At 32.6% G+C, this 144,179-nt stretch overlaps 3 protein-coding genes and 1 long non-coding RNA gene across 4 annotated transcripts in view; all 4 read right to left on the minus strand.

Moving 5' to 3' along the window:
• Positions 1–10,295: 10,295 nt before the first annotated feature.
• LOC127720177 (exosome component 10-like) lies at positions 10,296–86,356 on the minus strand. Its single transcript, XM_052226645.1, has 22 exons — positions 86,264–86,356; positions 59,370–59,506; positions 58,932–59,055; positions 58,127–58,231; positions 53,248–53,407; positions 52,773–52,830; positions 41,351–41,426; positions 41,012–41,122; positions 36,529–36,672; positions 35,943–36,133; positions 34,925–35,081; positions 32,681–32,829; positions 31,771–31,933; positions 29,407–29,542; positions 25,165–25,265; positions 20,724–20,798; positions 20,157–20,192; positions 18,308–18,386; positions 16,806–16,876; positions 15,242–15,419; positions 13,849–13,925; positions 10,296–10,407 (listed from the first exon to the last, which is right to left on the minus strand). Exons 1-22 carry the CDS (start codon positions 86,336–86,338, stop codon positions 10,312–10,314), a joined length of 2,499 nt encoding a protein of 832 aa, XP_052082605.1. The 5' UTR covers positions 86,339–86,356; the 3' UTR covers positions 10,296–10,311.
• LOC127720191 (uncharacterized) lies at positions 48,088–51,000 on the minus strand. Its single transcript, XM_052226667.1, has 2 exons — positions 50,228–51,000; positions 48,088–49,657 (listed from the first exon to the last, which is right to left on the minus strand). The coding sequence occupies exons 1-2, from the start codon at positions 50,310–50,312 to the stop codon at positions 49,143–49,145; spliced, it is 600 nt and encodes a 199-aa protein (XP_052082627.1). The 5' UTR covers positions 50,313–51,000; the 3' UTR covers positions 48,088–49,142.
• A 15,515-nt stretch (positions 86,357–101,871) lies between the features above and the next one.
• LOC127720197 (uncharacterized) lies at positions 101,872–103,709 on the minus strand. The gene is made up of 3 exons (XR_007990662.1): positions 103,659–103,709; positions 103,132–103,369; positions 101,872–102,474 (listed from the first exon to the last, which is right to left on the minus strand). It is a non-coding gene; the product is annotated as an uncharacterized LOC127720197 (long non-coding RNA).
• Positions 103,710–131,981: 28,272 nt separating this feature from the next.
• Positions 131,982–144,179, minus strand: part of LOC127720179 (uncharacterized) — a 12,647-nt gene continuing 449 nt past the window's right edge. The window contains exons 2-6 of the mRNA XM_052226649.1: positions 141,898–142,035; positions 137,600–137,756; positions 136,721–137,003; positions 135,535–135,812; positions 131,982–133,369 (exon numbers count right to left, since the gene is read on the minus strand). Of these exons, the coding sequence (XP_052082609.1) occupies positions 132,816–133,369; positions 135,535–135,812; positions 136,721–137,003; positions 137,600–137,756; positions 141,898–142,035 (1,410 nt within the window). The 3' untranslated portion in view covers positions 131,982–132,815. The remainder of the gene's footprint in view (positions 133,370–135,534; positions 135,813–136,720; positions 137,004–137,599; positions 137,757–141,897; positions 142,036–144,179) is intronic.

The raw sequence follows: 144,179 nt of genomic DNA on the forward strand, positions 1-144,179 counted from the left end.
CACCCGTCGTGTTGCTTTTGTTATTACAAATCCGGTAAATAGTCTAATTCAGTAGGTCACATTCGTGAAAAGGGAATGGTATTGTAGTCACGACATAAGGAACATATCCGACATCATCTGTGAAACGGTTATTCCATAACGGTCAACCAACTCGTGATGGCGTCCGTAAAATTTACGAAGGGATGATTTCAACTTCACCATTTGGAACTCTTGGTTTAATAGCTTCCTTGTGAGCAGCAATCCTCTATCAAGGAAATCATGATAGGAAACACAAGCCCGGGAATATCTTATCAATTGGAAGATATATACTCCGTATGCAGGCGCTGCTGGAATGTTGCTACATAGAAATGGAAAGTTCACAATTGGGAAGCTGAAATCATCTCTTTTGTCGAAAAGTTTTGTTTTCAACCGACCCTCATTGTCAATTTATAGATGTGAGTCAAGATATGAGGCAGACTTAACTGTATCTGTAGAATCCTTTATCTCTAGTTCGATGGGATAGATTCGTTCAACATAGTCACCAAATTTTGTATTATTTTGTGAGAGAACATCATCTATATAGCGGAACGTAAAGTTAAAGGATATTGCTAACTTCTTATCTTTCTTCCTAAGAAGTTCCTGTATGAAGTCAGCCTCATAATAATAAAGAAACAAGGCGGCAAGAAGAGGGGCACAATTGTTTCCCATTGGAATTCCGACAGTCTGTTGAAAAAAACCGTCCTCCAAACGTAACAAATATGTTGTCAATCAAGAAATCAAGCATCTTGATAATGTCAGTTTCAGAGATTTTTTTGTTTGAATCAGAGTGATTCTTTACAAAGTAGGATTTATCCCTCCCCAGGACAAGATACTTGTATCTACGTTCTTTTTAATGAAACAAAGTAATACCAACTCTTTCAATTTGTCTTTTAGTTTGGAATGGGGAATACTTGTGTAAAGTGTAGAAAAGTCAAATGTTTTAATACTATTGCAAGATGAGTGAGAGTCTTAGATTGTATGTACTCTAAAAGATCTTTGGAATTTTTTAGTATCCACATCTGATTCACGCCACCTCTAGAATAGGCAGTTTCACAATAACTTTGGAGCCCGGCTTTGATTGCTGATAAAATAGATGTTAATAATTTAGAAAGAGGTTTCGTGGAGCACTTGGAAGACTCAGCAATATACCGTTGTTTGTAAGGACATTTATGTAGTTTAGGTATCCAATACAGTGATGGAAGATCCAGTTCTTCATCTTTGGTTGAAATTCCAAAGGAACATAGAACAGACCTATGATTATCTAGGATTTCCTCTTTGGTAAGTGTCGTGAGGGTATATGTTGAGTTTCCAAGTGAATTGTCAATACCTAATTCAGTTATCAAGCAGTTTATGTAATGATATTTACACACAAAAACGATGTTGTTTGGGGCTTTATCTGCGGGGACAACAACATATTTGTTATGGAGGAAGGACAAGTGTTTTGCAACATTTTGGTCTTTAAAAATTGACGTAGCGTGGGTATTGATAGGCCCATTTAGTTTCTTAATTCGGATTTGTATCAACGACCTCACAGCCTTAATCCATTCGGAAAGAGTATCTACGGCTTCTTTCTCGCGTTTAGCCCATTGCCTGGCATAATCCTCGACTGAATCCATCAGTATTTTGAAGTTGTATTTCCAATTGATGGATTTAGGCTCACGATATTTCGGACCTTTGGATAACAAATTTCGCAGGGAAGTGTTATTGACAATGTTGAGGTGTCCGGTAATAACGTGACCAGCCGGATTATATGTGAATTGGGAACTAGCACAGGTGCAATCAGGAGGTTTAGACTTGAAGTCGTCAATGTTGAGATCCTGCAAAACGTGTTTGTAATTGAAAATTTTAGTTGCAATATGTTTGGTATAGGTATAAGAAATTATTGGTACAGACTGATCTTTAAAATAAGGAGGTATTTTCGACTGAACTAATTTATGATGAAGGATATTGCCTAAGTTGACGCCATCGAGACCTTTGTTTGGAAAGGAAAGTTTAAGAAAAGATGTTTTCTCTTTTTCATCTTTTCCAATGCGAACTGGTTTGAAAGGTCTGTGACTTGCAATATCCGAAATGATAGCTGTAAGTTTGTATTGGTTTGAATGAGGTTTGTAACAGTTGTTTCCAAACATAAATTGAACAGAGAATGAAGTTTTGAAATGGGTAATGAATACAGTTTCGTGCGAATGTGATGAATACCTAACGGCTTTTGTATAAATGGCAGCAAGTCATTAATAGGGACATCATGCAAAGTAGGTCATGTATAATGACGATGACCATGACTGCGTCTACGTCGAGGAGTAGAGTTGAAAATATTCATCACATTCACAGAGCTACAGGAAGGACTAGATAGAATACCTATACCATCAATTTTGTCATTGCAACCATATGGTGTCGCAGTTCCCAATTGTCGAATCCAGTAGTCCTCTTTTTGTCTACGGAGAGGCGTTGCAAGTTGAGGATTGTTAGTCTTGTGGTATATTTTTTCGATAATACGAACTGTCATAGAAACGATGGAATGATCAAGCTGATTAAAATGCTGGTACAGAATGTCGTTTGCATTGAGGTTGATATCTGATCTATGGCCGCACATACGTTTGTTTAGCCTTCCTTTCGTTTCTCCGACGTAAACCAATCCGCAAAGGTTACACTCTAATCCGTAGACGACATTTATAGATTTACAATTCAGATCATCGTAACTTCTAGTAAAATAAGACTTTTTAGTTAAATTGCTAGTGAATTGAGCATCTGTTATTAAAATTTCACAAGTGTAGAAGTCACTTAAGCCTAAGCTAAGAAGCTTAATATGTCTCTCTAGACTGTAAGCAGAGTTACAACTTGAAAAAGTTCTGTTACTCTTGATGGTAACTTTATGCTGCAATGCATGTTTCCCATATGTATTGAAGCATGCATGGAAAAAAAACATTTTAGAATAAATAATTCAAAAACTCAGATTTTCGGATTTTTTTTTAACAATTCAAAAATTACTACCTTTCACCTTTCCAATGACAACTACAGTAAGAATATGTTTTGACATTCCTAGAATCATTTTCATAATATCAATATAAAAGTGGAAATAAAGCAATAAAATTGTAAATACGCTTCGTTTGATCACCTTGCACTTTAACAACGTGACTGGTTTTCTACAGCAGTAGCTTAAAATTTCTGACCAGTTGAACAGTTTGGTTTGATAAAAAAATAAATGGAAAATGTGTCCCCATGGACACAGAAGATTCCCCCGCTTGCATACAACATTATAAAGGGACATAACTTAAAAAACAATAAAAGTGACGCTACCCAAATCTGTACTAGATCTGAGTTTTGTGGTAATAAGTATTGTGTATAGGTTTCATAATGTTTGGTTGGGGCAAACTTTAGTTACAGAACGGAAACTAAAAATTTTGCAATTCGATAATGGTTAAAGTGCCGCCACCAAAATTCAACTTGATCTGTGTTTTGTGGTAATGAGCATTGTGTATAAGTTTCATAACATTTGGTTGAGGCAACATAAGTAAGAGAACGGAAACTAAATATTTTGAATTTTTTTCCCATTTATAAAGGGGCATAACTCGAGAATGGCTACAGTGACCCCACCAAAATTCAAACTTGATCTGTGTTTTGTCGTAATTAGCATTGTGTATACGTTTAATAACATTTGGTAGAGGCAAACTTAAGTAAGAGAATGGAAACTAAAAATTTTGTATTTTTTTCATTTATAAAGGGGCATAACTCTAGAACGGATAGAGTGACGCTGCCAAAATTCAAAATTGATCTGTATTATGTGGTAATAAGCATTGTGTATAAGTTTCATAACATTTGGTAGAGGCAAACTCAAGTTAGAGAACAGAAACCAACTTTGGGACGTACGGACGTACGTTAGTACGTACAGGCGGACAAGGGAAAACTTATTGCCCCCACCGCTATGGCGGGGGCATAAAAAATGCAATTTGGTAAGAATTTTGAATAAACTGCAATACGTGGAGAGCAACACATAAAAAATACCGAACTCCAAGGAAAATTCAAAACGGAAGGTCCCTTATCAAATGGCAAATAAACAGCTGCGCCATAAGCGCATGATTTGCCCGTCGTCTTGTGTGTGAATTTTTATACAATAATCATAAATGGTTTCTGACATACGGCCTGACATGCGAAAACCCCCCTTTTTTTTTTTACAAAAAACTCAATATCTCTAAAATAAAATTTTGAATAAAAATCAAAGAGGTATACAGATCTTTAGATTAATATAACTAAGAAGTGAGTAAAACTTTTTGAAATAATCATAAATCGTTTTTGAGAACATGTGAAAACCCCCCTTTTTAAAAAAAAAATCAATTTCTCAAAAATAAAATTTTGAATCAAAACCAAAAAGTATACAGATCTTTAGATTAATATAACTAAGAAATGTGTTAAATTTTAATCAATAATCATAAATCGTTTTTGAGATACGGCGCAACATGTGAAAAACCCCTCCCCCTTTTTTTACAAAATACTCAATAACTCAAAAATAAAATTGTGAATCATCACCAAAAAGTATACAGATCTTAAGATTACTATAACTAAGAAGTGTGTAAAGTTTTAAGCAATAATCATAAATTGTTTTTGAGATACAGCGCGACATGTGAAAAACCCCTCCTCCTTTTTTAACAAAATACTCAATATCTAAAAAAACACACACCTGTTATAGTTACCAAGTCCCGTAACTCAAAAAGTTTGAATCTTATTTTCACCAAAATGATCGTTTGACCATCATAAGAAATAACTATATTAAGTTTCATGAAATATGGATAAGTCGTTCTCAAGTGCCGGTGAGACATGTTTACGCCAGACAGACAGACGGACAGACGACATTTGTATACCAAAATACGTCCTGTCAAAATTTCGACGGGCGAATAAAAATGAAAATCTCAAACAAATGGAAAACAACTGTCATATTTCTGACTTGTTACAGGCGTTTCCTTATATCATGATATAGAAAAATGGTGGATTAAAGTCACAGTAACAGGATCCAGCAACAGTATATATACTCGCATAGTAAAATCTGGTTATAACTACAAGGTAACCAGTAAACTAGCCAATAACAGGTTCCAGCAACAGTTATTGCGAACCAAATGAAACTTTTCCACAGATTCATCTATTGGTCAATCTATTTAAACTTTTGTCAGTTCTATTGTCCCATTGAAGAAATACAATAGCTATTGTTCTCTGTGTTGTTTATTCACTAGGACCTTTAAATTTCTTCTAAGAGAAATCCATCACTCTTTAAATAATTTACCCAAGTAAAAAAATTATCTTCTTAATAGATGAAAATACATGTTTTACACTCACAAAACTGCATGTGATTTTGTATGTATTCAATATCAATAATATATTTTCAATCTGTTCAATATAAACACTGATTTAATCATTAAAAATTGATTTCTGACAAAATGTTTAGCATTGTTCATATTGAAATTTGCATTTTTTTGTTTTTGTTTTAACAGTTATAGAACACATTTAAGAAGGCCTTAATTTAAACATCATCATTTTCCAGTTTTTATTTCTCATACACAAAAAATAAAAAATAAATGGGGAATGTGTCCATGGGACACAGATGATGCCCCCACTTGCATATCATTTAAAGTTATAACGGGACAGTACTGAAGAACGGTAAAAGTGATGCTACCCAAATTTGTACTTGATCTGAGTTTTGTGGTAATAAGTATTGTGTAAGTTAGATAACAGAAACGAAAAATTCAGCAATTTTTCCATTTGTAAAGGGACATAACTCTAGAACAGTAAAAGTGATGCCCCCAAAATTCAAACTTGATCTGTGAATTGTGGTAATAACCATTGTGTATAAGTTTCATAACTTTTGGTTGAGGCTAACTAAACATAGAGAACGGAAACGAAAAATTCAGCAATTTTTCCATTTGTAAAGAGCATAACTCTAGAACGGTTAAAGTGACACCACCAAAATTCAAACTTGATCTGTATATTGTGATAATAAGCATTGTGTATAAATTTCATAACATTTGGTTGAGGCAAACTAAAGTTAGAGAGCGGAAACAAAAAATTCAGCAATTTTTCCATTTGTAAAGGGGCATAACTCTAGAATGGTTAAAGTGGCGCCACCAAAATTCAAACTTGATCTGTGTTTTGTGGTAATAAGCATTGTGTATAAGTTTCATAACATTTGGTAAAGGCAAACTAAAGTTAACGAATGGAAACCAACTTTGGGATGTACGTACGTACAGAAGGACAAGGGTAAAACTTAATGCCCCCTCCGCAAGGGCAAGGGCATAAAAAAATTTAAATAGGAACGTTGAAAATTTTGTCAGAAATCAACTTTTATTAATGTTTGAATCACTGTCTACATTCAACAGATTGAAACTTTATTATTGATATTGAAAATATACAACATCACATGCAGTTTTGTGACTGTAAAACATGTATTTTCATCTTTTAGAAGATAATTTTTTACTCAGGTAAATTAATCAATGAGTGATGGATTTCTCTTGAAAGTAATTTAAAGGTCCCAGTGACAGAACCCAGAACAATAGCTATTGTATTTATTCAATGGGACAATAGAACTGACCAAAGTTTAAATTGATTGACCAATAGTTGAATCTGTGGAAAAATTTCATTTGGATTGCAATAACACAGAAGTTATAGAACGGTGAATTCCTGTTTTCCTATGATGGAGGTCTGTCTACAGACCAAAAACGGTCAGGTTATAAATTGACGTGGGTACTCTATCTTAGGATGCTGAATGCCTATTTTTTATTGATGTTTCGCTTTCAAAAAACTGATTATCCATAGAGTATCAGCATGGATTCTGAACAAATCTTCATAGGTTTATAATTAAATAGAAATCAATGCTAAATATACTATAAAATCATGCCAATAGTATTAAGTTTTCATTTGACATGTGTCCTCTAGCTCATATTTTTTGTTTCTTAAATTGCCTGTTCTAATCATTACTTCAGGTACTTGATTCACAAAAATAAAACCGCATCAACTCAAACCACAGGCTAATGTTACTTTTCTTTAACAGTTTTCCTCAAACTGTTGAGGACATCAGCCAAATAAAAATATTTGTCTGGTTCCAGTTACATCCTGAAAAAAAATAGGGTGGGTAGGTCTGCATTTTTCATTTTTAAAATTTTTTTTTGGATTGACAAAATCCAGAAAAAAAATTGTGTTCACAGAGTCCGATTCTGGTGTTATACACGCCCTACTGAGAGTTCGTCATTTTCTATAGGTTTGGTTGTAAAATAAACAGACACGTTACATGTTTAGTTAATTTTGTTGCATTCTGTTAAGAATTTGTTCCATTTTTAGCCGTAGTGGATACTTCTAATGGAAATTCAGATGACAGAAGTCTGTGAAATTATTTATTGAAATTCACAATCCACAAAATGGGATCGCTAAAAATTAATTTTTCAGAAATGGAAATAAAATGCTCCGCAGGGCGCAGCTTGATACGACCGTAGAGGTCGAACCCTGAACAGTTGGGGCAAGTATGGACACAACATTCAAGCTTGATACAGCTCTGAATTTGGATTGTGATTAAATATTTGACACAGCATAGGTTTCTGACACAGAATGAATGTGGTCTAAGAACTTAAAAATTTTAAATTGGACATTCACCTATTATGGTCCAATATCCAAAATCTAAATACATAGTTAGATTCAGCATATCAAAGAACCCCAAGAATTAAATTTTTGATGAAATCAAACAAAGTTTAATTTTGGACCCTTTTGACCTCAATGTGGACAAAGTTGATAACGGGGCCCAAAAATCAAAAATCTAAATACATGGTTAGATTCAGCATATCAAAGAACCCCATATATTCAATTTTTGTTGAAATCAAACGAAGTTTAATTTTGGACCCCGATTTGGACCAACTTGAAAACTGGGCCCATAATCAAAAATCTAAATACATGTTTAGATTCAGCATATCTAAGAACCCTAAAAATTCAATTTTTGTTAAAATCAAACTAAGTTTAATTTTGGACCCTTTGGACCTTAATGTAGACCAATTTGAAAACGGAACCAAAAATTAAGAATCTCAATACACGGTTAGATTCGGCATATCAAAGAACCCCAATAATTCAATTTTTTGATGAAATCAAACAAAGTTAAATTTTGGACCCTTTGGACCTCAATGTGGACCAATTTAAAAACGGGGCCCAAAATCCAAAAACTAAATACACGGTTAGATTCAGCATATTTAAGAACCCCAAGAATTCAAGAATAAAACCCCATTGAAATTGATCAAGAAATAAGCATTTATACAAAGTATCTTCTTTTGCACAATACTGTGCAATTGAATATTTCTTGCTATTGTGCAATACTGTACAATTGACAATTTCTTGCTATTGCGCAATATTGTGCAATTGGACATTTCTTGCTATTGCGCAATACTGTGCAATTGAAGATTTCTTGCTATTGCGTAATACTGTGCAATTGAAGATTTCTTGCTATTGTGCAATACTGTGCAATTGAAAATTCCTTGCTATTGCACAATACTTATTATATAATAATTTACACATCCTGTTTGGTGTGTATCTCCTACCATATCATTATTATTTGCTTTTAAATATTAATCAGAAATAACCAACTTAAAATGGAAAATTTTAAAAGAAAAAAAAAAGGAAAAAAAGAAAAAAAAAGAAAAAAAAAAATCCCCCCCCCAAATTTTTTGAACCCCCTTATGATTCATCACCCCGAAACTCAATCCCAGCCTTCCCTTTGTGGTATGGTACCTTGCAGTACAATTTCAGAGAGATCCATACTCTTGAACACAAGTTATTGTCTGGAAACTAGAAAAATGCTTATTTTTGGCCCCTTTTTGGCCCCCAATTCCTAAACGTTTCGGGCAATTACCCCCAAACTCAATTCCAGCTTTCCCTTTGTGATATGGAACCTTGTAGTACAATTTCAGAAATATCCAAACACTTACACACAAGTTATTGTCATGAAACTAGTAAAATGCTTGTTTTTTGCCCCTTTTTTGGCCCCTAATTCCTAAAATTTTGAGGCAATTACCCCCAAAATCAATTACAGCCTTCCCTTTGTGATATGGAACCTTGTGGTACAATGTCAGAGAGATCCATACACTTACACACAAGTTATTGTCTGGAAGTTACAAAAATGCTTATTTGTGGCCCCTTTTTGGCCCCTAATTCCTTAACTGTTGGTACCATAACCCCCAAAATCAATCCCAACCTTCCTTTCGTGGTATTGAACCTTATGGTAAAAATTCATGGAGATCCATTCACTTAAACTAAAGTTAGAGTGCGAAAACCAATGTGTCTTCGGACGACGCCGGACAACGCCAGACGACGACGACGCCAACGTCATACCAATATACGACCAAAAAATTTTTAATTTTTGCGGTCGTATAAAAAATGTTCTAGGGCCACGGGATTAAACTAGGGTCGGTCGGGTAACTTGTACCACACATATATTTTTATTTGGCCATAAACAGACAGACAGACATCCATCAAACTTATTACTTATATGAGAAATAATGGTCTGAGAAATCCCATTATTTGTTATTGTTGATTTTCACTTCTGACATTACAACATATTAGATGCAATAGGCCCCTTCATGGTTAGTGCAGCCATGTTGAATAGTGGGCTGATTTTCATAATGGAGGTAAAAATGGTTTAAAAAATACAGGAAAACATCATTAAAACAGAACAGTTGCTTGGAAACATGCATAGGATTTCCTGTACTTTCATACTATTTCCACCTCTATCCAAAAAATCTGCCCCTATTCAATATGGCCGAAATAACCGTGAAGTGGCCTATTACCAGAGATACAGTTACCTTTTTACAAATACTACTTAATAATTTGTCAGCTATTACTGGATGTCACAGAAGTTACTGTGATTTGAGAAATTTTAGCGATGTTTTTATTATTGTGAAAATTGCGACGAAAAAAGTGTATTTTTGCATTTCAAATTTTGATAGCATTATGTGTGTTTGAAGCTTTTCCTAAAATCGCAATAATTGAACTTGAATTTGTGTTCAACAATCGCAATAACTTCTGAAAACTTTGACAAGAGAAATTGTTAAATCTCAGAGTACAAAAAGTATCATGTGTTTCAGAATCCTGATAGTCATACATTTTCTGTCTTATGATAACATCACAAAACTTAAAAGGATTGTTATGGACATTTTGCATGTTAAAGGTCATTTTTGTTTGTTTAGGATCCTGCAAGAATTGTATCACAAGGGAATCAAATTACCCCTAAACTCAAAAGAAGTACATGTAACTAAAGGCAGATCTACAAAGTTTGATATTTTATTTTGGCCATATTTGTGTCTTTTGAGATTTGTCCATTTTTCCAAACGTTGAACTCTTCGATGATTTAGCTGTTGAAAACTGTGGCTTATAAACCTAAAAATACACAAACAAATCACAATTAGCACATATCAATGCATTTAATAATCTTATCATTTAGATTAAACACAAGAGTGAACCAACGCCTGGTGAATCTGTAGTAAGTTAGAGTCCCTGAAGTGGATACCTCGGGTATGCAGGGTCGTTACGATAAAACACATAAAATGTAGAAAGTCTTGTAACAACAACACTGGAGAGACTGCTGCAGAAAATTTATTGAATGATCGACATGTTTCGGTGCCTAGGGCACCGTCATCAGGATACAAATATTACAGAAAGATTAGCTAAGATACAAAATCGGGTGGTATAAATACAACGTCATAGTAAGGCTACATTCTTGAAAATGAAAGTGAAAGTAAAGTAAGTATTTAGATAGAGAAAATATATAAATAGATTGTCAATATGAAAATGAAAGTAAAATAAAATTGTTCAAATCAATAGTCTTTGTTAATTATGCCTGGTTATTATTTGCTGAAAATGTTGTAAATAGAGTGTACAAATACATGTCTATCCCATAACTGTTCTGGTAATTCATCTAGACAAATAGTTTCGTCACTGCTGCTGGTAGTGAGATCAATAAGATTATCTTCTGTTAAGTCCATAACGTAACCGTATTCGTTGGTTATGTAGTTAGGTGTTGATTGAGGTGTATCGGTGCACGAAGTGTCAGATTCGGAGAGATATAGGTCTTGTTCTAGGATGTTGATAGGTGATCTTTGTAGTCCTGATGTGGAGGATGCTTGGTTGTCATAAGGTGAATTATTGCCTGGCACTATTTTGAATGTAGGTGTTCTGCCATTCCAATTTTTCTTTTGTAGGGCCTCAAATGGTGGCCTCCATTTTTGCACGGGTTTTGCCATTTCTCTTGGTTCATGCTTAAAGCTTATGTAATCTGCTATTGCTTTTTCTGGATGTTTGGTTTTTAGGTTGGTGATAGCGTTCGATTTCCTGGTGAATGTTGCTGTACAGTGTTTGCATTCAAACATGGTAGACACTGGTCCATGATTTCTTAGTGATGACGTCTGAGTGTTGAAATGCTGCAAAATGTTTTTGGGCACTTCTGGCATTTGAATCTTGGTGTGAATTTACCCGTTGTTTTTTTTCTCTTGGTTATTTTGGTGTTAGCCATATCTTTTATTGAGTCCCCACGGTTCGGTGCTACCAAATCTATAAATCAGAGCTTCTTCTGTACGAAGTCTGACGTTTATGTTTTGTGCTGTAGTAGTTATGCCTATGATGGTGACGTCGTTCTTATTGGATGGTCACAATGGTTACAAGAGAAAAGAAACAAAGGGTAAATTCACACCAAGATTCAAATGCCAGAAGTGCCCAAAAACATTTTGCAGCATTTCAACACTCAGACGTCATCACAAAGAAATTCATGGACCAGTGTCTACCATGTTTGAATGCAAACACTGTACAGCAACATTCACCAGGAAATCGAATGCTATCACCCACCTAAAAACCAAACACCCGGAAAAAGCAATAGCAGATTACATAAGCTTTAAGCATGAACCAAGAGAAATGGCAAAACCCGTGCAAAAATGGAGGCCACCATTTGAGGCCCTACAAAAGAAAAATTGGAATGGCAGAACACCTACATTCAAAATAGTGCCAGGCAATAATTCACCTTATGACAACCAAGCATCCTCCACATCAGGACTACAAAGATCACCTATCAACATCCTAGAACAAGACCTATATCTCTCCGAATCTGACACTTCGTGCACCGATACACCTCAATCAACACCTAACTACATAACCAACGAATACGGTTACGTTATGGACTTAACAGAAGATAATCTTATTGATCTCACTACCAGCAGCAGCGACGAAACTATTTGTTTAGATGAATTACCAGAACAGTTATGGGATAGACATGTATTTGTACACTCTATTTACAAAATTTTCAGCAAATAATTACCAGGCATAATTAACAAAGACTATTGATTTGAACAATTTTATTTTACTTTCATTTTCATATTGACAATCTATTTATATATTTTCTCTATCTAAATACTTACTTTACTTTCACTTTCATTTTCAAGAATGTAGCCTTACTATGATGTTGTATTTATACAACCCGATTTTGTACCTTAGCTAATCTTTCTGTAATATTTGTATCCTGATGACGGTGCCCTAGGCACCGAAACATGTCGATCATTCAATAAATTTTCTGCAGCAGTCTCTCCAGTGTTGTTGTTACAAGACTTTCTACACTTATCATTTAGAATTTTAATTTCAACACATCTACTTTAACTTACCCCTTATCCTATATCTTTATTTGTACACAAAAATTAATATTTGTGAATTTGATGAGATATATACATCTTTATTTGTACACCAAAAATAGTTTATCAAATTGATGAGAGATAGATCTCCTACACACTATGTTGTAAGTGCTCAAATTAGCATGTTGTTCATTTAAGATAAAAACCTTAAATGTACATTACAGCAGAATCTATCATGTCTACTAAACATTTTGTATATTTGTGGTTGACCTTTTAATCAAATCATGATCAGTAAAGATTCAGAGGTTTTCTGTGGCATAAAGACAGCTTATATCTAGTGTAATTTTCTTGCATTTTCTCTCATGGTATGAAATTTGATCATATTCACCATTGCTGGGGATATTTGCAAAAGTTTATAGACATAAGAAGATGTGGTATGAGTGCCAATGAGACAGCTCTGCATCCAAGTCACATTTTGTAAAAGTAAAACATTATAGGTCAAAGTACGGCCTTCAACACGGAGCCTTGCCTCACACCGAACAGCAAGCTATAAAGGGCCCCAAAAATGCCTAGTGTAAAACTATCCAAACAGGAAAACCAACGGTCTAATCTATATATAAAACGAGAAACAAGAAACACTTATGAACCACATCAACAAACGACAACCACTGAACATCAGATTCCTGACTTAGGACAGGTTCAAACAAATGCAGTGGGTGTAAATGTTTTAATAGGCACCAACCTTCACCCTACCTGAAACAATAGTGTATGTCTTTTTTACACTCTCTGTTCTGGTATTTGTCAAAACAGTTATGCCTTTTTCACCCTAGATTCGCTGCTTTTTACTATGTGTTTGGTTTTGATTAGGTCTTAATGCGTAAGAATAATGGAATTAAATTTTCAATGCTTAACTAACCACCTCTACCAATATTCCGTATAATCAATCAAATATGTCATGTTCAGGGGGGTATCTTGGGATAGTAACAGTCTTGAGAAAAAAAATTCCTTTGCCTAGCATAGTGGATCAGAAAATGTTTGGCATCTCTCAACTGGTATTTCTTTGCAAATACCCCTCAAGAACATAACATATTTTTTCAAAATAGTCTGACTGTTAGGTCAATATTGTATTTATGAACTTGTATAGCAATCTCCTAATGTTTTTGAACAGACAGCTGTAAGATACATGTATTTTTATGAAGAGTCTTACCTTGCTACCTCTTCCTCTCTTCCTCATTCCTGCATTTGGATCAAAGACCTTCTTCTTCTCTCCTTTAGAGGTCCCTCCTACAGTGAAATAAAGAGAATATTCAGTTATATGCTTGGAATGTAGCCAGTAATTTACACATAAACAGTCGATATGGCAAGAAACTTAATAGCTTGATGTGAATGTTATATACCTTTTTACAGTTAAAAAAGGAATAACACATTGACTTTACAAGGATTAGCAGTTTGCATTTCTTCTTATATCTATAGAGAAATTATCGCGAGAATTTATTTTTCCGATTGTTCAACAATCAACACAAATGCATGTTTAATTATTGTGATCAATACTTTGAAAATTTAAATACAATTTTTTCTTTTGGCAGCACCTATTCTCACTTTTCATATTAAATAATAAAAATATCACAAAATTTTCTGACTTTACAGTGAAACTAGACATGAAAGTAGTCCCAAAACTATATGTCATTTATTGTTCTATGATATTGCTGATTTTCTGCTTTTCTTTTTTATTCTAATTAATATTTATCCATTTCAGCTATTTAACAGATTATTAAAGTTCTAATTAATCTTTAACGCTAATCATAAAACTATTTCTTTTCTAATTTATCACCAAAATTGGACTAATAAATATAGAAAAATGGCATTTTTGTTTTTGATACCAATTTTATTGCAAGAATATCAAGACAAGCTGATATTCGAGCTGATGAAGTCGGTATCAAGAAACAAAATGCCGTTATTCTTTTTATCAGCAATTTGTCTTAACTATATGTTTTTTTTTGGCTAAGAATATGAATTAAAATGAAATAGTTAGTAAAACTATTTTTACACATACAAAAAGTTGTGATAGTTGTGTTTGGTTGTATGAATGAAGTCGCGTGCATTTCATTGATAAATTGACACAGATGGACATGAACATGTGACGTTGCTGCACTGATACATGACGTCATTGCCTAATATGAGTATCAAGTCCTGTCCATGATCTAGAAAATATTAGGCAGAAAGATCCAAGGGAAAATGTACAAATTGCCGATAAAACAACGTCCGAGATTATTTCCATCATTGACTATATATGTTTCTTTATCAAGTATTCTTCCATAAATAGTTTTGTTCATATATACTTTCACTACAAAATTTAAATTTCATGCTAAAAAAAACTAGATGCTGTGTATATATACTATCTTGCATTACTGTCACACTGTCAAAGTACTGCAAATTCTTAGGTTGAGATATGTTGATTCAATATGGTTCTGAAGAAATTGTTGAATATTCAATAATTTTTTTGGTGGTCAGTTCACCACTAAATCCATATTCAATAAAATCATCAAGGCTTGATTTTCAAAATTTAAAATGTAATATGAAATACATGTGAAAGTCCAAACCTTCAAATATATTCAAATTAACTTTGCTGTAATCATATGGTGTAAATTCTTCTGCAGGCTCCTCCTCCTCCTCTAATTCTAATGCTCCTTCTTCTTCCATTTTCCTCTTCTTTTTCCTCTTTCTGCTTGTCTCAGTATCTGTATCTTTACCAAGTATTCTTCCATGACCACTTTTGAGCTTCAAAATATATAATAAACTGTTAACACAGAGATATGTCTCACCTTTTTTGTAATCTTGATAATGCAAATGTTGAAATTAAAATAGCAATACTTTACATGTAAGTTATGTAAATATTCAAAGTCAATGAACCATGACTGAAGGTACACAGCTAAACAATCTTCATGGAAATGAGATGAACCAATGCTAATACAACTGCATACCAAATACCATTGACCTACCACTAACAGTCATTCCCTTTAAACAAACCTAAACACAAACACTAACCTATAAACTATGTAAAAGTTTCAAAGTCAATGAACCATGGTGAGGGGGCGGGGCTATATAATCTCCATGGAAACAAGACTTGCAAATGCCAATACATTTACATATCAAACATCATTGACTAAACATTAGCAGTTCATCTTAAACTGATCTAATCACAAACTAATACATGTAAACTAAGGAAAAGTTTCAAAGTCAATAGACCATGACTGAAGGGGTGTGGCCAAATAATCTCCATGAAAATGAGATGTGCCAATGCTTATACAACTGAATACCAAATATCATTGACCTACCACTAGTGGTTCCCAATAAACTGATCTAATCATAAACTAATACATTTAAACTAAGCCAAAGTTTCAAAGTCAATAAAAATGACTGAGGGGGCAGGGCCAAATAATCTCCATGGAAATGAGATGTGCGTAAGCTAATACTACTGCATACCAAATATCATTGACCTACCACTAGTGGTTCACCATAAACTAGACCTAATCACAAACTAATACATTGTTGACGCTGCTGCCGCTGTCGCCGACGCCGGAAACAGCATACCTATGTCTCGCTTTTTAACTCTGTCAAGGCGAGACAAAAACTAGAGTTTTGGGCTTCAATATGGAAAGAACTATAGCTGTCTACAGAGCATGACAGATATCCACCACTGCCCCTTTTTATTATTTCCAAGCATCTATTTTATAGAAATATGTCATAGATGCGAAGTATTGTGATTAGTGTTTTTGAGATAGTTTCAAACTTTACATATAAGAAATCAAGTAGTAAGACAATAAACAAGTGTTTTTTAGTTCTATGATAAGTATAATGAAACCATATCAATCCTGTTAATGCTTAACAAAAAAAACATTTGCTGCATCAGTTGTCTCATGCTCGCCTAGAGTGTGTGGTGTGGTGGGTTCGATCTCCTGCTGGGTCAAACCCGAATTTAAACTTGATGCATCTTCATTGACTCAGGATATCAGTCTAGTTCAAAGCAAGATATATTCGTTTCTCATTAACATATCATCAATAAACTATTTAAAAAAAAACATATGCTGTTGACAAATGTCAAATTGTTTATTTATATTAAAGTCTGTTTATGTAAATGCATAATTTTACATTTTACATACAAACCTTTCCAAATGGTTGTAACAAATCTCCTGTATCTTTTACTTCAACCTTTTGTCGCTTAGCTGGAGGTGGTCCTAAAGATGAAGAATTAAACATCATGGTAAGAATTAAAAATATCTACACCATGAAAATTCAGCATTCATACATTTTATTTTACTAAATAATAAGTGTGGTGTGGTAGCATTTTTGATGTACTATATATGGTAGCAAATTTGTTCTCTTGTTGGATTTTGATTATCAAGTCTTGATAAAAATAAATTTTAGTCTCTGAAAACTTGATTTATTTACGAGTTGTAATTGGTTATGAATTACATGTTGTACCTATCAGAAAGTGCGAGAAGATGTACTCCTATATCAATACTTTGTCTGTTATCTTTTGGTTAGTTGTTTTTTTTGGCTTCAATCCGATCTGATGAAATAAGCTCTTGTCTTTGTTGCTGCCTGCTATGTTTATATTTTTGTTTAAGAAATAATTCATGGAAGCCATAGATTTTTTGGAAATTTGCACATGGCCTGGGCCGTGATATTCAAAATTTATCCTGAGCGTAAGCGTTAATGATAAAATTTGTTGACTTGCTGAAATCAGTAAATGTGCGAATAATGCAATAGGATAGAAAACATAACAACACCTACCTCAAAACTCCATTAAAAATGCAATATTATCAGAATTTGAATTTGGAGGGTTAACGCAACCGAAAAACCTTCAGCTTTTCATTCGTATGACGTCATGTTTTGAAATGACTTTAATGCGCCAAAAACATTAATGGAATCTCTCAGAATTTTATTTTATTTTGATTTTGTACATTTTTCCTAGCTCTAATGCATTAGTTCTTATTTCTTATGCAACAGAATAAGAAGCAAGGTTGTGTAGTTTTTTTTCAATTGCAATTTTTTACACGGGGAAATTGGCATAGCGTTTGCACATAGGTTACGATACATGTGGATTTACATTGGATGTATATTGTAACAGCCATTATTATGTACATCTCTGAGTCTGCGCTAAGTATAGATATATCGAGAATTTTATCACAGTGTTGTTTACAAAGCGAAAGAAGCACGTCATATTAGAATGTTTTATAATTAGTCGTGAATAATATATTGAACGCTTCCTTTTATAAGTTAAAATTTAAGAGGAATTCTTGATTTAAACATAGATTTTCAATGATTATTGCATAGAAGTGATTTTTTATTTGTACATGGTTTTATTTTGATGTGATTTCAATGTGGTTAAATATTCTTATTCAGGAATAAATAAAAGTTTTCCAAAGTCTAATTACAGAACAATACTGTGATTCATTTATTTTCGTAAATAATAATTGTCATGGTTACTTGATTTTATGTTTTGAACAGTTTCTGGATATTACCTATAGAAAATTTCAATTTCATTGAACTCTTGGATGGTTCACCATTACCCACAAAATCCACACAATTAGTTCTCCACGAATTTTAATGAATCCTCAGTAAATTACTCCACATGAAATACTTCAGATAATTTTCATACATACCTGAAGATGTCGCTGGAGTAGGTGCAGTTTCTTTTCTCTTCACTGCTGTGTGTTTCATTAACATCCAGTTATTGAACACCTACAGTCAGAAATAAACAAAATTTCCTTAAAAATAACATTAAATTAAACTATCATCTATACCGTTATATGCAAGTGCCTTCAAAGAACTCCTCACAACTTTTTCTGGAACAGTCAAAATACAAAATATTGTTGACATTCATAAGTTCTTCTTTCGGCAACTTTTTTTAAATGGAGGTGCAAAGGTCCTGTTAATGGTTGAGGAGTTGCACAGCAGATAGACAAATAACTAAAATACAGTACAACCCGTCTGTAAAGGTCATCCTTGGGACCAAAGAAAAGTGACCTTTAAATAAAAGTCCAAAATATCTTAATATAATTGAGAATAAGTTGCTTCGCCAAGCGCAGCTGGATATGACCACAGAGGTCCAACCCTGAACAGTAGGGGCAAAAATGGACGCAATAATCACGCTTGATACAGGTCTGAATTTGGATTGTAATTAAATATTTGACACATAAAAGGTTTCTGACACAGAATAACTATAGTCAAAGAACTTAGAATTGGTTATATGATTTGAATTTATATTCAATTTTTTGCTTTTGTGTAATAAACTTTGCTGTTGCGAATTGACCCCCCCTCCCCCCACAAAATTTAAAAAAAAAAATTAACCCCCCCCCCCACCTTTTTTGCTTTTTTGCAATACCATATGCTGTTGCGTATTAACCCCCCACCCACACACACACTTTTTTTTTGCATAAAAAATATTTGAAGAATGTTTTTTTTCAATTTCTGAAATCTGAAATGAGAAAAAATTGACCCCCCCCCCCCCCCCCCCCCCCCCAAAAAAAAATCTTTCCCTCAAGATATGGTCATAATCTCAATTCAAATTTCCAATGGTGTTTGCAACCATAATTACCCATTTAAATTTACCATAGTGATAACTTAATCTATTTTATAATAGAATTTAAAATATGGTGTCAAATCTTTCATATGGATTTTTTCGTAAAAAAAAAATAGATGCAACATTTGCAGATATTTTTACTGGTCTTCCTTTGTAAATATGCATTTCTTTAAACATAATTTAAAAGCAGTGTAAGGGAGTTAATCAAAACATTGTATTTGGATTACCTCCCTTACACTGCTTTTAAATTGTCTTAATTGTTCATTAACCATTACTTTATACATAATTTAAAAGCAGTGTAAGGGATGTAATTCAAATGATGTATTTGAATTACCACCCTTACACTGCTTTAAATTATGTTTTGTACTAAGGTATTTGTCCATTAACCAGGACACCCTTGTTTTCCCCCTTTTTTTTGCCCCTAATTCCTAAACGGTTTGAGCCATAACCCCCCAAAGCAAATCCTAACCATCCCTTTGAGGTATGGAAACTTGTGGTATAATTTCAGAGAGATCCATACACCGTTCCACAAGTTATTGTTTGGAAACTAGAAAAATGCTTATTTTTGGCCACTAATTCCTTAACTGTTTTTACCATAACCCCCAAAATCAATCCCAACCTTCCTTTGGTGGTATTGAACCTTATGGTAAAATTTCATAAAGATCCATTCACTTAAACTAAAGTTATTGTGCGAAAACCAATGTGTCTTGGGACGACGACGCCAATGTCATACCAATATACGACTGCAAAAATGTTTGCGGTTGTATAAAAAAGACCTTAACAAAGTCACTCTAGCCAAAAATTAAGGTCATAATGATTACAATGTCACTCAGTTGACGTAGCAATTATACTTTACAATAGGGGTAGTGTTGATGAATTATCGTTGATATATCATTAAAGATTTCTATGTAACTGACTTTATGTCCTACCTGCTGATGTTTGTCATCTCTACTTTCTGGGAGATACTGTAAAAATAAAATAAAAGAATAAGTATTAATTATGTTTTTTTATCACTTCAATAACTTACATAGTCTCCATAATACCTATAATAACTTAGAAAAAAATGGAGAATATGTCCATGGGACACAGATGATGCCTCCGCTTGCACATGTTATAAAGGGGCATAACTCAAGAACGGTAAAAGTGACGCCACCCAAAATTGAACTTGATCTGTTTTTTATGATAATAAAAAAGCATGTTGTATAAGTTTCATAACATTTGGTTGAGGGAAACTAAAAGTTAGAGAACGGAAACCAATTTTGGGATGGACATATGGACGGACAAGGGTAACACTTAATGCCCCCTTCAGTCATGGCGGGGGGTATAAAAATTGAGTATTTCTATTCTTTGAACATATAATCACTGAACATCATTTTAGTAGTATTTATCATGTAATATTTCATACAGGATTATTATCTTGTTTAAATTATTCCTTCCTATTTCCCACCTACATCATGTTCATAGTTTAAGAAAATTTGCAATAACTATAGTATTACCTGTGATAGTGGACTGACAAAAGTGGCTGTTATTGCTGCTGCCATTCTCTGGGCTCTCGTCATTTCTTTGGGTGACTGAAATTCAAAACAGGGTTATCAATTAGAAACAAACATTAATATCCATCACATAACCTTTTTTAAATCTATCAGTTATAGTTTCGTTTTAAAATAGAATATTTCAGTTTTAAAGACATTGATGTAACCGCATTGTAGTGGTCAAAGTACTGTGGATTCATTTATTTTTGTGGGTACCAATTTTCGTGGATTAAAGAAAACTTGCATGTTCGCTGATATTAAATTTCATGGTTTTGACGAAGTCTGCATACAAGCCTATGAAAAAGTTGTTATTCGTTGAACATTTAATTTCGTGGTTCACCTTTACCCTCGAAATCCACGAAAATTGGTATCCAACGAATAATAATGAATCCACAATATAACATATCATTCACAATTTAATTTTTGATTGCATTAAGTATAAATGAAGATGATAATTCAATTCCACAACTGTCTTTTCTTTTGTGTGATATAAAATAATATTCATGCAATACATATTTGAATAAAGTTATAAATAAAAGAAAAATGTGTCCATGGGACACACAAGCCCTTACATGTAAATATGAAAGAGGCAATGTACTAATTCAAACCTATTATCATTTTGTTTTCTTTAAAACTTAATGACATTTGTTTCTGTATGTTGTCATTAGAGATTGCAGGAGGGTTTGAGTGCTCTCCTTGGTCAATAATAAACAGTAAAGGAGTAACTCGAGAATGGAGAAAAAGACGCCACCTAAATTCAAACTTGATCTGTGTCTGGTCTTTTATACCTCAGACTGTCCTATATGGAGTTATTTTCTTTCAGAACAATAGGTCATTCTTTCGAAGAATCAACCCGGACGATACCATGTTTCAATGAAATATGCTTCAAGGCATAAAATAATGACCTGTGTGAGGTCATTATTTACCTTGATAAAAATGCAAACTATAATTTACTTCAAAATTTAATTCGTTTGATAGTTTGTTGTTGCCAATTAGGGAATTAATTTTTAAAGTTCAATCTTTGATAGGTTTAAAAAAAAAATGTCATTGACCGGCATTTTAACTTTTGATACAAATAATGTGAAGTTTTGTTAATTTATCACTACAATATAGGGACATTATCATATATGTGAGATGAATTTTAATGTACATGTAAAACTTTCCATAACACTTTTTAAAAAAGCCAGATTTAACACATTCATATGTAAGATTTTGAAAATCTTATTGATTCACACTGAATATGAAATCATACTGTGACCTACTTGTATTGATATTTGTTTTCGTGTTACATGTACATGTATCCCGATTTCTTGCTCTCTTCGTGTCAGTTCTTAACTTTTTTTACATTTATGTATACCTTTTACTCTATCAAATGATCAACTAATTAAATATTCTTATATTCTATTGAATAACATCCACTTACCTCACAATGGGGTTGGGTGGAGAGGGGGGAGGGTAAAGAATTAAATCCTGACCATTTGTTTAAAAAAAATGTATTGCCATTCAAAAGAAAATTATTCTGAATATTTCATTAGATTTGATTAAAATTGTTGTAAAAATTATCAGTTTTTCTGCAATAATAATATCATTACAAATAGAATAAAATGCTCCACTGAGCGCAGCTTGATACGACCGCAGAGGTCGAACCCTGAACAGTTGGGGCAAGTATGGACACAACATTCAAGCTTGATACAGCACTGAATTTGGATTGTGATTAAATATTTGACAAAGCATAGGTTTCTGACACAGAATGAATGTTTAATTTACCTATTCAACCATATCATTATTATTTGCTTTTATATATAAATCAGAAATAACCAATTTAAAATGGAAAATTTTAAAGGAAAAAAAGGGAAAAAAAATCCCCCCCCCCCGAAATTTGTTTAACCCCCTTATGGTTCATCACCCCCAAACTCAATCCCAGCCTTCCCTCTGTGGTATGGTACCTTGCAGTACAATTTCAGAGAGATCTATACACTTGAATACAAGTTATTGTCTGGAAACTAGAAAAATGCTTGTTTTTTTTGGCCCCAAATTCCTAATCGTTTAGAGCAATTACCCCCAAACTCAATCCCAGCTTTCCCTTTGTGATATGGAACATTATAGTACAATTTCATAAAGATCCATACACTAACACACAAGTTATTGTCCTGAAACTAGAAAAATGCTTGTTTTTTGCCCCTTTTTGGCACCTAATTCCAAAAAATTTGAGGCAATTACCCCCAAAATCAATCCCAGCCTTCCCTTTGTGGTATGGTACCTTGCAGTACAATTTCAGAGAGATTCATACACTTGAACACAAGTTATTGTCTGGAAACTAGAAAAATGCTTATTTTTAGCCCCTTTTTGGCCCCTTATTCCTAAACATTTTGGTCAATTACCCCCAAACTCAATTCCAGCTTTCCCTTTGTGATATGGAACCTTGTAGTACAATTTCAGAAAGATCCATACACTTACACACAAGTTATTGTCATGAAACTAGAAAAATGCTTGTTTTTTGCCTCTTTTTTGGCCCCTAATTCCTAAAATTTTGAGGCAATTACCCCCAAAATCAATCCCAGCATTCCCTTTGTGATATGGAACTTTGTGGTACAATATCAGAGAGATCCATACACTAACACACAAGTTATGTCTGGAAGTTACAAAACTGCTTATTTTTGGCCCCTTTTTGGCCCCTAATTCCGTAACTGTTGTTACCATAACCCCCAAAATCAATCCCAACCTTCCTTTTGTGGTATTGAACCTTGTGGTAAAATTTCATAGAGATCCATTCTCTTAAACTAAAGTTAGAGTGCGAAAACCAATGTGTCTTCGGACGACGACGACAACACCAACATCATACCAATATATATAACAACATAGCACCCCTTCCATAAACTAAATGAGTACAATAAATTACTTACAAAGTGACTTGTATTTTTCATACACCGGTCATTATTGAGTGGTAGCAATTCATTTGTGTCTTACTTCATGCAGTTACAGTAATATTGTTATGATGTCTGGATAATGATTTCTAACATTTATATCTAGATTAATTAGTTAGTTTTATTTCACATTCTAAATGAGCAGTAGGGCGTATTAAAACCTGAATGCATTAGAAAGGAATATCCCACTTTAGTGTGGTCGGTAAAATAGGATGCTGATTCTGCAAATCTTTGTAGAAAATAATATTTTTTTGACGGTATATAAGTCAGATAATGCATATTTTAAGGTTTTTCTTGTCATAGAACACACCTCAGGGTGTCAGGATTACCCAACGAAAGACCTCCCTAAGGTTGGTCTTTCATTTGATCAATCCTGACACCCCTAGGTGTATTCTTCAACAAGAAAAACCTTAAAATATGCATTATCTATAACATAATAAGCATTGTGTATAAGTTTCCAAAGTTTGGTTGAGGCAAAGTTAAGTTAGAGTGCGGAAACAGCAAATTCATCAATTTTTCCATTTATGAAGGTACATTACTTATATTAAGAATGATGAACTTGATCTGTGTTTGTTGGTAATAAGCATTGTGTATATGTTTCATAACATTTGATTGAGACAAACTAAAGTTAGAGAAAGGAAACCAATTGCAGGAAGTATATAGTCCATACCTAGACATGTATAGCCGCAAGGGCATAAAAAAGATAAGAATATCCTAAAAACTTTTGTCAAGGTTGCCATTTTTCAAAGTTGAATATTCTATGTTCTTTTATGTTTACTTTATAAAGTCTTAATAAGTTGTGGTACAAGATATAGAAGTCTATAAAAAATATATTTGTATCTTTTAGACTTTTATACCACAATTCATTTCTTGAATTTCATAACTATATTTAAAACCTTGCAAAACTAAACTTGTACACTGTGAGTTTAAATATTATGGCTTCCATTTATTGCTGCAATTGTTGATCAACTTAATCAAATATGAGAGATTAATTTACAACCTTTAAGAAAATGCCGCATATAAATATAACAATTGGTATTTGAAGTGTACATTCTAATTCATGCAATTTTAATCCTGTCCCATTTTGATTCTACTGTAATTAATGGACTATTCATCCATATATATATGTTCAATCAAATATATGTATCTATTACCAATGGATATTAGACAGTACTGTTTTAGGTTATCAGAGGGAACATTGATTTTGCTGTAGACTAATTCAAGAATATTAAAGGGTAGCACTTATGTGATATCAAAGAGTCTGTTGATTTTGTGGTTAGATGTGATCATATAGTTCTTTAATAAACCCTTCTATCAGAAGACACAACGAAGAATAGCAACTTTTCCTTTGACACATGCGTATTATTTGTGCCAAATATTTAACAATTTTAACATACTTCTTTTCATTCACTTTGTTTAAATGAAACAATGCTCACATGAAAGGATTTTTTAAATTAGTAATCTTCATAACTTGCACTTACATAATTTTCAAACACTGTTAGAATAGGTTTTTTCTTCAGTATAGTTATATTTTCTTTACTATTTCCAAACATGGTTGGATTCTCTTTCATTATTGAAGGATCTGAAATACAAAAAATATAACTGTTGATGATAAAATTAAGAATGATAACGGAGAATGTGTCAAAGAGATAACAACCTGACCGGAGAGCAGAAAACAGCCGAAGGCCACCAATGGGTCTTCAACACAGCGAGAAAATCCTGCATCTGGAGACGGGCTTCAGCTGGTCCCTAAACAAAAATGTGTACTACTGTGGATTCATTTATTTTCGTGGGTACCAATTTTCGTGGATGAAGGAAAACTTGCGTGTTCGTGGATATTTAATTTCGTGGTTTTGACGATGTCTTCATACAAGCCTTTAGAAAATTTGTCATTCGTTGATCTTTTAATTTCGTGGTTCACCGATACCCACGAAATCCACGAAAATTGGTATCCAACAAATAATAATGAATCCACAGTAGTTCAATGAAAATGGACGTCACACTAAACTCCAAAACATATAAATGAACAAAAATTTAAAAACATACAAGACTAACAAAGGCCAGAGGCTCCTGACTTGGGACAGGCGCAAAAATGCGGTGGGATTAAACATGTTTTGTGAGAACTCAACCTCAATGAATTTATTTTTGTGGATATTAATTTTCGTTAATTGAGGAAAAATTTGTATTTTTGTGGATACTTCATTTCATGATTTGTTTTTTTTAGAAAATTCTGCATACAAGCTGGTAGAAATTTATTATAGTGTTGAACATTTTTTGTTCACCTATATCCACAAAATTAAACATCCCATGAATAATAATTAATCCAAATTACTATTCAAACACCTTCTTTGAAAAATAAGCTACATTACTTAACATGATTTACTGACTGACCTGCTCTTTAAATTTATAGAAATGACTACATATTGTTCTGCAGGTGAATATTTATCAGTGCTTTGAATACAGCAATGCTATATTTTATATGTACATTGTATAATGTAATTCTGAAAATTTGACTAAGATGATATCATATAGTATCAACATGTACAGCCAAGTCAAAATGTTTTAAAAAAGAAAAAAAGTTATAAAATTATATTTTAACTAAATTTTCAGATGATGAATTTGGCAATTTTTACAATCATTTGGATCTTTCTTGGGTAAAGTTCATCTAGAATGATTCAGCAATTCAGAACTCCTGAAATTATCTTTCCAACCAACACAGTTTTAACAGTTCAGTAGCAAAATGAAAACACATTTTTTAAGTTGGCCTAAAATAAGACCAACAAAGCTTATTGTGGAGACTTACCCAGTAAACATGGTGTGTTACCCAGATTTTGATACTTCTGTTGGTATGACATATCATGTGTACAGTTTAACAGACTGTCTGGGTTATATAAGGGAGTATTGGTCAGACTTACCCAGTAAGCATGGTGTGTTACCAAGATCTTGATACTTCTGTTGGTATGACAAATCATGTGTACAGTTTAAAAGACTGTCTGGGTTATATTTGGGAGTTTTGGTGAGACTTACCCAGAAAGCATGGTGTGTTACCCAGAACTTGATACTTCTGTTGGTATGACATATCATGTGTACAGTTTAACAGACTGTCTGGGTTATATTTGGGAGTATTGGTGAGACTTACCCAATAAGCATGGTGTGTTACCCAGATCTTGATACTTCTGTTGGTATGACATATCATGTGTACAGTTTAAAAGACTGTCTGGGTTATATTTGGGAGTATTGGTCAGACTTACCCAGTAAGCATGGTGTGTTACCCAGATCTTGATACTTCTGTTGGTATGACATATCATGTGTACAGTTTAACAGACTGTCTGGGTTATATTTTGGGTGTATTGGTGAGACTTACCCAGTAAGCATGGTGTGTTACCCAGATCTTGATACTTCTGTTGGTATGACATATCATGTGTACAGTTTAACAGACTGTCTGGGTTATATTTGGGAGTATTGGTGAGACTTACCCAGTAAGCATGGTGTGTTACCAAGATCTTGATACTTCTGTTGGTATGACATATCATGTGTACAGTTTAACAGACTGTCTGGGTTATATAAGGAAGTATTAGTGAGACTTACCCAGTAAGCATGGTGTGTTACCAAGATCTTGATACTTCTGTTGGTATGACATATCATGTGTACAGTTTAACAGACTGTCTAGTTTATATAAGGGAGTATTGGTCAGACTTACCCAGTAAGCATGGTGTGTTACCCAGATCTTGATACTTATGTTGGTATGACATATCATGTGTACAGTTTAACAGACTGTCTGGGTTATATAAGGGAGTATTGGTGAGACTTACCAAGTAAGCTTGGTGTGTTACCCAGATCTTGATACTTCTGTTGGTATGACATATCATGTGTACAGTTTAACAGACTGTCTGGGTTATATTTGGATGTATTGGTGAGACTTACCCAGTAAGCATGGTGTGTTACCCAGATCTTGATACTTCTGTTGGTATGACATATCATGTGTACAGTTTATTAGACTGTCTGGTTTATAAGGGAGTATTGGTCAGGCTTACCCAGTAAGCATGATGTGTTACCCAGATCTTGATACTTCTGTTGGTATGACATATCATGTGTACAGTTTAACAGACTGTCTGGGTTATATAAGGAAGTATTGGTCAGATTTACCCAGTAAGCATGGTGTGTTACCAAGATCTTGATACTTCTGTTGGTATGACATATCATGTGTCCAGTTTAACAGACTGTCTGGGTTATATTTGGATGTATTGGTGAGACTAACCCAGTAAGCATGGTGTGTTACCCAGATCTTGATACTTCTGTTGGTATGACATATCATGTGTACAGTTTAAAAGACTGTCAGGGTTATATTTGGGAGTATTGGTCAGATTTACCCAGTAAGCATCGTGTGTTACCAAGATCTTGATACTTCTGTTGGTATGACATATCATGTGTACAGTTTAACAGACTGTCTGGGTTATATAAGGGAGTATTGGTGAGACTAACCCAGTAAGCATGGTGTGTTACCCAGATCTTGATACTTCTGTTGGTATGACATATCATGTGTACAGTTTAACAGACTGTCTGGGTTATATAAGGGAGTATTGGTGAGACTTACCCAGTAAGCATGGTGTGTAACCAAGATCTTGATACTTCTGTCATGTCTGTTGGTATGACATATCATGTGTACAGTTTAACAGACTGTCTGGGTTATATAAGGGAGTATTGGTGAGACTTACCCAGTAAGCATGGTGTGTTACCCAGATCTTGATACTTCTGTTGGTATGACATATCATGGGTACAGTTTAAAAGACTGTCAGGGTTATATTTGGGAGTATTGGTCAGATTTACCCAGTAAGCATGGTGTGTTACCAAGATCTTGATACTTCTGTTGGTATGACATATCACGTGTACAGTTTAACAGACTGTCTGGGTTATATTTGGATGTATTGGTGAGACTTACCCAGTAAGCATGGTGTGTTACCCAGATCTTGATACTTCTGTTGGTATGACATATCATGTGCACAGTTTAAAAGACTGTCTGGGTTATATTTGGGAGTATTGGTCAGATTTACCCAGTAAGCATCGTGTGTTACCAAGATCTTGATACTTCTGTTGGTATGACATATCATGTGTACAGTTTAAAAGACTGTCTGGGTTATATTTGGGAGTATTGGTCAGATTTACCCAGTAAGCATGGTGTGTTACCAAGATCTTGATACTTCTGTTGGTATGACATATCATGTGTACAGTTTAACAGACTGTCTGGGTTATATTTGGATGTATTGGTGAGACTTACCCAGTAAGCATGGTGTGTTACCCAGATCTTGATACTTCTGTTGGTATGACATATCATGTGTACAGTTTAACAGACTGTCTGGGTTATATAAGGAAGTATTAGTGAGACTTACCCAGTAAGCATGGTGTGTTACCAAGATCTTGATACTTCTGTTGGTATGACATATCATGTGTACAGTTTAACAGACTGTCTGGGTTATATAAGGGAGTATTGGTGAGACTTACCCAGTAAGCATGGTGTGTTACCCAGATCTTGATACTTCTGTTGGTATGACATATCATGTGTACAGTTTAAAAGACTGTCTGGGTTATATTTGGGAGTATTGGTCAGATTTACCCAGTAAGCATGGTGTGTTACCAAGATCTTGATACTTCTGTTGGTATGACATATCATGTGTACAGTTTAACAGACTGTCAGGGTTATATAAGGGAGTATAGGTCAGACTTACCCAGTAGGCATGGTGTGTTACCAAGATCTTGATACTTCTGTTGGTATGACATATCATGTGTACAGTTTAAAAGACTATCTGGGTTATATTTTGGATGCTTGTACATGCTAGGTTCCTTGATTTTATGTGTTGTGACCTGAAAATATATGTAGAAAAATCTTTTTTTTTTTTTTTATTCTTCATCCTTTTGTTTTCTTCATTTCATCATACTCTTAAACTGTAAACCAACTAATTTTCGAGACTTTCGTGAGTAGAAAAATAGCGCGAATATAAATCGTCACCAATATGTAAAACTTGGATCTTTCCTTATTCAAATACATCAATAAAATGTGAAAATTGTGAATTTTAATCGCCACAAAGTGGGCTAGAAAGAGTGAAACGCGAAATAAAGTATCCACAAAAAATAATTTGGTTTACAGTATATATATGTGTAAATATTTGATGGACTAATTTATTTTTATACACTCAGTTCAAATTGATTGATAAAATGTTTTACATTCAGTATTATATATGCATCATGCATTTGTATGACAATCATATATCATTTCTTAACTTCCAATCTAAATCACATTAGATATGTGCTTGCTCATAAGGTAACAGTAAGTAGCTTGATATATCACCTTATCCTTCATCTTTTCAATGGGATATGACTTATTTAGCTGAAAATGAATGCCCCTGCTGCTTTGTGAGGGTAAATATATATATAGCAAAGACCTTCTACCCTTTTGAGGTAGGTTGAAAATGTAATTTGATTTCAAGAATATTTCATAAATATTATTAACAGGAGAAATTGGATGTTCTGACAGCTAAACATGTAGAGCTACCAAAGGTTTCCAAATAGATAGTATTGTCTGGACTTAAAAAAATAAAAGTCCAATGTCAAACTCAATAAAATGAACGAATTCAAATATTTCAGATCTTTTATGAAAATTTGAGGTTATCATAATTAAAAAAAGATTCAATATGATTGCCAATAAGACAATTGTCTAAAAATATAGACCAAAGGTCAAAGATATAAAGATTGATTGATTAAATGTTGTTTGCTTTAGCATCCCCTCAAGCTAGTAAGGAAAATAATCCTAACCTAAAGACCAATGATCCGGAAATTTGAATTGAAATGACTTAAAAAGTTTGAGCCTCTTTTTTCAAACTCGAAATTATTCACACTAGATTCATAGCATCAACAAACTTGTTTTGACTGTTTCATCACATTTACTCCATGAATGTCCTTACAGTTAAACATTCAATAACAGTTAATGGAATGCAACAGTTCAAAATTGAAATGATTTTAATGGAAAATTTTTCAGACATAGCTTTCGTTTTTTTTTATTTAAAGGACAAATTAAAACTGGAAGTTTTACGACAATACTCAAGTACAGGTAATTCCAGATTCATTTTCGGGATTTCTTCTGTTTATCAAATGATAGGAAATCATGGGAATTTTTTATTTGATCATCTTTAAAAGTGTTTAATTTAGCATAAAATCATTTTGCATTTAACGAATAAGTGTCCAATCTGGTTAAGACAATTTCACTCATGCGTATTATATAGTAAATGAAACACGTTTGACCCATGAATAATTACTTTTTTCTACGTAAATTAAATCCAGTTTTAAATCAGATTTGTTGATTATCTTTGCTCAAAAGTAATAAAATGACGAAGAAAATTGTCCTGGAATTTTAATTTCTTTAAAATTTTAGTTCTGAGCTTGTGATCACTGTAAGGTGCATATTAAAAAACAAAGGTAAAAAGTGATTAGAGATCATTAGCCAATATTTCCCGAAGGCATTAATATGGTTATTAGGAGGGCCCTCATGATTATCATACTACACTGGAGTGGCAGTTTTATTACAGGAAATGGATTACAAAACAAAAACCAGTGCATAATGGCATAGAAACCCGATCTCAATGAAATGACCGAAATTATTTCTGTCAAAAAAATAAAATTTGTCTTAAATCCCAGTCTGACATTTAGGACAAATAGCTTTCAGTTTAAGTCATGACTGGCAAATATGACAGTTTCCAGACCCTTGCTACAGACTGCATATTTTAAGGAAGAAAACCCTTAACAAACATATTTTTTTTGCCTCATACCCAGTGGAAATATTAAAGACCAAGGGGTCTTTTTTTAATAGACTAGTATCCCTAACATTGGAACAATTCTTATTGTCGTAAAAGTGACATGAGGAGTAACAATGCACACATTGTCGTGCTTAGCATACATACCCCCAATCATAATTCGAAGTATCAGAAACCTGGAAGTAAGTGTCATAAAGATACGATAAGCTTCCACACTTTGCAACTCATCACTGTTAAGCTGCTGACCAAATATAATAGTGAATGTGTAATATGGTAAATGCTTACTGTAGTAAGAGGTACTTCTCTAGCTTCCATTACAATATTATGTATTTCTATCAGATACTGTCTGACCAGTGGAGGTATAGGGTTACAGCAAGCAAGCACACCTTGTCTCTCTCTAGGCAAAATTTCACTTATTTGTAATAACATGTGGTTTGGTAATACATAGCTGAAAAGAAACAGATATAAGATAATGTTACAATCCGTTGAAGGTCTTGATATTACATTAAAAGTCCATGGGCCTTGTTGATAATTGACTTGATTGGAAAAATCCCATGTTATGATCTTTTTATCAATTAGACACTTAAAGAAGGCACACTAAGATCTCTTCATTGCGAAGCTATTCATGTTGATTTTTTTTTGAAGCAAAGTCCATATGAAGTGGTAGTATACTTCTATCATTGGTCCATTAACACACTGTCTGCATTCAATGGATAGAAGTAAATGTCTTCATAAATTAGATCATAATCTTCATTATCACACATAAGGTTACACTGTAAATGTGTGAAAAATAGACTAGTGGTTGTTGTTTGTTGATGTATATCATATTCAATGGTTTTGGTTTGTTGTTTTGTACTTGATCAGGCTGTCAGTTTTCACATTTGAGTTGTTTTACATTTGTCGTTTCAGGGCCTTTTAAAGCTTGCTAAGCGTTATGGGTTTTGCTTATTGTTGAAGGCTGTACAGTGATCTATAGTTGCTAGTTTCTACGTCATTTGGTCCCTGGTGGAGAGTTGTATTATTGGCGATCAAACCACATCTTCTTATTTTTATATATTATATGTTGTTTTTCATATCAGCAATCTGTTTCATTTTTTTTTAAATTGGACCTTGGACAGAGGCCACAGTTTGAAGTATCAAGATGATACCAGAGTTGATATGATAATAAGAAGCAAATTGGAATGAGATTTCTCACCCTATACTTTCATCCTCCACTCTAGCTATTCTGTCTCTCCATGAATATAAGTTTTTCAATGCGGCTAATTGTCTAGAGTTAAACACTTTCTTACTCTTCTTGTATAATTCCATGTATAAACCATCTGTGTATATAGGTTTTCTGTATACCTATAAACAATGAAATATTTAGAAAACTTCTTCCATATGACATACTGTAAAAGAATATATTTTCACAATTTCAATGCATAAACTTTTTGCCTTGAGATTAAATTCATGAAATGGAAAAAAATATTGTTGATTGGTACAAAGTATTTGCAATGGTGAAATAATCAAAGAATAACCATGGCGCTTAACTTAACATGTTTACAATATTTACAAATATCTTTCCATCTTACTTCAATATAGACATGTATGATGTGTGTTTCCAATTCATTATTTACACTTAACCTGTGTGCCTCATTTTTTCATGAGCACCATTTTTGGTATGGTATAAGGCTTCACATGGTTCAAAGGGTAGTTTGTAACATTCAATAGAATAGTATTCTTCTATTTGTTTATTGCAGAGTTAAATAGTTTGAATGAAAATTTAGACTGAAATATGAGGGTACCAGCAAATGGCATTTTTTTAAGGGAGGGCTTTACTTTTCTGATGATACACAAAAGACAACTGAATGAAATATGTTCAAATAGTTAATATATCTGCCTTCAGTGTTTTCACAAGGATGGTTAATTTCAAAGGTCAAGTTAAGTCATAAATCATAAATAAACTGTTATCATAGAAATATGTCTCACCTTTTTGTAATTTTGATAATGCAAATGTTGAAATTAAAATAGCAATACTTTAACATGTAAGTTATGCAAATATTCAAAGTCGATGAACCATGACTGAAGGTACATGGCTAAACAATCTCCATGGAAATTAGATGTGCCAATGCTAATACAACTGCAAACCAAATACCATTGACTTATTATAAGTCGTTCCCTTTTAACAAACACAAACTATGTAAAAGTTTCTAAGTCAATGAACCAAGATGAGGGGGTGGGGCTATAAAATCTCCATGGAAATGATACTTGCAAATGCCAATAAATTTGCATACCAAATATCATTGACTTAACATTAGCAATTTGGCAGTTCATCTTAAACTGATCTAATCACAAAATAATAGATGTAAACTAAGCAATAGTTTCAAAGTCAAAAGACCATGACTGATAGCAATTTTTCTATTTGTAAACACGCATAACTCTAGAACAGTTGAGTATATGTTTTATAACATCTGGTTGAGACAAACTAAAGTTTGAGAACGGAAATGAAAAATTCAGCAATTTTCATGTTTATACAAGGACATAACTCAAGAATGGTAAAAGTGCCCCACCAAATTTCGTACTTAATCTGTATTATGTAGTAATAAGCATTGTGTATAAGTTTCACAACATTTGGTTGAAGCAAACTAAAGTTAGAAAACGGAAACAAAAAATTTGTACTTGATCTTAGTTTTGTGGTAATGAATATTGTGTATAGGTTTCATAATGTTTGGTTGGGGCAAACTTAAGTTACAGAATGGAAAATAAAAATTTTGCAATCTTTCAATTTATAAAGGGGCATATAAACGCAATAATGGTTAAAGTGACACTACCCAAATTCAACTTGATCTGTGTTTTATCAGTGGAAGTCAAAATTGAACATTGCATTGTATAAAGCATTGATTGTAGTTGATTCAACTATAATCATGGACAAAGGAAGATAACTCCAATTTTAAAAATTACTTGATATTTAAAAGAAAATAAAATTTTTGCAATTTGTCCATTTATAAAGGGGCATAACTCTAGAACGGTTAAAGTGACACCACCAAAATTCAAACTTGATCTGTGTTGTGTGGTAATAAGCATTGTGTATAAGTTTCATAACATTTGGTTGAGGCAAACTTAAATTAGAGAACAGAAACTAAATATTTTGCAATTTTTCCATTTATAAAGGGGCATAATTCTAGAACGGTTACACTGACGCCACCAAAATTCAAACTTGATCTGTGTTTTGTGGTAATAAGCATTGTGTATAAGTTTCATAACATTTGGTTGAGGCAAACTCAAGTTAGAGAACGGAAACCAATTTTGGGACGTACGTACATACAGACGGACAAGGGTAAAACTTAATGCCCCCACCGCTACGGCGGGGGCATAAAAATGCAGTTTTCTTAATAATGAGGGTTCATTCCTTGAAACTTTTATTGAGTCTCTATATGTTTACTATCAAACTATTACAGACCTGTGCACAGACTCGAGTACTCTTCTGTATTACAGAATGAAGAAGATTATTCTGTTCATTTCCTCTCTCGATCAGTTCATTTCTCATCCTGTCATAGATATACAGTAAATAGTGTGTGTCTTCTCTGGCATACTTGATTAATTCTTCAGGAAGTGGTCTGTAAATAAACATGAAATAGATATAATAATACTAAATGTGTATTGCCTTCTTAATTCTTCGGTGAAAATGGCAAAAAATGTGTGTCCTGTCTGGTATACTTATTGCTAACCAAATGAAACTTTTCCACAGAACAATTTCCTATTGGTCAATCTATTTAAAATTTTGTCAGTTCTATTTTCCCATTGAATAAATACAATAGCTACTGTTCTCCGTAGTTTATTCACTTGGATCTTTAAATTTCTTCTAACAGAAATCTATCACTCATTAATTAATTCACCAAAGTAAAAAAAAAATCTTCCTTGTAGATGAAAATATATTTTTCAACTCACAAAACTACAAGTGATGATGTATTTATTCATATCAATAATATATTTTCAATCTGTTCAATATATATAAACACTGATTTAATCATAAAAAGTTGATTGCTGACAAAAATTTTAGCATTGTTCCTATTGAAATAAATAATGTGTTTCTTCTTTAACTCACTTTCTTGTTCTCTACAGAGGGTCTAAAAATAAACATGACACAGATACTGCAAAAATCTGGCATTTTCTTATTAATTCTTCAGGGAGGTAAAAAAAACAAAACAAACAATGTCTGTTTTCCCTGATATAGTTGATAAATTCTTTAGGGTATGCTTTAATAATAAAACAACATAAATGTATGGTAATGCATATCTTCTGTGGAATTACTTTATGAATTTTCAGAGAAGAATTACCTACTCTCATGAACACTGAATTGTATACCCTTTGTTTAACTGCAATCATGCATATTTCACTTCACAAGAAATAATGCTGACAAAACAAACAGACAATTGGATTTTCTGTGAGAGTTGTGGTATATAATATTCAGGAATTACCTGATTCTCCAATCAGCTAACTGATACTGCTTATCAGCCTCTACCTGGCAATATACTTGTAACAAATGTGCCAGGGAATGCCGTGCCATATTCAACACTCTGGCAGCCTGTCCTGTATCAAACATGTTGATAATGTATAACCCCAAATCTCTTTGCAACCAGCCAATGTCCATATCTGCACCATGTAACACCTAAAACACATATTAGCATTGTTTCATAGTTTATACAATGTTCTTCTAAAACTAAATTAATTGCAAAAGGGACCCTATACTTTCAAAATGAAACAACAAGGAAGAATACTTAAAGAGAACTTTATTTCATTTTGCACTCATTTTTTTGACAGTAGTGCATTTTGGATTTTTTGGATGTCAAAACATTTAAATATTGTTTGTATCTTAATTGCCTCCGTTTTATAGTAATCTATTTGTAAGGAAAATTAATGTTTTTGTTGTTCTAATAAAAGAACTGATATTTTACCAAATCTGAACCAGAATGGATATAAATGACAGGATAATGAATAATGCAAATTAAATGGCCTATTTAAAGAAAATTAGCTATCAACATTGAAAATAGTTTATAATAGTACCTTTAGTATACAGGGATCGGTAAAAACCACATTCAGTAAATGAAGTTCATTCCTAAGTTCTAATGTGTCTATAATATAGTCATTCGTTCTGGTAGAGATCTGCATCAGACATGTCAATCCTTGGAATGATCTGTACGAATGGTGCTGAAATAAACAATAACTCAGTTTATAAGATGTATTGAGAATGTAAATATGCAAAATGAACTTCAGAGAGCTCCCTTTTGTTTAGTTTCATTGAGATGTAAAACTATTTTTCTTCCAAATCTTTATAAACATGATAAATGTGTAAGCTCTTATTGCTAAAAAGTGTTTTCATATAAAGTCTTGAATCTACAAAATGATAAATTCAATTCATGTTCAGTGAAAGTTTTTGATCCAAGTTGAAGGTCTCGCCGTGACTTGAGATAAACAGAAAATAAAGCCTTGTTCCTTTGCTTTTAGTATTTTCATTTTCATGCTGCTATTTTGTGTCATGAATTGATGCACCATATTCATTCTTTTCTTCCATGTAATGACATTTTGCAGTTGAAAATCAGACAATTTCATGTCTGTCCTTTTTGAAAGAATTCTTCAACAAACAAACTGTTTATCAAAGCAATGTGATGGAAGCAAACACTTTCTTGTATTTATTGGTTTATTACTTGAAATAACAAGGTTTTGTCTATCTTCTGAAATTTCCTATCAATGGTGTTTATCAAATAATACATATATGCAAGCAAAACGTATGTTCCCAACCTTTGGCTATGGGAGCATTCTGATAAAGGCAAATCTAGAAAATATACACAGTGATCTGGAAGGATTTTTTCTCTATGGGCCCAGGGCCCCCCAAAAATAAATTCAATGGGCCATTTTTAGAATTAATGGGCCATGTTGTCAAATGAGTGGGCCATTCGTTTACAATAAAAACAAAAAATAAAAAAGTGTATATTTCACTGTACTTACAAGTATGATTCTAACTAATATCATGGATATTGTTCCTGTGATTTTGTAATTTCAATTTCAATGAATATACAATAACTTCTTCCAAACCGGGCAATATTTACGATAACCTTTATTTACAATGTTAAAACTGGTACTGTTCCCTTGTTCATGTTGTTGATGTTCATGTTTTTTTTTTACATTAAATTTGGGTCTTCGTCGATACCATACTTATTCCAGTATTAGAGGAAGTTTCTGGCATTTCCTCTGCACTTGTATTATTATTACTTCATCACGATGACAAGAATAACAGTAGAGAGCAACGTTAATTGATAAGACACAACAACAATTCGCTGAAGGCATGTTTACAAAATGTCAAAACGAGCCAAAGACCAAAAAAAATGACAAGGACAGTTAAGCCCCTTTTATGGAGACAAATACTATGCTATTCATAAAAAGGCTTTTGGGTTTTTCAATCGAAATAATAGCAAGCTTACTTAAAAGATTATAATTAGAGAAGAATTCTCGCCTGTACTAGCCAATTTTCACAAATTTAAAGTTGTTTATAAAAAATTATATCATGAATGATGGTTAATTACGTTTTTTGGGTAATCAGTCATACCGCATGTTGCTATTATTACCATAGGAAGACACCCGAGACGTCCCAAAAATATATAGGTGCTCCTATCATTGGAGTAAACACTACACAGTTGTGTACTCACAAATGGCGGCACGAAATACGATCGGAAATCCATTTGACGATATCTCAACGTTTCAAAACGAAGTGAAAAATATCATGCGCCACGCGGGCGCTTACATTTGTCAATCTATGCGCCATTTCTGGTCGATAAGCGCAATAGGCGCAAGGCGCACGTCCTTCCCGATCACTGTATACATTAAATGTTGCCAAACTAATAAATTTGTTTTAGGCCAAAAATAAAAAACATGTTTGTTTCCCCTCGCCCCGACCAGGTCAAAAATAAGGGATCATAGATTTATTCTTATGAGGAAGCTCTGAGCATGCTCTGAGGATGCTCGGAGCTTTTTATGTAGGCTCTTCTCAGCAGTTTATGTGACAATAATTATCATGATCCATTAAGATGTCAATCAAATCTATAGCACTTTTACAATAAGGAAAGTAGAGCATTATAGAGGAAGCTCCATTAACACCTGTGTAAACATCTGGTCTATTCAAACAAATCTTGCATTAATTTTACAAAACTATAAAATAGATGAGAAATTCTTCAATATTACAGTACAATGCTTGGTATCAAGTCTTCACAGAAAGAAAATGATTTTAAAACATTTTCTTAATAATTATCATTCTTTTTCAATACACATGATACAAAAAAACACTCAAATTTTATAATTGAAATATAAATATATTTCAAATTTATACTATATTAAATGAAATAAGTCATCAAAGACACAAACTTAATGGTTATTGATTTATAACCATACTACCAAAACATAGTACACTCAGTTTCATGCGAAAAAGGGTTGATCTTTTTTTATATTCCGTTTAATTTGACAGTTGATTGAAATTAACCTTCCATTTCATTGCAGAAAAGTTTTTTTGAGTTGTAAACATGTTTCTTAGGTGGTTCAAAGCAATAAAAATATACTATATTCTACAGGGAAAAAAGGGGGAGAGAATTTGATTGGTTAACTTCTGGTGATGTTTACTTTCTTATATGCACTGAAAAGTTATGCTATATTTTCACTGTAGTACAGGACATTTATTTATGTCAAGTATTTATTTATTTAAAACATAGATAAATTCTGCACATTTTTTTTGAAATATAACAATCATGACAATTAAACAAAGACTTATAGGGGGAAAATAATCTTACTCATGCCAAGTATTTCTTTATTTAAAACAAAGCTTAATCTGCACAATTAAAAAAAAAAATGCCAAGTAAAGAGAGACGTACTAGAGAGAAAATAATGGTGGTATTACCCCCTCAAACCAGGCTTCCACTAATGAATTACAACTTTTCTTAAAGTAGCCATAATTTTCAATAAAATAACTTAGTTTGCTATTTAAAAAAACATACTACCATTGTTTAGTTAGGGGCATTACTTAAACAAGTAATTTTCAAAATTACCTATACAAGTTATGTTGAAAATGAGGCTGTTTCAAATATTACTTCTATATCATAAATAAGTAACTTCTGTTTATATTATTTTTAAAGGTGTCCATTCATACAGGTTTTACTAGCTTTAACACATTTTCACAGACATCTGGTTATTTTCCCCATGAAATATACTGGTAAAACTATTTAAATCCTCAACAAGCACTAATTGCTTTTCTGATGCCACACTTCTTGGTCAAAGGTTGGCCTCTTGGTGCTATTAAAATATCATTTCCCCTTAAAATCTTAGAGATAGACAGTTATAACTAGATATGGACCTTTATTTAAGACTTGAAGTTATTTATAATTTGAATCTTGATCAAAAGCAATTACATATATTCCTTAAATAATTGTAAGTACTAAGTTTTTTGAAGTTGTATAAAATAATTTATTAAAGTAATATTTTTGTCATTATTTTTTAAAGTAACCTCTCTATACTCATCTAAAATTGGATAAATACTTAATTTTATTTAATGAAATGATATAAAAATTCTTAAAAACTACATTTAGTCCATGCTTTATTTGACATTTAAAATAACTATTGAGTTATTAAATAATTTTTAAAACTAAAAAATACTTATAAAAGTGACTAAAAAAATTACTTGTTTAGTATTGCCACCTGACTGTTGTTTGTGTCTTGATAACTTTTATGTAGCATATTATATAATATAAACTATTTTTAAATCATATCATCTAATTATTAAATTTGAGAATTTTTTTATTATAAAAAATGGAATGATTATTAAATATAATAAGAAAATATTGAAATGACTTTTACTTTTTTTGGAGACTTCAGATTTCTTTCCAAGCATTACACAGCACTGTTGAAGAATTTCTAATCTATTTTATAGTTTTGTAAAATTTCATGCAAAATGTATTTGCATAGACCAGATGTTTACACAGGTGTTTATGGAGCTTCCTCTATAATGCTCTACTTTCCTTATCATAGAAGTGGTGTAGATTTGATTGACATCTTAATGGATCATGATAATTATTGTCACATTAACTGAAGAGAAGAGCCTACTTAAAAAGCTCCGAGCATCCTCCGAGCATGCTCTTAAGAATAAATCTATGATCCCTAAGCCTCCAAGCCAAAAAATTACCTGCCCCCAAAAAAATCCACTTTTTTTTTTATTTCCGAAAATAATTCGTTTCCATTCCGACATTGGTTCAGATGTTACCAGAAGTCTTCCTGGAACTCTCTGGAGTTATCAATCAACTTAGCGTTTTGAAGGGTAAACTGTCTGCTTGAAAGATGGGCGACAAGATCGCATAAGTTATGTTTCCCAATTGTGCGTTTGTGAATTGGAAAGTTTTTTTTTACTTTTGACCTCGTGCATCAACTGCTTTGCATTATTCTGTTGTACGCCAAATGATTCCATAAAAATTGTTTACGGTCTAATGTCTCAATTTGTGTTCTTATTAATTACCTCTAAATCAATGGCTATTTCTTCTTGTGTCTTCAGTGTGTTACACAAATGTTTAAGTTCTTCAAGCTTTGTAACGATTGTACATTCTGTTTCACCTAAAGGCTTAGGGTCCTACAATGACAACAGTGATCATGGTGAATTATATTTCCTAAAACATTAAAAAAAATAAATATGCTAGCGGTTTGACAATTAATTAAGCATTTAATTACTTGAATGGTATGCATAATAGTCAACATAATGGCGTCCAATAATCGAACTGTCAATTATAAAAATGTGTTGAATAGTTTTCAATGACAATTTTTTTCTTCTCCAATTCCAGAACGGTAAAGATATATTTACCGTAGGCGATGACACATTGAGAGATTTCTGTAAAGGCTTCAGATGGGCAAGTTCATGTTGATATGGATGGGGATACCTGAAATTATTAATAAAGTCATATTATTAACAAACATAACTTATGTCATGAAACAGATTTAGCATTTCATACTTGCTACTCATATTATAAAACATTTAAATACCTTTTTTCGTTATCTAAATCATAAATAAATGGAGAATGTGTCCATGGGACACAGATGATGCCCCCTTGCATATAGTGTTATAAAGAGACATAACTTGAGAACGGTAAAAGTGACACCACCCAAATTCGAACTTGATCTGAGTTATGTGGTAATGAGCATTGGAGCATTGATTTTCATATGATGAAGACATAATCTTTCAATCAGTTTAATTGAGGTCTGGAGCTGGCATGTCAGTAACTGCTAGTAGTCCTTTGTTCATTTATGTATCATTGTCATTTTGCTTAGTTTCTTTTGTTACCTATTCTGACATTGGACTCGGACTTCTTTTTAACTGAGTTTAACTGTGCGTATTGCTATGTTTTTCTTTATCCTACATTGGCTAAAGGTATAGGGGAGGGTTGAGAGCTCACAAAACATGTTTAACCCCGCTGCATTTTTGCACCTGTCCCAAGTCAGGAGCCTCTTTCCTTTGTTAGTCTTGTATGTTTTTTAATTTTAGTTCATTTATATGTTTTGGAGTTTAATGTGACGTCCATTTTCACTGAACTAGTACACAATTTTATTTAGGGGCTAGCTGAGGACCACCTCCGGGTGCGGGATTTTCTCGCTGCGTTGAAGACCCATTGGTGGCCTTCGGCTATTGTCTGCTCTTTGGTTGGGTTGTTGTCTCTTTGACATATTCCCCATTTCCATTCTCAATTTTATTGTGCATAAGTTTCATAACATTTGATTGAGGCAAACTAAAGTTAAGAGAACAGAAACACAACTCCAGAATGGTAGATGTGACGTCACACAAATTCAAACTTGATCTGTGTTTTGTGGTAAAGCATTGTGTTAAAGTTTCATAACATTTGGTTGAGGCAAACTAAAGTTAGAGAATGGAAACCAATTTTGGGACGTACGTATGCACAGACGTACGAACAGATGTAATAAAATGCTCCGCAGGGCGCAGCTTGATACGACCGCAGAGGTCGAACCCTGAACAGTTGGGGCAAGTATGGACACAACATTCAAGCTTGATACAGCTCTGAATTTGGATTGTGATTAAATATTTGACACAGCATAGGTTTCTGACACAGAATGAATGTGGTCTAAGAACTTAAAAATTTTAAATTGGACATTCACCTATTATGGTCCAATATCCAAAATCTAAATACATGGTTAGATTCAGCATATCAAAGAACCCCAAGAATTCAATTTTTGATGAAATCAAACAAAGTTTAATTTTGGACCCTTTTGACCTCAATGTGGACAAAGTTGATAACGGGGCCCAAAAATCAAAAATCTAAATACATGGTTAGATTCAGCATATCAAAGAACCCCATATATTCAATTTTTGTTGAAATCGAACAAAGTTTAGTTTTGGACCCCGATTTGGACCAACTTGAATACTGGGCCCATAATCAAAAATCTAAATTCATGTTTAGATTCAGCATATCAAAGAACCCTAAAAATTCAATTTTTGTTAAAATCAAACTAAGTTTAATTTTGGACCCTTTGGACCTTAATGTAGACCAATTTGAAAACGGAACCAAAAATTAAGAATCTAAATACACTGTTTGATTCGGCATATCAAAGAACCCAATAATTCAATTTTTGATGAAATCAAACAAAGTTAAATTTTGGACCCTTTGGACCTCAATGTGGACCAATTTAAAAATGGGGCCCAAAATCCAAAAACTTAATACACGGTTAGATTCAGCATATTAAAGAACCCCAAGAATTCAAGAATAAAACCCCATTGAAATTGATCAAGAAATAAGCAATTTATACGTAGTATCTTCTTTTGCACAATACTGTGCAATTGTATATTTCTTGCTATTGCAATATACTGTACAATTGACAATTTCTTGCTATTACGCAATATTGTGCTATTGGATATTTCTTGCTATTGCGCAATACTGTGCAATTGAAGATTTCTTGCTATTGCGCAATACTGTGCAATTGAAGATTTCTTGCTATTGTGCAATACTGTGCAATTGAAAATTTCTTGCTATTGCACAATACTTATTATATAATAATTTACACATCCTGTTTGGTGTGTATCTCCTACCATATCATTATTATTTGCTTTTAAATATAAATCAGAAATAACCAACTTAAAATGGAAAATTTTAAAAGAAAAAAAAAAGGAAAAAAAGAAAAAAAAAAAATCCCCCCCCCCCCAAATTTTTTGAACCCCTTATGATTCATCACCCCCAAACTCAATCCCAGCCTTCCCTTTGTGGTATGGTACCTTGCAGTACAATTTCAGAGAGATCCATACACTTGAACACAAGTTATTGTCTGGAAACTAGAAAAAATGCTTATTTTTGGCCCCTTTTTGGCCCCCAATTCCTAAACGTTTCGGGCAATTACCCCCAAACTCAATTCCAGCTTTCCCTTTGTGATGCTTATTTTGGCCCCTTTTTGGCCCCTAATTCCTTAACTGTTGGTACCATAACCCCCAAAATCAATCCCAACCTTCCTTTTGTGGTATTGAACCTTATGGTAAAATTTACGCCAGACGATGACAACGACGACGCCAACGTCATACCAATATACGACGAAATTTTTTTTAATTTTTGCGGTCGTATAAAAACGGACAGACAAGGGTAACATTTAATGCCCCCTCTGGTGATGGCAGGGGCATAAAAATAATAGGTCTGAAATTGACTAGATTGGAATGTCAATCATCCAGAATCAGACTGTTCCATAAAATACCTGTTTTTCTTCTAATTCCATTAATATATTTTAGGTAAGTGTTTCAAAATAGCAGATGCTCTGAGAGTGAATTAAAGGTTTTTTCCAACATTATCTTTCTATCAACTAACTTATATTGTTCTTATCCCATAAACATATGGTTGCTTAGTTGTTGCTTTACAAATACAAACATGACAAAATAGAGCTGCTTTCAAGGCAATTCTAGCATTTTTTTCTATAAATTTTCAAGGGCATAAATCTAACAAAATATAACATCATTCATTGTTAAGTTTAAGATTTAGTTATACAAAAAGCTTTTCTATGAGTAGAAAAATTAAAAAATAAAGAGCACTGAGGTCTTCCATGGCAATTTTTTATATTTTCAATATTTCAAAGACGTTTCCTTTTTCTTAAAATAGTCTGTTCAAAGACACGTGAAAGAGGCAGTATCTACTATTTCACAATTTTTTTTTTTTTTTTTTTTTTTTTTAAGATAAGATAAGAATTTTATTACAGCAGATTCCATTGAGTGTGTAGCCAAAGGTAATATCTTTGGTTAGCTTGCTTGTTAGCTGAACCGTGAAGTCATTATTAGGTCAGGTCTACTACCCTCCTTTCGAAGTAGCATAGTCCAACAGACAGATCGATTGGTTTTCTGTCGGACAAGTCTATTCTTAAAGTAGGGTAGTTTAGATATTACCTTTGGCTACACACTCAATGGAATCTGCTGTAATCTAATCAAGAACCCATAAAGGGCATCATTAACAACAATATTAAGCACAATATGATTGGAAAAAAGAATCAAAGCACGAAAGCGCTGTAAAGGCAGTTAATTACAGGTTGTGTGTATTTTAAGTCCAGTTATATCATTATCTTGCATAGTACAGGTAGCTTTCAGTATTTAAGATTTAGAGTTCTCTAATGATATTGAATAAGTTTTATGAATGTCATATTCTGAGCACTATATGAAGGCGATTGTTCTCACTTGTTTATGAACTAGTGCATTATGTCCAGTTTGTACCTTTTTTATCTATGTTTATAGTCAAATTAGTTATCAAAGGTACCAGGATTATAATTTAATACGCCAGACGTGAGTTTCGTCTACATAAGACTCATCAGTGACGTTCAGATCAAAGTTGAAGAGCATTGAGGACCCAAAATTACAAAAAGTTGTGCCAAATACGGCTAAGGTAATCTATTCCTTGGATAAGAAAATCCTTAGTTTTTTCATTGGCAATCATAACACATCTCCTTATTTATATAATGATCTATATTCAACGACCTCAGGTACAAAAAAAATGTATGTAACTAAACTATGATGGGAAACCTTTGACTTCTTTCTTTATATAATCTTTTGATTTGGTACCATAGAACTATGTAGAGTAAATGTACATTGCAACGTGTCAACTCTTTCAACTCCAAGCAAAATTATATTTCCAAGCATAAAGTAATTTATGAATGAAATAAAATGCTCCGCTGGGGCGCAGCTTGATACGACCGCAGAGGTCGAACCCTGAACAGTTGGGGCAAGTATGAACACAACATTCAAGCTTGATTCAGCACTGAATTTGGATTGTAATTAAATATTTGACACAGCATAGGTTTCTGACACAGAATGAAAGTGGTCTAAGATACTTAAAAAAATTTAATTTACCTATTCAAACCATATCATTATTATTTGCTTTTATATATAAATCAGAAATAACCAATTTAAAATGGAAAATTTTAAAGAAAAAAAGGAAAAAGAATCCCCCCCCCCAAATTTTTTGAACCCCCTTATGATTCATCACCCCAAAACTCAATCCCAGCCTTCACTTTGTGGTATGGTACCTTGCAGTACAATTTCAGAGAGATCCATACACTTGAACACAAGTTATTGTCTGGAAACTAGAAAAATGCTTGTTTTTTGGCCCCTTTTTGGTCCCAAATTCCTAAACGTTTAGGGCAATTACCCCCAAACTCAAACCCAGCTTTCCCTTGTGATATGGAACCTTGTAGTACAATTTGATAAAGATCCATACACTTACACACAAGTTATTGCCATGAAACTAGAAAAATGCTTGTTTTTTGCCCCTTTTTGGCCCCTAATTCCTAAAATTTGGAGGCAATTACCCCCAAAATCAATCCCAGCATTCCCTTTGTGATATGGAACCATGTGATACAATGTCAGAGAGATCCATAGACTTACACACAAGTTATTGTCATGAAACTAGAAAAATGCTTGTTTTTTGCCCCTTTTTGGCCCCTAATTCCTAAAATTTGGAGGCAATTACCCCCAAAATCAACTCAGCATTCCCTTTGTGGTATGGTACCTTGCAGTACAATTTCAGAGAGATCCATACACTTGAACACAAGTTATTGTCTGGAAACTAGAAAAATGCTTATTTTTGGCCCCTTATTCCTAAACTTTTTGGGCAATTACCCCCAAACTCAATTCCAGCTTTCCCTTTGTGATATGGAACCTTGTAGTACAATTTCATAAAGATCCATACACTTACACACAAGTTATTGCCATGAAACTAGAAAAATGCTTGTTTTGTGCCCCTTTTTGGCCCCTAATTCCTAAAATTTGGAGGCAATTACCCCCAAAATCAATCCCAGCATTCCCTTTGTGATATGGAACCATGTGATACAATGTCAGAGAGATCCATAGACTTACACACAAGTTATTGTCATGAAACTAGAAAAATGCTTGTTTTTTGCCCCTTTTTGGCCCCTAATTCCTAAAATTTGGAGGCAATTACCCCCAAAAATCAATCCCAGCATTCCCTTTGTGATATGGAACCTTGTGGTACAATGTCAGAGAGATCCATACACTTACACACAAGTTATGTCTGGAAGTTACAAAAATGCTTATTTTTGGCCCCTAATTCCTTAACTGTTGGTACCATAACCCCCAAAATCAATCCCCACTTTCCTTTTGTGGTATTGAACCTTATTTTAAAATTTCATTGAGATCCATTCACTTAAACTAAAGTTAGAGTGCGAAAACTAATGTGTCTTCGGACGACGACGACGACGCCAACGTCATACCAATATACGACCACAAAAATGTTTTTGCGGTCGTATAAAAAGGAGTTCTTAATTAAGAAATAAACTGATTCGCTGAGCAGAGCTGGATACACCCGCAGAGGTACTACCCTGAACAGCTGGGGCAAAAATGGACACAATATTCAAGCTTGATACAGGTCTGAATTTGGATTGTAATTAAATATTTGACATATTATAGTTTCTGAATAAATGTAGTCAATGAACTTGAAATAGGTTATATGAATTGAATTTATATTCAATTAAAGATTTCTTGCTGTTGTGCAATACACTGTGCTGTTGTGCAATACTTAATAAATCTGTTGCCAGACTATAAACAAATAAAGTTCAATTTCTTCTCAATGTCATATTTGAAATTGATGAAAATCAATAGGGAGATTACATCAATAGCTATAAATAATTCACCACGGTTTCATGTGAACTGCTTAAAGCATTTTTGAGTTGTTGTCCAAAGACTGGAAAATCCCCCCTTTTTTAATGAATAAAACCCCATAACTCAGAAATGTAAAATCTAAAATTTATAAAATTCTAAAGGGAGCTTACGGATTGATTATTTAGTCTTAGATGCAAGATTTTTTTATCAGTTGTTAGTGGCTTTGAACTAGCTGTCAGTAACTGCGAGTACTCTCAGATTTGTACTTAGTGTCTTTTTGTTGTTTGGATGTACAACTACCCGACCACGTCCACTTGTATTTGTATTTATCCATCTGATGAGTTTAGCCTCTTTCAACTGATTTTTATAGTTCTTTCTTATATTGTACTGTTACATCACTGTCCCAGGTTAGGGAAGGGTTGGGATCCGGCTAACATGTTTAAGCCCGTCACATTCTGTTTGTACATGTATGTGCCTGTCCCAAGTCAGGAGCCTATAAAAGTGTAATTCAGAGGTTGTCGTTTGTTTATGTGTTGCATATTTGTTATATTTGTTCATTTTTTTACATAAAATAGGCCGTTAGTTTTCTTGTTTGAATTGTTTTACATTGTCATTTCTGGGCCTTTTATAGCTGACTGTGCGGTATGGGCTTTGCTCATTGTTGAAGGCCGTACTGTGACCTATAGCTGTTAATTTCTGTGTCATTTGGTCTCTTGTGCATGTGTGGAGAGTTGTCTCATTGGCAATCATACCACATCTTCTTTTTTATATTTACATCAACAGATATAAAAAATTCACCAAAGTCAAGGTGAGACAACAAAACTTAGTTGTAAGATCTCTGAAATTTTTTACAGGGTACGAGTTTTTCTCATTGTTGGAGATTGTACGGTGACAGTAACACCTGTAACTGCTTAAACCCATTTCTTATGCACTTTAGTTTGATAAACTCACTGAATATCATACCACATCTCCTTATTTTTATATGCATTACAATTTACATGTGCATGTAATTGTAAATATATATATATCAGAACAAAATTCATTGCGTCACTTTTATTTATGCATCCTTTGGCACAATACAAGTTCTAAAATTACACAACATAAAACAACTAAATGTTATTTCAGATGAAAGTTTTGTTTCAGTTCCATTCATAGGATTTATTAGAATTTTGTATGTTTTGCCAAGTCCAATAATTCGCTCTATGTGACATAGAGACATAGTTGACTAAACCACCAGGTGTCGAACATTCAAGAATTTTCAGTGTTTCTGTTTTTATTTGATGAAAAGGTTGCCTGAGCTCTAGGAGCTTTAGGTTTTATCACGGGATATTCTGTGCTGTCAATAATAATCCAAGTCGTAGGAAACTTTAATTTGAAGTTGGATGGTGAAAAATACCTGACTAAACCACTAGATGGCCAAGTGTTAGCCTCACACCACTGTTTAGACATAAAAACAATCCATGTATACACAATATTCTTAACACTAGATTCAATCTAGAATCTAGACAGTTCAAAGTTGGTTGTATGATGCCTCAATTTCATCAAAGTCATAAAAAAACTGATTTTCAACTGACACCCTATCAATTTGAAAATATATGTATCTCAAACAATGTACTGCTGGACCAAGTGTGGTCAAAACAAATAAAAATTTAGTATACAACTCTAAACCGGTATAAAAATGCATGGCTGTGTCACGTGTCTTCATTTCAAAATTCTCTGCTGAAAACATAGGCATTGATGGTGTTTGCGTAATTCCATCTGTGAAGCTCAACATTAGCTCGGCAGTTGGTGGTGGACAGTCATAAATCCTTTCTGCAGTATGAATGACTTCTTCAGGAAAACCAACTTTACAATCAAAACTTTCCTCTAGATTTCTACTACAATATTCATCAAGTTTAGTTCTTTTGTTTTCACAGGAAACTGCCCTGATTTTTCTTTTTGTGGACGATTCAGTCTCTTGCTTGGTCCAGGAAAATAGGCTGGGAATTGCAGTAGACTTAAGTCTCTGTATGGTGGGTTTGCGCCCTGAAAAAGGTTATAAAACATTAGTTTTTTTATAATTAAATGAAATTCCATTAGCAATGTATACTTTGTACTACCTGGCGAAATATTAACTAGATTTATTCATTACAATCTGGATAAAACTATGTTTGCCTGATTCAATGTATGTTATGTCAATCCAAAGGACAAACAATGAGAGACTTATGCAACAAACGTACATTGTTTGTACCTAAATAACTATAATATAGATGAGAGCATGTCATTATTTTGTTCCTGTTAACATTGTCATTGATATTTTTCAAGAAAGTCTATGAGGCATAGCTTATGCATTCCTGTCATTACTACATTAGCATAATTACTGCTAAAATAATTCTCAGTATGATATACCTCTTGTAAGAAATCATTATAATTGTAGCAATCACCAAAAAATCTCAAACAGATCACATTGAATCGTAATCCAAAAAATTATGACGTCTTGAATTACCCACCCCCTTTTATTCTAAAACGATAATTGCGGTTGTAAACAGACTTTGGTTTATTCGCATGGCGATTACATATATAACTATATATTTCACAAGGAAAATAGAGTTTTACCATGAATAGTTTCCTGCACGTAGTCTTTTTCAGTAAAACGTGCCTTGCAAACAACAGCTGACTGAGATGGACTCCACGATATCATCGTGTTCTCGTCCAATCTGCGTATGGGCCATGGCGTTGATCCAACTTTTCCTTCTTTTTAAGTCATTTGGAAATGCATGTCCTCCTCTTAAATGACATCCAGGTACACAACAACAAGTACTTGGCATCGTTAATTAAAAATATAACTGAAATAGTTGCACAGTGCAGAAACCGGAAGTAGAGGAACAGGATCCGCTACCACGGCGCCACCTATTCAGGAACGATAATTTGCTACTTTATATAACTGCGAAAATAACGTTAGACGGGTTCACGTGCATAAACAGAAATGCGCTTTAAATTGTATAATATAATTCATGTTCAGTCGACCTTTAATTATTATATCAACGACTGAAATGATTTATAAACATCTAGATTGCAGATAACACTCGAAATTAACCCGAGCTCTTTCTTCACGGAATTCAAATAATTCTTGTTTGTCAATCGGTTGACTGCTTATAATGCAAAATACTAATATATCAAAAGTTTTTAAAACTAACAAAACACAATGATCGTTTCTCTATTTCCCAATGTAAATGAAATGAAACAAAAAACATTTTATATCGCAATAAGAAGAGGAGAGAATTCAACATTTCCGGATCTACTTGGAGTCTAATGACCCCCCACGTAGATAAGTTGGATATCGCGGAAGGAAGGATTAACCCGGCAACTAGAAAGGCATTAAAGCACTGCCTTTAAAAACTAGATCCTAATATAATACTATCATATTATGGACAGGATCAGAGCCTAACACATCATGTGTCTTACATAACTATAACAATAATTTCATAATAATTAAATATTATTTTATATATTTTGTATCCACCTGGATCTTATTTCTAAACACTTAATTATATAATTGCCTAGGCACATAAGAGTTGGTAAATGCTCATTTGTGAACAGCCAGAAATATTTTTTATCCTTGGGTAATTCTTTAAGATTATTACAAAAACTGTTTACTTTATCCCATAATAATTTTCTCTGTTCGTTATATAAAGGACAACTTACTGTGAAATGGGTCTCATCTTCAATAGAATTTGATCCATGTGATAGGCAGTGATGACATAGACGCTGACTTCTCTCTATGTATTTTTTACTATATCTATCTTTCTCAATTTTAAGATCATGTGCACTTATTCTCAATTTACATATAGCTCTTCTTATATTAAAATCTTTAATTGATAAATAAGCCTCCTTTACGAAGTCAGTCTTGAGGTTGAAATAATTTTCTAATTTACTATTACCTTGTGATAAGGTATCAGATCTTTTGACCACCCAAAATGTTTTAAAACTGTTACAAAGTTTACATTTTACAAATTTAATTAATTTATTGAGCTTTGTATTCAAATTTTGTATATCAAGTGATTGAAGGACATATCTCATAGATGAATACCAACAATTAATGTTTCCTGCATCTAAAATTTTATTACAAACATAAGCATCATAAAGTAACCCATCGTCCAATTTGTTAAGCCTGTGTACATATTTTACCATAGATATAATGACAGAAAAATAAAGAGGAAATCTTGCAACCTCTGATAACACTGCCAAATTTGAGGCTTTTTTATTTACACCAAGAATATATTTTAGATACCTGAAATGTGATTTTTCCAAATAATCATTTATGTAAATTAATTCAAATAGATAATCACTTTTTTTCTTGCAAGCAGCAGAGTTAATCTTAAAGGTACCCCAGATTTCACTACAATATAATAAAATTGGTTTTATTGTGTGATCATATAAATGGATTGCAGTATCAATACTTGGATTACAAGCTGACATGGATTTTTGTAGTTTAAATTTTGCCTTTAAGGACTTTTTGAATAGCTCTTCTTTCCCCTGCTGAAAAAGACCACTAGAAGTAAAGACTATCCCTAAATATTTATATCTGTTAACACATTCTATAGCCTCATTATCTAAACAAAGTGATTCCTTCAAAAAATTTCCAGGCTTGTTAAAAATTAAAACTTTTGTTTTGGACAAGTTTACAAATACAAACATGACAAAATAGAGCTGCTTTCAAGGCAATTCTAGCATTTTTTTCTATAAATTTTCAAGGGCATAAATCTAACAAAATATAACATCATTCATTGTTAAGTTTAAGATTTAGTTATACAAAAAGCTTTTCTATGAGTAGAAAAATTAAAAAAAAAAGAGCACTGAGGTCTTCCATGGCAATTTTTTATATTTTCAATATTTCAAAGACGTTTCCTTTTTCTTAAAATAGTCTGTTCAAAGACATGTGAAAGAGGCAGTATCTACTATTTCACAAAATAGTTGGACAATTTTATTCAAGGAAATAGTACATTTTGTATCTAATATTAGAATGAAAGGTCTTTCGGTGCTAACATTAATTTATTTACCTGATAAGTTATGTTTTTTTATCAAGCTGAACTTTTATTGCTACGACAAAAACTCTAAATATTTTTCATGACAGTAATAAAAATTATAATATAAAACTTACTGAAATGCTGGATTTTCTGTCATTTCTGGTGTGATATCTTCAGGTAATTGCAAGCTTTCTGAAATAATAAGTACAGTCATATTCAATATTCTGTGAGAATTAAATAGATCACTATTCAATAATGTCAGTATCTCAGCTATTTCTCAAAAATTATATTACTGTATTTCTTTCTGCTGCCAATAGATTACAAAGACTGAAAGAAATTTCAAATTTTGCATTTTCAACCTTAAAGTAAATTTGACTTCAGATTTTTTGAAAAACTGGTTAAAAAAGATTCAAATACACCACTGAATGAACAAATAATATCTATTACCTAATGTATTTTTAAATTACCACATTATCCTACTCAATGCTTCTCTTTGAAATGATAATTGCCAATTTTTTATTGTTCAAGACATATTCACACATAGTTTTGGTGTTCTAATATATTTCTTAAGGTGTAGTCATATCTATGAATCTTAATTTATAATTGTACCTTCTAATGTCTTCATAGCATTTGGTTTATATCGAATACAGGGTACAAAAGGTCTATTCACATTGTCAATTTTGTCTTTAAATCTCATCTGAGGTCGCTGTATATTACGGGCTGTCAACAATCTGTAACTGGACAAATTACTTCCTTGACCAGGTGAAGACTGGAAAAAAAATTTTAAAAAAGCTTTCAGCATATTTTGAGCTAGGTACAAATGTATAAAGAGTCTTTTTATTGCATAAAATGCATTGGCTTTAATGATATAAAATCTTTTAATTAGGAAACTCTGTCATACAAGTGAGAGGTTTAGCTAGCTATAAAATCAGGTTTAATCCACCTTTTTCTACATAAGGAAATGCCTGTACCCAGTCATGAATATGACAGCTGTTTTCCATTCGTTTGATGTGTTTGAGCTTTTGATTTTGCCATTTGCCAAAGGACTTTTTGTTTTGAATTTTCCTTGGAGTTCGGTATTTTTTTTTATTTTACTTTTTCCATAACCTGTTTTTTAGGGCTATTCCATTAACTAGAGGCTTTCAAGAGCCTGTGTCGCTCACCTGATTCTACTTTGGTTTTGGAAATCATGTAAAAATAGATTAAAATCATAACAGATACCCTAATAATGAGTGAGGCCAAATTTGGTTTAATATTGGTCCTGTAATTTAATAAAAAATCCTGGTGGCCATCTTCAACAGTAAATCGGCAACAAAGTAGCAACACTTAATCAGCACCTCATAAGAAACATTTATGCCATGTTTTGGTTTCATTCCATTCAGTGCACCTCTAGAAGAAGCATTTGTATGTATTTCCCATAGGGTCTTATGTTAAAGGAAGTCCCGCCATTGGCGGCCTTAATGGATGAAGGATCAGCTTCAAAGTAACAAAACTTAGTCAGCATCTCATAAGGAACATTCATGCCATGTTTGGTTTCAATTCATTCAGTATGTGGTTCTCTAAAAGAAGACATTTGTATACATGTATTGTCCATAGGGTCCTTTGTTAAACATTGTCCCCATCTGGCAGCCATCATGGATGGAGGATCAGCTTCAAAGTAACAACACTTGGTCAGTACCTCAAAAGGAACATGCATGCCATGTTTGGTTTCATTCCATTCAATGGTTCTCTAAAAGAAAACATTTGTACGTATTTCTCATAGGGTCCTATGTTAAACTAAGTCCTCCGCTGACGGCCATCTTAGATTATGGATTGGCTTCATAGTAACAACACTTGGTCAGCACCTCATAAGGAACATTCATGCCATGTTTGGTTTCATTCCATTCAGTGTTTCTCTAAAAGAAGACATTTGTATGTATTTCCCATAGGGTCCTATGTTTAACTAAGTCCCCCGCTGGCTGCCATCTTGGATGATGGATCAGCTTCAAAGTAACAACACATGGTCAGCACCTCATAAGGAACATTCTTGCCATGTTTGGTTTCATTCCATTCAGTGGTTCTCTAAAAGAAGACGTTTGTATGTATTTCCCATAGGGTCCCATGTTAAACTAAGTCCCCTGCATGGCGGCCATCTTGGATTATGGATCAGCTTCAAAGTAACAACACTCGGTCAGCACCTCATAAGAAACATTCATGCCATGTTTGGTTTCATTCCATTCAGTGGTTCTCTAAAAGAAGAAATTTGTACGTATTTCCCATAGGGTCCAATGTTAAACTAAGTCCCCTGCTGGCGGCCATCTTGGATTATGGATCAGCTTCATAGTAACAACACTTGGTCAGCACCTCATAAGAAACATTCATGCCATGTTTGGTTTCATTCCATTCAGTGGTTCTCTAAAAGAAGGCATTTGTATGTATTTCCCATAAGTCCCATGATAAACTAAGTCACCGGCTGGCGGCCATCTTGGATTATGGATCGGCTTCAAAGTAACAACACTCTGTCAGCACCTCATAAGGAACATTCATACCATGTTTGGTTTCATTCCATTCAGTGGTTCTCTAAAAGAAGACATTTGTATATATTTCTCATAGGGTCCTATGTTAAACTAAGTCCCCTGCTGGCGGCCATCTTGGATTATGGATCGGCTTCAAAGTAACAACACTCGGTCAGCACCTCATAAGGAACATTCATACCATGTTTGGTTTCATTCCATTCAGTGGTTCTCTAAAAGAAGACATTTGTATGTATTTCCCATAGGGTCCCATGTTAAACTAAGTCCCCCGCTGGCGGCCATCTTGGATTATCGCTCGGCTTCAAAGTAACAACACTCGGTCAGCATCTCATAAGGAACATTCATACCATGTTTGGTTTTATTCCATTCAGTGGTTCTCTAAAAGAAGACATTTGTATGTATTTCCCATAGGGTCCTATGTTAAACTAAGTCCCCAGCTGGCGGCCATCTTTGATTATGGATCGGCTTCAAAGTAACAACACTCGGTCAGCACCTCATAAGAAACATTTATGCCATGTTTGGTTTCATTCCATTCAGTGGTTCTCTAAAAGAAGACATTTGTATGTATTTCCCATAGGGTCCAATGTTAAACTAAGTCCCCCGCTGGCAGCCATCTTGGATGATGGATCTGCTACAAAGTAACAACACTTGGTCAGCACCTCATAAGGAACATTCATGCCATGTTTGGTTTCATTCCATTCAGTGGTTCTCTAGAAGAAGTTCAAAATGTAAAAAGTTAACGCCGACAACGGACGACGCCGGACGAACGCCAAATGATGTGAAAAGCTCACTTGGCCCTTCGGGCCAGGTGAGCATAAAAAGAGGTTCTAGGGTTGGAAGGCAATTTTTAAGTACCCCCATGACCAAGAGGAATGTACTATGTATCTTAACACCAACCAACAGGAAGTTGTTTCATGATAATACAAGAACCAACTGGAATATATCTAACTTATTTTTTACTGGCCCTTCAAAATTGAGAAGAAATTACCTCTTGGAATTGAAGATATATGTATACTCTATAAAAACATCTACATGTAATATCAACATTTATTAATGATAAAGAAAATTACTGTCACATTTCATTAGATTTTGACATGAAAATTTGTGAACTAAAAGTTATTTTGAGTTTCTGTATAAAATATTTCATGCTTTTTCTTTCTTTTCCATATATCTTTTGGTTTTCAATTCTAGTGTTTATATTTCATCATCATAGATGTATTTTGCCACCTGCCTGGAATTATTATTTTTTTTATTGTATTTGATCGGCAAACCAGGAATTACCCTTATCCGACCCCGGAATCTGATCCGGTATTTTAATCTTCTTCATTTCCGGTTTATGGCATCCATTGTTTTTCAATGTTGTTGTCAGTCAGATACGATTTCACTCGTAATTACACATTAATTGTTGGCAATTTTCAGTATAAAGCTAGCGGTTGAACAAAATCAGCATCGCTGTCATGAATAATAAAGATAAAAATAAATTTTGAGATCGTTTGGAAGTTTTGGTCCCAAATTGAAAATTGGGAAAAACGTAAGGTATTTGCCATAGCCAATAGGAATGGGTCCGGTATTTGGACCCTGTAGAATACAAGAAAAATCCCTGGAGGGGTATACGATCTCAATAGTAATATGGCTTTAAAATGACCATACTGATGATTAAAAAGGTCGGCAAAGTTAATTTTTATTTTCTTTCAAATCGAAGGTCCGTCGGGCCTAGCTAGTAATCAAAACAAAAGTCCAATTGCAATAGTGGAAGGTCGCGGACCTCGGATAATTTGAACCTCCGAATATTATTTTCAATAGAATTTGACATCGTTCGTCATGTGCTTGTCAATATTAAAGGGAAGTAACTCTTGCACTATCAGAACTGGTACCTTAGGTAGAATACAACGTTGCGCCTGCCGCTGCGCAAGTAGCGGGAACAGTTATGTTTTCCAAAATATCACGATATGAGCAGGAGACAAAAACAATCGGTTATATAAGTCCTTGCAAAAACAAATAATAATAAATAACGAAAAATAACACAATGAAACCGACAGTCACGAAAACTGACTGTCAAAGAAGACCAACAACCAACAATACTTAGTTTCTCTAAACACCAAGGGCCACTGGTCATAAATGCTTCAACACATCAACAACCAACGGGATTTTTTATAATTGCAGTCTGACCCTGGTACATTCTTCTTAATGGAGTAGCCCTTATGAAGACTCATCATCATTGTCTAATACATTGTAGTCTGCCTCTTGGTAAAATATGCAAGCCGCAATCTGTAAAACGTGTAGACAGATTTGTTTTGGTTTTTCTAGTTTTAGTCATTTATGTTTAAAATTACCATGTTTATTTTTTTCTGATATAGAAGAAGTAAATCAACAGGCCTGTTTCAAACAATAATTGCAAAACTCCTCTTGTATGATTATCCAGAGGACCCTCAAAGTTACTGTTTTAATGCCTCCAAGGAACATCAGGCTAATGAATGCTATTAATACACTTTAAGCTGTGTTCACATCTGACAGTAGAAAAAATGGATCAAGTTCAGAAGTTTTATGTTATTATTTAATAACTTTTCAGCAATGGGTATGGAGAATTCGAAATTAAAAATTAAAAATTCAACTACATATTTAAAAGATTTCTGACAAGTTGAACAAGTGCTTTTATCTAGTACAAAATAAGCAAGCGAGCGCTATCTAAATCTAGAGGCTAAATTGTTAAATAGACACAATATTGAAGTTCAAGTCATATATTGTAATTTCTATATGAAGCATGTGTAAAAGACGGACATCTTAAACAGAAAGGATCTAGAACAGAATTTTGAACGGAAGCTTTCTGACTGACACTGAGGTTCAACAAATGACCATTTAAATTTTATAGAGAATGTGTTTTACAGATGCTCTCTCTAAAATTGAGCTTCAACAAGATAGTTTTCAATTTCTACATATTATTCCTCATGTAACCATATTTCTTTAATAACTGGTACCTTTTTATTCCAGCTAGCGGTGGCATTATGTTTTGGGGTAGCTGATGCTACAACTAATGTTGTTTCTTTCTTTTTGATTCCTGATGCTTCATCTAGCCAGCCTCCCTAAAATTCAAATACATAAAACTATATTTTTGCATTATTGCAACTTAATCCGTTTGTGAAATTTTTTTGTCAGAATATAACATAAATTTAGGAAATTGGATTCATATACAATAAAAGTAACTCAGTTCCTTTGATGATAGAGAAACATACTGTTAACTACCTTTATCATGTTTAGGTTAAACTACATGTATAATGTAGTAGCAAAAATTGTTCATTGAATAGCTAAATGAGAAAAAATATTGGACTGCTCACTTTAAAACTGTTCACATACATTAAAATGCATCCAAATGATGATTTAAGAACTGAATTTTTCTACAAAAGAAATGACTTCAATTGTTTCCATTTTTATGAAGCAACATTCAACATTGACCAAGCAGCACCTGCATACCAATTATGCATTTTGATATGATTTACCAGGGCTAGTGTTTTCTGTCACTATTTACTTGATAGAGTTGCTGCTTATAATCACAAGAAAGCAATTTAACCCAAAACCCCAAAACAATGGTGTCACAGCTGTTGATTAGTTTAACAGTCTATATATATATTTATATATATATATAGGTTTGAACGTTGTTTTCAATTTAGACTTGTTTATATATATATATATATATATATATATATATAGCTACCCACCTAAATCAGTGAAAAACCAAAAAATATAATCAAGTGTTTTAAGATATATACAGCAAGAATTAATTACCACTCTTTCCAGTATTTGGTCATTAGCATCAATCAGTACATCAAACTTATCTTCAAGGTCAACAGCACTGCTACTGCCTGTCAGATTTCCCTTCACACTCTGATATTTCAGTATACTCTGGATTCTGTAAATAAAAAAAAACAATCATTTATTTCTTAAATCTTGAAACAGAATACCAAACTGAAAACTGTAAAATTACTACCATTTATAAACTGGCAAATTCTTTGAGGATTCCATTGCTCATATGATGAGAAAAGACCACATTGATTTGTACTACTGTGGAAGTGTGGATTCATTATTATTCGTAGAAATACTCATTTAAGTGGATTTCTAACAACAAATCTTAATGTCCAACGAAGTACGATTTTCTATAGGCTTGTATGCAGAGTTTGGCAAAACCAGGAAATAAAATGACACTTATTTTATATACATTCTTACATGTTAAGAATTCTGTTGCCTTCAATATCCAACACTTCTCTGACACCTTGATAACTAGAGTAATAATCAAAGTCATCTCCTGTTGCTGGTAAATCATTGGAACACTTGGTGGCTAGTAAAGCTGTCTTCAGTGCTTGCTGGAAATATATAAATCAAATATATGAAAGCAGTTATTTAGGATGGTGTTATGATGACAGTCGATTTCAAATTTTATATATTTGAAATTTTCCCTATAGATGTTCCCTGCCGTGTATCCCAAACTCTGTCTGACAGACAAAATGTCAGACAAAAAATCATTCCTTCAGACAGAAATTTTTAGATTTTTTAGTTGAAAATATATAGAAGAAAAGATCAAATTTCTTTTTTTGGCAATGGTATTGTTTCTTTTACATGCGACTATAATTAATAATTGTTCTATGACTCTCAGTAGTAAAAGTTATACAAGTGTTTTTTAGTTACTTGTACATGTAATCTATTTTAGATAAAGAATAATATCCCTTAAAAATTCTGATTATTTTTAACTTTAATATTTACAAGTTTTCAGACAGGAGGGGGTGGGGTGACCCCCAGGGACTTCCCCTATATTTCATTTGATTTGTTTTATTGTCCCATTCAACAATATATATGGTTTAGGGGTTGGGATCTCGACCATTTACAAGTTTTCAAACAGGAGGGGTAGGGGGTGAACCCCAGGGACCTCCCCAACATATCATTTGATTTGTTAAATTGACCCATACAAGAATATATATGGTTTAGGGATGGGGATCTCTACCGTTTACAAAATATAAGAACATTCGCAAATGGCAGGGGGTGGGGTAAACCTGGAGACTAGCCCGGTATATTTCATTCAAATCAATTTGACATTATAAAGAGGAATAGAGAAATGACAGGGATAGGGGTGATCCCTGGAGACTTGCCCTACATTTCATTTGATTTGTTTTATCATGTCCCATGATCATAACTGCAGACCCAGTGTGTGCATCACTTATTGTTCTCAAGTTATAATCATTTTAAAAATAAAAAAAAAACCTTGGGTTCTTTAGTTAAACCCCCTCCCTTCCTTTTTCTTTTTATAAAATTATTTCCATTTTCGTTTCATTATCATATCAATATTCACAATGATCGTTTTTCTCATTGGGAGAAACGAATCGGAAAGGTTAAAAAATCAATTCGTGATTGAGTTTAAAAATAGAATCAAAGCACGAAAGCGCTGTAAAGGCAGTTAATTACAGGTTGTGTGTATTTTAAGTCCAGTTATATCATTATCTTGCATAGTACAGTGTACTTATCAGAGGTGGCTTTCAGTATTTAAGATTTAGAGTTCTCTAATGATATTGAATAAGTTTTATGAATGTCATATTCTGAGCACTATATGAAGGCGATTGTTCTCACTTGTTTATGAACTAGTGCATTATGTCCAGTTTGTACCTTTTTTATCTATGTTTATAGTCAAATTAGTTATCAAAGTACCAGGATTATAATTTAATACGCCAGACGTGTGTTTCGTCTACATAAGACTCATCAGTGACGTTCAGATCAAAATAGTAACAAAGCCAAACAAGTACAAAGTTGAAGAGCATTGAGGACCCAAAATTCCAAAAAGTTGTGCCAAATACGGCTAAGGTAATCTATTCCTTGGATAAGAAAATCCTTAGTTTTTTCATTGGCAATCATAACACATCTCCTTATTTATATAATGATCTATATTCAACGACCTCAGGTACAAAAAAAATGTATGTAACTAAACTATGATGGGAAACCTTTGACTTCTTTCTTTATATAAACTTTTGATTTGGTACCATAGAACTATGTAGAGTAAATGTACATTGCAACATGTCAACTCTTTCAACTCCAAGCAAAATTATATTTCCAAGCATAAAGTAATTTATGAATAAAATAAAATGCTCCGCTGGGGCGCAGCTTGATACGACCGCAGAGGTCTAACCCTGAACAGTTGGGGCAAGTATGAACACAACATTCAAGCTTGATTCAGCACTGAATTTGGATTGTAATTAAATATTTGACACAGCATAGGTTTCTCACACAGAATGAAAGTGGTCTAAGAACTTAAACATTTTTAATTTACCTATTCAAACCATATCATTATTATTTGCTTTTATATATAAATCAGAAATAACCAATTTAAAATGGAAAATTTTAAAGAAAAAAAAGGAAAAAGAATCCCCCCCCCAAATTTTTTGAACCCCCTTATGATTCATTACCCCAAAACTCAATCCCAGCCTTCCCTTTGTGGTATGGTACCTTGCAGTACAATTTCAGAGAGATCCATACACTTGAACACATGTTATTGTCTGGAAACTAGAAAAATGCTTGTTTTTTGGCCCCTTTTTGGTCCCAAATTCCTAAACGTTTAGGGCAATTACCCCAAACTCAAACCCAACTTTCCCTTTGTGATATGGAACCTTGTAGTACAATTTCATAAAGATCCATACACTGACACACAAGTTATTGCCATGAAACTAGAAAAATGCTTGTTTTTTGCCCCTTTTTGGCCCCTAATTCCTAAAATTTGGAGGCAATTACCCCCAAAATCAATCCCAGCATTCCCTTTGTGATATGGAACCATGTGATACAATGTCAGAGAGATCAATAGACTTACACACAAGTTATTGTCATGAAACTAGAAAAATGCTTGTTTTTTGCCCCTTTTTGGCCCCTAATTCCTAAAATTTGGAGGCAATTACCCCTAAAATCAATCCCAGCATTCCCTTTGTGGTATGGTACCTTGCAGTACAATTTCAGAGAGATCCATACACTTGAACACAAGTTATTGTCTGGAAACTAGAAAAATGCTTATTTTTGGCCCCTTATTCCTAAACTTTTTGGGCAATTACCCCCAAACTCAATTCCAGCTATCCCTTTGTGATATGGAACCTTGTAGTACAATTTCATAAAGATCCATACACTTACACACAAGTTATTGCCATGAACCTAGAAAAATGCTTGTTTTTTGCCCCTTTTTGGCCCCTAATTCCTAACATTTGGAGGCAATTACCCCCAAATTCAATCCCAGCATTCCCTTTGTGATATGGAACCTTGTGATACAATGTCAGAGATATCCATAGACTTGCACACAGGTTATTGTCATGAAACTAGAAAAATGCTTGTTTTTTGCCCCTTTTTGGCCCCTAATTCCTAAAATTTGGAGGCAATTACCCCCAAAAATCAATCCCAGCATTCCCTTTGTGGTATGGTACCTTGCAGTACAATTTCAGAGAGATCCATACACTTGAACACAAGTTATTGTCTGGAAACTAGAAAAATGCTTATTTTTGGCCCCTTATTCCTAAACTTTTTGGGCAATTACCCCCAAACTCAATTCCAGCTATCCCTTTGTGATATGGAACCTTGTAGTACAATTTCATAAAGATCCATACACTTACACACAAATTATTGCCATGAACCTAGAAAAATGCTTGTTTTTTGCCCCTTTTTGGCCCCTAATTCCTAAAATTTGGAGGCAATTACCCCCAAATTCAATCCCAGCATTCCCTTTGTGATATGGAACCTTGTGATACAATGTCAGAGATATCCATAGACTTGCACACAGGTTATTGTCATGAAACTAGAAAAATGCTTGTTTTTTGCCCCTTTTTGGCCCCTAATTCCTAAAATTTGGAGGCAATTACCCCCAAAAATCAATCCCAGCATTCCCTTTGTGGTATGGTACCTTGCAGTACAATTTCAGAGAGATCCATACACTTGAACACAAGTTATTGTCTGGAAACTAGAAAAATGCTTATTTTTGGCCCCTTATTCCTAAACTTTTTGGGCAATTACCCCCAAACTCAATTCCAGCTATCCCTTTGTGATATGGAACCTTGTAGTACAATTTCATAAAGATCCATACACTTACACACAAGTTATTGCCATGAACCTAGAAAAATGCTTGTTTTTTGCCCCTTTTTGGCCCCTAATTCCTAACATTTGGAGGCAATTACCCCCAAATTCAATCCCAGCATTCCCTTTGTGATATGGAACCTTGTGATACAATGTCAGAGATATCCATAGACTTGCACACAGGTTATTGTCATGAAACTAGAAAAATGCTTGTTTTTTGCCCCTTTTTGGCCCCTAATTCCTAAAATTTGGAGGCAATTACCCCCAAAAATCAATCCCAGCATTCCCTTTGTGATATGGAACCTTGTGGTACAATGTCAGAGAGATCCATACACTTACACACTAGTTATGTCTGGAAGTTACAAAAATGCTTATTTTTGGTCCCTTTTTGGCCCCTAATTCCTTAACTGTAGGTACCATAACCCCAAAAATCAATCCCCACTTTCCTTTTGTGGTATTGAACCTTATTTTAAAATTTCATTGAGATCCATTCACTTAAACTAAAGTTAGAGTGCGAAAACTAATGTGTCTTCGGACGACGACAACGACGACGACGCCAACGTCATACCAATATACGACCACAAAAATTTTTTTTCGGTCGTATAAAAAGGAGTTCTTAATGAAGAAATAAACTGATTCGCTGAGCGCAGCTGGATACACCCGCAGAGGTACTACCCTGAACAGCTGGGGCAAAAATGGACACAATATTCAAGCTTGATACAGGTCTGAATTTGGATTGTAATTAAATATTTGACATATTATAGTTTCTGAATAAATGTAGTCAATGAACTTGAAATCGGTTATATGAATTGAATTTATATTCAATTAAAGATTTCTTGCTGTTGTGCAATACACTGTGCTGTTGTGCAATACTTAATAAATCTGTTGCCAGACTATAAACAAATAAAGTTCAATTTCTTCTCAATGTCATATTCGAAATTTATGAAAATCAATAGGGAGATTACATCAATAGCTATAAATAATTCACCAAAGTTTCATGTGAACTGCTTAAAGCATTTTTGAGTTGTTGTCCAAAAACTGGAAAATCCCCACTTTTTTAATGAATAAAACCCCATAACTCAGAAATGTAAAATCTAAAATTTATAAAATTCTAAAGGGAGCTTACGGATTGATAATTTAGTCTTAAATGCAAGATTTTTTTATCAGTTGTTAGTGGCTTTGAACTAGCTGTCAGTAACTGAGAGTACTCTCAGATTTGTACTTAGTGTCTTTTTGTTGTTTGGATGTACAACTACCCGACCACGTCCACTTGTATTTGTATTTATCCATCTGATTAGTTTAGCCTCTTTCAACTGATTTTTATAGTTCTTTCTTATATTGTACTGTTACACCACTGTCCCAGGTTAGGGGGAGGGTTGGGATCCCGCTAACATGTTTAAGCCCGCCACATTCTGTATGTACATGTATGTGCCTGTCCCAAGTCAGGAGCCTATAAAAGTGTCATTCAGTGGTTGTCGTTTGTTTATGTGTTGCATATTTGTTCATTTTTTTACATAAAATAGGCCGTTAGTTTTCTTGTTTGAATTGTTTTACATTGTCATTTCTGGGCCTTTTATAGCTGACTGTGCGGTATGGGCTTTGCTCATTGTTGAAGGCCGTACTGTGACCTATAGCTGTTAATTTCTGTGTCATTTGGTCTCTTGTGCATGTGTGGAGAGTTGTCTCATTGGCAATCATACCACATCTTCTTTTTTATATTTACATCAACAGATATAAAAAATTCACCAAAGTCAAGGTGAGACAACAAAACTTAGTTGTAAGATCTCTGAAATTTTTTACAGGGTACGAGTTTTTCTCATTGTTGGAGATTGTACGGTGACAGTAACACCTGTAACTGCTTAAACCCATTTCTTATGCACTTTAGTTTGATAAACTCACTGAATATCATACCACATCTCCTTATTTTTATATGCATTACAATTTACATGTGCATGTAATTGTAAATATATATATATCAGAACAAAATTCATTGCGTCACTTTTATTTATGCATCCTTTGGCACAATACAAGTTCTAAAATTACACAACATAAAACAACTAAATGTTATTTCAGATGAAAGTTTTGTTTCAGTTCCATTCATAGGATTTATTAGAATTTTGTATGTTTTGCCAAGTCCAATAATTCGCTCTATGTGACATAGAGACATAGTTGACTAAACCACCAGGTGTCGAACATTCAAGAATTTTCAGTGTTTCTGTTTTTATTTGATGAAAAGGTTGCCTGAGCTCTAGGTGCTTTAGGTTTTATCACGGGATATTCTGTGCTGTCAATAATAATCCAAGTCGTAGGAAACTTTAATTTGAAGTTGGATGGTGAAAAATACCTGACTAAACCACTAGATGGCCAAGTGTTAGCCTCACACCACTGTTTAGACATAAAAACAATCCATGTATACACAATATTCTTAACACTAGATTCAATCTAGAATCTAGACAGTTCAAAGTTGGTTGTATGATGCCTCAATTTCATCAAAGTCATAAAAAAACTGATTTTCAACTGACACCCTATCAATTTGAAAATATATGTATCTCAAACAATGTGCTGCTGGACCAAGTGTGATCAAAACAAATAAAAATTTAGTATACAACTCTAAACTGGTATAAAAATGCATGGCTGTGTCACGTGTCTTCATTTCAAAATTCTCTGCTGAAAACATAGGCATTGATGGTGTTTGCGTAATTCCATCTGTTAAGCTCAACATTAGCTCGGCAGTTGGTGGTGGACAGTCATAAATCCTTTCTGCAGTATGAATGACTTCTTCAGGAAAACCAACTTTACAATCAAAACTTTCCTCTAGATTTCTACTACAATATTCATCAAGTTTAGTTCTTTTGTTTTCACAGGAAACTGCCCTGATTTTTCTTTTTGCGGACGATTCAGTCTCTTGCTTGGTCCAGGAAAATAGGCTGGGAATTGCAGTAGACTTAAGTCTCTGTATGGTGGGTTTGCGCCCTGAAAAAGGTTATAAAACATTAGTTTTTTTATTATTAAATGAACTTCCATTAGCAATGTATACTTTGTACTACCTGGCGAAATATTAACTAGATTTATTCATTACAATCTGGATAAAACTATGTTTGCCTGATTCAATGTATGTTATGTAAATCCAAAGGACAAACAATGAGAGACTTATGCAACAAACGTACATTGTTTGTACCTAAATAACTATAATATGGATGAGAGCATGTCATTGTTTTGTTCCTGTTAACATTGTCATTGATATTTTTCAAGAAAGTCTATGAGGCATAGCTTATGCATTCCTGTCATTACTACATTAGCATAATTACTGCTAAAATAATTCTCAGTATGATATACCTCTTGTAAGAAATCATTATAATTGTAGCAATCACCAAAAAATCTCAAACAGATCACATTGAATCGTAATCCGAAAAATTATGACGTCTTGAATTACCCACCCCCTTTTATTCTAAAACGATAATTGCGGTTGTAAACAGACTTTGGTTTATTCGCATGGCGATTACATATATAACTATATATTTCACAAAGAAAATAGAGTTTTACCATGAATAGTTTCCTGCACGTAGTCTTTTTCAGTAAAACGTGCCTTGCAAACAACAGCTGATTGAGATGGACTCCACGATATCATCGTGTTCTCGTCCAATCAGTGTATGGGCCATGGCGTTGATCCAACTTTTCCTTCTTTTTAAGTCATTTGGAAATGCATGTCCTCCTCTTAAATGACATCCAGGTACACAACAACAAGTACTTGGCACCGTTAATTAAAAATATAACTGAAATAGTTGCACAGTGCAGAAACCGGAAGTAGAGGAACAGGATCCGCTACCACGGCGCCACCTATTCAGGAACGATAATTTGCTACTTTATATAACTGCGAAAATAACGTTAGACGGTTTCACGTGCATAAACAGAAATGCGCTTTAAATTGTATAATATAATTCATGTTCAGTCGACCTTTAATTATTATATCAACGACTGAAATGATTTATAAACATCTAGATTGCAGATAACACTCGAAATTAACCCGAGCTCTTTCCACACGGAATTCAAATAATTCTAGTTTGTCAATCGGTTGACTGCTTATAATGCAAAATACTAATATATCAAAAGTTTTTAAAACTAACAAAACACAATGATCGTTTCTCTATTTCCCAATGTAAATGAAATGAAACAAAAAACATTTTATATCGCAATAAGAAGAGGAGAGAATTCAACATTTCCGGATCTACTTGGAGTCTAATGACCCCCCACGTAGATAAGTTGGATATCGCGGAAGGAAGGATTAACCCGGCAACTAGAAAGGCATTAAAGCACTGCCTTTAAAAATCATGTGACGATGTTCAGCTCGGAAACAATAATTTTACTTTTTAAATTGCACTGACTGGTTAATAATGTTAATATTGTTTAAGACAACACGAGTTATCTCCCGAAAATAACAATTCATTATCATAACAACATTTTCTGACCTGAACAAGTCAGAATTGTCAAACAGTTAACACCAGGTCATCTCAAAGATCACGCGTCCGTATTTACAGGTCACGTGCCTTCATGAAACAGCAAAAAAATCACTTGCAAGGAACTTCTTTATAGGCAAAAAATATATAAATGCCCATGAAAATACGGAGGTAATATGAATTACCTTTCTGAAAAAGCCCACAATGACCTAGATTTTCACTAAAAATCGTAAATTATCAATTTAATATTCAATGCCTTCTCGTTCGAGACACTTCCAAAACAACGACTTTAAAACATGTGATGTGATCTCTTGCAAAAAACCATGTGATCGTATGTGTCATAGATCGGCGGCAAATTCAAAATAGCTTCTGGTTTGACGGACTCAAGTGAAAACTACGCAAAACAAAAATTGACCCATACAGGTCAGAATTTCAAAACACTTTCTGACTTGAAGAAGTCATTTTATTCTGACTTGTTTATGTCAGAGCTCTGACTGATAAGTAAAAAAATTCTTATTTTCTTCTTTTCTTAAATTTCTTTTGACTGCATCGCTCTAATAAAGTGTTGAACTGTCTTGTCATTAATAGTTGTCTTAATTAATATTCTTAAAGTAGAATTTCATGGACAATGAAAATCTAATTTGTCTGTTATCTTCAAAATACTGCTCATTTACAAGCATCAAGGGAGCAATTTTTGAAGACCTTGCACAATTACTCCTGAGCACAGTAAATTTCCTCTTTTAGTTTTTGAGATAAACAGTTGAATTCTAATAAAATAGAAATAGAATGTGCCATGGACACAGTTGCCCTTTCTTGAAAATTATTCAATTTACAAATGGACATAACTCACAAAATGACTCAAGAACGGCGAAAGTGACACCACCCAAATTTGAACTTGATCTGTATTTGGTGGTAATAAGCACTGTGAATAAGTTTTGTAACATTTGGTTGATGCAAACTAAAGTTAGAGTGCGGAAACGGCAAATTCAGCAATTTTTCCATTTATAAAGAGACATAACTCATGAAGGGTGAGAGTGATGCCATCAGAATTCAAACTTTATCTGTGCTTGGTGGTAATAAGCATTTTGTTTTTATAACATTTGGTTGTAGCAAACTGTTAGGGAACAGAAACTAATTTGGGACATACAGACAAGCCTTTAAGGGTAAAACTTAATGCCCCCTCCGCCTCAGTGGGGGCATAAAAATCATTAAACCAGAAATGTTTAGGCATGTTTTGACTTCTGTTGAGAATTGAAGAGGTTGTAAAAAAAAATTACTTTTAAAATTTTTAGATGCTTAACATGATTAAGGGGAGATTATTCAAATCTTGAAAAGCAAATTAAAATCTTACAAATTTACGTAGACATGTAAATACTACCAACATTTTCAAGTAAATAAACATGACTTGTATAAGTATTACTCCTGACTGTATGAGGCCCAAACAGGATAGTGACAACCAACAAAATGGGGAACTATTTCCCAAATGAGTAACAACCCCTAAATTTAGTAAAAGACTGATATTGCTAAAAATGATTTTTTTTTAGTTGAAAACGGCATATAGGAGTAATAAGACAAGGCCGCAATTAAAAAAATCTTTGTTTCCCCACACCCCTACCTATATTTTTGCTGGTGGCTAGTTAGTTTGGTGTTTTTTTTTTTAAATATCTTGGTAGGCAGGTAAGGTGCTTTTTTTTTTCCTTAGACACATAGACCATAATGGGTGAAAAATTGGCTACTTCACTCAGGGTAGTATTTTTGTGTGCTGATGCCATTCATTAAGCTCTGTGTCCACCTTTACTTTTAATTGTACCCTGTTATTGTTAATTGCATCTTTTATCAGAAAATATCAAAAGGCCCACAATTCACAATTTTGTTCTAAAAATCATCTTTTTCAAAAGCCTTATTTCTAAGTACATTTTTCTTTCCTAAAGCTGTAGGATTACCTAGGCTGCAACCCAGGATTCAAAATCATATGAAAATTTTCAGTAACACTACAAACCAGTAAAAGTCTGAAATGGCCTATATCTGTACTCGACTGTACTGATTTTTACTCGACCAGTCTGAATTGGTCTGAAATTTACTTGATAATACTCGACTGTAGTCTGAACCATACTTAACAGTCTGAACTTGTACTCGACCCTTACTCGACCAGTACTTAACCATTTTATACGCGTCTGAACCATGCTCGACCTAGTCTGAACCATACTCGACCTAGTCTGAACCATACTCGACCTAGTCTGAACCATACTCGACCAAGTCTTAACCAACCTAGACCTATTTTTTGTATCTATCTATTGTATTTTATCAATTTAGGAACTGTTTTTAACAACAACTTTTTCCCCTGGCTAGAAATTTGAACAACAATTTGAAATTAAAAATGTATTCAATATAGCATTGAAACCAAAATTTCACTAATAAACATAGTATAACTTCATCACCATATTCATAAACACTTATATACATACATATATATCACCTTTAAAATAAAAATAAAACAAGCTGATCAAATAATCTCAAAACTGAATTGTGACTAATATTTTCAATGTTATTCAAAATTTTTTGAATGTTTAAGATATATTTTATGGTTACTGGACAATTTTCACCCTGAACTTACGCCTAGTATAGATTTATCGTGTCAGTTGAGTTAAGTTAATAATGCAGTAAACATTTTTTTTATTAAAATATATATAAAATAGCATATAAAGCAACTTAATAAATTTAAAAAATGACACCTTTGTTTTGTTAAACCAAGAATTTAATATAACCATGATAATAGAACTTCCATAGTAATCCTGTGATAAACTTTTAAAAAAGGAAATCTATTCCAAAGTTACAGTAAAAATTTATTTCAATTAAATTTAAATAATTTTTGTCAAAATTAAAGACATGGCATACAAGAAGCACTTTAATAAGGTTTAATTACCTCAGTACATGTGTGTTTTACAGGTAAAAAGAAAGCCCTATTTTTCTTAAACTCGTGTATTACTTATCTAGTGAATTCAAAAGGCCTTGCGATTTAAGTTTCACAGGATGTTGCAATTTTGAATGAATGTTATTTAGAATTTAATACTCTCTGACCAGGTGTGATCTTTTTCATGAGTTTGCCCCAAGCATGAGGTATTACTTTATACTTCACCACTAATCAGAAGAACAATTTTATTAATTTCTTTAATTTTTATCCCTTTTTGATATATATTGTATATAATATATCCGAAATTATGATAATATATATATTTCTAAAATAAGGTTAAACAATTTCAGTGATTTTGTTGGCTGTTGTTACCTCATTAAAAAGATAATTCTATAACTATTGTACATTTTTTGTATGTAACCATGGAACCTATGTAGTTTTTATTTAGGAATTTAGGAAAATTAATTTAAAAAAAAACAACATGCCAAACAAGAAGCACCTTCATCATGTTAATAAGGTTTAATTACCCTCAGTATAGGTGTGGTTTTTATTTAGGTAAAAGAAAATCTTTTTTTAACAAAACTCTAAAACTTTAAAATTAATATAATTAAATTATTATATAAGATAAATTGATTTAACTATCTCTATTCGATAAATCTGAGAATCATGTAAGAATGTAAAAATCTGTTTTTATAATATATCTTTATTTTGTTGTGGCTGTTGTCATGTCAGTTAAAAAGAAATTTATTTTAACAGTTAAAATTTAGAAAAAGTAGAGGTTATTTGGTCCAGTATGGTTCAGACTGGTCGAGTATTGTTCAGACCTTTGGTCGAGTATGGTTTAGACTGAAAAAATAGGTCGAGTACAGGTCGAGAATGGGTTAAGACTGTTTCAGACTATTTTCAATGGCAAAGATAAGGGTCAAGTACAAATCAGTACAGTCGAGTATGGTTAAGACTGGGGTCGAGTAATGTCGAGTAAAATTCAGACCAATTCAGACTGGTCGAGTAAAAATCAGTACAGTCGAGTACAGATATAGGCCATTTCAGACTTTTACTGGTTTGTAGTGTAACCAAAAGGTGCCAAGGTTAATATTTAATCCCTAGACACACTATATATATAGCTAACATTCTTGATCGGGGATGGCGGATTATGTAAATCATTCTAAAAACTGTCATAAATTATGGAAAAATTTGACCATAACTAATGTTGCAACACTGTTCATGCATAATAACATGAATAAAGATTCATAACTTCGTCAATTATAATGTGAGGTAATAAAAAGTAGTTTGTTTTTGTATAAATAGTAATATAACAACTAATCATATGTGAAATTTGTAGTATTTAGGTCTGATTAAAAAAACATAAAACATTTAGGGCCCATTTAAGCCCTTCTTGAAACAACTCCTTTACAGACAATAGAACCTTTTTTCTAAAAGAACCATATTTTTATTTTAGGTTCTAAAAAGATTAGTAGCCTTGAAAGTATTCATATTTTGGCCTTCTTTTACTTTAGAGGTTCAAACCCATACTACATACTAAACTATCCTTTTTCCTAAACATTACCCAAACCCATACCTTACCCTAACCCTAACAATAGCCATAACCATAAAATTTAACCCTAACCCTTAAGTAAAAGGAGGTCGAATAATTTAGTCAACAGTGATGTTGAAGTCATGTGGGGTCTCTTTCCTATATGAAGGTATATACAGAGTGCTGCTGGAGTAAGTCGATTTTTTGATACGTCAAATATATCAATTGGTTGTAATTCGCGGGTTAAGAATTTAATAAATTCTGGGTAATATTCTCAAAAGCTTACACCAAAATGCTGTAATTGGCTTAAAACAGTTGAAATTCAACTAACGACCTGACATTGTTTTCATTTTGGGGTACGTACAATGAGATAACTCATTGTCCAAATATTTATGACGTCTTGAAAGGCTATTTTATTTATTTGCTTTGACGCCTTCCTTCTGAAGCCATTTTTTCAGTTGGGCTTTGAGAGAGAATTTACTGCTTTTTTAAACGTTTAGCTGATTTCCAAAGACGCTTCACTTTAGAAGAGTATAAAATTAATTTTTGCACCAAACTCGGTAAAATTTGACAGACCTAAATTTCGGATAATATAAAACGAAAGTTTTGGAATTTCCAGTCTGTCAAATTTTAATGAGTTTGTTGCAAAAATTACTTTTATACTCTTCTGAGTGAAGCATCTTGGGAAATCAGCTAAACGTTTTAAAAAGCAGTAGATTTGTGTCCGACTTGGAAGGAATTGTAACTTATTCTATCATTACTTTAGGAATTTTTTGGAAATATTTTGCACCGTCAATAAAATGATAATATTTATTTATGCCATTATGGGTTGTGATTTTGAGAAGACTTCACTTGATGAATAGGGGGTGTTTTTTTCAAAATACCAGCTGCACGTCTGTGCCCAAAATCCCATGTTGAGACCCTTTACTGGTGGGTGAACTGTTGAAGTCCAACTTGAAATGCTTGCAGTAAGTTGTACAGTGTCAGTAGTTTTGGGGTGCGACTTTTTACCCCAATATACCCCAACATACCCCAATATACCCCAATATACATCAAAAAACAGTTTCAACAAAATATTATTGAATAATAATAGCATTTTAGGCATTTCCATGTTATTTTAACACCAACAATACTTTATTTTATAAATATATTTAATTTTAAATCACTTTTTTCATTGAAACTTGTTCCGTTCTTGTCAGCCGCTTACGATCACAAAATGACTTTTTACCCCAATATACCCAAATATACTCCAATAAAACGTTTCAGTGCAACATTCATGTTCTGGAATGATATTTTAACCATATTTATTTAAAAAAAAAATCCTATGCACATTTGTGTGCATTTAGAAGCTTTTTAAACTATAGTTAACTCGAATACTGATAATGGTAGCACTAAAGACCAGAATGGACCTGAAAATATACAGGACAATTTTTAAATTGCAATTTCTTTTTCACTCCTTCAAATTTAAGTTTTATTCAATTACATTTGTGTTTTCTGAATTAAATTTGAAATGTTTTTTCATACATGTAGATAAAATTAGAAATATTTTACTCATGTTTTGAAATATTTTTTTCAATTTTGATTTTTTTTCTCATATTTTTTAAATAATTGTCTCAAATAAAATTTGAAAATTTTTCTCCTACATGAAATAAGATTTTCGAATTTTCATTGAACAAATTATGTTTAATCATCACATGCTTAAAATTTACGTAAACTTGGACGGACCAGAAACTACACAGATGGTAGTTTTATTTATATTTTTCACTTTTCAATAGATAAACTTCAAATTAAAAATTCCATTCATCTAGACGGGAAAATAATTTTTCTGATACCACAACTCAGGACTGAATGGGGAGATTTAAAGACTTAAATGGACATCTATCTTACGGTTGGATTCATTTAAACTTAAGAATTATTTATTCATTGGATTTCCTTCTTATTTTAAAGTCGAGGCTAGTCATTTAATTAAAATCAACCAAGTTTTAAAGAATTATATGTTTGTAATAAATAAAAAAAACTATGACCTAAACGTTAACATTGAAAGACATCAAGACTAAGAAATTCTGTATAATTTTTTTGATTTATTTATCTTCATAAGTAATCTCTAATTCCAACCTTTATAGTTAGGACTGAAAACGAGAAAAAAATATTTTTAGATGATAGAAGGAGGTATATCTAAAAAAGTCTGAATGTTCCCGAATTGTATCTACCATTCTGCAGATAGCATATTTAATATTTATTCGAAGAAGAAAAAAGTCTTTTAAGCCAACACTCTTCTTCTTCTTCTTTGATATAGTAGTTAAAAAAACTCAGTAATGAGTACTCAATACTTGTGCGTTACGTAGGTGCTGGTAATGTCTATTTACAATAAAAGACCAAAGATAAAAAAAAATATGGTGCATGCTGTACAGTTGGAGCAGGATAAAAACATTCCTTCATCTATGTAATCAGTCTTGAAAGCTTCCATATAGTTGGAGCTTTCACTGTCGATTTCGGTAATGTATTCCAGGCTATTACTGTTCTCGGAAGTGAACTGGGAAAAGGAAAAGGCCTAACTGTTTCTAAAAATATACAGGTAGATTTATAGAAACTTGTAAAACTCATATATTTTCAATGAATCTTCTGCAAAATTGGATTATATTAATGAAAGAGACTGTCGTTTTATAAAATGAAAAGATCTGAATGGCTCAGAAAATTGAAAGTGTAATAGTTCCAGGTAGAAGTTTGCAATTATAATGGTCATCGTACAGCAAGCAAAAATCATTCCGTATGTAGCAAGCTATAAAAGGCCCTGGCATGTAGCTGGGAAGTCATTTCCTTTTTTATACGCCCGTCAATTTTTGACGGGACGTATTATGGTATACAAATGTCCGTCTGTCCGTCTGTCTGTCCGTCTGTCTGTCCGGCATAAACATGTCGCACCGTAACTTGAGAATGACTTATCCAAATTTCATGAAACTTAACATAGTTGTTTCTTATGATAGTCAAACGATCTGTATACTTTTTGGTGAAAATAAGATTAAAACTTTTTGAGTTACGGGACTTAGTAACTAAAACAGGTGCATGTTTTTTCTCACATGTCGCGCCGTATCTCAAAAACAATTTATGATTATTGCTTAAAACTTTACACACTTCTTAGTTATATTAATCTTAAGATCTGTATACTTTTTGGTGATGATTCAAAATTTTATTTTAGAGATATTGAGTATTTTGTTAATAAAGGGGAAGGGTTTTTTCACATATCGCACCATATCTCAAAAACAGTTTATGATTATTGCTTAAAACTTTACACACTTCTTAGTTATATTAACCTTAAGATCTGTATACTTTTTGGTGATGATTCAAAATTTTATTTTTGAGTTATTGAGTATTTTGTAAAAAAAAGGGGGAGGGGTTTTTCACATGTCGCGCCGTATCTCAAAAAAGATTTATGATGATTTCTTAAAATTTTACACACTTCTTAGTTATACTAATCTAAAGATCTGTATACTTTTTGGTTTTGATTCAAAATTTTATTTTTGAGATAGTGATTTTTTTTTTTAAAAGGGGGGTTTTCACATGTCGCGACGTATCTCAAAAACGATTTATGATTATTGCTTAAAATTTTACACACTTCTTAGTTATATTAATCTAAAGATCTGTATACTTTTTGGTTTTGATTCAAAATTTTATTTTAGAGATATTGAGTTTTTTGTAAAAAAAAAAGGGGGGTTTTCGCATGTCATGCCGTATGTCAGAAACTATTTATGCTTATTGCATAAAAATTCACACACAAGACGACGGGCGTATCATGCGCTCATGGCGTAGCTGTTTATTTTAAATCGTATATACTTTTTCTTTGGCGCCAATGATACTATATGTATTCTGAAATATAATGACGCCAATGAGTTGGTGCACAAAAGGATGCATTTTTGACGGTCAGGTGCTGGCGAAAACACACCAAACGTGAATCGCATTTTGTTTTCTTTTAAAATCTCAGTAGAAACACCTACACATAAAGTATTTTTCTCTTTATTGTATTAAAATTTTGTACAAGACCAGTTTTATATAAAAATGTGTTCTAAAATATGAAAACTAGAAATACAGCAAATGAAAAGGTTCCTGTACGAAATGTCTCGGCAGTTCTGTATGGCTAGGGATTATAGACTCTGCTCTAATAAATAGCTATTGGATAGTACTACAACGAGACGGCAAAGAATTTCTAGGGTAAGCATTCCTAAAGGTCGAAAATTTCGTGCGAAACATGGAAATAAAGCCAAATTCGATCAAATACGCATTGGGGTAACCCACTGTCAAACCCATTGTCTCGGTAGTTCTTTATGGCTAGGGATTATAGACCCTGCCCTAATGAATAGCTATTGAATAGTACTACAACGTGGGGGTAAAGAATTTCTGGGGTAAGTAGCAGAGTCTATAATCCCTAGCCATACAGAACTGCCGAGGCAATTGATTTAACAAGTGGGTGACCCCAATGTGTATTTTATCAATTTTGACCATTTTTCCGTGTTACGGACGCAATTTTCGGCCGTTAAGAATACTGTCCCCAGAAATTCTTTACCCTCACGTTGTAGTACTATCCAATAGCTATTCATTAAGGCAGGGTCTATGATCCCTAGCCATAAAGAACTACCGAGACAATGGGTTTGAAAGTGGGTGGCCCCAATGCGTATTTGATCAAATTTAACTTTTTTTCCGTGTTACGGACGAAATTTCCGGCCTTTAAGAATGCTTACCCCAGAAATTCTTTACCCTCATGTTGTAGTACTATCCAATAGCTATACGTTAGGGTTCCGTTTATAATCCCTAGCCATAAAGAACTACCGAGACAATGGGTCGTAAAAATGGGTGTCCCCAATGCGTATTTGATCGAATTTGGCTTTATTTCCATGTTTCGGACGACATGTGAGTTATGAAGTTGTATTGTCGGTATACAACTACCATGAACATTTTTATTTTACATCAAAATTCAATGTTTTTAGTCGTTTATATGAGTTTTGAAAATTGCAAATGTGGGTTAAACATGCGTTAATACGAATCACATCCTGGACTTAACAGATATACTGTGTTTGAAATGTCGTCATGATTTATTTATTGTAAATGCTAATTACAAAATCGTAAATATGAGTTAGAAATCTACAAACTAAAGTTAGAATTTTGTTAATGGGATATAAAAATCTTTGATTTACTATATAAATCTTGTTTTCGAACAAAAATGTCAAAAACTATGATTTTAAAGAAAAATAAAATTGTCGCTCAAGTAGTTTTCCAAACGCAATTGCAGGATGACGAATTGCAGGATAGCTTTTCATAGGCTTTTTATACAATTTGCTCATTTAAAACTACACCACGTACAGCTGAAAGTACGTGACGTTAAGCTAAGATAGCACGTTGTTATATCATTAGAATGTCACGATAGGCTTACCACACGATATGCTCATTCAGCTTAGCATATTGTAATTTAGAGTTAGCATTTTGATGACTCAATTCAACATCACGCTGTCTTAAGTTTACATTTTAAGCTTCAGCATAATGTTTTGTAAATCTCTAATATATGACAGCTGAGGCTTTCTATAATAGTGGTTTAGAGGTCGAACCTGGTCGAATTTTTCTATGGCGAGTTAAAGAAATTTCTTTTTTATCGAGATTCAAAGTAGTGTAATCATATTTTATGCCAGAATAAAAGAACTTATTATTTTTTTAGAAAAGAAAAGAAAAAAGATTTTTACAAGTGTTGAAACTTTCTGTCGTTACGGTAACACGAAGTTTTAGAAAATAAAGAGAAAAAAGGAATACATTATATATTCTATACACCTTTCCGCTTACCATTTTTGTGATTGTTTTGCAATTAAATAGCTGGTGGTATAATCTGATTGTCGATTTCATTTTTGAAGCAAACAATATATAGATAATTAAGCGTTATAATTGCCATGATAAAATGAAAATATAGGAGTTTTGTCCTGTGTCATTCATGGTTTTTCCCTTCTTCTTACAATTGTGTTAGAGGTGTGATTCGTACTATAAATACAGCTACATATCCCTCCGTAAGTCTGACCGCGTTCATGATCAGTAATTGTCAACGTACTTTAGTGTACCTTATTTTTATAACTCCTTTGGTTTGGTATGAAACTAGTTGTGTGTATTTTCTATTACAGTATAATTGATTACCTGATCGTTGATTTCACAACGTTCAGTGGCAAATATTTGATGCATATTCAGGACTAATAAGAACAATGTAAACATTGATCACACTTTAGGCGTAGAAATATTTACGAATATAGGAGAAAAAATACAAACTCCCATGCATTCAACGCTTTTCAACACAGATTATGTGTAATGAGGTTATCTAAATCGGGTATTTTCTACATTTCTAAACTAAAGAAAATAACAATAAATATGTTTTTTTAGTTGTCTATTTGTCTATCACAAGTCCGTTTCCCGGTTTTTTTCACATGCAGGCTAAACGTAATAAAGATAAAAGCTTAAAAAATAATTATTTCACAATTTCACTCATTCAAGATTTGTTTTACTGCATGAATTAATTAATAAATTAGATATATTCAATCATTTTGGTTTTGACAGAGTTTATACCATAACATATTTGTCTCAGTACCTGATGGTCACATGAACATGAGGGTATTCCATCAAGAATATACAATATACAAGGTTGTCGGGTAAATGTAGATTGTGGATTAAGAAGTTGGATATCAAACTTGAATAAACAAACTGAGGCGAATTTAACACGGATATGTATTTTCTCTTCAACAATATTTTAATTCTCTGATCTTTATTTTCATTTAAACTAGGTTAATACATTTTATGGCATATAAAATAAAAAATAAACATCAGATGTATTTGAAGGCATTTTGTAAATAAAGTAAAGGGTCAGGCAAATATATCAAGTATTCCGTTTTAGAAAGTTTTTATATATGATTTTTTTTACTTGAAATTGTGTTTACGGGTTTTAAGTTATTTTACAATTATTGATTTTCTGATTAGATAGTTAAATTTGTGGTATTATCATAATAATTCTTTAATTTATTTAAAATAAACATTTAACACTTTCTCGGATTAACTTTTCATCGTGTTCATGATAACTTTGTTAACCCTCTAGGATTATTAAATGACTGATTTTTTTTACCATGGGTGTATTTTTGTTCCGTTACTGAGGATATTTTTGTCCTTTATGAACCCATAGGAGAAATTTGACTCCAATATGATATATTTTGTCTCATATTAATAAATGGTAGTTTTATCCGATAAATTTTTATCAGTTATAGTCGTTATTTTGATAAATTCAATAATTCATTGAAGTTTCGTATGCATCTATGAAGATAAAAAAATCCCGTGCAGCAATTTTCTCCAGGAACGCTCAAAGCAAAATATTTGAAAGCCAAAGAATGCATAAAAAAGATAGGAGTGAAGAGGTTTATGACCAAAAAAGGACCTACACATCGCCACCTTCTTTGTGTGTCTGTTCAAAGTCAGGAGCATGTACTTCAGTGGTTGTTGTTACTTCAAGTCTGATATTTTTTTTTTTTTGTAAATGCTTTGTTATAAATTAGGCCGTTACTTTTCTCAAGGAATTGTTTCATATTTTTCATGTCGAGGCGGGCCCTTTTATAACCAACTTTACGGTTTCCATATTTTTCCATATTGAAGGTCGTACGGTTGCCTAAAACACAACTAAATGATCGAAAAAAGAGAATATACTTGCACTGACGATTTTGATACAAATATGGTAGTAAATTAATAATATAACAATTATAGCCTATGCATGAGGTCAATAGAGGAGACATCGACCCAAAGAAGTATATCGTCCTCAGTCCATATACTTTTTTAGGTCAATATATCATTGTACCGACCTCATACAAAGGCTATAATTGTATAACATGGAACCGAAAAGTACATAGTTCGGCTGAAACATGCTCCTTTATATTAGTATTTAGTGCAAGAAAACGTTTGTGAATTGTTTAAGACAGACCGGAAGAATCGGGTTTTCTATGTGCTTTATATCTTGTACCTTTGCAAGACTTGTCATTCATATTCTTCAGCAGGGGACATTATTCCTACTCTAAACAAACAAGAATACTGCTTAATACCAGATAAGCAATAGTATTTTTTAAATATCATAGAATACTCCTTAATATGGGCTACAGTATTTAGTGGACAAGCAGTATTTTTAAATTGATTTAATACTTAGTAAAAACACAATTATTTTGATAGCCAATATGTTTCCATCAAAAATTACATATGCTCATTGGTAAACGGACAGAAAGTCACAGGACATAAAGTCACAAATTTGATAGGACAAAAAGTAACAGGACAAAAAGTCACAAATAATGTGTTGACAATTGTTCGAATGTATAAGAGAAAGATCTTACAATATTTCCTAGGATTTTTTAGTAAACGGATATGGATAGTAAACTGTACATTGCTAGAAAACAAAGAAATATTGATGCCAACGTTAAAAACGTGAGTAATGTAATTCAAATAGACAGGAAATACGAAAAAAAGATTTAAAAAACAAAAATAAACAAAATTTATATCTGCAAACCGAGTCCCTGAGGTAATTTTTTAGATTTTAAAAACGAACTTAGTGTGCATTTCTTTCTAACCAAAGTTTGGTAAACGTTGTGTGCCGTTTGTTATAGTTTGTTAAACGTTACAAAAGTAGAAACAAATGCATCGTTTAATCAGTGTTTACTGACCCTGTTTGAACTGTGAAAACGCATGCACATGTTGTTGGTATTTGAACTTATTACGCGGGGAAAATAGCCTCCGTATAAGATGTTATAGACACAGAGGACATCGCTCCTCTATGCATATTTAATTTTTTTGGCAGTTCTTCATCTTCATCAGATAAATGTATGAAGATAGTGATGATAAGCCTTTTTATTGAAGATAACAGAAATGAAAGAAAGGATGGTTGAATACCTAAATTTTAGTAATTTTAGACATTGTTTTGAGTTATGACAAGCAAGAACATACATCTTTTTTAGTGCGAAAAATATGTTTAGGTATTGATTAAATGTTTAAGTTAGAAAGAAATTCATCGTTTGTACTAACAAACGACGAACGACAAACTATAGACGCATTTGCAGCGAGTGTATAGTTTGTCAAAGTTTATGCAAACTTTGCAAACGTATGTTAGAAACAAATCATCTAAACGTGTGCTCGCTGAACCGTTTGTATCGTTTGTGTAAGAAAGAAATGCGCTCTTAGAGAGATATTCGTTATTTTCATAAAATAATGCGGGCACGTGTCAACGATTACACAACTACTCAGCCGTGAATTATACAATCAACAAAATTGATTGGATTATCCTTATTGCTTATGACTATAATGTTATGAGAACAGTGTTTTGAATAAAATAGAATTAATTATACATGTTCAACGATGTTTTTGAGTTGTTTCTGAATTGTTCCATGTTATTAATACTTTAAGGGTAGTGCGTTTTTGTGATTATGGAGAACAAAATATATGATAAATGATAGAAACAAAGAGGAAAACAGAGTCAAATTCATTTTCAAAATTTATTTTCACATTGAAATATACTATTCATTGATTCTATAAACCCCATCAAGACCCTCACAATGTTGATTCAGCTGATGCGTTCTGTATTTTGAGGTATGAGAGATAACTAGTACTGCGTGTGAGTCCTGGAAAATAATGCGGATTGGTCTGTTGTTTCAACAGATGAATTAATCAACAACATCCTGTCATTGTTTATTGAACCTGAATGACCACCTAGGGTATACATCGATATCTGTGACACGAGTGTAATCTTTTGAATAACTTATCAAATTGCACATCACTAAGTTTAAAATTACAATTAGCAGTACAATTCAACTAATTCAACATTTTGAAGTCTGATGATAACTCGACCTATCAGAATTAATAACTATAAGTCACCTTACGGCCTTCAACAATGAGTAAAGCACATACAACATAGTCATTATTTCATACAATATCTTAAACAGACAATTTGGATAAAAAAATACAAATCGGATTTCCTTCTGACATACTTGTTCTTCTTAAAGAAAAAATAGATTTAAAGAAATTATATTTGAAAATATTTCTGTTGGTTTTTTTAAGGATTTTTTTTTTACAAATACTTGGTTTTTTTTTCATTTTTACACGTGATAGATTGAGGTATAAAGTATTCAAATTATCTTGTATTACAAAAAATGATTATTTTCACATCATGAAAAAGCATATTTTCAAGGCATTCGTACGAAGCATAACCTTTTTAGCTCTAAATTAACATATACGGGATAATTTTCGTAAATAATGTGCTAAAAACTGTGGAACATTTAAAAAAAACAACATTTGTCTCCTTTATATATTTGAAAATGAAACTTCAAAGTTCGATAATGATATTTAAACTTCTTATACTTTGAGAAAAAAACAAATGTCGAACAATTACAAAAAAAATAAGTACGGTATGAAGCCTTTATAAACAGCTATCAAACTGGTTGAACACTAGTGGTTTTGAATAACCCCAAGGACGTCCCATGTTTTTTTTTCCAATTCAATCGTAATTCGTACTAAGTATGAAGCAGTAATAGAAAGTGGAAAAGCAAACACCAGGTTTTGATATTTTTTTCAGAATTTACTCATAAATTTTAATGAAACACGCATCTTTGTCGGAATTAAAATTAAAACAAAAAACTTATAAATATATCTATTCCTTTTGTCTTGGTATCTCTAAATATTACTTCCATGCTCTTACATAAACATTTAACAAGCTGACCACACTCTTAACTTATTAGTTGGCGCACATCAAAGTCGTGCACAAATGGCAAATATAACTTTGTCGAGAAAGAAATAAAAAATAAATAAAAATTATTTGTCCTTTTAATCATTGCAAATAAGAACAACATATTTAATTATAAATTATTAAGCATAAATCTTTTCGATACAATTGTTAATTACTTAAAATAAAAAGATTATGATTGTTTATTCAGTTGTTATGTTATATGGCACGTGTCAATCGGTTCACCGATTTTCGGCATGTCAAAGACAAATGGGCACGTGCTTAAACAATGCTTAATAACTCGTGTATTTGTGATTATTTTTCTATAAAATTTTTAACTTATGCATTAAATATCAATCTCTAACTTAATATGGAAAAATAATACATGTAACAGCACCCCATCTAGTCCTTAGTGGCATAGTATACGTCCTTAGTGCACTAAGGACTCCTTAACAGTGTTTAGACGTACCGCTTGATTAACGTCTCTATAGTATGCAAGAACATAAAATACCATATTGCAATTCTGACAAAAAGAAACATACTATACGAATAACAACAGCAACAAATAAAACAGATAACATAACAATTATCATAATGCATCAGTAGCAGGTAAACACTATTATAATGAGACTACAATAAATTGCTTTTTTCTTTTAAAAACATTGAAATATAGCTGTAAATCACATGCTGATATCATGTACCATAGATTACACATCTATGCATGTACTTAGTTTTGTTTCGTTTGGTTTTCTGCTGTTTTATATATCATGTATATCGGAATGAAATTATTTCTAAGTACAAATATTTTTTACATACAAATAGATAGTGAAGTTAACCTCCTTTAGTGTTTCTCTATAGAATGATGATTAATTCTGTTCTCTGATAGGAAATCCGACAAGTACACTGTTTCAATTAGAAACTAGTTATTTAAGAGTATGTTAATTGATATGATTAAAAATTGGAAAAACGATTTTCTTTCTCAAATCTTGTGGAGTCCCCTGGATATCTTAAACTTTCTCGTCTTTTAACAGAACATCAAAAGCATTTTCCTCGGACAATTGTATCATTCAAGTTGTTTAGTTCTTATAGAATAGCTATATATACCTTTGTAATAGCAAAAATGCGAATTTGTATAGAAAATTTTATTTTAGAAAAAAAATCAAAAACATTCGAAAAAAAAAAACCAATTTTTTATAACCCGATTAATTCACTCCTCGCCATATCGATATCTCCTACTTATGACGTACCCGTCATAGAGCACAGAAATATAAAGATTGAATTAGCAAATATGTGTCTTCATTTTTTTCTTCTTCAGTCAACGATTAGTAAGACACAAGACACAATTCAAGTTTCTTTTCCTAATTTTAAAAACAATTTTAAAGCATTCTGAATATTAATAAAGTAGATGTGAGATATTCAATGAAACAGCAATCAAGATATATTACAAATTTTCAACATTCTTCAATCATGATAAATAAAGCAGCCAAGATATTTGAGTGCACTCTTTTTTTTATTGATAAATTTTTTTGTGCTTAATTAAAGATTGTAAAGTGCCGATTTTTTTTCTGCATAATACTTTTGATATGTTCGCAATTAAAAAAAAAACCCTTTGCCTCAGTAATTTCAAGATTTTATAGTGTATTATGTCGCCATAAATACAAATTTTATTGTCAATTTAGCGGTATTTCTAACATTGCCTATAAGAGAGAGATTTGGCTTGCCATAAAACCAGGTTCAACCCACCATTGTTAAATTGAATTGGATTCACTGTAACTCCATTTACCGGTAAATTTCATTAATCTCTTTGACAAAAAAAAAAACACCTTTCTCCGACATGGATTTTTTACCTTTAAAAGCTAAAAAAATACCATAGAGCAAATTACATGGATGATTAATATTGACCATTTGGTATAGGCATATGTCCGTTTTCAAAGCGATACGTACATGCAGGACATACATTATTTTGTTGAATAAAATCAAATCTACAAATGGGTGCCGTAGGAGGACCACTGGAGTTTTGAGCAAGGATTTCTTGGCATGTAACAGATCGAAAACTCGGGGTTATGATATTTCATGTATATTTTGAACACATGGAGGGTTACCCCGGCATCCTTTGCAAAAAAAAAAAAAAATTCTTCTATGTGCCTTCGGACTTTATGTTTTGAATTGTAGTTCCACTTTCCATATTCGGTATTTATTCTGAGTCAAGTGCCTGTGCGGAGACTCCAAGCAGACAACACGCATGTGTATAACGGCATTGTAGATTTTCTTATAAAATAACGAGAGTTGCCGGTCCGGTACATGAATAGATCGGTTAGAAAGCTAGGTTTTAATTTTTAAATTAATTAGATTGGAAAGCTTAATTCGAGGGTTGAAAATAGAGAGCGCAAAAAAGGGGGTTGTGGGTGTTCCACAGGGAATATTTTTATTTTATAAACGCTACATTTGAAAGGTTTATATTTTTCTATTTAATCTTTAACTAGTAATGGATGCCGTAGGAGGTCCATCGGAGTTTTGAGCAAGGATTTCTTGGCATGACAAACAATTCCAGATGTTGGTCCGAGAAGCGTGAACACACCGACCTGACCAACATAGAATTTCCGCTGACCAATGTCCTAACTGAGTGAAAGATACAAACATTTTATAAACATAAAAAGAAAACTTTAAATGTTTAACATATAAGGATTATATATTATTTTCAAAGAAAACAAATATTTGAGAAAATATTTCCAAATTTGAGAAAAAAAACATCATATAGAAAACAAAACACAAAATGCATTTACAATCTCAAAATTTTAAGGGAGAAAAAAAAAATTGCAAAAATTTACCGGTATATTTTTAGGTTCGTTCGTTCGGGTTTTTAGTGTAACCTTCGTCAATACATGAATAAAGAACCCGTGTTTTAAAAGCCTAGGCTCTAAATGCACAAAAAATGTAAACAGTTGTGTTCAATTTTAATATATCTGCTTGTTATATCATTCCTTACCGTGGAAATTGTGTTGAAACTGTTTATTCGAGTATATTTGGGTATATTGGGGTAAAAAGTCACTTTGTGATCGTAAGCGGCTGACATGAACAGAACAAGTTACGAGGGAAAAAGTGATTTAAAATTAAATATATTCATAAAATAAAGTATTAATGTCGTTAAAATAACATTTAAATGCCTAGTGTAACATTGTTATTCAATCAAATTATGTTTAAACTGCTTTTTGAGGTATATTGGGGTATGTTGGGGTATATTGGGGTATATTGGGGTAAAAAGTCACGCCGGTAGTTTTGTACACATTAGATGCCCCCTCCATACACCGCTGATACACCTGCCTCAAATTAGAAATTAAAACAAAGCATGATCTGCAATGAAATATAAACACAAATGACCTGTGTATAGTCAGTGAGGGTGTCGAAACCAGGCAGAAACTCTTCATGCGTTTCAGTTTGTTTTTCTTCTGACATTTTGCACGTGTTCTGTTGTTATTTATTAGTTTCGAATATTTAAGAAAAAATGACTTCAAACAACTTTGATGAATACATTTCTAAAGAAAATGATTTTTTTCATTAAAACTAAACGATAAAGTTCATAAATATGTCATATGTTTTTTATTAGTATTTCTTTTACGAAATCAAATCAATGTCTAAAATACTCAACATATCGGTACAGATATGACCCGAATTACGTACCACCAAAAAGATCGTCTGACTGGGACGTTAAGTATAATAGTCTAAGCTGACACTGCGTGTAACTAACTATACGGAATTTTAAACAATGTACTCATTTGTCTTTTATTTTTGAACTGAAAAATCTAGCAGATTTCCTAAGTTGATGCACATGTGCATGGGCAAGTTCCCCCTTTTCCATATACATTTTTATTTTCAGTTGTGTTCCGTTATATCAGGGACAGTCGTTAGTATATTAAGTCCCTGGTTATATAGGTATATTTTGTATGTTTTGTTTTTTATTTGCCAGTCGCAAATAATTCGCCAGGTACACACCGCACGTTCAATCCAATTTTTACGGTCCCATAACTATTTCGAAATAGCTAGATGTGTCATTCAAGAACATGAAGAACAGAATGTCAGCAAAGAACGGAATATCACATTTTTTTCTATTTTTTTAATGATTGTGTCTTGCATTCTCATACGATATCACACCACAGGAATTTTTTTCGCTGCAATTTAGTTAAAGGTTTTCAGGTCCATAGTATCACGAGGGTGGTAAAGGGGGGTGCTTGCCATATCCAACTAAGTCAGACATCACGTGACTTTTGTGACGTATACTAGCCGCCATTTTGTATTATATTGCCCCATATAAAATGCATAGGTGCTTCAATAAAGTTTAGTTTTCTCATTAACCTGATCCGTTTTCTAACTTTTGCAAATCAATCCTTGATATTCAAACATATTTCTATCAAACAATGTTGGTCCAAACAGTTTAATTTTTGATTAAATTCTGTCACTGGAGAATCGTTAAAACATGTACTTTTTCTCGTTATTTCTCCGTTGACTCAATGCTAAATGTACCGATACCCATGTCTACTTGTATAACAAATAAAGAAATTCCGTTAATAAAAATAAAACTTTGCAAATCGGTTAAGTATATTCAAACATATATCTGGCGAAAAATACTATTTAAAACAGTTTAATTTCTGGGCAATTTCTGTCAAAAATCGATTTAAAAAAGTGAATATTTCGGGATTTTTCAAAATGGCGCGGATGATGTATATGGAAATGTTGCATCAAATCGAGGATTTGTATAGTAAGACTTTCCTTGATTAAATTTAATTTTTCATGTAGAATCTCTGATGTTTCTGTTATTTTCTTTGGTGACATTTCGATATGATTGATTTCAAAATTTCTTGATAAAAAAAATATTATTTTAAGTGTGACACGGGACCATTTTATTTTGACAGATATCCAGGATATACTGTTACCAGAAAATTGTTAACAATAAAATTTATAATAAAATTTTTTCTCTTCTTTTTTTAAAGGTTTTTTTCCTATTTTCTGTATAATTCATCTTTCTTTAGAAATATATTTATACTTTCCTTTTAGAACAAAAAAATATTTACGTCCCAAGAGAGAAAAAAATCCCAACAATTATTATAGATAAATATTCCATACCTTCAAAATCCCATCACTTGACGAACAGGTGAACTCTGACTTTGGATGTAATGTTGAACGTGAAATAATTTCTGTCATGAACATTGCACGAAAAATAAAGACTTTGATGTGAACCTTTTGTGACTGAGTCACTGTCTTCTTGTATATATAAACTCTCTGTTTTACTTGATATTCCCGATTTACTACATATTTATAATATAAATGGTTAACGGCTTTTAAAAAAGTATATAACGATCTTCTTAACTTTTAAAATGCAAATATCCCGCAGACACGAAAGTGTATTCTTGATCTATTTCATCAGTGTCCTTATTAACAAGAATAAACACGTTGTCATGTTATCCATGCCACCAGCTACCACGACTCGTGGTTAAAAGTATCAGAAATGGGAAGTTTGAACTGACAGATGATGGAAAGTACAAACACGTTAAAGCTCATCACTGTTAAGATGTTGATCCTATTTAAAGTCATTCTTTTCATTTTACCAAAAAATTCAAAGAATCGGCAGTGAGGAGGCATGTATCTAGGAGATCCGAAAAGTGTTCACAAGTTAAAAACAGATCAGATTTGAACTTAATATGAAGTCATTATGTAAAGTTGTTTCTTAGAAAAATCTAACGAAAATATTTGTTGGATTGACGAACAGAAGCACAAGTTGATTGTAATATATCCCTAATCCTACAGCTTTCCCTAGTAATTCATACCATGCAGGTCTCATTAGTCCTTTTATTTTTTTTTATGTTTTCTAACATTACAATCATGAACTAGAGACATACATGGCAATGCAGCAATCCATCAACATAGTCATACCATAGGACTATAGTAGCATATGGTACAACGATTTTGAACTTATCGCAAACTGAATCAAATCGAAAGAATACGACAAAAATAAATATGTATGGCCCGTTACAAATTTGTTTAGACAATAAAATGTCAGTGTGATGTAGTTACTTAATACTTAATGAACAATGGGTTAGGCCAAACCAGTACATACATCTTGGAAGCTCCAAAATCGATAAGGAACAACATCAAATGCCTTTCCGCTTTATCAAAAAACAAAATTGAATCCATTTTTTTCTTGACGATCCCTGCCAAGTGTTTGAATTTTATTTTAAAAATACCAAGCACGCAAAATAAGCTTTTGAAAATCACGATGCACGTAAAATTAAATAAGCAGAACACGTTGAACGAGGCACCTGTCTTGCACGACTGAACGTCAAATAAAAAAGTAAAAACACGTTGAACGTGGTTGAACGTGAAATAAAAAACGGCGATCACGTTGCACGAAAATAACCCTTTACCACCCTCTATCACGAGTCTAGTCTTTACTTACCGCTCTCTTCGGAAGCTTATTATTAATTTAGATAAGAGGAGTTGAAATTATGCTGAAAAGTAATAAAAGGCGACGTTGGCTAAATATGTATACGTCAATGCGACAGCAACCCAGTGACAGGAAATCACAAAAGACATAATCTTGATGTCAACATATACGATCTCTTTAACAACCAACCAGATCCATTCAATATTTAAAACTCAAAATCACCAAAGTCTAGTGACCAAAAATAAAAGATCCACCATAAACACCAAATACCGTTAAAATGTATAGCTAAAGAGCACTATCAATGGACGATGTTCCAATTTTGGGAACTTTAGGAATATGACGATGTGGTGCCATCGGATGTACCATGACGACACATACATGTATATCAACAAATTACAGAACATTGGGGTTAAGGAAACCAACAATTATACGAGTCTCAAATGCAAAATCCATGCAAACATTCAGACAACTAGCTTGTACTTGGCCGAATATGATAGAGAGTTGGACCAATAGTTAGGATGGCCGCCCGGGCTAACAATGTTGACAAACCTACCAGCCAAATGATAGAAATATAAAATTTCCTATACTTTCTGTGGCATTGCTATATAAAATCTTATGAGGTAAAGCCATCGACTTAAGACTGTTGGAAGTTTCAATTTCATATCAACAGGTATTTAAGTTATATAATCTTGCTTTCAATAAATGGAAACACGGTTTTATCATTATATTGTACACTATATGATTAATTAAGCGCTTTGATATTATTCAGCAAAAAGGGCACGTGATCTTAATTTGTGATATAAATATTACTTTCATTTAAATATAAATCGTCACTACAAATAATTAAAATATTAATCACACATGGAACCAACCGATCAATGCATTGTATATCAAAGTCGAGAAAAGGAAAATTAACAATAAGAAAGGAAAAGTCTTTCTTTTTGCTATATTTGGTTTTCACTGGTATCTAGCTATAAATCTACTAAAGGAATAATAAATCATGATCTTAGAGAGACAGCAAACACTTTATAAAGTTATGTTAAGCACAACATTGAGTCCCGGTAGATACATTGAATTGGTTTATATATAGAATTTTGGATTATTTAGAAAGAATATTATCTGCATCTATTGTTTCAAATCTGAGATAGAGTGGTACATTACATCAAAAAAATTGAAACGTGAGCTGAACGCAGTTTCAGTATTTTTCTAGACAATAATAATTATACTGAAATAAAATAGATGGACTAAACATTTTCAAGAAAATGAATCAGTTGCTTTCTTCTAAAAATTAAAAAGAAGAAGGAATTGATAAGGCTTTATAAAATGTGTGTAACTTTAATGAAATGTTTTTATCATTGATGGCTACCCATATCTGTTTTTATTCATCTTAATTATTTACTAGTACTTAATCTTTTTTTTGTACTCTAGACTTTCACATGTTGTATTTATGTCACGATACATCTTAATTAAATATTTTCATCTGCACAATTCATACAAAATTGTCATGTTGTTTGTCTTTGAATGTGTCAGTAAAAAGACGAAAGGAAAGTTTATCTCAATCTGATGTACTCTTGTACTTTGTGCATCTGTGTTTAGCTGGGTCAGGTTCATAGAGTCGAAATAAAGTAACAGTTATCCTGCATGTTATTTATATGATCAAATGATAGTTATCTTCATTTCCATAAACTTCCGTATGCATTTCATACAATTAGCTATAAAATGCCTCGCGACTTCAGCACTTTTCTTCACATGTCTGCATATGATGTTATACATGTTATGATGTATACAGTTCAGTCGGCAAATAAATGGACGTTACATCAACAAGTTGCAGAATATTAGGGTTCAGAATTTTAACAATTACATGTAGTCTCAAATACAGAATTCATGCAAACATTTAGACAACTTGTACTTTTACTATAACAAATAATTGGACATATAGTTTGGATACACAACCTAACAGTTTAGACAAATATACCAGCAAAATAAATAAATACAAACCAAAACATTGATATACTTTTATGGCGTTGCTATGTAAAGAAATCTTATGAGGTATAGGCAATGACTTATTATCAGTGGGTTATTAAGTTCGTTGAGCTTGCTTTCAATAAATGGGAACATGGTTTTATCATTAAATTGTACTCTATAATTAAGCGTATTGATATAACTTAGCAAAAGAGTGTTCTTGTTATATGAATATTTCTTTCATTAAAATATGAAACGCCTCTACAAAAACTTTCACATGGAACCAACAATTACTGATCAATGCATGACATATTATTTCTAAAATGCACATCTCTAGAACTCCGGGGGATAGTAGTCTCATTGGCAATAATTCCAAATCTCCTTTTTTTCAGATGGTATAATACAATAAAGAAAATAAAAATTAACAATAGCAAACATGGGAAAGTTAAAGTCCGTCCGTTTGCCATTTCTTTTTAGTATCAAGATCAAAGTGAGAAAAACTAGTTCAGGATCTTAAAGAGACAACAGTTACTTCAAGTGTACAAAGTTAGATAAGTACTGTACAGCTGATAGACTTGGTTGGTTTATATTTAGAATTTTGGATATTTTAGAAAGAATATTCCTTCTGATTATCTGCATCTATTGTTTTAAATCTGTGATAGAGTGATACCTTACACCAATAAATTGAGAAGTGAGCTGATGCAGTTTCAGCATCTTGCTAGTTCATTGTTATTGAAATAAGATAGATGGACCAAAACGTTCAGAAAAATGAATCAGTTGCTTTCGTCTTGACATCAAAAAGAAGAAGGAATTGATAAGGCTGTATAATTTGCCCAACTTTAATGAGTGTTGTCCAATATTGATATATACCCATTTCTCTTATTCATATTAATTATATACACTTTAACCTTCATTGAATTGAATCTTTCCTTAATGCTTTCTGATTGTTTATATGACTACATTTTGCCTTTTGTGCCTACTACCTACTACCTTCACATGATCCTTTTAATTTACTAGTATCTCTATATATCTTAATCAAATATTTTCATCTATACTATTCATACACAATTATCAAAATGGTGTTTGTCTTTGCATATGTCAATAAAAAGATGAAAGGAACAGTTTATCTCAATCTGATGCACTCTTGTACTTTGTGCATCTGTGTTTAACAGGGTTTAACAGTTTAACAAGGTCAGGTTCATAGAGTCGAAATAAAGTAACAGTCATCCTGAATGAAATTTGTATAATCCACTGATAGTTATCTTCACATTCAATGTTTACGTCGGGATAAGGTCCGTTTGAATTTACCTAGTAACTTAATTTCAAAAGTGTTAATCTTTGCTGCATATCAATTTGGAATTTTTTCCCTGAACTTCTTTGATCTAACTGCATATATATATATATATACACGGATTATTAGCATGTTCTAGAGATGTATACAGCCAGTAGAAAAATAAATTAAAGTTGGTACTCCAAGACTTTATTCGCATAGCACCATTTTAAACCAATTTTACAAAAGCTCCTATAGCCAGCTGTACTTGTCGTTTGCTATTTAAGGAGGGAAATGATAACATTAAATGGAAGTTTTGTTTTTATTTTAACTGTTTTCCATTTTTACTCGTTAATTCATAATTGATAGCGTCCTTGCTAAAACGGGACAAACATTGAAAAGATCTAGTTTTCAGTGTTTACAGGGGAGGTAATATTTTGTCACTAGATTTCCCACTGATTGGAGTAAAGACCCAAGGTTTGATCACGTGATAAATATGTTTTAATTTTCCATCCCAATGTCCAAAATGCATGAATGGGTGATAGTTTACTTGACGTTTAAACTGAATTTGCGCTATTGAAAATCGACTTGAACAAATTCATTGAAGATGAAGAGAAAAGAGGCAATCTTCCGTATAGTTGAATATAGACAATTCGGAAGATTCTAGTCTTACTTCTAAGCAAACTGAAAAGAGGTTTGTACATGTAATCATTTTATGGTTACAGTTACTCTTGCAGTCAGTAAATTCGCAGACACTTTATTTTATTTCAGCATTTTAGACCTAATAAGTTTTTTTTATAGATATAATTTTATGAACACTTTGCATATACATTATAGTTATAAAACAGGTGATTGGGTCACTAGGTATACGATAAAATGCCTATGAACTTATTGAACGCATGAGTGACTCTATTCATAAAAAGTGTTCGTGTAACATCCGTTAAAGTGCTGTTTTTCTATAGCTCTGCTGGGTGAAAGTCGTACGAATCAATATATTGTACCCTATAATTAAGCGTATTGATATTAATCAGCAAAAGAGGGCACGTGTTCTTGTAAAATAAATATTACTTTCATTTGAATATAAGGCCGTGTTCACATTGAGCTAAACTCGGTGTGGTGTAAGTGTACTCTACACTTAAACTAAATTCAATTACGTTCCCATTGATAAAAATCAATGTTTACATGTAGTTTAAAACAGGTTTTGCAGTCGATACTCAATGTAGGCCTTGTGTGGGTTAAGTGTTCATAAAACAAGATATTAAGAACGTGGATATTATTGTGAACATTTAAGGAAGTTACATATATTGAATAAATATGATTATAATTATACATTGAATTAAGTTATTTTTCTATCTATATATGACAAAAACTAAAAGATTGCTCCGTTAAAAGCATGATTAAATTTAATAGCCAGTGGACCATTTGATTTTCAGTGGGAGGGGGATTTTTTGCTGATAGAATGTTCATTTTACACCGGTTGATGGTATGGCTTATTTATTTAGCGTGAACATTATTTCCAGGTGTTGTTCATAACTTTTTCTTGCAAAGTCCTGCATTTTTTTAGGACAAAATATTCATTTTCATCATGTCGCGTACAAGGTTATTTTTACAGTTAGTCCAGACTATTCATTTGCAAAATCACCTCATGTGTGACTGGGGAATAGAACTATGGTCACTTAGATCTTCTCCCGATCAGCAGTAAAACCCTTGCCGAAGTAGGGCGTTCGTTTGGCTGTGCGGGATGTACAAGTACTCAGCGACGTCCGTCTTCTTCTCGGACGGCCTATATTACAGTACCTACCTATTGTATCTATTGTGAATTTGACGTTCTCGTCCTGAACATGCATGAAATATTTGCCACTGTACGTTTATCAATCAACAATCAATCAATCATTTTCAAAATCCCTTTTTCGCCTATTGCTACGAAATCGTGACATCTTAAAAGAACTCTCAAATTTCTCCAAATTAATAGAACGAGTTATTAAAAGTACCGACCATTCATCTTCGTCGGATCAAACTATTGTGTCATTACTTTCATAAAAAACATACATTTTTTTCAATAACATACAGGAACAATTTTTTAACTCCATGTTGAATCCCCCGCCCTTCATTTTCAAGAAATCAAACAATTTTTCTTACTTCCCTCCTGGAACATTTGTTTTTTTTTTTTTCTTTAAAAAAAAAATGAATTTAGACAATTTATTTCCTCTCCCCCCCCCCCCATCCCCCCCTCCCAAAAAAAAAAGAAAAAAATAGAAAAAATGAATTGGTCTACGCCTAAGGGAGCAACCATTTAACTTTAAGGGGGTATGGTTTTTTGTCTGAGTCAGACATTTTTTCGCGCTTTTAGTTTTTCGACGCAATCAATCAAATTATTTTTTTTCAAAATTTTTCAAAATTTAACACTATAAGGTATGGGGAAAATCTGGATTCAGAATATTTTTTTTTGTCATCTGCTTGACCACAATATTTTTATTTCATCAAATTGGGGATCAGAATACTTTTTTTTTAGGAAAAAAAACCATAACACCCCCCCCCCCCCCCCCCCCCCACCCCCCTTTGAAGTTAAATAGTCGTTCCCTAACTGATACAGAAGTTTACAGGGAAATTTTTGATTCAATTCTATGTAATGTACATGCAAATCACGTGAATGTGATGTGAACAATTTTCATGTACAGGTAATTAAAACCGATGTACAGATGAGAACAAATTTAATGTGAAAACCAGTGTTCATTACATGAAACTAATTGTAGACAGGTTTACAGTACGTAGTATTTGGTGTGAACACGGCCTAAAACATCAATACAAATTCAAATCTTAATTACACATGGAACCAACCGGTCAATGCGTGGTATATGAAAATCAAGATAAGGAAAATTAACAAAAGGAAAGGAAAAGTACTTCTTTTTGCCATATTTCATTGTTGTGGTGTCTAGCTACAAACCAACTTAAGGAATACTAATTCATGATCTTAAAGAGACAACACACACTTTATAGAGTTATGTTAGGCGCAACTTTTTGGAAGTTTTGGTCCTCGGTGCTCTTCAGCTTTGTACTTGTTTTGGCTTTCAAACTTTTTTCATCTGAGCGTCACTGGTTGGTCTTGTGTGGACGAGACGCACGTCTGGCGTATTGAATTTTAAGCCTAGTACCTTTAGTTAGCTATTATTCGTGTGTTTCTTTGTCCTATATGTTCTCCCATTTATTTGTATTGTGGTCCTGTCATGTGATGTTGTCGTTTTGGTGTTGTGTTTGACGTTGCCATAAAAGCGGGAGGTTTGGCATGTCACAAAACCAGGTTCAACCCACCATTTTTTTCTTAAAATGTCCTGTACCAAGTCAGGAAAATTGTCATTGTTATATCATAGTTTGTTTCTGTGTGTGTTACATTTTAATGTTGTGTTTTTGTTGTGTCGTTGTTCTCTTCTTATATTTGATGCGTTTACCTCAGTTTTAGTTTGTAACCCGGATTTGTTTTTATCTCTATCGATTTATGAGTTTTCGAACAGGGGTATACTACTGTTGCCTTTATCAAGCACACCAGTCAGTCCAGGTAGATACATTGAATTTGTTTATGTATAGAATTTTGGATTATTTAGAAAGAATATTATCTGCATCTATTGTATCAAATCTGAGATAGAGTGGTATATTATACCAACAACTTAAGAAGTTAGCTGAATGCAGTTTCAGCGTCTTTCTAGACAATATCAATTGTACTAAAATAAAATAAATGGACTAAACATTTTCAAGAAAATCAGTTGCTTTCTTCTAGAAATTAAAAAGAAGAAAGAATTGGAAAGGTTTTATATAATGGGTGTAACTTTAATGACATGTTTTTATCATTGATGAATACCCATATCTCTTTGATTCAAATCAATTATTTACTGGTCCTTTAACCTTCATTGAATTAAATCTTTTCAGAAGGTTTTATATAATGTGTGTAAATTTAATGGAATGGTGTCTCATTGATGGATACCCATACCTCATTTTATTCATATCAATTATATACTTAAACCTTCCTTGAATTAAATCTTCTCAGAAGGTTTTTCTGATTGTTTATATGACTGCATTTAATTTTTTTGTACTTTAGACTTTCACATGATGTATTTATATCACTATATATTTTAATCAAATATTGTCATCTGTACAATTCATACACAATCATTAAAATGGTGTTTGTTTTTGCATGTGTCAGTAAAAAGATGAAAGGAAACGTTTATCTCATTCTGATTCACTCTTGTACTTTGTGCATCTCTGTTTAGCAGGGTCAGGTTCATAGAATCGATATATAGTAACAGTCACTTGCATGTTATTTATATAATCCACTGATAGTTATCTTCGTTTCCATTGACATCCGTATGAATGCCATACAGTTAGCTATAACATGCGTCATAACTTTCAGCACTGTTCTTCACATTGATGAATCTGACGAATACGGCGATTTTATGATGTACACAGTCCAGACGTCAAATAAATTGACGGTACATCAACAAGTTGCAGAACAAAAGGCGTTTAGACATTTAACAATTGCATGTAGTCTCAAATACAGAATCCATGCAAACATTTAGACAACTTGTACTTGGCCAAATATAATACATGTAAATAATTGGAGTTCGAATAGACTGCATGTCAGTTTAGCCAAACAATACCAGCCAAAAGAAAAATACACACAAAAAATTGTACGTTCTTTTATGGTGTTACTATGTAAAAAAAATCTTATGATGTAAAGCGGGGTAAGGTTCATAGAGTCGAAATAAAGTAACTGTCATCCTGCATGTTATTTGTATAATCCACTGATAGTTATCTTCATTTCCATTAATTTCCGACGTATGAATTTCATACAATTAGCTATAAAAGGCCTCGCGACATTCAGCACTGTTTTCGCGGTGATGCATCTGCTGAATATGGCGATGTTATGATGTACACAGTTCAGACGGCAAATAAATTGACGGTACATCAACAAGTTGCATAATATAAGGGGTTAAGAAATGGAACAATTTCATGTAGTCTCAAATACAGAATCCATGCAAATATTTAGACAAATTATACTTGGCTGAATATAATAGATAATTAGACAAATAGTTCGGACTACACATGAGTTCAGAAAACATACCAGCCAAAAGAGAAATACATGCAAAACAATTTGTGTATTTTTATGGCGTTGCTATATATGTATCGCCACCGACTTTAAAGAATTGGACGATTTACTTTATTATCAGTAGGTTATTAAGTTCTATGAGCTTGCTTTCAATAAATGGGAACACGGTTTTATCTTTAAATTGTATACTAGTATAATTAAGCGTATTGGTATTAATCAGCAAAATAGGACACGTGTTCTTGTAATATAAATATTACTTTCATTTGAATATAAAACGTCACTAAAAATTCAAATCTTAATTACGCATGGAACCATCCGGTCAATGAATGGTATATCAAAATCATAAAAAAGGAAAATTAACAATAGGAAAGAAAAGTCCTTCTTTTTGCCATATTTTTTTAATTTTGGTATCCAGCTATAAATCAACTTAAGGAATACTAAATCATGATTGTAAAGAGACAACAAACACTTTATAAAGTTATGTCAAGCACAACAGTAAGTCCAGGTAGATAGATACATTGAATTGGTATATATACATAATTTTTGGTTATTAAAAAAAAATATTATCTGCATCTATTGTTTCAAATCTGAGATAGAGTGCTACATTAAACCAACAAATTGAGAAGTGAGCTGAATGCATTTTTAGCACCTTTCTAGTCAATATTAATTGTACTGAAATAAAATAGGACTAAACATATTCAGGAAAATTATTCGGTTGCTTTTTTTCTAGAAATTAAAAAAGAAGAAGGAATTGATAAAGTTTTATATGATGTATGTAACTTTAATGAAATACTGTCTCATTGATGGATACCAATTAATATCTGTTTTTATTCATATTAATTATTTACTGGTACTTAAACCTTCATTGAACTAAACTTTTCAGAAGGTTTTTTCTGATTGTTTATATGACTGCGCTAATTTATTTTTTGTACTTTAGACTTTCAAATGGTGTATTTATGTCACTATGTATCTTAATCAAATATTTTCATCTGTACTATTCATACACAATTATCAAAATGATGTTTGTCTTTGCATGTCAGTAAAAAGATGGAAGGAACAGTTTATCTCAATCTGATGCACTCTTGTACTTTGTACATCTGTGTTAAGCAGAGTCAGGTTCATTAGAGTCAAAATGTAGAAACAGTCATCCTGCATGTTATTTATATAATCCCCTGATGGTTATCTTCGTTCTGTATGAAGTTATGAATACCATAGTTAGTTCCATCTTAACTACTCCGAAGTACAACCGCTATTAAAAGAGTGTAGGATAATATAATGTCTGTGTTAGTATGATTAGTGCTTTGATCTTGCTTACCATGACTGCGAACATTTTGATTGTTTTATGTAGGGTTTTCTTACATGTATTTATGTTTTGTTTTACCTATCATTATACCGTTGCCATAGAGTTCGATGCTTTTTATAGACCGTTATTGTACGCACTTCTACTCAATTCTGTAATCGACCAGAGATCGCATTTTTCTTTTTTTTTTGGCGAAGTTTCCAATTAAACTGAAAGCTGGAGGGTTCAGTGCCAAACAATATTTAACATTAATGTTCATATATGTATCATCAGTCAGGCACCTTGTCCGTGGTTGTCTTTAATTATTCTTTGGGCCTTAATGCATTTTGGTTACTATTCCAGACCTTCTTTTAAAGTTATTCACTTTTCTAGACCCAGGGTGAGTTAATAAGAGCTTGGCATATTATATATTATTTGTTTCAAAAACTCTAGATATATTTTCATTGCTGTGTCGCTGGGTTGCTAACTCAGTGTACGCATTATCTCCTTTTTATACTCCAAGGATGACTGTGGAATAGAAACATGGTCACTTTGGTGTACTTTCAACCGGGAGTAAAACCCGTTGCCAAAATGGGGCGTTCGTTTGGTTGTACGGGATGAACAAGTACACATCTACGCCCGGTCATAATGAGGATGTTGAATCTGAAGCCTCGTGTAAAGAGAGTGCCACGCTATTTGCACTTTATGAACCCTTGCAACTCTATGATGGGTACGTTTGTGGCCTATTGCAAGCCAAATTTCTGTCCCTATTCAAATTCAACCTCTAATGGCAGTCGAAATTTCCCCGACCTTCATCATCGACTTCCCCTATTATAGAACCTACCTATTGTATTTATTATTAATTTGTTCTCGTCCTGAACATGCATGAAATATTTGTCATTGGACGGTAAGCAACCAACGAATCAATCAATCAATCAATGAATCAATCAATCAATCAACCAATCAATTTACCTTTCTTACATATCAATAAAGATCCTGAAGCCTTTAAAGTATAGTACTATATATAATCGAACGTTCCGAACAAATTGAATTGATTGAAATTCATTTGATAATACTTGTTAATTGACTAGATGTTAAAAAGTTTTTCTGTTCAGTTAGCATGTATATTGCAATAAGAACACAATGGTTTGTAAAATTCATATTCGTGATTATAAACATTGTCACTTTGCTTACTATTCCTGCCTTTGGATATACGATGATCTTATTTAACGAGTTTGCAAATAATGTAAAAAAGTCATTTTATATCTTTATGTATCTTTATTCTCAAGAACATAGGTACAGAGAAGACATCTCATTAAATACCTTAAATATAAATACAATATAGACACCCAAAAAACTAAACAAAAAAACATACCGACAATTTCACTTTAGTCAGGAGAACACACTTCCTAATTTATAATTCGTATACACTTACATAAGTTTATGTGATCTGTCCTTTTTGTAGAAGACATGATTTCAGGAAAGAGCATCGTACTTGGCCTACGTTTGACCAATCTTATCCAATTAAAATCTATGTTTTGGTACAATGCAAGCGGTATGTTAATTTATATATGACAGATGAGTATTTTGACTGTTTTCCCATAATAAATTTAGACCAGTAGGAATTATCATCCTTAATTTTAAATCAATTTATTTCATATCGGTTAAAAATTAGCTTCTCTTATTGGATACATGTAACAAGGGGCCACATGAAATTCTTTATTCTTTATTAAAAAATTTCATCGGTCTTTAACAGAAAAAAACGGACCAGAAAACCGGTCATTAACGGACTTTTACATGTAAATGACCATTGGGATGAGGTTTCTGTTTAGAGTGATGTCCCTTTAATAAAACGCAATCGCGATTCAGACGTTTGGAACATGGCTGAACTGGAAGGCACGTCTGCTACAGACAACTCAAATGATCGTTTTGCCGTACTTTCCGATGCTGATAGAGACAAACTACTCAGCAACAAGAATTATAAAATTATAGAAAACTTTATTTTTGTATTCATATACTGAAAAAATGCACTTAAATGAATGGCAGTGACTTATAGTTATCACTATGACTGGTCTTCACTCTTTCCTATAGAAATCGTATAATTACTCGATTTTGCTTTGAACAATTTGAATTTATGAGAATTTTTAAAACATGGTTCCTAAATGAAATGAACATAATAGTTATTGAAGAACTTGTCATTATCGTGATACATGGACAATGGACGTTAGTGGTATTGACTGCGACAGCGATAATGACCTCGCCTACGGCTCAGTCATTATCGCTGTCTTAGTCAATACCCCTGTCCTGTGGGCAGTCCATATATCACCATAATGACCAGTTCTTCAATAACTATTATATAAACAACGTTCGAGCACACCATATATTATACAGTTGGGAGTAGAGAATTTCAGATTTCATTTAAGGGCAATTAATCACTCTCATACACAGTTAATTGACAGTTATACTCATGCGACTTATTTGTATTTCTTGCTTTGATAGAAGTTAGAAGTTAGAAGATTTTGACATTATGGATATTAATTATTGGTCACTTCTTATGGATTTCAAGATATTAAACCATTATTTGCATGTAACAGTTATACAATGTCTATTTTAACCACGACGGCAGCGATAACATTCATACCAAACCTAAGCTTATACTAGATACCCTGTGTTACATAGTTAAAAAAAGAGTCATATGGCCTTAATAATGGGCCAGATGAGCTAATTTAAAAGTGTAGATTTTATCCCAATACAGACTTTCGGTATGGAGCGCTACTGGTTCATACATAATATGATATAGTTAATGTCGTTGTTTATATATCAAAGTTTTGGGGAATTACAACGTATTTTCACAGATACAGACATATGCCATACACAGCATTGGAACTGAAAGGAATTACTCATAAAAAAAATGTTAACACAAATTTTATTACGAATATAATATGTGTACGCGAGATTCTGACGATATATTGTCAACTGTGTTTATAATTATATCACATTCGGCCATATCATTGGCTTGACTGTTTCCAGAAGGAATTCCTCGTCAAGCTGAACAACTTCAATATTTTCCTATCTTTCGTCATGCTGTTTCATATGAGATATATTTTGCTGACTTTTCAACCATGAATAAGAGCAGTGGATTACTTGCCGCCATTCGTAACAATTATCTGTGACAACTATACGCCTTAGGAAGCTGGTGAGTTCAATATCTATATTATGCAAAATATTTTTCTACCGTTCTTCAGATGCAAATAAATTACTCAGATCATTGCTAAATATGCTAGTAATCGAAAGAAAACTAATACTAGCATTTTTTAGCTTTTATCATTTCCGCAATCTTTTTAATCCACTCGGCTGCTTTTCCACTTGTTTGTCTTGATTTACACATGGCAACTATATATAAACAGTTTGTTCTGCAAACAATAATGTATGTTTGTCCATTAAACGAAACAAATTGTCCCGAGTCACGTGATTTAATGCAATACGTCACACCTTTTATCCGTAAAGTATCAGCCCTGTCATTAGCTAAACATTTCTTGACATTCTGAAAAAAAAGAATAATAAGTAAGTTACATTATAAAGAAAAACGTTTTCAGTTACCCCTTCCTAGAAAGTTTTTAAAGGTATCGAGCATCACATATATTTGAAATAAGCTAGATAACATGGAGATATGGGTAGTTGTCTCATCGGCATCCATACTATATCTCATTTTTACTTATCTCCATAAACTTGAAATAAAAATGTGAAATATCCAACTGGGAGTCACAGAACAATAGTTAAATAGAAAATAAACATTTGAAGACAGTATGTTGTCCATTTGATGTCTTATGATTATTTTTGTCGTTGGTTTGTGGTCTCATTAAGGTATAAACCAGATGCACAAAAAGATAAGAAGATACTACGACGGCATTTAAAATCCTAATATAAAAAACCAAACAACTTTATTGCTAAGGAAAAAAGACCAACAAACAAACAAAGGTCGCAAACACCTTTCACATATAACTAAAGATTTTTCAACACAAACCCTTCGAAAATCTTGATCGATACAATGAACACGGCTCTTATTATTTTTTTTAAAGTTTAAATACCAAATAATTTTATGAAAAAACCGGAAAAAAAAAACAAACTGTGCAGATTTATTCTTGTGGATAATTTTTTTTATCTGAAATCTATTATTTTTTTATATTTAGCTTATACTTACAATTAAGTCTTCATCGGAGACAGTAAAACCTTTCGACACTGCTGCTGTTTCTCCATTGTGACGTATTAAAGCTGCCCCTGTGATGACCAGCTTTGAATGTTTCTTCATGATATGGTCAACCCAATGACTCCATATATTTTTGACCTTAATAGTACCGCTTCCATAAGTGCTAAAAAGAAGACTCATTGTCCTGTATGCTTTTGTGCTCCTAGAAAATAATCTACAACGTCAGATGCACCTGAAAGTGATAAAAAAAAATAATCAAAAAGAAATTTTCTTTATGCTTAAAATGTTTAAACTTTAGTCAATTATCTTTTTTTAAAGCTTAGTTTCATTAAATTATGTATAACAGCAATGCGACAAAAACGGTAAGAAGTTTAGAATGACGTAAAACTTGTTTATTATACAAAAATCGAATTACACAAACATCAAACACCGTTCTATTTGCTACACTTTAAAGTAAAGCGACAAATTAAAAAAATAAAATTCAAAACAAATGTATTGTTATATAGTTCTAATTAAGTTACCTGATAAGATTTTCAAGTTCTCTTAATTCTTTCTACCAAAATCTTGTGTATATCCTTCTTGTTGATTAAGCAACGGTTATCTGGGGAAAAAATAAATATCAACACTTTATATATTATGAATGACTAAAATTTTCCATTTGCAAATGTATTTATATATTGATAAAACTACTGATAAAATTAATCACGTGAATTTAACTGCGAGCGTCACAACCATATGTTTGTCACACACGTGTTGACTGTTTACATGGTTTATAGGATGTTATTTGTTATCTTATGTAGTCATAAACGTGAATCGTCAAATTGGTCAATTTGCAGATCATCGCAAAACATTACTCAGATATCTAACCCTTAGATATCACCAAATAAGTAAACCATCGGTCATGTAAATTCTTACATGAACAACACGACGGATGCCACATGTGGAGCAGGATCTGCTTTCACTTTCCGGGACACCCGAGATCACCCCCGGTTTTTGGTAGGGTTCGTATTGCTCAGTCGTTTATGTTGTGTTATGTATACTGTTGTTTGTCTTTTTGTCTTTTTCGTTTTTTGCCATGGCGTTGTCAGTTTATTTTCGACTTATGAGTTTGAATGTCCCTTTGATATCTTCCACCTCTCTCTTGTAAAACTTTATCAAATTTGAAAGTTTGAAATGAGCATACGATTTACCAAAACCAAGGGTAGACAATAACTTTGAATGGAGTCAGAGCTATGCACACATATCGAAAAATGAAATGGGATTAAATACAACTCTGAAATCAAAAGGAAAGCAACATTAACTCCTTTAAAAAAATTAGGAGTAACACTCAATATGAGAGATGAAGCAGAGTATTTAAACCCATTAAGAATCTTTATTCTGGTTTATATCAACAACCTTAACGTTTCAACCCTTTCGGAACAATAAAATAGAGAATGGAAATTGGGAATGTGTCAAAGAGACAACAACCCGACCAAAGAGCAGAGCCACCAATGGGTCTTCAACGCAGCGAGAAAATCCCGCACCCGGAGGCAGGCTTCAGCTGACCCCTAAACAAAAATGTGTACTAGTTCCGCGAAAATGGACGTCATACTAAACTCCTTTACATATAAATGAACTAAGATTAAAAAAAACATACAAGACTAACAAAGGCCAGAGGCTCCTGACTTGGGACAGGCGCAAAAATGCGCAAAAATGTGGCGGGGTTAAACATGTTTAGTGAGATCTCAACCCTCCCGCTTTACCTCTAGCCAATGTAGATTAAACAGTACTTTTTTGTTAAATTTGTTTGTGAAATTTTGCCTATTGTATGACATATAGCTCGATTGAATCCATTAGTATTTTGTTTTCCAGTTAATGGATTAAAGCTTACGGTGTATCAACTCACCAGCTAATACATATCGACGAGACGTTTTGTTGACAATGTAGAGATCATCAGCAACACGACAGGTGCCACATGTGGAGCAGGATCTGCTTAGCCTTTCGAAGCACCCGAGATCACCCCCAGTTTTGGTGGGGTTCGTGTTGCCCAGTCTTTAGTTTTCCATGTAGTGTTTTGTGTACTGTTGTTGGTCTTTTCGTCGATTTTCTTTTTTTTTGCCATGGCATTATAAGTTTGTTTTCGACATATGATTTTGAATACTCTTTGGTATTTATCGCCTCTCTTTCATAATGTAGCCAGCTGGATTATATATGAACGAGGGAACCTGCACCAGTGCAATCAGTTGATTTTGACGTGAAGTCCTGAATATTGAAATCCTGCAATACATGTTTGTAATTGAGAAGTTTGGTCGCAATATATGTTGCATAGGTAAAAGAGGAGATCGGACCATACCTGTTTTTATTTTGATGCACTTGGGATTATTAAGTTTCGTTAACAGACTTCTTTAATTATGCTCTCAGTCAAAATTCTCATTCTAACATAAAAGTAGTCAAAGCAAGGTATAATCTTTCACCTTGGGTACATTATAACTAATCCAAGAATTTAAATATTGAAAAATATTTACAAATTTGACCGCATGACACATTATTTCACGAACAACCGTAAATATTTGTGTATCAAAATGTATCTGTATACTGAATCATGTTTTTGCGAAATCTATTGCGTCATGTAAATTAACTGATAGTGTTAGTGGCTACACTACTGAGTGGACGATACCCTCTGAGGCTTACAGACATGTTTACAATATCCATCACTTATCGTCACTTGCATCTACATGACTGTTTTGGTGGTCAATACACGTGTTTCATTCAATAATTTATCTCAGATACTCCCAAGGCCAATAATAATAATAATAAAAAAATAATGAGGTTAATTGGTAAAGAACTTAAACAATTTGGAAAAGAAATCAAAATAGCACTTTATAAATGATGTGGGCCCGAAGTGCTTTTCTTTCATCTGGAATGCTCAAAGCCGTATTTGAAAGCCAAGGATGTATAAGTATACCGTAACAGATGAGGAGCTATATGACTGAAAGTACATAAAACCATCAGCTAAACCATCATGATACATCAGTTCCCTCATAGTGGAAAATAGATATTATAATAGTTCTTTGTTAAACGTGTTTGCAAGGTATTTTACTTACTAAATATGGCAAAAGGACAAAGATGGATTCCGAAAACGCAGTCGAACATTAAGAGCTAGATGTAACGTTATATATTCATTTATTGTATATTTATTAAAAAGTGCAATGACTATTCTATCATGCCATATCAACATGAAAATTAAGGTTTGATTCTAGATAAATAGGAATAAGGCCCTGTGATATGCTTACCAAGGCGAACACTATCATGAACTATTAAATTAAAAACATGGTATGCGTTTTACATCGGATGACCGTGAGGGCATTCCGGTGAACGTTTTGCGGGAAAATATGAATGCCTACTCAAATCCAATCTATTAGAAAAATCGAATTATTACAGAAGAGTGTCCATCATGCACTTGCACTGCACTATTATTAATATAGTAGAATAGAATGATATACAAATGAATGAAAATTATATATACATGTAACTGTAATATACAAATATTAATATAATATATAACAACAAACCAGAGTATTCTGATTTGTATCACTACAATATAATAGTTATTACGACGAGGTTGAATTCCATGTCATTTATTTATCATCCACGCACGAACTTGTCTCAGAAAAAAAATATCTGTACATTAACCCTGGGAACAGTATATCTAATTAGGTAGTGTCAAGTCCCGTTTATTTATATGTTCCTGATTAACCTCACTGTCAGGTATAGAGATGTGATTTGTTTTTCTGAGACAAGTGCTTGTGACCAGCCTCAAGAACTTGCGGTTATCCGATGTACTTTGATTTAAACGAGTTAAAGAAGATAAATTTAAAACTAGTTTGTGTGTGATTTCTGGCCTATCATACATTTTAGTAGAAAAATAAAGGATATGGGGTATCCATCCATGACACAAAATCAGTACATGCACAGCAAAAAATACAAAAAATGAAAAGGAACAGCGCTTTTATTTCTGTTCTTCATAACTAAGTCACTGTGAGGCCTTCAACACGGAGCAACAAACTCTCACCTCACTGCAAGTTTAAGACGGCCCCATAGCACCGGCTATTATTACGCAAGGTATTGCTCATATTTATTTTCATCATCATTGAAGTGTTTTGCAGGATCCTTGTCCTGTATATCACGAACGTATGAATCGGACGGATTGATAAAGTAGGGTTAACTAGTAGCAATTCTGGAATTTCGAAAATTAAGAAACAAACTATTATTAAATATAAAATAAGAATTTTCTTCATATTCGAAATTCCCGAATTGCTACCAGTTTTATGTTAATTCTTTTTGCCAAATGCAATCACCATCCTTGCAGTTTCTCTTAGATCAGATACCATCCTCTTGCTTGTCAAATAGACAACACTAAACGACAGTATATATAAAGCTTTATAATCATATTTGTTTTTGTTGTTGTTTTGTACATAATTTAGGTCATATGTTTCTCGTTTCAATTGTTTCACATTTAACATTTATTTCGGGGCCTTCATAGCTTACTAAGCGGTTAGGATTTTTCTCATTATTGAAGGTCGTACGGTGACCTAATGTTGCTAACTTCAATGTAATTTGGTCTCTGGTGAAGATTTGTCTCATTGGCAATTATACCTCGTCTTCTTATTTTTATATTTGATAATTTTTGTAAGTGGTGTTTTATTAATATTTGAAACACATTACAACCTTCCGATTTTTTAATTTCATCGCATTTGGTTTATTTGACAAATATTGGTAAATCTACATGTTACATTAATGAAGCTTTTTATGCTTTTCGTTGGGCTCATGCATATAAGCTGGCTATGCGGTATGGGTTTTACTCATTGTTGAAGGCCGTACGGTGGCCTATAGTTGTTAATTTCTGTGTCATTTGGTCTCTTGTGGAGAGTTGTCTCATTGGCATTCATGCCACATCTTCTTATTTTTATATGCAGCACAGAATCCATGTCAGCTTGATTTAATTGTTACTATTGATCATGATCTTAGAAACTTATGAAATGTTCTCATATCGAAAACTGTCAAAATAAAATGTCCTGTTAAAATGTTATATGAGATATTTGACTTTAGCCAATACAAATCGGATAGAATCGAATGAATTCATTTTTGTCTCGCCTGAGACGAAAGTTGTGAAGGGGAGACATAGCGATCCTAGATTTCATCGTCGTCGACAACATTTAAGCTCAGTCGGAAATAAAAGTTTATTTATTATCGTGTGGGTATATTTCTATGTTAACTACCGATTTACAAATTGAATCAGCACATGATATCACCTCTGTCAGTTTTTGGAGGGATTCTTGTTGTTCATTCAGTCTTTAATTTTCAGGGAAGTGTTGTGTGGACTGTTATGATATCTTTTGGCCATGGTATAGTCTGGCTTTTGTGATGGTTTTGTTTGAACCCCTTTGAATCTGCTTACTTTGTTTTGCTTTATATACAACTGAGCAGGATACATCTATCACAAAAAAAAAGAGGCAAAACAATCATGAATCGAAAGACTGAAACCATAGACATAAGTCAAAAATAAAAGTACCACCCCCCTAAAAATGACATAGATAACTAAATATTGTACTTTACATTTACATAGAAAGTAGTGCATACATACTTCATATCGTAAAGACATATGTCTATTGGAGACAATCTGTGGATACCTTGGTGTCGTTGGGTTGCTATATTAGTGATGTATACTCTTTATTCATAAAGATTGAGCAATAGGAACACAACTAAAATTTGCAGGTGACCTATGTCTGAAAAGTTTCCCATTTCAATTGTGTCGTTTTTTGTCAATTCACTCTTTTCCCTGGAACTAACAATTCAAAAGGAAAATGTCGAACGCACATAATCAGCATTAAGCTTGAAGAATAAGCAATACGTATACGTAATGATTGTCTATATTGAATAATAAGACTAACGGTTGAGAAATAGTTTACATTGTACTCACTTTTGTTAAATAGTTACACATTATTCAAAATTCAATGAAAAAGAGGATGTTGGAGTACGTGATCAGAAATGAAATTGTATTCTTCCACTATGCATAGTGACATTCAATTTGAATAAAGTATGTTCTACACGTCTGAAGATAAACGATGATTTATTATGCCCCGCCGCGGCGGAGGGAGCATTAAATGTTACCCTTGTCCGTCCGTACGTCCATCCGTACGTCACAAAATTAGTTTCCGTTCTCTAACTTTAGTTTGCCTCAACCAAATGTTATAAACTGCTTATTACCAAAAAACACAGATCAGTTTTGAATTGGGATGGCGTCACTTTTACCGTTCTAGAGTTATGCTCCTTTACAAATGGATAAGTTGCTGATTTTTTTTCGTTTCTGTTCTCTAACTTAAGTTTGCTTCAACCAAAAGTTATGAAACTTATACATAATGCTTATTACCATAAAACACAGATCAAATTGGAATTTGGGTGGCGTCACTTATACAGTTCTCTAGTTCTGTCCTAATATAACGTTATATGCAAGTGGGGGCATTATCTGTGTCCAATGGACACATTCTCCATTTACTAGATATAAAACAAAATTCAATCACAATTTGTACAGAATTTATATTATACACATTATGCATATAATAAAAAGAAGTCACATTTAAAGTATTGTCATAACAAAATAAAATAAAACAAATAAATGAATAAATATACTAATATCATTACATCGCTTGCTTTTACAATAGATTAACATGTATTTTCCTACACGCATGGTAGACGTGATACTTATTCAGGTGACTATGACCGGTAATGACAATAATAATCTTGGTTATCTCAATAAACTAATTATACACATTACCCTTTGTGAGATAAACATTTTTTGTATGTCAAATTAGATGCATTTTTTATTTTTAGTAGCAAACAGATTGTATGGTAACTTAGGAACACAATAATTTGAATAAATTGATTTATTGATTGATTGTTTGTTGCTAACATCCAGTGACAAATACTTCATGCATGTTAAGGACAAGACAAATTAACAATAAATACAATAAGTAGGTCCTTCTGGGATGAAGGTCCGAAAAATTTGGACTGCCACTGGAAAATGCGGGTATATTTAGTATTGGCAGATATTATGCCCTGCATCATGCTACATGCGGACAAAAATTGAGAAAATTCATTTTATTTGCAACAAAACAACCAATCTGTCGACGGAGACAAACAACACATTGGCAAACATATATATATATTCTGACAACACAACATTACAAAGAAAACACAAAATTGAGAAACCCAGTCAAAAACCGGTGTTGATCATGGGTGTTTTGGAAGGGTCAGCAGTTCCTGCTCCATAAGTGTTGCTCATTTTAAATCCAGGATTTGATAATCAGTGGTAAGGTCTTCATACCAAGGCAAATTGGTAACTATATCTTGTCTGACCCTAAGAAATTGCCAAATTCTTTGGTCGATAGTTGTCTCATTGGCAATCATACCACATCTCTCTATCCTTGTATATTCATAAGCTATTAAGGCATGCGAATCTTCTTATGATAAAACATGACAGAATGAAAATACGAGAAGATATAGGAAATGCAATACTATAAAACATACAAACACAAATTCCACAAGAAGTTTGGCATGAATTCGATTTAACCGGAAGTTTGTGCCGTCCTTTTCCAACTCGTTGTTTAAAAAAAATAATTTATGTTACTTTTAAGAATAAATCATGAATAAAAATTTAAAGCCATATATTTATACCAAAACACTTCCTTATTAATGCGAGTTAAACAAGATTTATCATCGAATACCTATTTGTGAATCTCGGATCGGGTATATATCAAAGCGAAAACATTAAAAATGGGCCCACAGTTGCAATGTCTTGTGCTTGCGCAATATTGCATCTAATTTATTTGCTCATTGTACTACTTAAACTAACTACAGGTGCAGTTTGATAATTTGGTGACTATGTTGAACGAATCTATCCCATCGAACTAGAGATAAAGGATACTACAGATACAGTTAAGTCTGCCTCATATCTTGACTTACATCTAGAAATTGACAATGAGGGTCGGTTGAAAACAAAACTTTACGACAAAAGAGATGATTTCAGCTTCCCAATTGTGAACTTTCCATTTCTATGTAGCAACATTCCAGCAGCGCCTGCATACGGAGTATATATCTCCCAATTGATACGATATTCCCGGGCTTGTATTTCCTATCATGATTTCCTTGATAGAGGATTGCTGCTCACAAGGAAGCTATTAAACCAAGAGTTCCAAATGGTGAAGTTGAAATCATCCCTTCGTAAATTTTACGGACGCCATCACGAGTTGGTTGACCGTTATGGAATAACCGTTTCACAGATGATATCGGATATGTTCCTTATGTAGTAACTACAATACCCTTCCCTTTTCACGAATGTGACCTACCGAATTAAACTATTTACCGGATTTGTAATAACATAAGCAACACGACGGGTGCCACATGTGGAGCAGGATCTGCTTACCCTTCCGGAGCACCTGAGATCACCCCAAGTTTTTGGTGGGTTTCGTGTTGCTTAGACTTTAGTTTTCTATGTTGTGTAATCTGTTACAGTACTATTATTTGTCTGTTTGTCTTTTTATTTTGGCCATGGCGTTGTCAGTTTGTTTTCGATCTATGAGTTTGAATGTCCCTATGGTATCTTTCGTCCCTCTTTTAATAACTTTCTAAAAATGAATCCACTGCAACTGTTTTATGTTATTGAATTTATTAAAATACATTTTACTCCTTTGCCAAAGAAATGCATAAAGATTACCCCGATGTTATATTAAAAAGGGCAGCGGGTTATTGCTGGTCGTCCATATATCCTTCTTGTATATTTTTTTTAGTTTCTTGTGTTGTTTTGATAACATATACATTTTTGAATGCTAAAATAACATGCAAAAATGTATATGAAAATCGCCAGTTTATTTTCATGTTCGATTTTTTTCAAGATCCATTTAATCACCTGTAGTACATAGGTTACATAATGTGTACTTTGATTATTTAAATTATTTGTTATCAATTGTTGTTCAACCAGTCCTTGAATTTAAAAAAAAATATTTTGGTGTTTACTACGCCCACTAGTAAGGTAACTAGGTAAAAAAATCTCTCATCATTCTCTCTCTCTCTCTCTCTCTCTCTCTCTCTCTCTCTCTCTCTCTCTCTCTCTCTCTCTCTGCAATATTCCATTAACAGCATATAGTATTCATATGTTAAATACTACAAAAGGGAAAATTGGAATAAAAAGTTAAACAAAGAACAACCGTGTCATGACGGATATATATGATATGATTGAATTCCGACAGGTGTATTTTTTCTGGGAAAGAGGCATACAATTGATCGCTGCTTAAATTAAGTTAGAGTTATTGAACAAGCAAATCGATGTCATTTAATATGCACGGCTCGGGTGGCCATACTTGACCCGAACGACGTAGGAGTTCTGGTTAAAGGGTCCTCCAGACCGGCTCCCGGGAATCTTTTCTTGTATGGTAAAGAAAGAGGAAAATGCGCCTTTCAGTAGTAAAAGGTTGGTAACTTTTTTTATATTCAGGCTTTCTCCTAAACTGATACATTATTTGGAAAATTGCGTTTTAATGGCAGATCTTTGATTGTTTCTGTTAAATTTATTCACAATTTTAATTTTATATAAATTCGTGACGATTTAGAATCCTCTTTCCCTTCATAATTATTGTTCAAATGTATAAATTTTGAAGACATGTCGCATCTGAACGAAGTCTGATAGATTTCCAACTTACTAGTATATTTTTTCCCTGCTTTGGCGCATACTTAAACATAAACCTCAGAAGACGCACACCCCCTTTGATTGGAAAATATATAAAGTTTTGGCGTAAAATCGTCAATTTTGTATTTTGTATCCTCACTACACTCGAGGTATTTCTTCTTTTTATGGAAATACGCCCCGATGCCTTTGAAAAATCCTGGATCAGCCCCTATATATTGACATATTTTTTTTTTACCCTGCCACGTCCACTCTGTGTTTTTGTTAGATGTATTTCTATTTGTATCCATCTGATGAGTTAAGGTAGATAGGGTGTCTTCCTCCATCTTGGATTTTGAAATACCAGAAAACAATCGGTCTAGATCTTTAACAAAATGTGTAAATTTTGAGAGTATTAGGTAATTCATGTGTAAGAATTTTCAATTCAATATAGAAAATGACATGTTTTATCATATTTATAATTGTATTTTACAAAAAACAGAATACTTTTGTTAGATTCAATTTTTTCCAACTTTGCCACATGAGGGGAGGCAACTCAAATCTAAGGGCAGATCATTCAGATAAAGTTACTTTTACAATAGAATGTGTTAGGAATTTACCTATTTTATTATGTAGCAAGAAAACGGGTCCCGTGACCCCATTTTTTCTTTTTCTTATCTGAAAGCATAATATTGGAGATATCTTCTCATATTTTATCTCAAAATTCTATGGTGTAGTTTTCGTTTTATGGCAGAAAATTGGGTTTTCCATGCATAATCTATACAAAATCTGTCAATTTTGCACAACCTGTAGCGTGAAAATAAGCCCCGTGACCCATTCTTTTTATCATTTTTTTTTAAATAAGCATGATATAAACTACATTTTGGCAAATTATTAAAAAATTCTATGGGTTATAATTTAGACACCCCATTTACCTTAAGCCTTTTTCAACTGATTTTAATAGTTTGTTCTTATGTTGTACTGTTATACCACTGTCTCAAGTTAGGGGAGGGTTGGCGCCTTCAAACTAGTTTTCGTTTGAATTGTTTTACATTTGTCATTCCGGGGCATTTTATAGATGACTATGCGGCATAGGCTTTGCTCATTGTTGAATGCTGCACGGTGACCTATAGTTGTTAATTTCTGTGTCATTTGGTCTCTTGTGGAGAGTTGTCTCATTGGCAATCATACCACATCTTCTTATTTTTATATTGTATTTTAGAGGATGGTTAAGGCATATTGGTCCTGAAATTGCAAAATTGCATTTTGGGAAAAGGGAAAAAAAAAAAAAAAAAAAAAAAAATCCACATCCGAATCTGCAGATGAAAATACTGAAACATCTTAAGAAATTTGCTTTAAGTATAATAGGTAAATCTATGAATTAACACATATGCATGTTTTCAATGAAACCTGCATCACATTTTATCATAGACAGATTCGCTTTTGGAGAAGATAGGGTCGAGAATGGTAACAAATCTTGCAAAAATTAAAACCAAAGAGCACATAGAAATAGTACTGAAATAAGTTACAGCACCGGTGTTTCAACAGTATCGGGATTTAGTGTTAAGCAGTAATGATCGATAAGCATTTTCGATGTGATGCATGATCAGTGGTTTTAAAGATATGTAGGGACTTTTGATGAATGTAGAGTTTGTCTGGTTAAGTTTGTAAATATTAACTTTTGTGTTTTTGAACTGAAATTATTTATCTGTTTTGGAGTCTGACATATGGTAATGAAATAGTGAACACGTATTACCTCTCGGTGTTAAATTGAATATTAAGAGAAATAATTTTTAGAATCAACAGTAAATTAAAGTTTTTCGGTTATAACATAAATTGGTATGACATTTTCTTGTATCATATAAGTATCTACCAAAATATATATATTCAAGGTCATGACTGACCTTTTCATTGTTTACAATCTCAGCATTACGTCATGGATGTCGACGCAATACTGAGATTGTAACTAGTGGAAAGGTCAATGTCAATGAGCGTTATCTGGGTTTTGTTTATAAACTTATTAGTACACATGTACTTAAATCTTATAAACATCTTTTTTTTTTAAATTAGAAAAAAAATTGTGCCTGTTCCTTGTCAATAGTGTCGTCATTGATTGCCCTTATTTATCTGATTTTTATTTTGTCTAATTACTATTTGATCGGGGTATAGAAATATTGGTATCCAAGGACGATTCCTGTCCGGCAATTAAATCATTGGCAAAGTGCTCCACATGTGGCACCCATCGTGTTGCTCATGTAAGTACAAACCCGGAGATAAATTTAATTCTGTAGGTCACATTCGGGGAAAAGAGGAAGGGATTGTGGTTCGACGATTTGAACATATCCAAATTAAAGATGGTAGATGTTATAATGAAACTATGACTATAATCTCATGGAGCATCATTAAAAATGCATTTCTCTATTTTCAGTCTTGTACTCTTTCAAATGATATATACATTTTATATTAAAAAGTATAACCGAATAAAAACAGGCAACACCATGAACAGAAAGAAAACGACGAACAAAAACCAAACAACAATCAACAAAAATTGCAAAGAAAAATAATTTTGTACGGTGGTAGAGCGTTTTGTCTATGTAAGACTCATTAATGTCGGCCAAATTAAAACAGCTGGAAGACAAATCAAATACAAACTTGAAAGCATATAAAGCCAAAAATTACAACTAAATGTGCCAAAATCGACCCAGACGATATATGCCTTGGAGTTAAAAAAAGGAGTGTTTCGTATAACCTACAAACATTTTTCAGTCTTAAACGGTCATTTTGATCGTAACATTATCTGAAAAGTCTGAAAAAAACATTATTCAGTTATGTTCAGTATTTCAGTCAATGTCAAGAATTATATATACTGAGGTAAATTCAGTACTGTTCAGACAACTCGCTTGTAGTCTCAACATGGACTGAACATATCTTAATTGACTGCAAGTGAATTGTCTAAACAACACCGAGTTTACCGTATTGGATAAGTCTGGAAATTAATCGAGACTGAAAATGACGGGAGGATTTGCATTTTTGCAGTTTTGCATTACATGTAAGATTATTTTCATTTAGACAAAAAGAAAATATCTAAGATATTATTCCAAAATATAAATAGTGATACACAACAGTTTTATATTCTATGAACGTCTGATTAATGGTATTTGAGAGAAGTAATAAAAACATTATAAATTTAGAATTTAAAAAAATCCAAAAGTGGTCCTATCTAACCTCCTCATTTAAACATACATATATGTTTGTGTTATTCTGACGGAAATCTATCTCATATATTAACAATATGGTTTGTTTATGAAATATGCAGACTATAATAGATTGCAAAACGTTGTTTCTTTGTTTGTTTTGCGTCTTACTGTCGCATACTAAGGTTTAGGGTATACAAATGCTGATGCATGGATACAAATGCACTAATTCTGCGTCTAAGCCACTTAAGGAAGCTAATTTTATTGAGTTTTCTCTGTATATGAAACCATTGATTCCTTGAATGTAGACAACAGCTTGATGAAAACTTATTTTTAAAGCAATATGGATGTAAAATTATAAATGCGCAGTATAAAGTATAGAAAATGTTTGTATTGACAAACACATTGTCTGTACATTAATATTAACTTAACAAAATATGTTTTTCTTTTCTTTATTTGTATCAATATGTTCACATAATTACAATTACTAAATACAATAAGTCACTGGCCATGTGGTGGTGAAATTTACATGAACATCAAAACAAAAACAAAAAAATGAGAATCTCAACCAAAAACGGTTTTGATCTTGAGTTTTTTTCGAAAGGTAAACAGTTTCAGCCCCATACAAATGATACATGTTGCTCATCTAAAATCCAGGGTTTTATAATCAGTGTTAAGGTTTCATACCATAGCAGATTGGTAAATATGTCTTGTTTGATGTCTCATTGGCAATCATACCACGTCTTCCTATTCTTTTATATTTTTAAGCTATCAGTGCATCTGAATCCTCTAACATCTGGTCGATGGTTGTCTCTTTGTCAATCATACCACTCTCCCTATTCCATTATATTTATAATCAATCAGTGCATACGCATCCTCTAACCCTATAACGTTGAATATGTAAGTTTGAAATGTATATACGAGAAGATATAGGAGAGCCAAAACTACAAAACAGACAATGCGGAAGACGTTTGGAATGCACTCTGTTTATCCGAAAGAGTACGTAAACAGTCCCTTTTCCACTCGTTGTTTTTTAAAACAAAAATGTTTGTCCGATTTATTTTAAGAATAAATCATGGATAAGAATTTAAAGCCATATATATATATTAATACAAAAACACTTCCTTATTAATGTGAGTTAAACAAGATATAGCATCGAATATCTGCTTGTGGTTGTATGATCGGGTATATATCATAGCGAAAAACATTGAAATTGGGATCACATGTGACTAATGTGTGATTGCACAATATTACATCTATTGTTTTTACTCATTGTACTAACTTAACTATAGGTGCAGTTTGATAACTTTCAAAAGATGAGCCCACTTTGCAACAGTTTATGTGTGTTATTGAATTTATTTAAATACATTTTACTCGGTTGCCTAAGAGTTGCATAGAAATTATCCAGATGTTATATAAAAAAGGAGGGTATTGCTGGTCATCCATATATTCCTCTTGTACAAACATTTTTTAGTTTCTAGTGTTGTTTTGATAACATATACATTTGTGCATGTTATTTTCTTTTCTTCGCCTGTTTATTTTTATGTTAGAATTATCAAGATCCATTTAGTCACCTGTAGTACATAGTTTAACTTATGTGTACTTTGATTATTAAAATTATTTGTTATCATTTGTTGTTCAAGCAGTCCTTGAATTTTAAAAAAGTTTCCGAATAATTTGGATGTTTACTTCGTCCAGGTAGGTTACTAGGTTGATTTGATGTACTGTTAACGAACATTAGTGACGATGGTTTGTTTTCAATTTACTCAAACGCATGTTAGTAGAAATTGTTTTTTAAATAAATATGAATATTCGCTATGGTACGTTTGCGGCATATTAAATCTGAAAAAAATCTATAAGTAAAAAAAAAGGCTTCATCTAAAAAAATATATCTTCATAATTTCTTTCTCTTTCTCTTAACAACAGTCCATTATCAGCATATAGTGTTATTATGTTAAATACTATAAAATGGAAAATTGGAATAAAAAGTTAAATAAAAAACAACGTGCCATGACGGAATATATTGTCAACAACATTTCAATAAAGTAAGTTTTTTGATATGATATGATGGAATTTTGACAGGTGCATGCTCTCTGGGATAGAGACTCACAACGCATTCACTGCTTAAATTACCTCATCAACATATATCTTCTTTTATTAGAGAGCGAAACAAAAACTGAAAATGCAATAGCAAAAAGCGAAAAACGACGAAAAGACAAACAGCACAACATAGAAGAGGGTAGTATATCAGCATATCGGTCCTGTACTTGCAAAGTTGGGAAAACGGTAACGTTGCAAAAAGCAAATTAACAAATTTGAATCTACCAATGGCATTACTGAATTTTTTAAGAAACTAGCTTTAAGTAAAATAGTTTAAACTAAGCTTTAACACACATGTTTTTCAAAGAAAACCGCATCACATTTTATCATAGACAGATTCACCTTTGGAGAAGATAGGATCGAGAATGGTAAAAAATCTTGAAAAAAAGAAACACCAAAGAGCACATAGAAATAGTACTGAAATTAGTTATAGCATATTGGGATGTTTAAATATGGCAAGCCGTTCTCGTCAAAACTATGTTCAAACCATTTTTCGAAAAATTTACACACTGAGAATTAAAATAAAACACACTGAGATTAAAAAACCTAAAAGCACACACTGAGAATTAAAATTACACACTGAGATTTCATAAAGACACACTGAGATTGCAAAAAATGAAAAACACACACTGAGAATAGAAAATTACAAACTGAGAATTGAAAATTACACACTGAGATTTCAAAAAGACACACTGAGATTTCAAAAAGACACACTGAGAGGAAATAAAATGAAAAGCACACACTGATAATTTGAAATTACACAATGAAATATGTGCGCACTTTTTATGCGCACATATCTAATTAGCATACTAAATCTGAATCTATTACAAGCTTAAAACAATTAGGGGACATAACTCGTTAGTCCTTCATAAACAAAAAAACATTAGAAATACAACTTATGAATATGAGTTAACAAAAAACGATTTTAAGTCTTGAAATTATTACGAATGTTGGTTGATGGAACCGCATTTCATTATAATGACGAGAGTTCGGGAGACCAAGATATTAATCTGTTGAATTATTCATCTCATGAATATTCATTAGTAATGTTCATAGTAATCTCAGTGTGTGTTTTGAAATCTCGGTGTGTATTTAACAATTCTCAGTGTGTGTTTTTCAAATTATTTCATCTTAGTGTGTCTTTTTAAAATATCAATGTGTAATTTTTAATTCTCAGTGTGTGTTTTTCATTTTTTTTAAATCTCAGTGTGTAATTTTAAAATCTCAGTGTTTAATTTCAATTTCTCAGTGTGTTAATTATAAGTTTTTAAATCTCAGTGTGGGTTTTTAATTTTCAGTGTGTAATTTGTTAAATAAAAATGTTTAAACATAGTTTTGACGAGAACAGCTTGCCATATTTAAACAGAATCGGGATTTAGTGTTAAGCAGTAATGCTCGATAAGTATTTTCGATGTAATGCATGATCAGTGGTCTTCAAGATATGTAGGGACTTTTGATGAATGTAGAGTTTGTCTGGATAAGTTTGTCAATAATAACTTTTGTATTTTTGAACCGAACTTATTTATCTGTTTTGGAGTCTGACATATAGTAATGAAAGAGTATACACGTATTTCCTGTCAGTGATGAATTAAATATTTTGAGAAATTATTTGTAATCAACAATACATAAAGTTTTCCGGTTATAATATAAACTGGCATGACATTTTCTTGTATCATATTAGTATCTACCAAAATATATATTTAGGACTCTAAAATGCGACGGGGATGCTAAAGTACGATGGTCACGCTAAAAGAGGGACGAAAGATACCAGAGGGACAATCAAACTCATAGATCGAAAACAAACTGACAACGCCATGGCCAAAAATAAAAAGACAAACAGACAAATAATAGTACAGATGACACAACATAGAAAACCAAAGACTAAGCAACACGAACCCCACCAAAAACTTGGGGTGATCTCAGGTGCTCCGGAAGGGTAAGCAGATCCTGCTCCACATGTGGCACCCGTCGTGTTGTTTATGGTATTACAAATCCGGTAAATAGTCTAATTCGGTAAGTCACATTCGTGAAAAGGGGGGGGGGGGAGGGGGTATTGTAGTTACGTCATAAGGAACATATCCGATATCATCTGTGAAACGGTTATTCTATAACGGTCAACCAACTCGTGATGGCGTCCGTAAAATTTACGAAGGGATGACTTCAACTTCAACATTTGGAACTCTTGGTTTAATAGCTTCCTTGTGAGCAGCAATCCTCTATCAAGGAAATCATGATAGGAAACACAAGCCCGGGAATATCGTATCAATTGGGAGATATATACTCCGTATGCAGGCGCTGCTGCTAAAGTGCGATGGTCTGCGCTAAAGTGCAATACCTCCATACGCTAAAGTCCGATTGTCCGCGAAAGTATAGACGTAAGAAACGTAGTTGGACTGTGACGTTAACAGTCGTTTATAGAAACCAAAAATGAACATTCTGAAAAATAAGTTAAGAATATTTTATTAACAACTTTTAAACCAAATATCCATGACTTAATTAATTTAAACCTAACCGTGCTTTGTCGGCTGAAGCAAATGTGTTTTTTTTTTCGGGTGCTGGATGCAGGACTTGTATCCTGCAGTCGACCATTTTACTATATAGGATCATATAGATACAAAATAGTATACGCATAAGTATCCTGTATCCTGCTTCTATTGGAAGCGAACGGATATATTTGAATCATTATTTATGTTGCAGTTTACTAATTGCGGTCCCCGTTAAAGTATTGTCTATTTTATTGAAAAGTAACGTCGGTAAAATAAAGGTACGTGTTTTCAGCGTAAATCATAGATGTCGGCTTAATCATTAGTTTGTACATTGTAGGAAAATATAACATGCATGTTTACTCGCTACGAAAAAGGAAAGAGCTCGGCGAACATCGCCTTTCTTTCCATTAAAATTATAAAGCTTATACAAATACATGTTACTTATTTCGAAAATGAACGAATTTTGTATTTGTGATTTACAATGACGACTATAAGGGGAGGTGTTCACATTAGTGAAACACTGATTGAACGGCAAGCTACACAAATTATCCAAATATTTAATACGCCCGAATTATTCAAAACTCATTTACAGGAAATATAGTATTTTTTTACACCTAAATTACCTTTTTAGCAATTATTACGTGGTTGGTCTTCTAAATTTAGAAACAATCACTTAAGCCTACCAGTAAATTATAAAGCCTATCACATATGTTATACCTTAGCATACTAGCTTTTGCAAAAATACTATTTTTTTAACATCAATATACTTTAACATTTTAAGTCCTCGAACCTTACCTTATTCATGTTATTGGTTCACCGCACTTTAGCGTGATATACCATCGTACTTTAGCAAACAAACAACAATCGCACTTTAGCGTGAGACACCATCGTACTTTAGCGTAGACCATCGCACTTTAGCGTGACCATCGCACTTTAGAGTACCATCGCACTTAAGAGTCCTACATATATATTCAAGGTCATGACTGACCTTTTCATTGTTTACAATCTCAGGATTACGTCATGGATGTCGACGCAATACTAAGATTTTAACTAGTGGAAAGGTCAATGTCAATGAGCGTTATCTGGGTTTTGTTTATAAACTTATTAGTACACATGTACTTAAATCTTACCAACATCTTTTTGTTTAAATTAGAAAAAAAAGTGTGCTTGTTGATTGTCAATAGTATCGTCATTGATTGCCCTTATTTTTCTGATTTTTGTTTTGTCTATTTACTATTTGAATGGGGCATAGAAATATTGCTATCCAAGGACGATTCCTGTCCGGCAATTAAATCATTGACAAAATGCTCCACCTGTGGCACCCATCGTGTTGCTCATGTAAGTACAAACACGAAGATAAATTTAATTCTGTAGATCACATTCGGGGAAAAAGAGGAAAGAATTGTGGTTACGACGATTGGGACATATCCAAATTAAAGATGGTAGATGTTATAATGGAACTATAACTATAATCTCATGGAGCATCATTAAAAATGCATTTCTCTATTTTCAGTCTCGTACTCTTTCAAATGATATATACATTTTATATGAAAAAGTATAACCGAATAAAAACAGGCAACACCATGAACAGAAAGAAAACGACGAAAAAAAACCAAACAACAATCAACAAAAATAATTATGTACGCTGGTAGAGCGTTTTGTCTATGTAAGACTCATTAATGTCGGCCAAATTAAAACAGTTGGAAGACAAATCAAATACAAACTTCAAAGCATATAAAGCCAAAAATTACGACTAAATGTTCCAAATTCGACCCAGAACATATATGCATTGGAGTTAAAAAAAACGAGTATTTCGTATAACCTACAAACATTTTTTAGTCTTAAACGGTCATTTTGATCGTAACATTATTTGAAAAGTCTGAACAAAAAATTATTCAGTTATGTTCAGTATTTCAGTCAATGTCAAGAATTATGTCTACTGAGGTTAATTCAATACTGTTCAGACAACTCGCTTGTAGTCAATTTATTACTGTTCAGAAGCATTACAGACACATACTGAACAGTCTCAACACAGACTGAACATATCTAAATTGACTGCAAGCGAATTGTCTAAACAACACCGAATTTACCGCATTGGATTAGTCCGGAAATTAATCGAGACTGAAAATGACGTGCGAATTTGCAGTTTTGCATTACATGTAAGATTATTATTTAGACAAAAAGAAAATATCTAAGATATTATTCCAAAATATAAAAAGTGATACCCAACAGGATTATATTCTATGAACGTCTGATTAATGGTATTTGAGAACATTAGTATTAAAAACATTTTAAATTTAGAATTAAAAAAAAAATCCAAAAGTGGTCCTATCTTACCTCCTCATGTAAACATAAATATATGTTTTAGTTATTCTGACGGAAATATATCTCATATATTAACAATATGGTTTGTTAATGAAATATGCAGACCATTATAGATTGCAAAACGTTGTTTCATTGTTTGTTTTTGCGTCTTACTGTCGCATACTAGAGTTTAGGGTATACAAATGCTGATGCATGGATAAAATTGCACAAATTCTGCGTCTATGCTACTTTAGGAAGATAGTTTTATTGAGTTTTATCTGCATATGAAACCATTGATTCCTTGAACGTAGACAACAGCTTTATGAAAACTTATTTTTAAAGCAATATGGATGTAAAAATATAAATGCGCAGTATAAAGTAAAGGGAATTTTTGTATTGACAAAAACATAGTCTGTACATTAATATTAACTTAACAAAATATGTTTTTCTTTTCTTTATTTGTATCAATATGTTCACATAATTACAATTACTAAATACAATAAGTCACTGGCCATGTGGTGATGAAATTTACATGAACATCTATTCAGGGCTATCTGATATATGTCAAAATAATATCACAAAAAAAAAAACTTCAGTCAGAGATATAATAATAATCTTTAAGGAAATAATGAAGACAAATAAGACAAACGTAAAACTAAAAAGTATTTGTAAACGAAAATGGTGTTAGGCAGTCATTTTTAAACGAAGAAGCGAAAGAAAAAAAAATAATGATAAATACATAACAAATACAACATTTTATTTTACGCTTTTGTAAACATAACTCAACAAAATCAGGCTATCTCAGTAAACAAAAAATGTGTTGCAAAGTAGGTTAATAGAACATAAAAAAATAAAAAATACTCCGGGAATACTTTATTAGGTACACTGACGGCGACAAAAATGTAGAACAAACATCATATTTAATCTTAGAACCTTAGGAAGGAGGAAGGGGGGTGGGGGGGGTATTGTCATTTAAAAAAGCAGCCTTGAAATGATTTTTACCCCCTATGCAGTTTCTCTGATGTTTTTCTATCCATCCTTTCACCTTGACATGATGAATATCAACTTGCAACCCAGTTGTGACAACGTTTTTATGTTCATTACTTACTTGAGTTTATCGAATAATTTGGATTGGGTATTTAGACATGCATAACATCCCATATTGTTATAAACAATGATTTTAAGTGAAAGACATCCTATTCAAATCCTTGTGATTATACAGTTACAGAAATTAAGGTCTTATCTCTCTGATAAAAACAGCCAATAAAATAAAAAGATAGTTGTTATTCAAAACATAAAGAAGCATTGTTATTTTTTAACACTTTCCTAAAGACCCGAGGATATACCTGCCTCAATAACTCCAGTATGACTTGCATGATGTACTTAAGCAATTTTAGTTTTCAAAATTAATTACAAAACGTTAAGCAACTTTAGCAACGATTGCTCGAGAATTAACTGTGGCGACACATCATAGTGTGAAGCTGAGATACTCCATTCAACAGGTTATGATAATATGCAAATATTAAACAAATTTGCAAATTGGATGGAATAATAGACTTAGGGGTGATCGACAACCTCCAAATGTAAAAACTTTATCCATTTTGCAGTGGATATTGTGTTGCACTTTGAATGTTATTATGGACAATACTACAAACATATTCAGGGCTATAATTGTTCTGAATATTTAAAATCATTTGTAATTTTCTTCTTTTTCTTCCACATATTGAAGGACTAATCAGAATATGTGTAAATATTTTGAAAAGTTTTTTTCTAATGAATTTTGCCTCATTTGGGTACAAAAACAAGTCGGCTTGTAGGGGTTCACAATTGGTATCCAATGGAATAACTAATGTTTGTAGAAATATCAATCTACCAAACTTTACAAATAGGTTGTTGATCAAAAAGCAATGCTTAACCCAATTTGAACCATAATTTATCAAATCCGTACCAAACATAATCAAATCTGAACATACAAACCAAATATGAAATTTACCAGTTGGAGTGAGAACTATTATCGATTACGTTTGAACTGCAATGTAGTCAACACTATCTTCAAGAAGAAATTGTTGACATCATAGGAGACACATATATTTATGAATGCATCACCTGACGTGCGATTCTAAATTAATTTCCAGTGTAGCAAATTTTGTTCTTTTATTACGGTTCTAATTCACATTGTTTTGTGTATGTACCTTACTTTCTGATACCTACAATGACTTTTACTATACGTTAATATCAAATTGGCTATAGATAGCGATTTGAACATCAAAAGTAATTAAAGGTTGAATCGTGTTAGAGTAGCTGTTGCCAGATATACCCATTGTTTGGTTGAAAGATATTCCATTGTCCCAAATTGTCGGAAAGATTGTATTTTAGCTAGTGAAATATATCTGTTAAGTAATAATGAACAGTTGAAAACTGTTCGATCTCATAAAGACAAACGAACAGGTAAGTTATTTGGTCTTTAACCAGACAATGCACTTCAACAGTATTTTCAAGCGTATAGTAAACAAAACTGCTTGGACACACGCAGCAAATATTTCTCAATATCTTTTTTTAGATGAAACCATGTTCTCATTCATCTCTATGTAACATTTTTATGTAATAAAACATGCAATGTCATTCTATGAAAAACCCCAGTGTCATCTATTTCAAAGAAGTAAACAATATTTTCCGATAAACTTGTATCATGTACAAGAAAAACACATGTAAAAACATTGGATACAAATATTACCACTATTTTAGGCGTCTGTTATGGTATATTAATATAAGATAAACAGTTTTGAAGTCAAACATCATACCACGATTGTATATCGATGGCAAAACTGTTCAGAACGTTAGCCTGTCTTGTTGTTTTCTTGGTAATAATGGCTGCATTTGTGCCGACAGAAGGTAAGTTTTTGTTCATTACAACGATTATTTTTTTTTAAATCATTCTAATGTTTCATTTGTATTTTAATTTATCAAATGTGAGTTCATCACGTAACATGCTACCAAGTACTTTCCTTTGAAGGCCAGTTTGTCTCCGTTTGCAGTTATGATTTTTTTAAACTTTGTATACTACATTGCATATACGTTCTTATAAAAAGAAAAAATAGTATTTCAATAATTATGGATGTCACGCTGTCTGTTGTAATTGTTAAAAATCCCTTTTTTGGTAATTAAACAAACAATAATACACTGATTTTCATGCAAATAAATGATTGAATACACTAGTTTTTGATTGATAGTATATTATTCGTTTTGGAGATAATGCATACCATCAAGGGATCGGGTGACGATTGGTGATAACTGTTCCGTTCTTATTACAAATTTATCATGCTTTATGAATCACAATTGATGACTAAACTTCACATAAAAGATGTATTTAACAATACCTTTAGGTATTTAGACGATATACAATTGATCCAGATTTTAATATATATTCAAATGGCATTTCCCTCCTCAACGCATTCTTACTAAATAAAACAATTTTCAAAAGTGAATGTCGCCCTTTAATTTTTTTAGTATATTTCTTTATCTTTAAAGATAACGCTTATTCTGAAAAATTGTCATGAAAATCATTTTACTATTAGATATATTTGTAATTAGATAATTTCTTTATTTTGTATATGGTTAACTTCTGTAATCATTATTTCATTACCTTATTTTTCTCTATTCATTTATTTGTTTTGGCTATTATTCTCTATTCTGTTAACCCCATCCAGACCCTCTTCCATGGGGGGGGGGGGGGGGTGGGGGGGGGGTATATTCCGACGTCTCAGATTTACTCGAATGTAATATTCTTATTACTAAGAACTTTTAAAGTAGGGATGTAGATGTTATAAATCTTTCAAATATTTTACTTAATTTTATAACATGTCATAAATTAATAGTGAATTATCATTTCACCTGTAAATATTGAATGAAATTTTATATTTCACACTTTCTTTTTAACGGTAATGATATTATTAAGCAAATATGAAGAGTGGTCCTTTAAATCTATTTAAATAGATTTATCAATGAAGGACCTTATACATATTCATTATAATTGTTCAATTATTGCGTCTGGTGTTGTTGAGAATAAACATAAATTCGCTTATTTATAGTTACAAGCGCGACTAAAAGTTTTCGTTTGTTTTTTCTGAAAGGAAATTCCGTATAGGTTATAGATATTGCAGGAGGTCGTGTGTTAACTCGTTGCTGTATGATTATTTAATGCGAATTTTAAGTGTACATAGGATATTTTGTAATAACAGGTTTTGAGCACTTTGAGCATGTTGAGAACATTGAACTATCTTGAACTATTAAACTACAAACATTCTTTACTGGTTTGAATAATATTGTCAGATGTTATGTATTTCTGTAATCTATTTTACAGTTTTTATAGAGTTAGGTGCTTTTCCTGTTCATATGTTTTTATTGTATATTCTTTTGTGTTCTTTTTGTACGTCAACCTCTTCAGTTGTATTATGTCATATCTGCATGTTTTAACAGTTTCAAAATTAAAAGTCCCTGATAAATTCAGTAACACATTGTATACTCGATAAGAGTATATGTACATTTGTCTATTGTTGAAGACTATGTGTTGACCTATTGATATATTTAGGTTATTTTTTAGATAGGACAGTTGCTCAATTTACCTATTATATATTATACCTCACATCTCCATTTATTCACACTGTTTAACTTTAAAATAGGTGAATGGAGATGCATCGTTAAATATAATGAATCAGGATAATTATGGAGTTTTTAACGTGACATATATCTTTTTTTTGCCGTTGATAGAGGGTTTCATAATCAAACAATAATCCACACCAAAAATTTCATTGTTTTTGTGTCCCAAAAATCATCTGCAGCTGAAATCCAGAAAAGCGCTTCGGACGCATACAATTTATAAAGTGTTGTTTTCATTTTTTTACAGCACTGGGTCAATACCGCTGCTGGTTGACTATCGGTCCCCGAGGGTATTATCAGCTCAGTAGGCAGCACTTCAGTACTGACATGATTTATGACAAACGGTTCTAAAATTGTCAGTTTAATAATAAGAAACTAGGGTTTAAACTCCCTCAGTCAAAGTTGACCTTATATTGATTTGACTATTATTTTAGGTTTTTTTGGCCATTAGCTTTTTAACTGGTTTGGTTCTTATACATCCTTGGCTTTCAAATATCCGGCTTTGAGGGTTCCTGATGAAGGTAGATCCAGAAAAGCGCTTTGGACGCATACAATTTGTGTTGTTTTCATTTTTGACAGCACTGTGTCGATACCGCTGCTGGTGGACTATCATTCCCCGAGGGTATCATCAGCTCAGTTGTCAATATTTTGGGCGCATAAAATTTATAAATTATTGTTTTAATTTTTCCTAAACAAATATATGTGCGCAACAAATTCAAATGCAAATAGTATGTTTTTATACATAAAATGTGTAAAAGTTTTGATGCTTTGGACATATTTCAATACGTGTTGGCGAAATACAAATAAACCAATTAAAATGATTTTTGATTGGATTTGTATGTGTTTTGTCCTTTCACTGTTGTGATCAAAATGTATATATAACTATTTTTGTTTGTGTAATAGTATCAGCCCAAGGTTACCATGGTGGTGGATGGATAAGACGACCATGGTGGGGTGGTGGTCATGGACACTGGCATCATCATGACAGACCTTATTGGCGTCGCGAGTATGATTAAAAGCTACCGGTAAGAGATTTAGAAATATATTTAATTTTAAAACTGGCATGACTTCAAAAAGAATTGTAGGTAATATAACAAAGAAACAATAAACTCCAATACATTTTAATTTATGCACACCAGTATTAATGCGCAGATTATGGTTGATGTTGGGTTAATTTCAAAAGATGATGTTGCTGGTCGTTGGTGCATTAATCCTGTTAATGAATATTAATGAGAAAAGTCGGAAATTACTAAGGAGTAATCAGAAACCATTAGTACAGTCAAGTTCAAGTAGCTCTATTTCATTGTTGTCCGGACCCTAAGATCTTCTTCCAGGAACTCAAGTCGGTATCAAATTTAGATTTTCAAACTATTGCGTGTTTTTATTTGCAGATTAACTGGTCGACACTTTAGATAAGGCTACAGCAGATTTGAGTAAATATTGATACAAACATAACAACATTTATTTTTTGGTAAATAAAAATGATAATTCTTTTTATTTATTCTTTTTCTATAGAGACTGCTATTTTGCAAATTACGTAATGTTATATCAGAACAAATCATACTTATGTAGTGTAGGAGGACATTCAGTAACGAGTCAATGAGACAGCGTCTTATCAATTTAAAAACCATAAACGCTATCTCAAAAACCAGCATATGGCCTTTATAATAACCGAGTGTCTATAGTAAAGATGTGAAAATTTTAAAAATGATCTGCCAAAACACAAAAGTTTAAAAAGACTAGAAAAATTACTGAATATAAAAAACTACAGTTTACTATCAATAAATGTTTTCTATTGGGACCAACATTCAATCTAAAAGATTGTATACTCTGATTGCAACCTTGTTGATTTCCATCTAAAACAAATTGTAAACAGGAAATAATTCGGGAAGATGGCTTTTATAGCTGATTATACGGTATGGGTTTTGCTCATTGTTGAAGGCCGTACAGTGAGCTATAGTTGCTACCTTCTATGCCATTTGGTCTCTTGTAGAGAGTTGTCTCGTTGGCAATTATACCACATCTTCTCATTTTTATCTTGTAGAAAAAGAAACTAAGTTTCTGTGTTGTCTGTATGTCTTCTTTTTGTCTCGTTTAAAACACTATATAGAACTTTTTTCTTCCAAATTTACATCAAAGTTCGATTATAAGATTAAAATATAGGAAAATAATTAAGGTTGTATATCTGTGTTCTAGCGTGGTGTGTGAAAGCTAGCTCATTGGTGATCTGTTATTAAGCTTAGTTGCTTCAAAAGCAAATTGGTAGGAGAATCCGAGACCCGATATTTAAACACATGTTTAGCTTGACAGCCATCTAGTCAACACATAATTAGTTTAACTCTCTGTTAAGTCCGAAATCTTGTTAGACATACACAATTAGTTATCAAGAAATTGAAACCAATGTTCCAGTCTTTATCCATGTTATCTAAAGATTGACTATACAAATCGTTCTTGCAATTTTGAATCATAAATAGGATATCATTACGTAATGATCGCTTAGACCAATTATCAAGTTTTTGTCTTTTTATGTCAGGATTTTTAAGCGGTACATCAAATCATAAGAAATAAAATGTGATGCTTTTCATAAAAACAACAACACAAATAAATTTAAAATTACGTACACAAATTCTTTCTACTATTGGTAAATATCAGTTTTTTTGATTTTTTTAAATTATTTGTTTTTATTTTTATCTCGTCAAAAACATAGCAGCAAACAAAGGAAAAAGGCTAAGAAAGTAAAGACTCAGAAGCATCTTTACCCTTAGTATCTCAGTACATAATTGAATGTATTAGAAGTGGTATCAGTTATCCTGATATATAAGGTGTAATGTATCCTATATTAAAGCTACATGAGTAAACCCTCTTGCGAACGGTGATATTGAAAGAAAATGATGAACAATTCACAGAAATAACGCGTCATCATACAGACTTTACCAAAGAGAGATGCTTATATGTCATCAAACATCATTGTTATTGCGTCGTCAGTTTCTCTACGACTAACGAGTTTTTAAGAAGACGCGAAAGATATCAAAGGGACATTCAAACTCATAAGTCGAAAATAAACTGACAACGCATTACAAAAAAAAGTAAAAGACCAAAAGACAAACAACAGTTCACAAAACACAACATAGAAACCTAAAGACTGAGCAACACAAAGCCCACTAGGGGTGATCTCAGGTGCTCTAGAAGGGTAAGCAGATCCTGTTCCACATGTGGCAACCGTCGTGTTGCTCATATACGTACAAATCCGTTGATAATTCGGTAGGTCACAGGGCTGGATTGTGGTAACAACTAATTAAACATATCCGTCGTCATTAGTGAAACAGATATTCCGTAAAGGTCTCCTTGGTAACTTTCACCTCTTTTATATCTTTCATACAACCATAAAAAAATTACCTAAAACACTGTTTTAGTGTATCATGCATTTTTAATCTGTTGGACACATTTAGAGAGATCGGTAGATCTACCGTCAACATTATTTTTTTAAATGAATAAAAATACGCAGTGACAAAGACAAGTATGAACTAGGCACATGTATATAGACTAGACACATAACAAAAGATGGAAAAGAAAGAGAAACAAATACACATGCATTAGTATTTAGTCACTATCAATTTGTCCTCATAATTAGCTATATAGATATAAGAAGATGTGGTATGAGTGTCAATAGGGCAACTCTCTATCCAAGTAACAATTTGTAAAAGTAAACCATTATAGGTCAAAGTATGTGCTTCAACACGGAGCCTTGGCTCACAGCAAACAGCAAGCGATAAAAGGCCCCACAAATGACTAGTGTAAAACCATTCAAACAGGAAAACCAGCGGTCTAATCAATATAAAAACGAGAAACGACAAACACTTATGAACCACATCAACAAACGTCAACCACTGAACAACAGGTTCCTGACTTAGGACAGATGCAAACAAATAGCAGCGGGTTTAAACGTATGAACAGGCGCCAACCTTCACCTAACCTGAAACAATAGTGTAACATCACAACATAAAAAGATGCACTATAAAATATCAATTGGAATGGCTTAACTCAATCAAAAGACATATTTACAAAAACAAGTAAACATACACTGAACAAATAAAATTGATCTATGACACAATATAAAAACAAAATTTATAAAAAAGGGGGAAGATGTAAAGCAATATCAGAAAGACAACAATAACCTTGGACAAAATGCTGCCAAATAAAATAACGTACACAGGTAAATAAAAATTAGTTTGTTGTAAGGTATACATGGAGTACGGAAAAATCTTTCACAAAATAAATAATTTTGTTGTTCATAGTATGAGAACAGAAGTGAAAATTTATCGTCATACCAAACATTGCTCAAATGTGGTATATATTAAAAATTGTGAGACGAGATATAACACTAATTAAGTAAACATAAATTAACAAAAATGCATTATAAATTGTATCAACAGGTCAAATTAACACGAAAGTACGATTTGAGAGTACTCCCAATTATTGAAAGCAAGTTAAGAGCCACAAACAATTAATAATAAAAAATTATGCATCAGAGACTAAAATCAACTAAAACACATCCCAGGGATTTAGTATTTTAACGTCAATGACAGTCAAAGAAGACATGACTTGTGCAATGCCAAAATAAAAGTATCGATGCATACTAAAATATGTACGTATACCTAATATCTCTTTTTATTTTCTTTATTCCAAATTAAATCAGTCTCGAGAAATAGATGCAAATTTAACTCCTTATATTATGTTGTTCAGTAAAACAGTTACATGAGAGCAAACACAATTATCATAGCATATCAAATATTTGAATCAACTAATGTCTTCACGCTTAAAAATACTGAATTGTTAGAAAAAAATTAATCGATTCCGTCTTATTTCGGCAACTGCATTCAAAATACGTTTCATTTAGTTTCCATGAACAGTACATATGGGAGGTTCTACGAATGTTATATGCCAAATCCTCTAAAATACATTGAACATATTGAAATTATTTTCAAATTTGAAATGTTCGACAAACCCAATAATTTGCAACAAATTATACTAAATCATTGAATCAAAAACTAATTTATAAAAATAGGAGGAACATAATAATACTAATAACAACATATTCTACCGAATGTTTCAGGAGTGGTTGTGTAAACAAGATGCTTATCATTATTTAAATATGAAAAAGTCCGTATTTTACTATGGTTAGCCTCGTGCTCGCTTGGATTGTAATGATAGAATCAGTTTAATCAATTTGTCAAATGAAATTTATGTGCATGTCGTTGTTTTCATTTCTTTCTTCAAATGACGTGCCAGAAGAGTTGCATCTTCACTTGAGAACACAAAATAGCCATATGATGCCAGATCTTCTAAATTATCCCAGTCAGTATCTACGCTAAGACCTACAGATACTATGATCGATGTCTCATTTACAACTGAGTGTTTTAGTTTTTCTATGAGATGGGAATCAAGGAAGACGCCATTTGATATAAATATAATAAAACTGTTTGACGATGTAGTCATCCCAATATCTATGATGTGTTGTAGCAGCAGTGATTGATTGACATTATGTCTAGAATATTCGATAATGGAAAGTCCACCAAGTTTACGTTCCATTCCAGAAATATTTTTTAACTGAATTGCCTCTATAACTTCTTCATTGAATATATCCACTGATACATCTACATTCGTTAAATTGAAAGATGTGAGCTCTTCGATGAAGGTATATATAAACTGTCTTCCTTCTTGGAAGAGTTCTTTTGTTATGGATCCTGAATTCTCAAGCAGGATGCGTATTTCACCTCCAAAATCTACTTCACAGGCTACAAAGTAGATATAAAGTATTTATTTTTATACAAATTTCGTACCATATGTTTGACCCTTGACCACTAATAAAACCAAATGTAACTAAACAGAGTAAACAAATATAACATGACTGGTTGATAGGTGAATTTCGTAGTTTCTCGGAATACCGATATTATAGCAAATGAAAACTTAAATAACCACAAAAAAGGAAAATGACCAACAAACAGTCCGCAAAACAATATCTTAGAATTCAACAGTAGAATGTATATGTGTGAATTTATTTTGTTGTATAATAGCGATGTATAATAAATAAATGCACCATATTTGGCAATCTGATTTGATTAAATTGAATGTATAAAATGCACAAAGAACAAAGAGTTGTCTCCTAAAAATTCTTTAAAGTCAATACGTATATTTTCCAAGTCCTGATGCTTCACTGATTTGTTGTTTGGTACATTCATCGCCTCGCACTACACTGTAGGTAAAGCTGTCTTGAGTTGAATAGATTTGATGAATAAGGACTCTTTGATAAAGGACTATCCAAAAGTGTTTTCATATATATAAGGTAAATATTTTTATGAAAGACCAATAATCACCAGCTAATTGTATTTGACTTCAAAATTAGCTTACTTTGAAGTCTTGCTTTTTTCCTCTTGAACAAGATCGATAATTCTATTAATACACAGAAAAGGTTAAAAAAAACTATACATAGATAAATTACAAAATATAGCTAGACTCTTTAATATTGAATTTCATTTGAATGTTTCATAAACTTTTTGAGTTTTATATTGTGATTGAAACAAATCCATGTGGCCTTCAACAAGACTGTTAAATAAATAACATTTTGATTTTATGGATTCTTTTGTTTATGTTGACTTATGAAAACACATTTATGCCTATTATTTAGACCCTTCAATATCCAATTATTGGAGGAGTTCAACAATTCTCTTAGTGAAACAAATACAAAGAAGATTGGTCACCCTTTTTTACGAAATGCACATATGGTGCAATAAATTTTTTTCTGTTTGACGTCATTGTGTATAAAGTAAACAAACCATTTAATGTTAATACTATAGTGTGCGATAACATTTTGTGAGGGAATTCGATGTTTGCTATACCACGGTTCATTTCAATGGCACTTTATGACAATACCACTATACCAACCAGAATAAATTTTTTGCAGTGTTTTAAAAAATGATTTTACTTTGTATCCATGTCTTATTTATGAAACATTAAATGTTTTAAAAGGGCGTATTTTCGCCTCAAAATCAATAATTATGCAGATTTTTGAAGCCCAAACTTTCTATTGCCTTAATACGCAAATGAAAGATCCGAAAACTATACCTATACAGAACGACATGTTTTTGAAATTGTAGCAAACTTTTGGTTGACACATTTTTATTCGTTATTACAAAAAATTAACTTAACATATCTGTCATTTTCTCCCTATCCAGCTTACCCCTATTACTTATCATGATGTGGACCGGTCATTGTTATGGAATCTTACGCAATTTGATTGGATTAAGTTATTATTAGTTTACCTTCAAACTTTTTATTTTTTTTTCATACACGTATATTAATTAAATCAGGACATGCATGGATGTTTACATTAACTTAAATGACCTTGAAACTGGTCACTGGACGAGTCCATATTATTTTTTATCAATGAAACTAAAGGTATGAAAGGTAAGAATTGCCACTTCTTATATTTTCACAAAATTTTCCACATATAGAGTAGATCAATTATTTTTTAATAGCCTATTCCGGAAAAAAGAGAAAGTTTACAATTAAGACGTTTTCTTCCATTTTTTGAAGAGAAATTCCGAAATACATTTTACGTACGGCTACGCCAGGTCAAATAATTGTTTATCTTAACGACAAAAAACATTTTTCAGTCTCATTATAATGTTATATTTACAATTTATCCCAAGTAAACAAAAAAGTATTCAGTAAATAAAGTCAAAATATGTCCGATCTGCTGGGACATCAAAATTCAATACGATCGTTTTAAGGACAATTTCGTCTACCTCACAAAATCTTGTTAGGCACTATAATTGAATGTGTAAACAGAATGACAAAGACAATGATAAACACACGCAAATACAATATATAGATTTTAAGCATCTTTATGTTAACTAACCAATAGTAACATTAGAGGAACATGACAATTAATGAAACTAACCAAGACATCCAGGAACAGCTAAGGACGATTGTAGATATTTCCAAATACTATTTGCTGATGGTCGAAGAATTGAGTTTATGTCTGTAGAAATCCGTTCAAGATGATCATGTTTTACAGAAGAACCAATACCAACAGTAGCAACTTTCATATTTGAAAAGCCCAGTAAATGATCTGCTTGCGTTTTAAGTTCGCTACTTGCAACCATCAAACCATCAGTGAATATGACTACGAAACGTGTTGCATACAATCTGGAACCGTCGTTATAAGAGAACATTCGCCTGTCAATAAGAAAATACTAATTTAAAAGTATTTCATGTCAAATAATCTCTTGAAAATACAAATATTTGAATATATGTCAAACTGTAATCCGGTTTAACTTTAGAAAAGTTATAAATTTAAGTGGAGATAATCAAAGATCTGCAAAAAATATCGAAATCCATCTAGCACAAAACACCATGTTTAAACTAAACGCAACATCTGACGACGTTCCTGATAAGACAGGCGCACACATATGTGGTGGGGTAAATTGAAAATATTCGAAATCCTCTTTTGATGATAAATGGAATAAAGTATGTAAAATGTAAAGAGATATGGTATTGTTACCAATAAGACAACTATCAATAAAGACGATACGACATACAAATGCACACTTACAAGTCATCTTTCGGCCTTCTACAACGAGCAAAATTAATTCCGTACATTTAGCTCTAAAAAGCCCCTTAGTGACTTAGAGAAAATTAATTTCGATAATTTGCATTTTGTTTCATATCTATAAGACAGGCGAAAAATACCAAAGAGTTCAATAGGAAGAAAACATTTTGTTTGTAAAGGAGAGTTCAATAGGAAGGAAACATGTTGTTTGTCAAGGAGAGTACCACTGGGAACTTGCATCACTGTGATAATTTGTTTTTTTATAAAGAATAATACTATTTATATAATGTGCAATCAAAATGGGCTTTATTTAACACCAAAGAATATAGACCAATCTAAATTGTTCGCATAACTTAGAAGAACACTTTATACATTAAGTTAGCTTTCATCAGAAACACTCATACTGAAATTTCACTATCAAAAAGAGGAAATCAATCTATAAAAAATATGTATTTAAACCGTTGTGTAATGCATTTACTTGCATTGTGTATATATATAACGTTAAATAACGCATAGTCATTCTTTTCAAACTTACATGGTAGAACTCAATGCATCCTTTAGATTTGAAACACCTTTAGCTGTGTTCATTTTGGCAATATGAGCGATGATTTCAGTTTTCGTTTTATGGTCTTTGAAACGGAAGTCTGTCTTTGCTGATGTTGAAAAAGATTTCATTGCAATCTGACATTCCATAGCATTAATCGGCAGCTTTGATATAACATCAGATATTAAATTTTTCAAATCATGCATGTCTATACTGAGAGATAAATCTACAACGAATACAATGTCTGCAGCCTTTATGAAGCATTGATCAGTATCTAAAAGAAACAAGAGGATAAATATGAGAAATAACATGCATCTATTTTGTAAAAAATACGTCTCTTAGATAACTTTTTCTTCTGTGTTCGATGACGAATATATGAACGAATTGTACGCTCTAATTTACTAACTAGCATTAAGTAAACTTGCTATTCTTTTGAACTGATAAACACAGAAGTCCGACACACTTCAATATATGTTCTTCCTTTGTATAAGTGAATTATTAACTAGTTACTTAGGGGACGACACTTTGATTTTTGGAAGGAGGATTTTGAAAATGAATTAATTGGCCTGGTAAAAACTTAAAATTATTAACTTGGCACAAGACAGAATGGAAATGAATATCCTGCAAGAATAATGAAGGAACCAAATGTGTACAAAAGTGAAAATATTTTTTTGCGCGACTAAGCCGCGGTAAAAATAAACATGCGTGGCGACGGATAATAATAAATTATCAATCCGGAAAAATCCTCCTGACTGTCCACTCCCCAGAATATCAAATGGCCGTCCTTTAACACCCATTACGGGATTTTGTTTTGGTAGACACATCGAATGTCTCCCATTACAAATGCTTTCTATGTTATATAATACCTACCAGGTGTTGGAGCAGGTTCTATATCTCTCAAATCTACTCTGAAGACAAATTTTCCTGGATATTTCACGTTTGATAGATTAGGTAAATTGATAATTTCGGATTTTCGTGAACCTTCGACGGAATAGTAGTGAATTTCGTCACCCATATTGAAACCAACCTTTAAAGAAAATTAATTAAATGCACATGCAAAAATAAATAAAATATATTTTCAAAATATGTGTTCATCAAACTATTTCACATTGGATGTTTCCGTAAAGAAAAGCATGTCCTACAATAGAAAGTACCATGTTATATCTTTATTCACCAAAGGAACTAATACATTTATCACATAATTCAATGTATGTCGTGCAGATGATTCAACTTTGCGTCAATCATACTTCCGATGCTTGCCATTATCATCTATAAGATAATCATAGTATTGTTATCGCTCTTGTATACATGTATATCTGCTTGCACAAATCGTCGCAAAATTCCATAATAGAGAATTCTTGATATCTGACGTACGTAATGGTAATATACGTTATCTATTCATTAGAATTGTGTAGAATATACTACCAATTGACAACTTTCACTTCCGTACGTATCTTTATTCACTTCTATATTAAAATGTATATTATTATGATATATATGTATTTTTCTCTAATAATGGTTTGTGTCGTCTGGTTGCTGTTTCGTTGTCGTATATTCAACATCTCCTTTTATTTATTGCAAATTCTTTAAGAAGAATAGAAGTGGAAGCAAATTCCATGGTGAATGAAAAACAAATGTAACTGGAAGAATAGAATATACAATAAAATAAAAACAACATATATAGGGTTATTGCACTAATATCATATATACAATTATAGCCTTTGTATGAGGTCGATACGAGGATATACCAACCTGAAAGAAGTATATTGATATACTTCTTTATGTCGATATATCCTCGTATCGACCTCATACAAATGCTTCAGTTGTTATTTTATTATTGCCAATAAGCCAGAAGTATTGCACAACTTCATTTAATTGGTTGCTTCGATTGTGTCAGTTATCCTGCTCTGGACAATTTTCCTTAATATCATTAATGTGTATATTCTAACTAATTGGTTTCGTTTAGAAATAGTCACATGTTCGACTATATTTTCAAAGGTAGACTGAATACAGCAGATAGAAAAGTGATAAAAAGTGATATATTATTTTTAGAAAAGTGATACTGCACGGTTATTTTTAGAATATCTAACACAATCGAAGCAACCAATCAAATAAACTGGAGCACTACTTCTGGCTGATTGACTATAATAATAAAACAGTTGCAGCATTTGTTAGAGGTCGATACGAGGATAATATATCAACCTGCAGAAGTATATCGACCTCGGACCTCGTCCTCAGTCCATATACTTCTTTCAGGTCGATATATACTCGTATTGACCTCATACAAAGGCTATAATTGTAAATATTGTCCAGAGCAGAATAACAAATTGTACCAGTTTTAACCTGCAATATGATGTTCTGCAAGCTTAAGAGACAACATTCCTTTTGTATCTGCAAAACGTTTTTGTAATTTATTACCAGTGAATACAGAGAAAACCGTCTACGATCAACTTTGCCAGAGATAATTACAAACTAAGCTCGATACCATTGATGGTACGGTCATGATTTATAAGATAATGCTCCAAAATTCACCGTTAAAAAATAAGGAAACTAAGATTCCAACTCCTTAGGACAAAGTTGACCTTAGATGAATTTGGTTAATCTTTTTATATTATTAATCAAAAATTTTCAAGGATTTATGATTCGTTAAAACTTGACCATATGTACATTTGTATTTATTCAGTTTGCACGCATATACTGTTGTGTTTAGCTTTTCGTAGGTCAAAAACAGTATATTGCACAGGGCATACAGCATGTTACTAAAATACATTTTAGTAAAATCAACAATTTTACATTGTTCATGCAACAGTTGTTGATTAATAATATAACAATTGTAGTCTTTGGTTGAGGTCAATACGATGTTATATCGACCTAGAAAAGCATATCGACTTCGGACTTCGTCCTCATTCCATATGCTTCACTTAGGTCAATATATCCTCGTATCGACCTTATACAGAGGCTATAATTGTATAATATCCCTTTGCCTTTGGTCATTTAGCTCCTGACGTTTTTACGTTTTTATGCATTTCTGACTTTCAAATGTAATAATGTAATTAGCGTTCTTGATGAGATACAGTGTAATGCAAAAAAGTATTCGTCACTTAAATTTGTTTTGCTATCTATATCATAAAATAACAGATTTGCTATAAAAATTATCTTGAAGGCATTTATCGTTGGAATATTAACAAACAATGTAACGAAAGACATAGAATCGTCTGAATTATATTTGTTTTAAAATTGTTCATAATTGCAGATGTTTTTTGTTTTCTTTTGGTGTGAACATATATTACAATTTTTTGTTTTCTTTTGATGTGAACATATATTACAATTTTTTGTTTTCTTTTGATGTGAACATATATTACAATTTTTTGTTTTCTTTTGATGTGAACATATATTACAATTTTTTGTTTTCTTTTGGTGTGAACATATATTACAATTTTTTGTTTTCTTTTGATGTGAACATATATTACAATTTTTTGTTTTCTTTTGATGTGAACATATATTACAATTTTTACAATTTAATTTGGTTGAAATGTATAGTAGATTTTTGGAAAAAAATTTAATATTTATGTTTATATCAACAGAAAATGACAACGCTACAGAATAAAAAAATATAACCAAATAAACAAATAATGATATGATTACTTGATTCTACTTGTACCATATTCCCCAAAATTTAACCAGAAATGCTTTCATATTATTTTTTTGAAAACGAAATACATGTATATAGCAAGAAATTAAATTCGACAAACTGTAAATCTAGAAAAACGCATCGGAAGACTGGACAAATTAAAGTGTTATTTTCATTTAGCTTTGTACCAAATAAAACTGTAAATATGTTAATTTTGGAAGCACGTCTATCGGGAAGTATTTGGTATGTCGATGAGGAAAAACATTTGTGTGATAAATGCATTAAATTCTTGGATAATATTCACACTGATATGTTATGCAAACAATTGAAAAAAGCTTTTGGTTTTTGGCTTTTTTGTTACCGCTAAATAATTTATATTCAGATAAGGATTAGCTGTACTTTATTGTCACATATTTGGTCTTTACTACATTTGTATTATGAGTTTCTATTATTACGTTATTTATACAAACACACAGAAACATTTTTATATTCATTTTTTCTATAATACCTGTAGAATTTTCTATATCTGTATAAAAAAATTCATATTTAAAAAAAAAAAAAAAAAAAAAAAACAAATGAAATTTATCCATTTGAACTAAATTGTGAACTGTCTTTTTAAACCTTCCTAATTTTCATACAAATTTTTTTATGAAAACGGGACGACTTTTCTTTTCCAGTTGTAAGTTTTCCTTTTCATGATGGTTATTTTCTCTGGCGTATTTTGCAGTGATATCTCAGAATTCGCTAAACGTAATATTTTCATTGCAAAAATGTATGAAACATGGATATATACAGAACAAATTTATAAAGACTTTTATTTCATGTTGTCACAAATATTAACAATGGAAAGTGATTTAACTTGGACGAAATTAATAAAACAGGTTGGCTTAACCCCCAGTTTTTAATGTTAACATTAACAATATAAAAGTATACAAAACGGTATGGGCTTTGCTCATTGTCGAAGGTCGTACACTGACCTATATTATATGTTATTCGAGATCTATACAGGGGATATGGGCCAATATTCCCTGTCAGTGTTTATTATCTCCTGAGCCGTTAGGCGAAGTGACTACATATATATAGGGCACTGAGAGCGAATATGAGCCCATATCCCCTGTGAACACGGAACAACAATTATATTAAACTGGAGTGTCCTGATTTCAACATTAATAACCATTCTGATCTTCGGTTTTGTTGACAGGGTATAGAGGCTCATATCCCCTGTCAAGAATCAAATTGTAGGATTAGGCTGGTTATTTCACTCTAGTTTAATATATGATTACTTTCACGTCATTTTGTCTCCGATGGATTGTTGTTTCATTGACAGTCATACCTTATAAAACAAATAGTCTTTCGAATCATTTCTTTAAATTGTTTTTTTTTTTCTATTTAGCAAAACAGACCGATTGTTAAATGTTTATTATACTACTGACGTCATATAATTGCGTTTTGTACAATATAGTGTTTTTGTTCGTGGCTACAGGATATCAACTCGTCTAATAATCTAAACCTTTTTATCAGATAACACTATCTATACCTGAGCAGGTATTCCACCAAGTCCGATATCAGCATTACCTTGACTAGCCGTCCCTGTGGTCCATTCTATCTTATTGTAGTTGTAAATTACAAATGCGTTTTTGCTGTCTGTAATCAAAACAGCTTGAAAAATATTTCTCTGGAGAAAAAAAAAAGTAACAGACGATTCAAAAGTTCCAAATCTATATCTTGCTTTCTGAACGTTTAGTGGCAAATATTTCATTCATATTAATGGAGAAAACAAAATTAACAATGAACAAAGTATGTATATCAAGTTTCTTCAAAAGTGAGCAGGAAATTTGGACATGCTTTGATACTATAACTGCCCTTGAATTTTTACTAGATAACATTTTTGTTCGCTATGGAGATTCCGTATATCGTCAGGTTATCGGAATTCCCATGGGAACTAACTGTGCACCACTTATTGCGGACCTGTTTCTGTATTGTTATGAGTTATAATTTACGACTAAAATCAGCAAAGACCCATCGAAACAACATCTGATTCAAAAATGTAATAACACTTTTAGATATTTAGATGATGTATTGGCTCTTGATAATGACGACTTCAGTATTGTACACTAAAGAGATTTATCCTGCCGAACTGACTTTAAATAAAGCTAATACTGACAATGAACACTGTCCTTTCCTGGATCTTGATATCTATATCTTTAACGGGAAGCATAATACCAAAATTTATGATAAAAGTTCAGGTATTTCACATCCAATATTTTATGGTAATAGATTTACAAAGCACAAAAATGTCGGCATTCACCTCAAAAGCTAACCAAACCTTTAAACAGACTTATTCGGAAAGGATAAAGTTACGATACTGTTGTCAGGTCATTAAGGATTGCATATTTTGGTATTAATATTGATTCACTCATAGGTTCTTTGCATCGGAAATAAACACATTTATTCTAAAACCAGTTGTTGGCATGATACGGGTTATGTTCTTCTCATATATTTTATGATGGTATGATACTGAACCCCTAACGAGAGGGATTGTACTTGATATTCATATGATGAAGACATAATCTTTCAATCAGTTTAATTGAGGTCTGGAGCTGGCATGTCAGTAACTGCTAGTAGTCCTTTGTTAATTTGTGTATCATTGTCATTTTGCTTAGATTCTTTTGTTACCTATTCTGACATCGGACTCGGACTTCTTTTAAACTGAGTTTTACTGTGCGTATTGCTATGTGTTTCTTTATTCTACATTGGCTAGAGGTATAGGGGGGGGGGGGGGGGGGTTGAGATCTCACTAAACATGTTTAACCCCGCAGCATTTTTGCGCCTGTCCCAAGTCAGGAACCTCTGGCCTTTGTTAGTCTTGTATGTTTTTATAAATTTCAGTTCATTTATATGTTTTGGGAGTTTAGTGTGACGTCCATTTTCACTGAACTAGTACACAATTTTATTTAGGGGCCAGCTGAGGATCACCTCCGGGTGCGAGAAAATGCGTTGAAGACCTATTGGTGGCCTTCGGCTGTTGTCTGTTCTTTGGTCGGGTTGTTGTCTTTTTGACATATTCCCCATTTCCATTCTCAATTTTATTGAAAGGGAAAAATGTGTTCCCCTGCAATAAATCTAGGTCTTGGTGATTTTATTTCTGTACCTAAGTAGAAAATTGTGATTCCTATACAGCGACGAAAACATATTTATTTCAATTATGATTTGAAAGAGATCACCAAATAATCCCTCGATAGTTATTAAAAGAGTTATTATGCGTGCAAAGACTTTGGTACTCATCTTAAACGGCACATTGGATTTAAGGTCCAAGGCAGACAGATTGCGTATTTATTTATCATAAATAACCGCGAGGAATTTTTCAATATTGTGCAATAAAATGCATAATAACTGTTAAAGAATAATGCAGCCTTCAAATCTGGTTTTTATGAATGTAAATAGTTATCAGTAATCAAAGTTTGAATCAAATGCTTTTTATGTTCTGTTCTATATTTTGTTGGTACCTCATCATTAAAAATAGCACAATACATTATTTAAATCTGCCGGTCAAACTAAGCACAAAAGTGTCATATCGAAAACGTGTCATCAATAAAAGTTATTGCTGATTTAAGAGACAGTGGAAAGGTGGTAGTTGATAACAAGAAACCACTCGACCCCAAGCTTATGACATCTGTAAATAAATCTTTGCTTTTCCATGATTGTATCTTTCCTTGGAGATCATACGGTAATAATGTTTAAGATTCAGGGAATATCAGTTGATATTCTGAGAGGGGGAATTGGGGAAGGGGGCACGAACATTTATATTCAATCATTGCG

The sequence above is a fragment of the Mytilus californianus genome, unplaced genomic scaffold (assembly GCF_021869535.1).
Source record: "Mytilus californianus isolate M0D057914Y unplaced genomic scaffold, xbMytCali1.0.p SCAF_11, whole genome shotgun sequence".
NCBI classification, from domain to species: Eukaryota; Metazoa; Mollusca; class Bivalvia; order Mytilida; family Mytilidae; genus Mytilus; species Mytilus californianus.

Bases quoted from the DNA above. Each gene is read 5' to 3' on its own strand.
- LOC127720191 (XM_052226667.1), bottom strand. From the start codon at position 50,312: ATGATATCGTGGAGTCCATCTCAGTCAGCTGTTGTTTGCAAGGCACGT. The intron at 49,658-50,227 runs GTAAAACTCTAT...AACCTTTTTCAG, and splicing joins CGTGCAGGAAACTATTCATG to GGCGCAAACCCACCATACAG.
- LOC127720177 (XM_052226645.1), bottom strand. From the start codon at position 86,338: ATGTCAGAAGAAAAACAAACTGAAACGCATGAAGAGTTTCTGCCTGGT. The intron at 31,934-32,680 runs GTGAGAAATCTC...GTTTCTTTTCAG, and splicing joins GTGGAGGATGAAAGTATAGG to CTATGTATTACCAAACCACA. The intron at 20,799-25,164 runs GTAAGTGCAAGT...TTTGAATTTCAG, and splicing joins TAACAGTGTTTGAAAATTAT to TCACCCAAAGAAATGACGAG.